This window comes from Spermophilus citellus, assembly GCF_964194105.1.
Source record: "Spermophilus citellus genome assembly, chromosome: 1".
In the NCBI taxonomy this organism is placed as follows: Eukaryota; Metazoa; Chordata; class Mammalia; order Rodentia; family Sciuridae; genus Spermophilus; species Spermophilus citellus.
Genome location: NC_138182.1, coordinates 140,167,199 through 140,311,377, shown reverse-complemented (window position 1 = coordinate 140,311,377; position 144,179 = coordinate 140,167,199).

The following is a 144,179-nucleotide window of genomic DNA, read 5'->3' as shown; positions in this document are numbered from 1 at the left end:
TGTATGTTTTCTACCAAGGTGCCTGTCATTGTGTGGACACCCAATTAACTCAATAGGAAGTGAGCCCTTGTCCATGTGAAGGCAGAAGAAGGGCCACATAGAGCTGGTGGTTTCCTTTGTAGTTTCCAACATTTTATCTTGTTTTGGGCTCGTGTGAACTCTGAGGTGCTGTAGACTTCCCTGCTGTTTAGGAATATTTTTTTATTAATTTATTTTTTATTTAATTGATTTTATTTTTTTAAATACATGACAGTGGAATGCATTACAATTCTGATTACACATATAGAGCACAATTTTTCATATCTTTGTATATAAACTATGCTCATGCCAATTCATGTCTTTATACAGGTACTTTGGTGGGTTGTTTTGCATTACAATTCTTATTACACATATATACCACAATTTTTCACATCTCTGTATATAAAGTATGTTGACACCCAATTCGTGTCTTCATACATGTACTTTGGGTGATGATGTTCATCACATTCCACCATCCTTGCTAATCCCTTGCCCCCCTCTCTTTCCCTCCCACCCCTCTACCCTATCTAGAGTTCATCTATTCCTCCCATGCTCCCTCTCCCTACCCCACTATGAGTCAGTCTCCTTTTATCAGAGAAAACGTTCGGCATTTGTTTTTTTGGGATTGGCTAACTTTTCTTAGCATTATCTTCTCAGCAATAAAAGAAAATAAAATCATGGCATTTGGAGAAGGAACATTTTTGATAATGAAAGCATGGAAACCTCCCTGGGAAGTGTGACATTTGATCCAAATGGCCATAGTGGTAGTGGACGTTAGACCTAATAAAGTCAACTCCCTTGTGATCAGGGGGTTCCATGCAAGAACAGGATTGGGGCCTAGACCATTCCTACAAGCCCATGTTCCCACTTGAGGTCATGCTGATCTAAGGGTGGTGCCTTGCTTACCTGACCTAGTAATCTAAACTCTTTGGAAATGCTCCTCAGTAGTCTCAAGTAAATAATTATATTGTGTTTGACCAGTACTTTGGGGGACTTAACTGGCTTCTTTTGAGAAGTAACACGTGTGCTGTGGTGGTTGTGTCTGTCAACAACTACATCTTTACTGCTTTCCAGACAAACTCTCCCCGTCTCTCTCCATCTAACCATCTAATGTCAGAGAATGGACTGAACTGTGGAGGTGGCTCTCCAGTGAGTGTGCTTGGAATGTAGTCCATGAGAACAGGTTGGAAATGAGAGCTGAACTGTGAAAAGGGAAGAAGGACCACATTAAACTTGCATGAAATTAATGAAGAGAATGTCTTCAGGAAGTGGGCTAGAGGATGAGCGAGCACAGGTCTTCTACCTTCCTGGTTCCCCAAGGGAACTTGTGCTACTCCTGGGCTTCACTGTAGAAGTGGGGCTGTGGGAGGGAGACTGATGGAGCGTAGATGGGCTGCGTGTTTAGTTTGGAGTGAGCAGGGAGTTCTCTTAAAGGGGGAAAAGATAAGGCAAGTGGAATGGAAAAGATAAGCCCCTGCTTGTGGTGGGTTGAGGACAATTTTGCAATTTCAGAGTGTGGTCAGATGCTTTCCTCAGATAAAGGGGCTTTAGATGAAATCAATGTGTATAGAGCAATTAAAAAAAAACAGGTTGAATGTACCTCCTGGTATTTTATTCAAAGATATCCCGATAAAAACGTAAAAGATTCCTTAATTAGATTTTGTGAAGCTGACTATCATTTTTCTAAATGAAGCACTATAACATATCTGCAAGGCACCAGGTTGACCTGCTCTACATGTAAGGGAAAAAAATTTTGTGATTTAACCCAAACTCATTAAGATATGTTTTCTTGCAGAGTACTCTGTTTTACAAGACAGTGTGCCAAAATTGTATTCTGTGGGTCAATTGGATCAATTATGCTAATAAGTGTGTCATAAAGTTTAGGAAGTAGAATAGAGGTTGTTCTATTTTGAGTGCTATGGAGCACATTAACATCATAAAAGCACTGATAAGTTAGTATAACAAAGGAAAGAAATATGCTTGAATGCTATTTTCCAAAGTTTTTTTAGAAATGTGTCATACCTATTAGCTAACACCTTATGAGAAGTCTGTTTCATGGCGCATTGGAGGAGTGGTTGATTTAGTTGACTCTCACATATGAGATGATACACAGACCGGGTATACAGATGGGAAGGGAGCATGTGAAGAGAGCCCTACCAGGCCCCATGCAGGGTGTGGTATTTATGACAATGCTCAACAGGGTAACAAGCACAAGTGTCCAATAAGTCACTGAGCAATACTGACCTGAATTGTCCACACCCTGCATGGTAGAAATGAGTTCATTTAATTGTACAAGAAATATATAGAGCTTTGGGGCTCTGTAATTGGAAATTATGTTTCAACTTTATATTACAAGTTCTCCAGAATTTGTACTTTGTAGTGTTTTTCCAATTATTTTTATATACATTATTTGATTGGACCATCACTACATAGTCTCTCTCCAGGGCACAGATGATGAACCTGAAGCTCAGAAAGCCAAGTGGTCAGTACAAAGACGCAGGATCACAATTGGAAGAAGCAAGATTGGTCTGAAGAATTTTACGTCTCTATGAAGTAGCTTTTCCCAGAATAAAATAATGTTTCTCCCTAAAGGTAAAAGTCATAACTTGCCATCAATCCCATTTACTTATTTTTAGGTGAAAAATGGGGAGAGAAAGTCCGTTGTTGACAGATAACAGTCATTACATTGTTATGTTATAAAATAAGCCAGGTAGTTGCTTAAAAAATGGCCAAACTCCAAAATAATTATTTGAGAGCACTTATGAAGGAGTGTACAAGTTGAAAAATAGAACAACTTTCTTAGATGTGGTTGGTTTAGCACAGAAAGGATAAAGAAGTTGACCTTAAACTACCACTGTTCGTTTCTGTGACCCTGACAGACATCACTAATCAATCATGGCATAATTTCCCATTGGATCTAGAAGGGCTTCATAGCTGTTTGGTGTTCTTCACAGGCCCTACTAAGTCCTTAGGATCACCCTGTTTGCCACCTTGCTTTAGGCACAGACCTGCATGGAGGTTTGCTTTGGCCCCCTCAATCTAATGCCTTATTTGTAACCATGGTTTTCATAGTAGGTGATATTTAAAACTATTTTTTGCTCCCTCCTTTGTGTTGAAAGTTATAGACAAGATAGCTGCAGCATTACAATGCATGCAAAATTATGTAAACATCCAAGGAACATGAAGTTTGTGCAGAGCTGACAGGCCCAGCACTTTGCTTGTTCTCCGTCTGTGAAGATGTTGTCATTTCTGCTGGTAAGAAGACAAAGTGGCCCTCCAGCAGTCATGGGTGCATTTCCCTCTTCAAAAGCATGATTGTTGTGCACTTAGTTCCTGCAATTCTAAAAATTAATTTCATTCCAGGGACCCAGAGAAGTCAATCATTTCCTTGAAGAGGGAAGTGTCTCCACTGCCTTGCTCACTGGTGGCCGCTGAGCAGGCAGCTATTTGCTTTGTAAAGTGGAAGGCAGTGCTTTCAACTGCAGCCTCACTTCTGCATCGTAATTGTGCCCTTGGCACTTAATGTAGCAAAGCAGCACATGACTTAGAGTTGTTTCAGAGCTAGAGGGATCAATCACTTAAGGGAGCTTTATCAAAATAAATTTGCTTCTGTTCTCTTCTTTTACCCTTTTTACTTCCAACATCCAGCTTCCCTTCCATTTTGCTTTCCCTGGGGACAGGGACTTTCACATGTATTAATCTATATGTTTTAAAATGACCTGCAAACTATTCTGTCACCTAAATCTTCTGCATTCCCTCAAATGAGAACTACTGATATGATGGAAATGATACTTCAATTTTACAAAAGAAGACACAGTTGGTTTTGAGTGCTGGCTGTCACTTTTCCTAAGTAAACTTGCCTATTCCTCAGGACCTACTGGTTGCAAATAACAAAAACCAAAGTTAAACTGGATTCAGCAAAAGAAGTGGGAATTATTGGTTCACCTGGACAGGCTTTAGGTGCGACTGATCAGGAGACCAAGCACTATTAGAAGGAACTTATGTTTCTGCATCTCTTTTTATTTTCCTTCTCTGTATTGGCATCCTTCTCAGAATTTACATGGTGACAACTGTAATCATGTTAGCATCCCCTCTCTCACAGTTCAATAAACCTCCAAAGAGGAAGGAATTTTCTTTCCCCCAAGAGTCTCAGCCCTGCGCATTGCCCTGGCTTGTCTCCTGTTACCATTTCTGAACCCATCCCTGCAGCAAGTGGGATGGATTCACTAATTTTTTTCCCTCCTGGGCAGGGTGGTTATCCCTCAGTTCTTACCTCTGTAGTTGTTATGGTTGTCTGTGGCTGAAGTCTCCTCTTCATTGTTCCAGATGTTCTATATTCTGTGTATGGCCCCATTCCTGGGTTATTGGATCATCCTTAGAGTTGAGAATGTGGATGATCACTCAGGAACCTCATGCTGTAATATTGGGAATGGAATGGACTCACCACAGGAAAATTACACCAGGAGAAGGGGAGCAAATATCCATTTTGTAGAAAAATGACACCACTACTTTGGGCCATGGTTTTCTCTGCTAAACAGAAAATATAAATCTGCTGCTCTAATGAATTGTCTGTTCTAATTTTCAATGAAAAGAAAGGGTGCTTTTTAGGCTTTCTGAGTACCTGTTACATGATACTTAAATATATTTATATATAATTAGATGTATATGTACATTGATTTTCATGCATTTAATCACACATTTTCATGTGTGTCCATGTGGACAAATTGCTCAGTGTTAACATAAGGACATAAGACAGAGAAGTTACCAGGGTCTCACTGGCAAATAATGATAGGGCCAGTTTTGCAACAATATTTCTAAGTGGGGAACTTTTCATGTGCCACTAGATCATTTCAGATATTTATATCCTAGTCTTGAATGTCAACAGTTTAAGAAGATTTCATATCTTACGAGTCTCTTTAAGATAATAAAAAAATAACTCCAAATGTGCATGTCAAGTGCTGTAATTTGTGGTAGCACTACCAGAAAGGTGCAGGTGTGCCATTACTTTGAGGTGAAAGAACCTCAGAACAAAGAGTCTGTGCCATTATTTGGTGAGGCATTGCTTGCTCCAAAGAGCTCCTGCCTCTGCCTGCTCTTCTCCCATCTCCCCACGGGCTTGTGCTCCCCAGGGGCTTGTCTGGACAGTAACTCCATTCTAGCCTGTTGTCTAATCAAACAATACATAGATATGACCATTCTGTAACCTGCCTTTCCTCCCTCACTACTGCTCTTCTCAATATGAGTCAATCAAGGCAAAAACCAGCTGTGGTGAAGCTTGTGATAATTTTTAGATCCTGCTCTGCTAAGTCCTCTTGACTCCATGTATGTTTGCTTTGTCTTCATTATTTTCTCTTCTGGGGTAAAATGACTCCCCTTCTCCACTTCTAAAGTTTCTCAGAGACACTCTTAAATAAGAGTGTGAACCACAAACCATGGGCCAGCTTAAAACTCTCCGTCTCATTCATGTTACAGTCAAGTATTGAATCCCATCCTGTGTAGATCTGGGTGGTGCATGAAGGTCAAGTCTGCGATAAGTCCAACGTGTTAGCATGCTTGAAGAAATTACCCAAAGCTTGGTAATCAATATGTGTGTGTAAGGGGAAATCAAAGAGGAAACAGGAGCCCTTTCAAGCCAAATTCAGGCAGTGTGACCTGTCCTGTAGGGAACCTAGTGCCATCTCCTGAGGCACGTCCTGGTCCCTGTTTTTCATCACAGGGTCCATTTCTTCTTCTTTGCCTATTGAGTCTAAAAGAGCACATCACAGCTTCTACCCACCACATTTGATCATCTCTCCACTGACATGATTCCACAGGAGAACATCAGCATCTGCCATGGAACCCAAGGTTAACTTTGCAAGAAGTTAAAACAAAACAAAACTGACAGTTAAGAAATGTTTCTGCAACAGAGATCGTGAGTGATTAAACATGGGATAAAATTATGCTCTGTCCGTCTCCACCTTCCTCACTCCTTCTCCCTCTCCCTTTCTCTCTTTTAATATACACTGCTAGAAGGTAGCTAACTTACAAGGTCCAAAGCACTTATTTCTTGAAATCTTTTGAGGAAAAAACCCTGGAAATTCAGAACTAAATAAGAAATTGACTTAAAATATCATGACTATTTTTAAGCTGTCAATCTCTGATTTGGAGGTGTTTTTTTTCCCCCTCTAAAATACTGGCATTCAGACTGAGGTTAGTGATTTACACGGGGAGATATGTGACTGTGTAGATGAGGTGTCCATGGTTGGGGTGCTGGCAAGTAGCTGTGTTTTTCAAATGTCATTTTGTCAGCTTCATTAACTTTAAGAATTGATTTAATAATTTTAGAAACTTGCCTTTAGAGTGTATATGTTTCCCTTTATGTGCTTTTATTTGTAGAATCATGGTACAGTAATGTTTATAGTCAAGGACAGCTCCTTTAAATGGAGAAAAATCAATGTAAAAGGTCATGCATTTTTTTTTCCGTAGAACTTTTTAGTAAAATAGCAGCATGTATTACAAATGTGCCAATTATTGATCTCTAATGACCACTACTGACTTGAATCAGCATTTGACCTTTCCATCCCGCCTGCTCCAGCACCAAACACACACGGCTTTTTCAATGTTGGTGATTAGTGGCTCACTGCTCAGTGTGATTCTCAATCACTGTCACTGGAGCATGGACTGGGAGCAGTCCTACTGCCAGAGAGTGCCACAGGCTTCCGACTTGGCAACACTCATTCACGAGCATCTCATGCCATTCTCACCACCACCCTGAGAGGGAATGACATGCCTCATTGTCTGCCTCTTGCTCACAGGGAGTCTGCAGCCACCTCTGATCCCCTGGAGACTGGGGAATTGTGGACAGGGCCTCGGTCACTTTGCCCTCCTTCTCCCTGATGGGGGAAAGTGGAGTGCAGATTTTTCTCTGCTTCTTCTTTAATATTCAGTGTTGTGTGCTCACAAAGCCATGGGCAAGGTTTAAGGGAAAACTCTGCATTCAGAAAAGCCCATGTATCAATTAAGAATCTTTGCATGGCAAGTGCTCAGAATGAAAGTCAGAGGGATCTAAAAGCCAACAGAATTTATTGACTCCTCTAGATGTGGAGAAAAGGGTGATGTGGAGAAAAGGGTACACTTGTACATTGCTGGTGGGACTGCAAATTGGTGCGGCCAATTTGGAAAGCAGTTTGGAGATTCCTGGGAAAGCTGGGAATGGAACCACCATTTGACCCTGCTATTGCCCTTCTCGGACTATTCCCTGAAGACCTTAAAAGAGCATGCTACAGGGACACTGCCACATCGATGTTCATAGCAGCACAATTCACAATAGCTAGACTGTGGAAGCAACCCAGATGCCCTTCAATAGATGAATGGATAAAAAAAATGTGGCATCTATACACAATGGAGTACTATGCAGCAATAAAAAATGACAAAATCATAGAATTTTCAGGGAAATGGATGGCACTAGAGCAGATTATGCTTAGTGAAGCCAGCCAATCCCTAAAAAACAAATACCAAATGTCTTCTTTGATATAATGAGAGCAACTATAAACAGAGCAGGGAGGAAGAGTAGGAAGAAAAGATTAACATTAAACAGAGACTTGAGATGGGAGGGAAAGGGAGAGAAAAGGGAAATTGCATGGAAATGAAGGGAGACCCTCATTGCTAAACAAAATTACATATAAGAGGTGTGAGGGGAATGGGAAAATAAACAAAGAGAGAAATGAATTACAGTAGATGGGGTAGAGAGAGAAGTTGGGAGGGGACGGAGGGGAGGGGGGATAGTAGGGGATAGGAAAGGTAGCAGAATACAAAAATTACTATTAGGGCACTATGTAAAATTGTGGATGTGTAACTGACGTGATTCTGCAATCTGCATTTGGGGTAAAATTGGGGGTTCATAACCCACTTCAATCTAATGTATGAAATATAATATGTCAAGAGCTTTGTAATGTTGTGAACAACCAATAAAAAAAAATAAAAAAAAATTTTAAAAAAAATAAATAAATAAAAAATGCTATTTTGAGAATCACCTTTAGAAACTACTCATCAACAACTTCAAAATGGTGCAAGGGATCTCAGTGGGTGAAAACTTTGATGAGGAAAAATATTAATATTATATGTATAAAGAGAATACCTGCAATATTTAATATTGCATCGGCTTTGCTGTGTTAAGAAACTACATATCCTATCTGTAACTCGTGATGTCAATGTGTCTGACTCAGATCTCTACCAAACATCCCAAAAAACATCCTGTCTAGTGCTGGGGTCTTATCAGAGCCATTGCCTTTTTAACAATCTTGGTTCAAAAGAGTATAACAGAGAAGCCAGTGAAATAGAGGAAGAGGATTGAAGGGGGAAAGGGAGGAATGATGAAAAGATCCAACTACCCTATGTACATATATAAATATACCACAGTGAGTGGTGAATTTCACCTTTATGTGTATCTATGAACCACCAATTAAGTAAAGCTATAAATAAAAAGAAGAAAGACCAGTAAAGAGAACCAGGGGGAAGAAGAAGAATGGGAAGGGGAAGTACTGGGGCCTGAATGGAAACAAATTATATTAAATGCTTTATAGTTATGTCAAAATGAACCCCAATATTATGTATAACTATAATGCACTAATAAAAAGAGAATAATTCATTGATGATTTAAAAAAAAAAAGAATTTATTGACTCCTCTAACGAAAAAGTCCAGAGGCAGGACTGACTTAAGGATTCCAATAATGAAATAACAAACCATCACTCATATTCTTTTCTTCTGGATTGGTTCTTTTATCACATTATCCATTTATTTACTCATGTATTCAGTTGATATTTTAAAAAGAGCAATCCATAATTTAAAGATTCAGTAGCACATGGTAGAAAGGGCACCGGGGTGGCAGTCAGGAAACCTGGATTCTCCTCTCAGTTCACCTCTGTGTATGTGAATTTTCTGTGGCAGAGGTGTCAGAAAAGTGGGTTACCTCCTGGAATTACATCTTTGAGATTTAAATCTAGAATATGGGGGTAGGAGGATGGATTCACCTTGGTTCTAACCCGAAATTCCCATAATTTTTGTTTTTTTCTGTTTTGGGTCACATTTTACATGCCTGCTCAAGAACCACCCATGGGTTTGAGTAATGGAGGATCTGAGATTTACACCCTGAACAGCAGACCCCGTGGTGGAAAGTAGAGTGGTGGAAGAAGAGTGAATAGATTTTACATGGTCATTTTTCTAAGATATATGCAGTATACAGCATTACACCTGACAATGTGGTGAAAATCAATTTTCTAATCTAAATCTTTTTAGCACCATGATTTAATTACTTCAGTTAACAGATCACGGAACCTGGATTCATCGCTCTTCTTCCCTCTCATAAAGACTCCCAAGTCACATGGTGCCTACGGGGAATTGGGCAATTCCAAATGGTTTAGATCCTTGATAGTACTTGTCTTTCTGTAAACTTCCCTTCTGACAGCTCACACAGAACGTGTCACATCTTGAAAGAAGAGTTTTCATCAACTACTTGGCTTCTGCCAAATGGAATCAGTATATTCGGGGGCCTCCTGCTAGAATGTCAGGGATCTTCCTTTCATCAGCAGCACCAGCCTGGCTCCCACATTCAAGCTGAATTCTCCTATTTTTCAGAGACAGGTGGATTGTGAATTATGTGTCTCTGGTGGAAGAAGCCACAGGACCACTTGAACAGGGGAAGGCTGCATGGCCCCAGGAGTAGAGGTGAGAACAGAATGCAGGCTTCCTGATCAGCAGTGTTGTGCTCTTTCCACCATAGAGTTCTTAATCTTTAAACTTAAATTTTTAAAAAAAATATGGACTGATTTGATGATGGACGTGTATTTGTTAGGTAAAGAATGGTGGCCACCATCTTGACTTCCCTCACAGATCTCTGCCTTATCTACTCCACCAATACACCCTGTCTATTTTAACTCTTCATTATTACAAATGCCTTTGCTTTTAAAAATGTACACTATCTAGGCCACCATACTCTTTTTCCTTTGCTGTTATTTAATATCTGAAGTGGTTTCCTGCTCATTGTGGATGGAGGAGACTGTCAAATACTAGATGCCAAAATGAGGCTGTCAAAAAAGGTCATTTTAGGGATCAAGGATAAAGGGTAGGAAGAATGAGTGGTAGGATAGAAATTGTCCAAGGATTTTAAGAGGATTTACCAAGTAGCCCAAATCTTAGAGATGGGTTTTTGAAATAACAGGATGTCAATTGTAGACATGAATTGGATAATGCAAGAATAATTATTCTGTCATTAGCTGAGACTAATGGAGTTTGGTTTTAGGAGTTTCATAAAGTCTCAAAACGGTAATAAGTTGGTGAAAGCATACATGAAAATACTTATTTCATTTATTCATTATTTATTGAGCAACATGATCTATGTGATACATATCCGATAGTAAAACCATAGCCAGATTCTCAATGTGTCTTCATTAAGACTACTTGCAACCTGGACTCTGAGATGATCAACCTAATAAGCACATAAATTTTGTTGTAGGTTAAAGAAGAGCTAGAGAAAGTAGGAAGAACAGTAATAGGATATCAAAAATGTTGCAAGGGTATTATTTTAAATAGAATGGTCAAGGGTGACCTCATTGAGAACAGGGCTTTTTGAGAAGAGATTGAGAGAGGTGAGAATTGAACCAGGTGGAAATGGGTAAAGGAGTTGAGATGTGGCTGGCCAAGAAGAGAACCATTGGAAAATCCAAAAGGTGGGAGGAAGTCTGCATAGGTGAGGATGAGGGAAGGCAACGAGGCTGGAAAGCCGTGGATGAGGTGAGCGTAGTAAGTCAGGTCATCATGGTAATCAGGGGCACCATTACTCATAAAGAAATAGGCTATTGGAGACTTGGGCAGAAAAATGGCGTCCAATTAAAAAAAAAATGTTACTGTAGCTTCTCTATGTTGAGAATCAACTACAAAAGAACAGGAGTGAAAAGAGTAAATCCATTTAAAAAGTTATATTACCTACTTAAGAATACCAGCTTTGGGGCTGGGGTCGTGGCTCAGTGGTAGAGCACTTGCCTAGCATGTGGGAGGCACGGGGTTCGATTCTCAGCACCACATATAAACAAGTAAAATAAAAGTCCATTGAGAACAAAAAAAAAATTATAAAAAAGAATGACAGCTCCAATCAGAGAGAGACACACACAGACATGCTTGAGTAGTGGAGATTTAAAAACACTAAGAAAAGTAGTCACAGAATCATGAATATACCATTAGGGCTTCTTTCTGAACCTGAGGCTCCGAGATACTGGACAGACACTTACCAGTTAAGATTTTAGGAGATTCAATAACTCTGCCAACCCCACATCCTGGCCAGCATCAGGATATCTACTGAAATTCTATCACCAGAGTTTAGATATCATTTTGTAAAAGAAGTCAGTTCCTATTTAAAAGTGTCACCCCCTGGGATTTAAGCTTGACCAATAATTATCACCAGCATTTGCACTTGAGTGAGGAAACAAAATGAAGGGTTGGTGTACATGAAGAGATTTCTCTACATACGCCCAAGAGAAATGCTTCCTTTTTTGTGGAAGCCAAGGGAAAACTGATCATTAGCATAAACCCTGTGTGATTGATGACCCAGTGGCCTTTGATGGAACTGAAGGTCTTTATGGAGGAGGAGCTACGTTCCGGCCAACAGTGATGTGAGGAGATGAAAAGCAGGGCCTGGGAGAGGGGAGGCTTCCCATTCTGCAGGGAGCCCCCTCTCCAGGATCACCATGTTGGCCATAAGTGCCACTAAACTCAGACCATGCTTACAGCGAGGGGAGATGGTGTGCCCTGTGTATGCAGAGAGCTTGGTGAGTGTGCAAAGAGGCAGATAAAGGGACAGCACAGTGAATAAGGATGGAGTCTTATAGGATTCTGGGGAGGAAGTAGCAGGTTAGACTGAGGAACAGGGGAAGGTTTGCCAGAAAAAGAAACCCATATGCTGAGAGCGAAAGGAGGAGTAGACATTACTAAATTAAAGGGAGAGACAGGAGGAGGAGGAGTGTCATAGTCCAAGCAGGGACAGTACCTTGTATGCAAAGGTCCTGAAGTGAAATAAGGGAGAGTCTGGCTCATCCAAAAGACCAAGAGAAGGTCCCTGTTCTGTGATGGACAATGGGTTTAGGGTGGGCAATCATAGAGAAGATGGCTGTAAATAAGGTGAGAAATAAGTTTTGAGACCATTTAAAATAGATATCAGATTCTCTCACTACAGGAGACATATTTAATCTACAGGAAGAATGGGTCACTGTATGAATAACACATGTTGAGATCTCATTTATCCTCTTTATATATGATTCTAAATATTTTCTAACCACTTAAACATGAGTGGCTTACAGCAACTGTTTTCATGAATAGCAGGTTTATTGGACTAAGCTGGTCCTTTTTCATATGCTATATGCTGACTTGACTTGGGTTTATATTCACCTAGAGTCCTAAGTGGGGTTGCATGAGTAAGAGAACCTCTCATCTTCCAGGCCTCAGTGCAGCAAGAAGGATCATAAAATGCAAGTGAAACAGCCAGACCTGCTAAGGGCTCACCCCAGAACTGGCAGAGCATCTCCGCTGGAGTGTTCTGTTGCTCAAAGCAAGTCAACAGGCTGGTCAGGTTCAAATAGATCCACCTCTTGCTTGGAGGAACTGTTGGCAACCAAATTTGTGGGTAACCTAGCATACCTTTTCCTCAGAACTTAGAAGATAAGGAAACTTTTCCATTTCAGTTAGACCAAGGTCAGGATGCACTTCAGACCTGGATGGGCTCCAGCTGTGCCTGGGAACCACAGGTTTAGAGCCACATCACCAATGCCAGCCAAGGCCTGGGGGAATCTCTGGACATCAGCCATTGGGGCCCCTTAGGCTGCCTGGTCATGCATCCCATAATCCCTACAAAGAAGAATGTGTGATTAACAAAGAATGAGAGAGTGACTAAATAAATCTCTCTGTTTTGGACTTGGAAAAAAAAAGAATTTAGAAGATAAAGAGTAGCAATTCACAGCATGGGGTAAAGGCCAGGGCTCATCAACTGCAGAAACCATGACTGGATCATGTGCCACGGTAAGTGTGTATGTGTGTGGGTGAGTGTTTTGAGAGTGGTGTAAAATGCATAGATGGGAAGAGGCTCAAGATTTCCACAAGCATCCATGATGCAAAAGGCAGGATGCTCCCTGGGAGAGACAAGTGTCATGGTGCAGCCTGGGAATTGCCACACAGTGAAGCAAGGGCTGAGTTACCGAAGGGAATTTACTTAAGTAAATGATTTCTGGATAGGGAGATGAGAATGTAACTGCTACGTAGAAATTTTCCAGGAAAGAAAGTTCATTTTATTTTTCTTTAAATTTTAGATTAAAAAGATATGCTTTATTGATTATAAAATTGCTTACAAGAATCTATTTCCCATCCACATCACACACAAAAAATGAGACTTTGCTGTAATTCTTCAAAATTCATTATTTTTAAGTACCTACACCCATAGTAGGTGCTTAAAGAATGCCTGCAGATTAAAATCAGGCCCTGAATTGAAAATGAGAAGGGAGGATGTTACTTTTCCATTTAAAGACACATTTACTTTTTCCACAAAGGTTAATCTTAGACCTCCTAAAAATAGGAACAATGGATTTTTTTTCTTCTTGAAGAAGTTATGGTACCTAAGTGGATTAATTACCTTTTTATTCTTATTAACTGGTGGTCTATAACACAGAGCCAGGGAGGTGATGTTAGTCATGGTTTTATTTAAGATCACAGGTAAGAAAATTGAGTTAAGGAGAGGGCACAGGGATTGATCACCACGACCCATGGTGGATTATTGATAAATAACCTGGGGAGGGGGAAATGCATGTTACAGAGAATTGAGTGGTAATTGAGCAATTTATAAAGATATAGAAAGTAAAATTAAACATTGCTGCAAAAGTGATTAACAAAATGATAAAGGCCACCTAAAGAATGGGAAAAATATTCACAAATATTACTTGTGATAAAGACATAATATTCAAAATATATTCTGAACTCAATAGCAAAAAAAGCAATGCAGTTTTTAAATGGGCCAAAGAGTTTAATAGACATTTCTGCAAAGGAGATGTATAAATGGCCATGGTTATTTGGAAAGGTACTCGGCATCACTAATCATGAAGGAAATGAAAACCCCAAAACAAATGAGGTTCTACCTCACAACTGTTAGAATGATAGTTATCAAAAATGAACAAAAATAAAAATGCTGGTGAGTACATGTAATAAAACAGAATCTTGAACAGGTTTTGCTGAATGCAAATCAGTGAATCCATTGTGGAAACAACAGTGTAGATTTATCTCAAAAAGTTAGAACAATTTTCTGCCATATATGACCTAATAATCTCATTTCTGTTGTATATAATCCAGGAGTTGAAATCAGAGTCTTGAAAAGATATCAATACTCCTGTGTTCATTGCAGCATTCACCACAATAACTAAGATGTGGAAGAAGTTTAAATTTCTTTGGAAGATGAGTTGGTAAAGAATACATAGTTCAGATGCACAATGGGTTTTATTCCATCTTTAAGAAGGAAATCTTGCCATTTTTAACAGCATGGATAGAACTGGAGGATGTTATGATAAGTGAAATGGCAGATGCAGGACAACCATTATGTTATTTGTGTGAAAAAAAATCTAATGTCTTCAAACATAGAAGCAAAGTCCAATGTTGTTGCCAGGAGTGTAGGTATTGGGGATATAGGTTCGAATCGAAGAGTAAAAAGTTCCAGTTATGCAATATTAACAAGTCCTTGAGCTTTACTTTAAAGCATAGTGCTTATAGCTAACAAAACTAGATTATGTAGCTTAAAATTTGCTAATAGGACAGATCTTATGTTAAGTGTCTTATCATACCAAAAAAAAATGTGTACAGAAGAAAGCTTTTGAAGTTGATAGGAAGGTTTACGGCACAGATTGTGATGGCTTCATAGGTGTATACTGACCTGTAGTGCACCTTAAATATGTACAGCCTTTTGTATTTCAACCATACTTCAGCGAAGAGGTTTTGCAAAAGAAAAAATGGAAAAATGTCATGAAAGACAATAATCTTACTGGAAATGTGTCGGCCTCCAACTGCTGCTCTGCTCAGCCATTAAGGAATGTTACTAATTCATTTGGCGTTTAAACCACTGTCCAATCCATCTACGTAGAATCTGTACTCTCTCAGAAGGAGCCTTAGAAGTCTCCCTGAGAGGGCTCCTACTTCATACAAAAAACTTGATGTTCTATCTTGGTAATTCTTGGTTCCTTAAGAACCCAGCCAGTGCCTGGTTTATATGTATTTTTCTGAAAAAGGTATTAGTTTTTTCATCCAATCCCACAAATATTCACCATTACATTGCCAGTGAAATAGTGTACCTGAAAAAATTTTGCATCCTCCTTAGATGCTTGCAATAGTTCTGTGTAGGAATCACATTCTAATTCCTCTGCTTGGATGAATTCAGTGACAGGGAGTTGACTTGTATTGTAGGGTTCTTGTTAAGAGAGAATGTAGTTTTATAAATTTTTTTATCAGAGTTTTATGGTTATATATAGTAGCTGCTCTCACCCCAATAAGCTCCTAAATGCATGGTAATCACTTTCTGTTCATGATCTCTCCTATTTCCTCCTACTTTCCCTTCCCATCTTCCCCTTCACAGCTTCTCTTCCTCTAGTCTAGTAGACATCCTTTTGCATGTCTATTTATTTGTATTTGATTGGTCCCTTATGTAATCTTATTCATCCTTCACCATTTTCTTTAGATAATATCATTTCTTTTTTTTCTTTTTAAATTTTAATTTGTTATATATGACAGCGGAATGCATTACAATTTATAGACACAAATAGAGCACAATTTTTCATATCTTTGGTTGTATATAAAGTATATTCACACCATTCCTGTCTTCATACCATGTATTTAGGGAAATGATATCCATCTGATTCCACCATCCTTTTTACCCCCCTGCCCGCTCCCTTCCCCTCCTACCCCTTTGCCCTATCTAGAGTTCATCTACTCCCCCCATGCTCTCCTCCCAACCCCACTATGAATTAGCCTCCTTATATCAAAGTAAACATCCAGCATTTGATTTTTTGGGACTAGCTAACTTCACTTAACATTATATTCTCCAACTCTATACATTTACCTGCAAATGCCATGATTTTATTCTCTCTTATTGCTGAGTAATATTTCATTATGTATATATACCACATTTTCTTTAACCATTCATTTACTGAAGGGCATCTATGTTGGTTCCACAGTTTAGCTATTGTGAATTGTGCTGCTATAAATATGGATGTGGATCAGACTGCGGCGGAGGAGATAACTTCATTGAAACCTGCGGCTACAGCATCTAATAAATTTATAGGAGTAAACAGTAACTCATCAGTCAAACAGAACAAGAAGTAACATGAGCAGCTTCAAAAAGCAAGGAAGAAAAGGAGTACAAACAATGCAGGACAGTCTAAATATTCAGGAGGACCTAGAGTCATCAGAAAAATGGTCATATAAAGAACTCCAGGAACACCTTAGACAGATGGAATGGAACCTTAAAGAGGATACAAGACAGCAAATTCAAGCAGCGAAGGAACACATTGAGAATGAATTACATAAACAGATAAAAGAAGAAGTTAAGCATCTTTATCAGGAGATAGAGATTATAAAAAATAATCAAACAATAATTCTAGAAATGAAGGAAACGATAAACCAAATTAAAAACTCAATTGAGAGTATCACTAACAGAGTGGAGCAAGTAGAAGCCAGAACGTCAGATAATGAAGACAAAATATATCATCTTGAAAAGAGTCTAGCCAACTCAGAAAGGCTGGTAAAAAATGTTAAAATAGTAAAAATTGGAGACACAAAAATTTTGAGAGTATACAACACAACTGTAATATACTCTTTAGTCGTCTCAGTCCTCAATATCCTAATTCATGCAAAGTACTTGGTTTCACATATGTTGGGGATTTGAGGATGGGAGAATGAAGAGGGAGGGAGAAAAAAGAAAAAAAATCTCAAAGGAAGAAACAAGGATTGTTTGGGTTGGTGATCAGTGTCTTTCCTGCTTCTCTTCTCATCCAATAGGTAGTGCTGTCTGTTCTTAGTTGGTATTTCTGCCCTCAGGATGGTAGGGGTTACCTGGGTATTTGATTTGTCTTGGGTGCTGAGCATCTCAAAGTGGGGTATGGCACCTCAAGGATCTCCTTTGGGATCTGCTCCTGTGATGTGGGTACCAGGTCTTATCACCTCATCTCGCCTGTAGACCTCACAATTCCTGCCCTCTAAACTAGTCTCTAAAGTGTATCTCCCTCACTCTCCTCCTTTCTATTTCCTAACCAGGAACCTTTCTCTCAGGGTCTTGTGTGTTGCACTCAGGTGGCTGCACACCTGTTGCGGAAGGCTGTTTTCAATTGGAGAGTCATTCTGCTGAGTTAGTGATTGCTGGGGATTGGGGGGAAATAGAAAACTCTGGGTACCTGGTTATCTGGTGTTCCAAACTGGTAGTTACCCTGACTAAAGATGGTGATGGAGGTGACCCCACATGGAGGCTACTGCTTTCAGCGTTGGGGTGTCGGGTCAGGTGGGGGAGCCAGGCGATGGCATTTTGCAGGCGTTAGAGATGATCTCTGCAGCATGCAGTGTTGTGGTTGTTGGCTTTCTTCAGAGCCTGTGATGTCCCCAGGTGCAGCTGCCGAGTCCCAAGATGGAGGCCACCAGGAGAGCCCCGCATGAGTAGATGGGGTTTCAGATGGGAGTGTCAGCTGGAGTTCCTGTGCATGGGTAACAACTGAGTGTCCTTCATGGGAGAGGCATCTGGAAATTCTGCACAGATGCTGATATCAGTGGTCCTGCTAATGTACCTGCGAGACCTGTGTGGATGAATAATTGGGAGTCCTTTTCTAATGCTGAGGCACAGGGCCTGCACAGCACAGAGGGCATGATCCCTGTGTGGAATCAACTATGGGTGGGGGGGTCCTCTATCACTCTCAGCAAAGCAGTATTCCCACTAGTTGAGAACCAGGTCACAGAGTGACACAGAATGCTGTCTCCCTCTGGCCTGCCATCTTGGATCCCCAGAGAATGTCATTTCTGAGATAATAAAATCTTAAGTGTAAATGGGATTCATAATTTTCCAAGTGCTTTCCCTTGCTTTAATGACATCCTCTCAACTCTTTATTCTGCAAAATGATGATGTAGGGATAAAGAGTGGGCAGAGTATTTACATCACAAGGCTGATAAGGGATTAAATGGGGTGATGCATAAGAGCTTTAAAGCACTTATTAGAGTGCCTGGCTTCTATGCATTCTAATGAAAAAGTTATTTGTTTTTTAATTCAATCTCACAAATATTCAACATTACCTTGCCAGTGAAGTTGTACATCTGAAAGTGTATTGCATCCTTCTTATATGTTTGCAATAGTTCTGTGTAGGAATCATTGTTCTTATTCTTCTGATGAGTAGCCTAGCTAGTGTCTCTGTGTTCTTTCTTGCAGAAAACAAATGAAATAGCATCTGCTCAACCAGTTTTTCTCAGCAAAGATTGTCTGGGGCGTGCACTGCTTTTCCTCATGACCTTTTCCCCTTTTTTATGGCACCTCCACTCCATGATATTAAGACATCATATTTCTCTGGGGAATTTCAACTTTGAGTTCTTTCTCCTGAAGAGTTTATACCTTAAGTTTGACTCTGACAGCAGGAGTTTTCCCACCAAAATGAATCCTAGGCATAGGAAGAACATGTTTGTAGAGGCTACAACCATCAATGTTCTTGAGCGCATGTGACTATTATTTTCCACTACCACAGACTCATATCCCTTCTCTTAGGTTCCTGGAGGCTAAATGAAAATTTAAGTCATTCAGTCAGTACAAATGTTATTAGAGAAGGAGCCTGGATATTTAGACATACATGGATTTTTTTTTTTTAAAGAGAGAGAGAGGGAGAGAGAGAATGAATCTTTTTTTTTTTTTTTTGTAGATGGACACAACACAATGCCTTAATTTTTATCTTAATTTTTATGTGGTGTTGTTGATAATTGAACCCAGGTCCCGCCCATGCTAGGCAAGCGCTCTACCACTGAGCCACAATCCCAGCCCATAGACATTAATGGCAAATGAGTAGATCGGAGAACCCAAGACAGTTAAGGCTGAATAGGCAATCACTGTTGTCTAATTGTATTCTCCCATAAGGGATAGGGAGTTTAATCTGAGGTCCAGAGACAAATTATACCATCTTTAAAGTAAACATGGTAAACATCAGAATCTGTCCTGGAGTCCAGACCCCCAAGCCTGGGTCTTAGGGATTTTAGATCTATAATTCACCATCATCAGTTAAAAACCCTCTTTTCCCCTTACCATGGTTTATGCTTCCTGAGCCTGTGAAGAATATGCTCGTGTGTTCTTTTGAAAATTCTTCCTAAGGTTTTCACGTCATTACCTTCAAAGATGGTCCTGCATGAACACAGAAGTCTAGTGTTTTTGATTTAAGAGGAACAATGAAAGAGAGCCCCTGACCCTGCTCAGCAACGAGAAGCTGCTTCAAGTTGGATACTGGCCAAGGACCCGCATGCCACATACTCCGCATGTGGTTCAGGTCATCCTGCTTTCAGCATGAAAGCAAATGCAGTGGTGATGTGCATGTATTTGGAGATTCATTTCACATAATCGAAGCAAGCCTGGAGTCAACAACATGAATTTAATTACTGTTCTGACAGCTGGGAGGCAATTAATCCTTCTCTCACTCCTCCTTCCTCAGCCCCAGATTTAAAGAGCCATTCCCTTCTTTTCTCTTTTTTCTTGTACCAATTAGAAACATGCAGTAGGGTGAAAGGTGACCAGTGTGAAGTTAGAACAGTGTCACCAAAGTCCCTTTGATAGCAGAGCAAGCTTGCGTTTGGAGGAAGCTGATTCCCAACACAGGAGCATTTGCGGCTGCTGCAGGGCAGAACTTGGAGTGGAGCCAGTTCCCATATTGGACTGTCAGATGCCCACCTGCTCCATGACTCCGGCACGTCCATAGATGTTTCTGTGCTTGTTTCCACATTTGGGAGTCAAGGACTCCCGAGTTCCCTCTTGCCCCGTTGTATGACAGGTTAAACTAAAGCAGTTGTTCTTAGAATAGTAAAAACCTCATGCTAGTGTTTGAGAGAGAAGCCTAAAATCTAGCTTCTGCCCAATATAGCTGTCCACTGGCTTGGAGACCTGGAAATTGAAAAGATACAGACTTCTTAAAAATAATGTGTTTAACGTGCTAAGGTTTTATGTACAATTCTCTCCTGGCACCTCCCCAAACAGAGTCCAACACCCAAGATCAAGGGCAGGAGGCCCACTGATTGTCCTTCATGAATCTCTCCAGTGTTACACTGAGCTTTTGTTGTTTATCCCCGGTGCCAGATTTGCTAAATAATGTTTTAATCATCAGGGAAAGAAGTTGAATAATTTTGAAGTTCAAGGGTAGGAGAGATGGATCAACCCCAGAGGATTATAGAGGCAAAGTGACTTTTCCAAGTCACTGGCTAGTTATTTCTCAGATTGGGGCTATATCACGCACAGTTCCCAAATCCCAGTAGGAATTTTAGATTGGTAATTAAGTTCCTTCATAATTCCTTTCTCCTATTTAAAGATGATTATGGCCACAAATCTCATTACATTAACCGAATAACTCTTTCCATATGTAAACTTCTTGTAGAAGCACAAATAATAATCATCATCATTCAGCTTAAATACATCCTCCTTTCCTCCAAGTGCCTTTGATCCATCTGGGCTGCATTCTTACTCAAACCAGCATGCTGGGTTTTCGTTTTTCCAGTCATTGCTTGTTTTTTTGTTTCTGAAATTATGACTTACTTTCTGGAAATCCATAGAGACAACCACACATGAAATATTCTCTGTGTCCTTTTGCTTGAGATTTTTCATAAAAGCCAGATATAGCAAGATGTGTGAGGGAAGAAAGATAATAGATGAGGAATAAATCACTGGCACCTCTATAATTCTAGATGCATATTATTCTATTGTCTGCTCCAATCCTTCCTGTGGATTGAGCTTGAGAACTTACTAGTCCCTTTCCCTCTCTAAATGTTGGGTCCTGCTTTTTTAAATTGTTGGGACCTAACTGGATTGGAATGGCAAATGGGAGATCTGTAGGCCGAACCTTCTTATTCTATCTGATGTGTTTGTCCAGCATACAAAGAAGGCATGTTTCAAAAAATGGAAAATGCTGCATAAATTCCAGAGTTTCAGTTTCTCTTGGAATATCTGTACATCTGATAAGAGCATGTTCATGATCTTGCATGAAAACAACTAGGCAGTCCTGATGTGTGGCTGCCCTCCAGAGGCAGGCCTTTCTTTATTCCTTGGTACATTATGGTCCTCCTTGACAAATCGTTTGTTCATGGATGCATCTACCTGGCTCATGAATGAGTGACCCCTGAATAGATGACCCTTGCCCTCCTTTCAACTTTACCTCCACGAGCAGCTTGATGACTTGTCACTCCACCTTTGAAGGCTAAGGAAGATTGTGAGGCTAACCGCACATCTGTGATGGGCTTGCCTCAGCCCCTCATTATAAAACCTGGGGGATTTAACTTTTATTCTGTGTCCTGACTCCATACGGGATCAACTTCTTAGAGGCAGTGTCCAAAAGGATCTGGACATGATACACTTTAGTCTAAGCTCATAGATTTTTGAGATACCATGGACTGCTGCTTGAGGGACATTTTAAACAAATGTGCTCAGAGTAGTAGTGATAGCAGCCATAGTGATAATTATGTTATTCGTAATAACTGACAATAACTGTTGTCTGTATTACTTTTGAAAGATGAATAATAATGTGTTCTAATATTAACTACTAACATTTATTGAGCCCAAACGTGGGCCAATCTCCCTAACCATGGCAACAGTATTGGGAGGCCATGTATCCTCATGTTTGCTTCCCAAATGACTGAGTATAACACCTAAGCTTGCTCTCATGATGTGCTAAGGAAGGAAGAAATGTGATGATTATTGGAATGTGACAAACCTTTGGAAAGAACGCAGAAGTACAATGTGAACTGAAAGTCACAGTTCTGTTTGTTCTGAAACATTGTGAAATTCATGAGTTTCTCCCTCTACATAAAAATGAGAAGTTGAGGTACAAGGAGCAGTGGTTTGTGGGGCAATTCTGTTGCCACCTCTGGATCTGCTGGCTCCTCTTGCCTACATGAAGCTGTCCTGCCCGTTGCTCTTCTGCTGGGTATTTTGGTTTTTGATGCCTTTATTCTCACTGCAAATTTAAAAATTAATGTTACCATACCCATTTATGAGGACAGCCCAAAGATTCAGAATGATAGGACTTGCACAGACCATAGGGCTAGAATGTAGCATCCTGACCTTGGAAGCCAGAGCTCATATTCTTGATCACACGTCCATTCTGTGAACACACAAAAGAAGGGTTTGATGTCCTTGTTCTGAATCTCTTCCAACAAAAGTAGTTTATGATTTAGGGTGGTTGATCAGCTTGTGGTAATGATACCATGCTATCTTGCTTTATTTTCCATGTTTATAGAGAGGATTAAATATGAATCAGAGACTGTTTTTTTTTTTTTTTTTGCAATTAGTAAACTTTGGCCATAATCCTTTTTAACATAGATATTGTCAGGGTTCAAAAAGCACCAAAACAAGTGAGAGAAATTAGGTCTATTTTTTACCACTTATATTCCCAATAATCAGAAAAAAATCTTCAAACTTGATAGGCAATCAGAAAATATTTGCCGAATAAATGGATGTTCCTACGATAGATACATGAAAGATTCGATATTATGGGAGATTGTCCATGTCTAAAAGGAGGAGTATATGTTTTGAGATTTTCCACTTTGTCAAAGAAGCTTACTCCTGAAAATTACTGCAATTGCCAGGTGAACAGGGAAAAAAATAGCTGTGTAAGTCAGTACCATCAATCATGCTAAAGGCCCTGTGCTGCTCCATGTGTCCCAGACTCCCTGAAGTTACTCCTATTGTGGACACTTCACTGCGTTCTTTTCATGGCCACCAGGGGGCACTGCATGCCTACTCAAGGTGGGAACGAAGTAGGTATGGTTAAGACAGCCTATGTGTGGTCTTATTCCTTGGAGATGTCTTCACTGCACTTATGAGTGGGGAACGAAATTGCTTTCTAACTACCTGCATGGCAAACAAATTGTGTTCTTATTCTTGTTGAATATTTAAATAGTGAAGTAAGAATCAAGTTCACTACTTTAGTAGGGCTGACAATGACATCACACCATTTGGTAGAAAGGTGGTTAAGGGCATGCCTTAGCTATCTGGTACATTTTCCTTTAAGTCTTGTGGGGGTGAAATCCATCCACGCATGAAAGGCCGGCTTGGCTTTGTTCCATCACTGGCTTATAAGCAAGCCTCCAAATTCAGGAATTACGATTTCTATTACTTTTCAAATAGAAAATAAAAGACTAGAATCCCAGGGGTATGAAAATACCTTAATGTATATCTTACTCCTGGGTCTTGTGACAGTTCTTCTAGCAGTAGGCATCAAAAAGCTTACCTGTGGCTCCTGTGATCCACTAGGGCTTGGTTGGGGAGGAGCTTCCTCCTTGCTAATGAAAGATTGAAAATCAGCTTTGGAATTGTTTAGTCATCTGTGAATTATTTTCACTCCTTCCAAAACAAACCAAAAGAATAATTTCATCTCTGTGACCAAAGTTTTTGGGGATTTTAAGAGATGCTGCTAAATATTAACCTTGGAATAAGATCACATTAGAACTGATTGATCAAGATCTCATCTATGGTTGTTAATGCATGTCAAAAATTGCTGTCTATCCAGGCATGGTGGTGCAGGCCTATAATCCCAGCAGCTCCGGAGGCTGAGACAGGAGGATCATGGGTTCAAAGCCAGCATCAGCAATGGGGAGGTGCTAAGAAACTCAGTGAGACTCTGTCTCTAAATAAAATAGAAAATAGGGCTGGGGATGTGGCTCAGTGGTTGAGTGCCCCTGAGTTCAATCCTTAGCCCTGCCCACCCCCACTGCTAAAAAAACAAAAATTGCTGTCTAAGGTTGTTGCCATATCCACACAGAGGTCTATGTGTGTTTCTCAGTTTCCCTTGTTTTCCTGCAAAAAGTTTTTACTTTTATATTTTAGCTATTAGTGGCCTCCTGAAAACCTTGTTATCTGGGAGTGAATCAGGTCTGCCATATTGCATTTCCAAGACCCCTTTCGTATTACCCTCTGTGTAAATGTCACACATCTTTCTTATTACCCCCTATGTAAATGCCATCTCTTAGAGCACAGCTCCAACTGGAAGTAACTGGGCCCAAACATGGTCTGAGATCCTGGCATGGAGATTAGGTTGCTAGACTTAACCAAATGCATATCAAATTGAGAGTCAGAAAAATCCTTTTAACAAGCTTTCCAGATGCTTCTGCGGTGGACCACTCTTTGGTAAATATTGCTTTTCCTAGAGTATTTTTACCAAGAATACAGGGGAATATAGGTATCAGAAAAAACAGAAGTGTAAGTTGATTATTTAGTCCCAATTCTGCCTCAGACATTATTTGGATGCGTGGATTCTTGTTAATTTAGCTTGATCACATTTCATCCAGTGTCTCCATTTAATTTTTAGGAAAAGAACCAGGACCCCCATGAATATGAAATAATGCTCCTATAATCCAGTGGTCTCAAAGTTTAAAATGCCTATGAAAACTGCCAGTTACCAAAAATGGAGCTGATTGGCTGGGGATATTAGCAGTCCTCAGAGCATCTTTGGGACTCCCTCCCAGCTTCATTTGTTGCCTGACACTTTGGAGTTTTCAAGTGAAGCCAAACACCTAGTTTCGATGTGGAATTTCTTGGTCTGTATAAAATTCTAGTCATCCATATAAATTTATAGAATTTTGTCTGAGCCAGATCCAGAACATGCATTGTCAATTTGCAGTCCTTGTTTAATCCTAGATGGCCATTGTTGGTTTGGAGATGGAAGGGACCTTTGATTATGGTGGAGTGGGAAAAAAAATGCAAAGTGCCTGGTCAGGAGGCTTGATTTAGTTTTAATTCTGCAAAACTCTAGCTATGAGATCATGAATATGTAACCTCACCTGAGTATTTTATCTGTAAAGAAAAATGGAGTTAAGAATGCCTTCTTTATAAGTTACTACAAGGCTAAAATTTTTTTGAAAAGGATGTTAGTATTTTCCATTTGGCAGTGATTTTCAAACAACCCTCACAATATTTTCTATGACGTGGAAACTTTTTGTTTTAGTTAGCTTTTTCATCTCTTTGACCAAAACACCTGAAAAGAACAACTGAGAGGAGGAAGAGTTCATCTGGGGCTCACAGTTTCAGAGGTGTCAGCCCATAGATGATGGACTCCATTGCTCCCAGCCAGAGGTGAGGCATAACCATCCTGGGTGAAGGGAACAGTGGAGGAACCTGGTCAGTTAATAGCAGCAAGAAAGCAGAGAGGGGTTGGGTGGAGGGGCCACAGGAAAGATGTACACCCCCAGTGTACACCCCCAGTGATCCAATTCTTCAGCCACACCCTACCTGCCTACAGTTACCACCCAGTCAATCCATTTAAACTAGGATATAGCTCTTATAATGTGATTCATTTCACCTCTGAATATTCCTGCATTAACCTCATATCCTAACTACAGCACAACTCCACTGTTATTTACCTACCTAATATCTTTCTTTCTATCCAATTTTTCAAAAGTCTGAAATATCACCTTACTCTCAAAGAAATCATATCTGTAGGAAGATAGTTTTAAGCTACTTACATGTTTTTTCCCCTAATTATGTGATAAATTAAAACAAATTCAAATTAGTTTGGCTATATGCCACTTTATACTTCCACAATCTTCAATGTTTTCCTAAGATTAACGTACTTGTAAGCTTAAATAAATTAAGATAGCAGATGAGTGTATTTAACAGCTTCAGCAGTAATTTTACAGTAAATGTTGACCTTCACTTTTAATGAGATAAAAATAGATTTCTGAAGTGACTACTGAAACTAGGAGCTCTTAGTTTCCTTTGTAAAATCTTTAACTGGGAGCTTGAAATTGTTCTTCTATCTTTTATTATTATAAAGCAGGATACTGCAAAACCCAACATTCTTGGACATATTTAATATTGTGTCTTTCATTCAATATCGATTTGTACATTAATAAACATTTCAGTTTCTTAGCCTCCCATTTTAGCGTTAAATCAATGAACAGCAATATCTTAAAATAGATATTTGTATTACATGGTTGGTGGGTCTTTAATATTCTGAGCCTGAAGTTAGATGGTTAGACAGATAGATTGAAGTTACCACATCCAACTCCCAAAACTGACTGTGTGGTTATTTATTCAACCAAAACACATTTGGGTATATGTACTGGATACCGAAAATACAGCAGGGAACATAGATAAGTGTTAGTTCTTCTGAAGCTTCTGCCTCGTCGTAAAAAATATATAATTGAAAATAATGTTTTCACCCCATGGATGATAAGCAGTGAAAGAAAATCAAGGACGGGGGAGAGACAGGTGATGGTGGTGCTTGGTTATTTTTATAAGGATGTTCATTGGGGAAGGACTAAACATCACTATTTTATTAGAACATAATCAAGATGAAAAAGTAGATCAGGATGATACGTAGGAGAAGAGTGATCTAGTAGAAGAAAGATTTAATGTGAAAGTCATGAGAAAGGTGCTGGGGATCTGTGATGTAGAAAAACGTGGATGTGTAACCAATGTGAATCTGCAATCTGTACACGTGGTAAAAATGGGAGTTCATAACCCACTTGAATCAAATGTATGAAATATGGTATGTCAAGAGCATTGTAATGTTTGAACAACCAATTAAAAAAAAAAAAAGAAATGTCAGAAGGACAAGTGGGCAGGGGGAAGTCAGAAGGACAGGTCCTAGTGGGAAGACTTCACGGGATCCTAGCAAAAGAGCCACATGACGCAGTTTGGAATAACCTGTTCAGCTATGGTGTGGAAGAGAGATTGTACAGCCAGGAGAGTAGAAAAGGGACCTTTTCTACCACAGTGAGACATGAGGGTGAGGTGGACAAATGTCAGAATCTGGACACACTTGAAAAGTAGAGCAGGTAGTATTTTCTGATGAAACCAATGTGGGATGAGAGAGAAAAATATTGAAGGGTAATTCTAAGATTTGGGGGAATAGGAAGAGTATTGGGAAGAATACAGTTTTGATTAGATTTCTTGCTTTTACTCTAGGCAGGGCTGTTCCATAGCGGGCACTGGTACAACTTACTTTCCTGGACAGAAAAGGCCAGTTAAAATTCATGACTCCTATGCAAATGTGTTTTCTCTTAGCCCATGAAAACTGGCCACTTTGGTTCCAATGGCAAAAACACCAGTTCAAGAGCTCACAATAAACTGGGGATAAAGCCTTCTTTTGACATTTTCTTTTCCTTCTCTGCTTGGTGCTTAGCTGTGCCCTCAGAAAGGAACTTTTGCCCAATATAATAGTGCAATTGAAATTGTGTTATTTTCTTTGTCTATTTTTTATTCCAATGAACTCCCATGTTCCTATAAAGATTCTCTCCTCTTTTTTTCCTCCAAATACTATCTACCTTTACACTTTAGACACCATTAATATGCTTCTAGTATGGACCCATCAACCCCAAGTTCCTTGTATTAGCTTCTTTTACAATTGAGGAAACTGAAGTTGAGAGATTTGAATTAAGGAAGCTTGCAAATCTCAGAAATGGTGACGTTGAGATTTGAAGCTGGTATCTGACTTTCAGTGCCAGCTGTACACTCTGTGCCTGATGTGGCTGTACCTCATTAGCAGTAATCACTGCATCATATAATAATCATTTTCTTCCCTCTCCACTACTCCCACCGGCCTCCAATAGCCTCCATTGAAATGTTAACTTAAAAATAAAAAGTGGTGTTGCTATGGTATGGGCCCTCCCTCCACCATAAAATCTTTCTTGAATTCTTCAGCATTTCTTCATTTTGTTTCTTCCTAAAATACTTTGATATTCAAATATTCTCACGGTGCTGTCAAATGTCCCTCCTTTGTGAAGTCCTCCCGGACTTTCCCCACACTTCTTCCCTCATCTTCTTCCTCCTCTCAGTACCTAAGCGTTTCTATTATACTTCTTAGCCAAGCACTAGAAGTATAGTACTGCAGTTTGTCATTAGTGTCTGTCTGTCTGCTCTCCTATTAGGTATGAGATTCTCAGGACTGGGGCTATCCCTTTTGCTTTTTCATAGCTCAGCATTAGTACTGTATGTATTTAATTATTTGAGCATAAGACTATATATTTCTTCTGTTTCCTAGTGCCTAGGATATAGCTGGAGATGAAGTGGGCATTGAGTATATTTTTGGATGAACAATGGGAAAGAGAAAGTTTCTATTTCTCACATTTCTTTCTAAAGGAAAAAAAACAACAACAAGAAGAAGGATGGTCAGCTTCTCTAGCTTTTGTGGGCTCATGAATTTCCCTTCATCCAGAAGGTTTATATATTTTTTTGTTAAATGAGTTTCTCAAGGATGCACACAAAGCATGCTGAGGTTCAGATTTCTCTTTCATGCAGCAAAGGCCAAGTCAGCAGGGAGACTCCTGCCACCTACCCCCCAGCCTACTCCAAACTTCATGCAATTTTTATTTGCCTTCTTTTGGCCAGCCAACTCAGTATTGAGCTTACATAAAAAGTCAACCCTCTGGCATCTGATGAATAACATAACTTCTTGGCCAGAATATCCTTGCGTTGGGGGAAGATGCAAAAGACACCCAGCTGTCTGCACACTCAGATTTCCTTGATAGGACACCACTCCATTTCAGTTGCCCATCAGTAATTAGCACTATGACATTTGCTCACCTGGCGAGTCTTTGCAACAGAATGCAAAAGAATAACAAATACCAGACTCGGAGTCAGAAGATTTGCTACGCAATTTAATAACTTCCCATCTCTTGGAATAAAAATGGGAATAAAAAGAATTTTGATAAATATCCACCAGGTAGTTTCTCCAATGAGAGAGGGCACAACAAAGTGTCATTAATTATAAAATAATTTTATTCACAAAATAATCCCGAATCAATCTTTTTGCATGATAGTTGTTAATACAGTGAAGAGGAGGAGAGGTTTTAAGTAAGGGGACAGAGGACAAATACATACAAAGTACTGAGCATAGTCCCCATGCATGACATTCTCAACAGCTGAAATCATTGTTCCTGTTATTGCTTTTGTTGTCACCTGGTTTCCTGACTTTATCTCTACCGGTCTGATTATCTCATCTATAAAGGTAATAATCATTATCATTTTTAAGTGTTTGCTAAGTGCTAGAAACTATAGTAAATGCTTTGGATAGATTTTCTCATTTAGTGCTTAGAATAAACCCCCCCCCCCACCTTATTCAAACGAAGGAATTTATGCTAAGACAGGTTACAAGTGCCTTTCTTAGGACAACAGTTTAAAAGGACAGAAGCTGAGATTTGAATTCAGGTACTCTAACCCCAGAACCCTTAATTCCTTTTACCTATGAAATACTGGCAATTGATATTATACGACACTGCCAAAAGAAAATATAATGGGGACGTCTAGCTGAAATATTCTGAAATTTTATATTAAAAAATTGTATTAACAACCTGAACTTTTATTTGAGAGGTAGAGAAGAAATATATATTTTCATAAATGAGGAAACTGAGGGTTTGAGGCCTAAAATGACTTGATCAAGGAATTGTTACACAGAATTCTAGATCTCTTGGAGATCATTTTGGTTAGGCCTGTCATTTTAAGAGAATTTGCAGGAAGAAGGCATTATTAATTCAGTAATCTATATTGACCTGGTAAAAATATCAGGGCTCAAAAAATAGTCTCTAAATTGCATCCATGATCCAGTCTGCTAGGCTTTGGAAGCATTATCAATAGTTTCCTGTCAGATCATATTAACTGATTTATATAATTTTGGAGGGGCTAATCCATTTTAATTCCTTGATGGCATGCGAATATGGTGGTAGGCCAATTACTGGAGTAAATTTATGCCAGTATTTTCTCTGTGGGCAACTTTAGATGGGACTAATGGAAGATATTTGAGGATTTACCAAGTTTTTATTAATACTTTAAATGACAAGTACCGAGCAGCAGGCCCTTTTGCAAGGATATTAGAAAGAGACAATTTATAGAAGCCAGCAAAGAATCTGATTGTCTCTGCCAGTGTCTCTGACTTTACTGAGGCAGAGTCCCATTGACCATATCAGGTCTGAGGTTCTTGGCATGACTGGGAATGCTAAGTCTGTGTGGTCTATGAAGGGATACCAATACGCCCCTGCAGCATAGAACCTGTGGCTTCTGGTAGTATTTTCATCCCTACTGAAGCATCCTAGTCAACAGAAGAACACTTATTTTCACCATAATCTCCACAGCTGTTCTTTCCTCATCTAAAAATGTATGCCTTGCCAATGATAGTTTTTAGATCTCTGGGTTTTTTTTTTTTCTTCTTCTTTCTTTTCTCTCTATAGCGACATCCTAATAATGATGATGATACTTTAAAAAGTAGTTATAATGACTCATGAAAAGCTCTCTGTCTCCAGACAAAAAGAAAGGATGCTAAGTTGGAGGCTATCTTGAGACCTAGCAGAAATTATTATTATTATTTTTGTTATTGACTTATGTGCTTCATCAAAGACTTTGTATAGCTTGGTGCTGACTGAGAGAAAAGTCTAACGCACAGGAAATGTGGATGCAGCCTCTAAAATTGCCACTGTGGCTCTCCGTGGAAGAGGAAAATATATACTCAGGATGGTGACGATTGCTAGACAAAGGATGCATAATAACACTTGCGGGGAGGACTTGTACACAGGCCATTGTGGATGAATAAGTGGAGCCGTCCACGGAACTGGACAAAACCCAAGAATCTCTGCAAAGCCATCTGGAATATTTAGGCCTTCACAATGGGGGCAATCAGACTTCCTCTAAGAGGACTGATTGCTGGTCTTGTTAGAAGGGAGGAGTTAGTGATCAGTGTGGTTAATCATAGACTGATGACAGCTTCTAGTAAATAAGGACGTAAGGATGGAAAAACATTTTAGACAGGAATCAGTGTTCTATAGTGTTTGAAAAGTTTGGAGGCCTGCTTTTTCCTTCCTAATCTCCCAACACAAGCATATTTCTTTTTTTCCTATCCAATATCTGCCTTTTTGTCCATAGAAAATTTCCTACTTCACTGGATCCCATTTTTAAACCCTATTTTACTGGATCCTGTTTTCAAAAGGACGCTGCTATCTGTAGAGCACAGAGATGTCAACTTTGGAAATGTGAAGGGTCATCTATAAAGGTGGACATGGCTGTGCCCAGTTTCTTATAAGTGGTGGTTGTAATTCCATTAATAAAAGTATACTTCTAGCAGTTCCTTCTTTCATGCTAATTTAGAAATATTCCAGGCATAGGTCTAAATTATAGGCAAGACAAAGAGCAATCCTCAATGTCAGATCTAGCAAAATAAGTCTGGCTGAGTGGTATACACCTGTAGTCCCTGCTACTCAGGAGGCTAAGATAAGTGGATCACTTAAACCTAGGGTCTAGAGATCGCCTGGGCAACCTAACATCCTCTGTTCAACAAGCCCCAGAAGATTACAAAGTAATATAAGGTGTTAATAACAGACCTTTCACCCAGTGCACCTTCACTACAATATAAAGTAAGATAGTCTCTTGACCTAGAGGTACAAATAGTATGATAGGGATGGAAAAGTGGGAGAGAGAAAGGGAGAGTTGGCACAAAGTCAAGCAACATCGGTTGTGATCTTTTTTTCAGTAAAAATCTTCCCAGGGACTATGTGGTCCTCAAAGATTAAATTAAGGAAAGCAATCTGGTGGCTTCAGAGTTTCACAATAAGTACTGATGTTTTTTCTGAACATTGTTAGCAATGCTTAGAAGCTTTTAAAGTCAATGTAGCTAGGTTGTGTTTTGCTTTGTGGCAGGCCAAGCACTTAGCATGCATTTTTTTTTTTATACCCAGCAAACATTGTGTTAACTTCATTAATCTTTAGGCATTTAATTTTATGGCCAGCTTCTGGACTAAATAGCAGTGGATTGATCACATTTATGTATTTGGACATAGGACTAATATGGGCAGAATGTGGGAGATGCTTTGTGAAAAGCAATGAAGAGATTAAAATAAAATGATTGGTTATAGAAAGCCAAGCAAGAGACCCCTTTCTATAGAAGTCACTATTAGATCCTCTTTTATAGTTAAGGAAACCAAATCCCAGGAAAGTAATTAGAAGTACATGGTCAGCCAGTGGCCAGACTTGGAGCTTGGTCGGTAGACTCTTGCTTTTTTACACTCTGATAGAAGCTGGGTTGAAAGAGCAATGCTTCCTCAATTGAAAGTTCACCCCTACAGTTCATCTTTATAGGACTGACCTATAGGAAAATTTCAGTCCAAAGGACAAAATCAATATGGCTACTCATGCTGATTGTGAAAACTTGAACCAAGCAAACCATAGGAAAATATGATGAGATCCAATGAAAGGGGAATCAGATTAAAAGATGTTAACAGGCTATGATGTATTGATTTTTTTTAGTTGAAAGGCACTAAGCAATCTATTTCTATTATCTCTTTTGATGATATCATATGTTGAAATATATTACAAAGGAAAGTATTTTTGTGTATTATTTTGTATCAACTGAGAAAGAAACATATCCTTACCTCCTCTGTCATTTGTGTTCTGTTTTTGGCCTCACAACATCTTTATTGTTTATCCTTTTGGGACCAAGAATTTATAATGCTTAAGAGCATTTGAGTATAGGGGAGAATGTTGACATTGGAGATGATTCACTGAGTAAATTGACACAAATTTATGGTGATGTGCAGGTCAGTATGCTGACATCAATTCTCTCAAGCAAAATTGCTTTATCAAAATGCCAACCAGCAGGAAATGAAATTTCCTATTCTCTTCCCAAGAAATGATTCCTGGATCTTCTCATATAGAGTGCCAAATATATCTGAAAATAATTATTCCTCTAGGAAAATAAGATCTGAAGTTTCATGTATTGTAGAAAGGAAAATGCCAGGGAAGAGTGTCTGATTTTCTGGCTATGAATAAGACCTATTTTCTGTGTGAGACCATGCCCATTTTGTTTCATGGCATGTGAGCATATTTGTGCAATATTTTATGTCAGTGGTTCTCAAATAGTAGCATACATCAGAAGAGCCAAAAGGATTTGTTAAGTGAATATTGCTCTCCACCACCCCAACATTTCTGGTTCAGGAAGTCTGGGGTGGGGCATGAGAATTTTCACTTCTAGTAAGTTTTCAGGTTGTGCCAATACTTTTTACTCTAGGATCACATTTTGAGAAAATGTTTTTTATTCTACTTTAAAAATACCTTTCACAAACAGCATGGAGTTAACATGAAACTAAAGTAAAGCAAACCTAAGTTTTAAAATATGTCTTTCATATCAGTCATGATATTTATGTGTCAGAGAAGCTTCATAAAATAGGGAAGCCTGGTAAAATTTCTTGTATGTCACGCATGGTATAGAAGAAGATGCTGAAGTTAATTTGCCAAACTTCATATGTTAAATCAGTGTAGAAGTGCATGTGGGACTCTATTGTTTAACTTTCAGTTTTGAATTTAAATACAGTCTATGTGATAAGGCTAAGATACAGGATATGGGATAATATTTATTGACAAGTAGATAGGATATAAATTAGGGATAAATTCATTTGCTTGACATTCAAGATTTTCATGAGCTTTCCCTTGCCTAAGTATATGTAGTTATGATTTATGTATGTATTGTGGAATGATCAAATTAGTTTACTTATCATATACATCACCTTAAATGTTTGTTTTTCCTTGTGGAAAGAATATTTAAAATATCTTAGCTGTTTTGAAACACAGTGCATTATTACTGTATACTGATATTTTATTTATTGGTTCTTAAGTTTAATGATGTCCAGCTTGCCACCAGAAGAAGTGCAGAAAAGGAGTTTTAAAAATTAGCTCACTGGGGGCTGGGGGATGTGGCTCAAGCGGTAGCACGCTCGCCTGGTGTGCGTTCCGCCTGGGTTCCATCCTCAGCACCACATACAAACAAAGATGTTGTGTCCGCCAATAACTGAAAAATAAATATTGAAATTCTTTCTCCTCTCTCCCTCTCTCACTCTCTCTTTAAAAAAATTTTAAAAAAATTAGCTCACTGTTTCTTCTTAGAAAGAGTTCAGGGCACACATTGAGCACCCCTATTTGTATGACTAACTCCTGAATGTCTCTATCCTAAACTCACACTGACAGACACATCATAATCAGATTTTCAAAGGTGAAAGACAATGCTTTAAAAGCAGCAAGAAAAAGCAAATTGTTGTATACAGAGAAATATGAATAAAATTATCATAAACTTTTAAGGATAAACCTTGAAGGGCTAAAGGGAGTGGAATGATATATTCAACCAGAAACTGTTGGCTATTAAAACGTGGTGGCTTAAGTCTTTTAAAGTATCTTCTTTTTTTTTTTCTTTCATTCCATGATGAAATCTAGTGAACTGTTTTCAACTTAACTGAGTCTTCTATTTGATCTTGTCAGCTCTTGAATCTACTGAATTTTTCATTTCAGTTACAGTATTATTCAGCTCTTAGATTTTTTCGCTTGGGATATATATATATATATATATATCTTTTTGACATTGTTTCTATTTGAATTGCTTTCTTGAAATTGGTGAGAATCTTTAACATTACTGTTTTGGATTTACCATAAAGTAAATCACATATCTCCAATTCACTTGGGTTAGTTTCCAGAGACTTGTCTTGTTTTCTTATTTGGAATAAATTCTCCTGTTTCTCCCCCACCCCCTTGACTCTGTGTTGCTTTCTGTAAAAAAAAAAAATATATATATATATATATATATATATACACACACACACACACACACACACACACACACACTCTCTCTCTCCTAATCCTGTTAGTCTGGTTTTATGAAAGAGTAAATGATATCATAAATTCATCTGACCAGTGTAGAATTTGAGAGCAGTGAGGAAAATGTGATGAAAGTGTTGGCTATTTGGGATTGGCTAACTTCACTTAGCATTATCTTCTCAAACTCTATCCATTTACCTGCAAATGCCATGACTTTATTCTCTTTTATTGCTGAGTAATATTCCATTGTGTATATATGTACATTTTTTTAATCCATTCATCTACTGAAGGGCATCTAGTTTGGTTCCACAGTTTCACTATTGTGAATTGTGCTGCTATTCCATGGATGTGGCTGTGTCCCTGTAGTATGCTCTTTTTAAGTCCTTTGGGTAAAGACCCAGGAGTGGGATAGCTGGATCAAATGGTGGTTCCATTCCCAATTTTCCAAGAAATCTCCATACATTTTTTCCATATGGGCTGCACCAGTTTGCAATCCCACCAACAGCTTATGAGTGTACTTTTTTCCCCACATCCTTGCCAACACTTATTTTTGTTTGTCTTCATAATAGCTGCCATTCTGACTGGAGTGAGATGAAATCTTAGAGTAGTTTTGATTTGCATTTCTTTAATTTCTGGTGATGATTTGTTGATTGATTGTATATCATCTTCTGAGAAGTGTCTGTTCAGGTCCTTGGCCCATTTATTGATTGGGTCATTTGTTTTTTATTGGTGTTTAACTTTTTGAGTTCTTTATATACCCTACAGAGTAGTGCTCTATCTTATGTGTGAAGAATAAAAATTTTCTCCCAGGATGTAGGCTCTCTATTCACCTCACAGATTTCTTCTTTTGCTCAGAAGAGACTTTTTAGTTTGAGTCCATCCAATTAATTCTTGTGCCAAAGGAGTCTAAGGAGGCTAATTCATAGTGGAGTAGGAAGGGGGAGCATGGGAGGAATAGACAAACTCTAGATAGGGCAGAGGGGTGGGAGGGGAAGGAAAGGGACATGGGGTTAGAAATGATGGGGGAATGTGATGGACATCATTACCCAAAGCACATGTATCAAGACACTAATTGGTGTGAATATACTTTATATACAACCAGAGAATTGTGCTCTATATATGTAATAAGAATTGTAATGCATTCTGCTGTCATATATATATATATATATATATATATATATATATATATATATGAAAGCTATTTGCAAATGAATATTTGTGGTATGATATCCACATACAAAAATCCTATTAGTTTAGGGCTTATTTTTCTCTCTCTTTTTTTTTTCTTCTGTGAGTGTGTGTGTGTGTGTGTGTGTGTGTGTGTGTGTGGTGGGAGAAAGTAATTCAAGTCAATAATAAACCCATAAAATATGGAGAGAATTTCCTCTTGGGGGAGATTTTTCGGGGGCAGGAGCTAGGTGGTCCCTGAGAGGGAGGCATAACTGTGCTGGCAATGAATGATTTCTTAAGCTGAATGCTGAGTATTTGTTGCTGTTATTTATGCTGTTTGGGGTGTCATAACATTACCTAATAAATTCAGCAGTCACAGCTGGAAAAAAGACATGTCAGTCCAGGTTCTCATCGGCCTATCAGTGGTGTGAGGGCCTCATACTCTTCTGGCTGAATGTCTGTATTTGCTCTGTCTTTGGCACCTTTGACCCCCCCTTTCAATCCTTATCAGCTGCCACTGGGTCCCTCAGTGACATCATTTACCCTAGGGTTAAAGCATCTGGTCTGGTGGTCGCCTCCCTGATCTTTTTGCCTTTCTCTATTACTGGGGGCTTCTGAGTTTATCAGGGTGAGGGAAGTGATTTGTTTGTCCCTGAGGGTCATACTGGGGGGCTCTGTTAGGCGTGCCTGGTGAGACTGCAGGTTTCGAACTAGAGTTTTTAAAATGCAGTTGCTTAGGCTCAGGCTGAAGGCCATCCTCACAGGTGCTTATTGTGTAGTGTAGTCTAAACCTCTTCCTGAGAGAAACCATGAGCTGTGATTTTTTTTTTTTAATTTTTGGTGACAGGGATTGAACCCAAGGACACTTAGCAATGGAGCTACATTCCCATCCCCTTTATTATTATTATTATTATTATTATTATTATTATTATTATTATTATTATTTCTTACATACATGACAATAGTGCAGTGCATTACATTCATAATTTTTTTTGCATTACAATTCCATTACTTTTTAATATTTTTTTAGAGATAGGATCTCATTAAGTTGTTTAAGTCCTCACTAAATTGCTCAACTTGCCTCCTTGTTATCCTCCTGCCTCAGCCTCCCTGGCTGCTGGGATTACAGGTGTGTGACACCATGCTGCGCTGAGTGGTGTTTTTAAAGCTTCTCTGCATTGCTTTTGAAAAATGAAACCCTGGGTCTATTTAGACTTGGATAGACTTAGACTCTCTGCTTTTTAGAGTTAGTAGGTTTAGAATTCAATCCCTTGGATAGAAGTTTTTAAAAGTTAGTGTTTGATGTGTGAACAAACTTTTCCCAGAAGGGATTAATAGACTTGTGTTTATTGCTAGGATGATCCAGGGAAAAGTCTCAGGCAGTATCAAACTCTTTCTCAGGCTGCCAGTAGGCTAATAGTTGTCTGTTCTTTTAACTCCCCAATGCAAGTTAGTTCGAAGACAGACCACCACATTGCCCCCAGAAAGTATGTCATATGTTCTTTTTGGAGAAAAACAAGGAGCTATACTTGTATGCCCCTTCTCTGTGCTGCTCTGGGAAATGAGGCTCCTGGAAGTACTTGTGTGCCTGTCCAAAACAATTGCTTTTTTCCTGTGGTGTACAGAAAGACTTGCACATGTCGTATCTCCTCCAGTCACACTCACAGACTGGGCAAAGTAAGAGTCCAACTGTGGAGAACCTTAGAGTTAAGGCCCTGTTTGTGAAGCCCAAACCCTTCTCATCACAGACAGAAGTTAGACATCGGGGAGTCCTTTCTTGTTTTGTGCCCCAGCTTTTCCTACCTATTTGATGTGAATGTTTTTGCAGTACCCAAGTGGGAAGGACTCACCCAACTCTGAGGGAACTGATCCCAGAGTAGATGTTCTCTGATGCACTCGTGAGTAGAGGGAGAGTCAGGCACCCTTCATTCTACCACATGGCTCATGTCACCCCACTTTCTATTTTTGTGTTTAATTTTTAAGTGAACATGCTGTAAAATTTACTTTTTGTATGTGTGTATCCTATTAACCAGTCTATAGATCTATCTAACTATTGGCCAAAGTCCGGGTATAGAATAGTTCTATTACCTTATAAAACTTCCTCATTTTAACTTTTTCCTACTCACATCCTAATATGACACCTAATTCCTGGAAACCACTGATAATTCTCTGTCACTATCATTTCTATCTTTATAAGAATGAGGTGCAAATGGATTCATATAGAATATAAAAGATTGGCTCTTTTAGCATATTGCTGATGAGATTTATATAGCTTAATTGAGACCATTGATAGTTTCTGTTTTGTATTTAAAAATTTTTAGAAGGTAAATATTTGGGTGGATAGAAGTCTATTGGATGGATGAAACACAGTTTATTCATTTTTTAAAGGATATTGGGTTTGTTAACATTCCATAATGATTATGAATAAAGCTCTTATAAACATTTGAAGACAGAACTTGGTATAAATGTAACTTTTCATTTAATAGAAAAAATACCCAAGAATAGGGCTTCAGGGGCATATAGTAAATGTATTTTTAAATTAAGAGGCCACAGAATTGACTTCAGAGTGACTACACCATTTTTATACCCACAAACATAGACTGCATTGATTTGTTTTATATATTACTGCTGAGTTTAGTTTTGGAGTAATTTGTATGGTCAGTACTTTTAATAAATCTGTGAAAATATAAATGAAATCTTACCTTTTTGTGGATTTAATTTGAATTATTCTAATGACTAACAATGATTTTATGGTAATAATTGCCATTTTATATATTCTCCTATCTGTACTAGCCTTTAGTACATATTTTGAACTTTTTTAACACACTGTTGAGTTTAGAAAGCTTTATATATGCTTTGTATTCAAGTTACTTTTTAGATGTATAATTTTCAACAATTTCCCCCAGTCTTTTCATTCTCCTCACAGTCTTCTGTGCACACCAAAAGTTTTAAAATTTTGATGAAATTCAACTTTTCCTTATTTGATTTTATTAATGAGGTATTTAGAGTTGTACAAGAACTCTTTTTAGATTAGTGGATACCTAGGATTAAGGGATAAAGAGGAATAGAAAAAGACAGCAAATAAATACAGAGTTTCCTTTCCAGATGATGAAAATAATTTAAAATTAGATTATGGAGATAGTTTTAAAGCTCTATATTGTAGAAGTCACTGAATTCAGTACTTTGGTTAAATTTTATGTTATGTAAATTATATCTTATAAATTTGTTGATATGTGAACATCTCCATCTTATTATATCTTCATAACTCTATTTGTCGCAAGGGGGCAAAATTGTGATGTATGCAGTTGAGGGGAGAAATAAAGAATGTACATGCGCTTCTGCCCCTTTCAATGCTTTATTCACTCACATCACTCAATACAATTTCACTCTATAGGTTCTTAATCAAGAAATAGAAAACCCTTAATGCTAGGCACTGCAATAGACATAATCAATTTACAGCAAACAATTCTAGATTAATCAATTCACAGCAAACAATTCTAGATTAATCAATTCACAGCAAACAATTCTAGATTAATTCTAAGCACTGCAAACACACTTAATCATGACAGGCTAAAGACAGACATTCCCTCTGCATTCTAAGTTCAAAAGTCTCATGCCTAAGGCTTTATGTCCTGCACACTCATTTAGTCCATGGTGACCTGGTCCAGAACCAAGGCAAGCTTTGTAGAGTGGATGACCCATTGAGGAGAGGGTTGAAGGGAGAAGTTGCGGCTCTCACCAGGGTCCAGACGAGGTGGTAGAGCTTAAGAGCAGTGAGGATCACGCAGAGGATCAGGAGAATGATGACAAGTGATGGGATGTCAATCCAGGTCCTCATCAGGCTCTCCAGCACAAGTGCATTCTTGTTTAGGCTGGCTAAATCCCTGTTGGTCAGCTCTATTATTTATACTAAATTTTGGGGCTTTTGACCCCCCCTTTCAATCCTTATCAGCTACCACCAGATTTCTCAGTGACATCATTTACCCTGGGTCAGAAACATCTGGTCTGGTGGTCTCCACCCTGATCTTCTTGCCTTTCCCTCTTATCAGGCGAGGTCAGCCTACCAGAGGCTTCAGGGTGAGAGGAAGAGACTTGTCTTGAGGCCATACTGGGGGGCTCTGTGGGTGTCCCTGGTGAGACTGAAGGTATCCAACTGGAGTTTTAAAAATGGAGTTGCTTAGGCTCAGGCCTAAGGCCATCCTCACACTTTTTAAATAATAAAATTAATATCTCAATAACATTCCATTTTGAAAATTCAGTTGAATAAGTAACTATTTTAAAAAGAGTTATTTGTCTAACTCAAGGTCGTGGAGATTTTTTTTTCTTCTGTAAGGTATATGGTCTCACACATTTAGATTTATAATAATTTTTGAGAATTTTTTTTTCTATAAGATGTGAAATTTCAGTTCAGATTCTTTCTATTCTTTCCTTTGAACTAGCTGCCAAGTTGATTCTAACACCACATGTTGAAAAACTACCCCTTCATTGATTTGTCTCTACACCTTTGTTGAGAATCAATTAGCCAAATTTAGGCTGGTACACTTCTGAAATCTGTCTCTGTCTCATTGGTCTATACTTTTGCTGAAACCATGCTGTCTTGATTCCTGTAGCTATGTGTTAAGCTTAAAATATGGCAGTATGATTTCTCCAACTGTATTTTTCTTGTTTAAATATGTTTTGATTTTTCTTGTTCCCTTACATTTTCACATAAATTATGAAATAAATTTATCGATATCTGCTGGGATTTGTTTGGAATTATGTTAAGCCTATATTTCGGTTTGAGAAAAATTGACTATAGAACAAGTCATTCAATCCATAGGCATGCTGTATCTCACTATTTATCTGAGTTTTCATTTTCTTAATTTTACTGACATTTTAGTTTTCAGTATTCAAGCACTATGAATGTTTCATTAAATTTATACTTAAATATCTCATTACTTGTCACTTTTAAACTTTTAGAAAACATTCTGGTTGGGTGTGGTGGTGCACATTTGTAATCCCAGCATCTCTGGAAGCTGAGGTAGGAAGATCTTAAGTTTAAGCCAGCCTCAGAAAAAGCCAGGTGCTAAACACCTCAGTGAGACTCTATCTCTAAATAAAAATACAAAATAGGATTGGGGATGTGGCTCAGTGGTCGATGCCCCTGTGTTTGATCCCTGGTACCAAACAAAAACAAAAAGAAAACAATTCTGTTTGTGATTTTTAATTGTTAGTATGTAGAAATACAAAATGCTTTTTGTGCATTATCCTTATATTCCGTGGCCTAACTAAAATCAATTATTTCTAGAAGTTTATGCTGACTTCTATGTATATTCTGAATACTAACCTACTGACAAAAAAAAAATTGATCAATGGGACAATGAACTAAACAGACATTTCTCAAGAGATACAAATGGCCAACAAATATATAAAAAAATGTTCAATAAACCCAAATTAAAACTACACTGAGATTTTATCTCACACTAGTTAGAATGGCAGTCATCAAGAGCACAAATAACAGTAAATACTGGCAAGGATGAGGAGGGAAAGATACACTTATGAATTGTTGGTGGGACTGCAAATGAGTTCAACCACTTTGGAAAGCAGTAGGGAGAGTTTTCAAAAGACTAGAGCTGGACTGACCATATAACCCAGTTATCCCACTCCTTGGTATTTATGCAAAAAACTATTATCAAAATGCTATAATTATTCATCCATGTCAATGTTTATAGCAGCACATTTCACAAAAGACAAGTGATGGAACCATTTTAGGTGTTCCTCAATGAAAATTACATAAAGAAAATGTACCTCATATACAATGGAATTTTACTGGGCCATACAAAGAATAAAATTATGGCATTTGCTAGTAAATGGATGGAACTGGAAAACATCATGTTATGTGAAATAAACCAGACTGAAAAAGCTAAGGGTTGGAAATGTTCTGTCATGTGCAGAAGAAAGAAATAAGGAATTAAAAAGGTGGTAGGTATGTGTATGTCATGAAAATAGAAGGGAAATCAAGGAAGTAGAAGAATGGGATCAAGAGGAATGGGAAAGGGGAGGGACTGTGGAGTAAAATTGAACAAAGTGTAGTATGTTCATTTATGAATATATTATAGTGAATCCCACTTTTATATATAACTATAGTGTACAAATTAAAAACTAATAGAAGGAAAAATACTAGAGGTAGAAGATTTGGGATGGAGGAGGGGAGCAAAAGGGTAGTACTGGGGATTGAAATGGAGCAAATTATGTTATACTCACTTATGAATGTGAAAATGAACACCACTATTATGTATAACTGTAATGAACTAATAAAGTTTTAAAATAAATGGCAGCTTGGAAGCCTGAGGCAGGAGGATTACAAGTTGAAAGTCAGCCTTAGCAACTTTGTAAGGCCCTAAGCCACTTATTGAAACTCTTTCTTAAAAAAAAAAAAAAAAAAAAAAAGAAGAGAAAAAAGAAAAGGGATTGGAATGTAGCTCAGTGGCTAAGCACCCCTGGCTTCAATCCCTGATACCAAAAAAAAATTCTTTTAAAATAAGTTTATGTTCATTCCTGGAATTTTCTCAATTATATTCCTTATCAATCTATATAGCTTAATATTTGTTCTTAGTTTATTTCACTGGTCAAGACTTCTAGTATCGCAAAAATGAACAGAAGTGGTAAGAGTGGGTATACTTGGCCTATTCTTAATCTTAAGGAAAAAGCAATTTAAGTTTCATTGTTAAATATTATGTTAGCTGTAGACATTTTACAAATATAACTTCTATTAGGTTTAGAAAGTTTTTCTCGATTCATACACTTCTTAGAGTGTTATCATGAATGGATGTTGATTTTTTAAAAATTATTTTCTCTATGTTAATTTATGAAATCCTGTAGCTTCTATTTTTTGAGATTTTAATACAGATTATATCAATTAATTTTCAGATATTGAATCAACTATATATTTCTGTGATATGTCATACTTAGTTGTATTTTTCATTTTTTGTTGAACTAGATTTATTAATATTTGGTCTAGGATTTTTATGTTTATGAGGTATTTGGATAATTATTTTCTGGGTTTTTTTTTGTTGTTGTTGTTGTTGACCATATTTGTCTGCCTTAGATATTGAGGCAATGCAATAGAATTTACAGTGAATAGCAAATTACTATTTTATCTTTTTTTGGAATCATTCTTAAAATTAATATCATCTATTTTTTTTTGTAAAATGCAAGAGTGAAACAATTTATTTTTATGAATATTTCTTTTTTTTATTGGTTGTTCACAACATTACAAAGCTCTTGACATATCATATTTCATACATTAGATTGAAGTGGGTTATGAACCCCCAATTTTACCCCAAATGCAGATTGCAGAATCACGTCGGTTACACATCCACAATTTTACATAATGCCCTATTAGTAATTGTTGTATTCTGCTACCTTTCCTATCCCCTACTATCCCCCCTCCCCTCCCCTCCCTTCTTCTCTCTCTACCCCATCTACTGTAATTCATTTCTCTCCTTGTTTATTTTCCCATTCCCCTCACAATCTCTTATATGTAAGTTTGTATAGCAATGAGGGTCTCCCTTCATTTCCATGCAATTTTCCTCATCGCTCTCTTTCCCTCCCATCTCATGTCACTGATTAATGTTACTCTTCTCTTCCCACTCTTCCTCCCTGTTCTGTTCATATTTGCTCTCATTATATCAAAGAAGACATTTGGTATTTGTTTTTTAGGGATTGGCTAGCTTTACTAAGCATAATCTGCTCTAGTGCCGTCCATTTCCCTGCAAATTCTATGATTTTGTCATTTTTTATTGCTGCATAGTACTCCATTGTGTATAGATGCCACATTTTTTTATCCATTCATCTATTGAGGGGCATCTGGGTTGGTTCCACAGTCTAGCTATTGTGAATTGTGCTGCTATGAACATGGATGTGGCAGTATCCCTGTAGCATGCTCTTTTAAGGTCTTCAGGGAATAGTCCGAGAAGGGCAATAGCAGGGTCAAATGGTGGTTCCATTCCCAGCTTTCCCAGGAATCTCCAAACTGCTTTCCAAATTGGCCACAACAATTTGCAGTCCCACCAGCAATGTACAAGTGTACCCTTTTCTCCACATCCTCGCCAGCACTTGTTGTTGTTTGACTTCATAGTGGCTGCCAATCTTACTGGAGTGAAATGGTATCTTAGGGTGGTTTTGATTTGCATTTCTCTGACTGATAGAGATGGTGAGCATTTTTTCATGTACTTGTTGATTGATTGTATATCCTCCTCTGAGAAGTGTCTGTTCAGGTCCTTGGCCCATTTGTTGATTGGGTTATTTGTTATCTTATTGTCTAATTTTTTGAGTTCTTTGTATACTCTGGATATTAGGGCTCTATCTGAAGTGTGAGGAGTAAAAATTTGTTCCCAGGATGTGGGCTCCCTATTTACCTCTCTTATTGTTTCTCTTGCTGAGAAAAAACTTTTAAGTTTAATTAAGTCCCATTTGTTGATTCTTGTTGTTAACTCTTGTGCTATGGGTGTCCTATTAAGGAATTTGGAGCCCGACCCCACAATCTGTAGATCGGAGCCAAATTTTCTTCTATCAGACGCAGAGTCACTGGTTTGATATCAATTTCCTTGATCCATTTTGATTTAACTTTTGTGCATGGCGAGAGAAAGGGATTCAGTTTCATTTTGTTGCATATGGATTTCCAGTTTTCCCAACACCATTTGTTGAAGATGCTATCCTTCCTCCATTGCATGCTTTTAGCCCCTTTATCAAATATAAGGTAGTTGTAACTTTGTGGATTAGTCTCTATGTCCTCAATTCTAAACCATTGGTCCACCCACCTGTTTTGGTACCAGTACCATGCTGTTTTTGTCACTATTGCTCTGTAATATAGTTTGAAATCTGGTATCGCTATACCACCTGATTCACAATTCCTGTTTAGAATTGCTTTTGCTATTCTGGGTCTTTTATTTTTCCATATGAATTTCATGATTGCTTTATCAATTTCTACAAGATATGCAGTTGGGATTTTGATTGGCATTGCATTAAACCTATAGAGAACTTTTGGTAATATCGCCATTTTGATGATGTTAGTTCTGCCTATCCATGAACAGGGTATATTTTTCCATCTTCTAAGATCTTCTTCTACTTCTCTCTTTAGGGTTCTGTAGTTTTCATTGTATAAATCTTTCACCTCTTTTGTTAGGTTGATTCCCAAGTATTTTATTTTTTTTGAGGATATTGTGAATGGAGTGTTATTCCTCATTTCCGTTTCAGAAGTTTTGTCGCTGATATACAGAAATGCCTTTGATTTATGCGTGTTGATTTTATATCCTGCCACTTTGCTGAATTCATATATTAGTTCTAGTAGTTTCTTTGTAGACCCTTTTGGGTCTTCTAGGTATAGAATCATGTCATCTGCAAATAGTGATAATTTAAGTTCTTCTTTTCCAATTTTTATGCCTTTAATTTCTCTTGTCTGTCTAATTGCTCTGGCCAGTGTTTCGAGAACTATATTGAATAGTAGTGGAGATAGAGGGCATCCCTGTCTTGTTCCGGATTTTAGAGGGAATGCCTTCAACTTTTGTCCATTCAGAATGATGCTAGCCTGAGGCTTAGCATAGATAGCGTTTACAATGTCAAGGTAAGTTCCTGTTATCCCTAATTTTTCTAATGTTTTGAACATAAAGGGATGCTGTACTTTGTCAAATGCTTTCTCTGCATCTATTGAGATGATCATATGGTTCTAATCTTTAAGTCTATTGATGTGGTGAATAACATTTATTGATTTCCATATATTGAACCATCCTTGCATCCCAGGGATGAATCCTACTTGATCATGGTGCACAATTTTTTGATGTGTTTTTGTATTCGATTTGCCAGAATTTTATTGAGGATTTTTGCATCTAGGTTCATTAGGGATATTGGTCTGTAGTTTTCTTTCTTTGAGGTGTCTTTGTCTGGTTTCGGAATCAGGGTGATGTTGGCCTCATAGAATGAATTTGGAAGAGCTCCCTCTTTTTCTATTTCCTGAAATAACTTGAAAAGTATTGGTATTAATTCTTCTTTAAAGGTTTTGTAAAACTCCGCTGTATACCCATCCGGTCCTGGGCTTCTCTTGGTTGGTAGTCTTTTGATGGCTTCTTCAATTTCATCCATTGATATTGGTCTGTTCAAATTGTGTGTATCCTCCTGACTCAGTCTGGGCAAATCATATGACTTAAGAAATTTATCAATGTCTTCACTATCTTCTATTTTACTGGAATATAGGTTTTCAAAATAATTTCTAATTGTCTTCTGTATTTCTGTAGCATCTGTTGTGATATTGCCTTTTTCATCCCGTATGTTAGTAATTTGAGTTCTCTCTCTTCTTCTCTTCGTTAGCATGGCTAAAGGTCTGTGGATCTTATTTATTTTTTCGAAGAACCAACTTTTAGTTTTGTTAATTTTTTCAATAGTTTCTTTTGTTTCAATTTCATTGATTTCCACTCTGATTTTAATTATTTCTTGCCTTCTGCTACATTTGCTGTTGTTTTGCTCTTCCTTTTCTAGGGCTTTGAGATGAAGTGTGAGCTCATTTATTTGTTGGTTTTTTCTTTTTTTGAGGAATGACCACCAGGCGATGAATTTTCCTCTTAAAACTGCTTTCATTGTGTCCCATAGATTCCGATATGTTGTGTCTGTATTTTTATTTATCTCTACGAATTTTTTGATTTCCTCCTTTAGTTCTTCTGTAACCCATTGATCATTCAGTAACATATTGTTCATTTTCCATGTGATGTAGGATTTTTCCTTCCTTCTTTTATCATTGATTTCCAGTTTCATTCCATTATGATCAGATAAAATGCATGGTATTATCTCCACCCCTTTATATTTACTGAGGGTTGCCCTATGGCATAATATATGGTCTATTTTTGAGAAGGATCCATGTGCTGCTGAGAAAAAAGTATATCCATTTGATGATGGTTGATATATTCTATATATGTCAGTTAAGTCTAGGTTATTGATTGTGATATTGAGTTCTATAGTTTCTTTATTCAATTTTTGTTTGGAGGATCTGTCCAATGGTGAGAGAGGTGTGTTGAAGTCACCCATAATTATTGTGTTGTGGTCTATTTGATTCTTGAACTTGAGGAGAATTTGTTTAATGAATGTCGCAGCACCATTGTTTGGTGCATAAATATTGATAATTGTTATGTCTTGTTGGTGAACGGTTCCTTTTAACAGTATATAATGACCTTCTTTATCCCTTTTGATTAACTTAGTCTTGAAGTCGATTTTATTCCATATGAGGATGGCCACCCCTGCTTGCTTACGAGAACTGTGTGCGTGATATATTTTTTCCCATCCTTTCACCTTCAGCCTGTGTATGTCTTTTCCAATCAGATGTGTCTCCTGGAGGCAGCATATTGTTGGATTTGTTTTTTTAATCCATGATACCAGCCTATGTCGCTTTATTGGAGAGTTTAAGCCAGTAACATTCAGAGTTACTATTGATATATGGTTTGAACTTCCATCCATGTTTGATTGTTTATCCTTTTTTTTTTTTTTAAATTAGTGTTTCTTCGTGATTATCTTTCCCCTCGCCCTCTGTCTTTACTGAGGCACTTCCCACTGATGGTTTTGGTTATTGTTTTTCATTTCTTCCTCGTGTAGTGTTTTGCTCAAAATGCTTTTCAATGCTGGTTTTCTGGCTGCAAATTCTTTTAACTTTTGTTTATCATGAAAGATCTTTATTTCATTGTCATATCTGAAGCTTAATTTTGCTGGATACAGAATTGTTGGTTGGCATCCATTGTCTTTCAGTGTTTGAAATACATTGTTCCATGACCTTCTTGCTTTCAGTGTCTTTGATGAAAAATCCATTGTTAACCGTATTGGTTTACCCCTAAATGTAATCTGTCTCCTTTCTCTTGTAGCTTTTAATATTTTCTCTTTCTTCTGTATATTGGATATCTTCATAACAATGTGTCTTGGCGTTGGTCTACTGTGATTTTGTGTGCTTGGTGTCCTGTATGCATCTTAAATTTGTATATCTGTTTCCTTTTTTATTTCTGGAAAGTTTTCTGTAATTATTTCATTCAGCAGGTTTCTCATTCCCTTGGTTTGAATCTCTGTACCTTCTTCTATCCCAATGAATCGTAAGTTTGGTTTCTTCATGTTATCCCATAACTCTTGGATGTTTTTCTCGTGATTTTTTACCAGCCTTTCTGAGTTGGCTAGACTCTTTTCAAGATGGTATATTTTGTCTTCGTTATCTGACGTTCTGGCTTCTACTTGCTCCACTCTGTTAGTGATACTCTCAATTGAGTTTTTAACTTGGTTTATCGTTTCCTTCATTTCTAGAATTATTGTTTGATTATTTTTTATAATCTCTATCTCCTGATAAAGATGCTTAACTTCTTCTTTTAACTGTTTATGTAATTCATTCTCAATGTGTTCTTTCGCTGCTTGAATTTGCTGTCTTGTATCCTCTTTAAGGTTCCATTCCATCTGTCTAAGGTGTTCCTGGAGTTCTTTATATGACCATTTTTCTGATGACTCTAGGTCCTCCTGAATATTTAGGCTGTCCTGCATTGTTTGTACTCCTTTTCTTCCTTGCTTCTTGAAGCTGCTCATGTTGCTTCTTGTTCTGTTTGACTGCTGAGTTACTGTTTACTCCTATAAATTTATTTAATGCTTGGGAGGAAAGGTATTAGAAGGGAAGGGAAGAAGTCACTAAAGAGAATGAGAGTAGGCAGATAGAATTCAAGGAAGGGGGGATAAGAAAAATGAAAAGACAAAAGAAGAAAGAAATAGGAACTAAAAAAAGAAAAAAATTAAAAAAAATAATAATAGTTAAAAAAAATAAAATTAAAATTAGAAGAGAAAGAAGAAGAAAAAGAAAAAAAAACAAGATAGAAAAATGAAGATGAAAGAAAAACCCAAATCAAAAAAAAAAAAAAAACCAAAAACTAATAAATGCTGTCTTAGAATTTGATTAACTTCTCTTCCACTAGGTGGCGCTGTGCCCACCAGGTCAAGTCTCTCCTGTCAGTATGCGGGAACCAATCACTGTGCAGCAGCTCCTCCCAGACTGGGCGAGTCTCCAATCCTGAGTGCCTAGGGCCTCCTCTTGTGTCCAATCACTTCCACTTTTCCTCTAGCCAGGCCCCTCTCACCACAATATTGGCTACAGGCCAGGTCTGCTGCTCCCGGGAGCCCTGTTTTCATGAACGACTGGGCACACTCTTCCAGTTTGCCATTCCCTCAGACCCTAAGTTTGTAGAGCTTGGGGCTGAGAATCCTCAGCGAATTTTACTTGCCCTCCGGTAGCCACTCCCCTGTAGCTGGTGCAAGAGATCTCAGCAGTCAGCCCTGGCGGGAGCGGCAGTTCCACGCTGCGGGTCCCGCACCACCTCTGACTCCCTCGGGCTGACTGTAGCACTCACGGGAGAGCTGGGAGGGGCCCTTATGGTTTCCCCGATGTGTGGAGAGGGAAAGCTAGGGGGTTACACACCTGTAGCAGCAGGCTTCAATGAAGTTATCTCCTCCGCCACAGCCCTGCGACGCCAACCCTCCGCCACAGTGGTGTCCCCCGCAAATGGCGACAGTTTGCCTCCCCCTGCCGGGCGACCAACGCAACGGGCGGGTCCCCCCTGTCTCTCCCAAGCCCCGCCTGGAAACTGCGGCCACTACCCACGAAGGCCCGGCAGGCATCCACCTCCGTAGGATGGGAAGGGCTGACCAGCTGCCTCAGCCAGATGGATTAATGCAGAGTCACAGCTGTCTGTCTCAGCTTTTCAGACGCAGCGGCGTGGGGCGCGGAGCACAGAGAGGCTTACTCACTTCCCGCCGCCATCTTCCTCTTCTTGCTATTTCGGGATGATGGCGGGGCTCTCGCTCTGCTCCCGGTGTGTCTCAGCCTCGGGCTCCCACGCCTCTCTCCGCCGCGGCTTCCACAGCCAGCGCTGCCCCGGTCACTCTCTCCGCCCCCCGCGTTCCCGGCTTCTGGCCGCACCGAGGCCCGCTCCGTGTCTCTCCGGCTCGCGGCTCCAGCGGCGCCTGGGGACGGGGAGGCGACAGCCCCTCTCCGGCAAGTACCGCAGTCCCCGGGCCCCGAGTCCCGGCGGCCACAAACTGACACTTTTAATAAACCTACCAGTTCCCGGCAGGACCCCTCTTCACGGAATTTTGCTAGAAGTTCCTCAGTAGGTAGACTGCCGCTGTTCCAAAGGGTCTTTCTGATCCCGTTAATGTGGAGACATTAGAATCGCTGCTTCCTTGTCGGCGGCCATGTTCCTCCTCCTATGAATATTTCTAAATATGAATTCAACTTCCTTAATAAATATAGAGCTCTTCAGATTCTAAAATGTCAGATACTATTCACTGGTAGTGCTCTTAGGTTCTACATTGTAACCATTTGTTGGTGATGCCATCTATTACTGAAAGAAAAGTGTTAGTATCTCTAAGTATAGAACTTGCTTCATGTGTTTTAGAACTCTGCTATAAGCAGGGCATGGTGACTCATGTCTATAATACCAGTGACTCTGGAGAATGAGGCAGGAGAATTGCAAGTTCATGACCATCTTCAGCTACTTAGATGCTGTCTTCAAATTAAAAAAAAGGACTGGGGGTGTAATTCATGGTAGAGTACCCCTGAGTTACCTCCCTAGTACTCAAATACTAATAATAACAGCCACCACAGTTGTGCTATTAGGTGAATGTGTAATTAGAATTGTTATTTCTCCTTCAAGAGCTGACTCTGCTATCATTATGTATTGCCCTTCTTTTCTCTGTAATGCCTAATCTGCTTGACAGTATGGTAGTCACTCTAGACTTTGGATTAATATTTGTAAGTCATGTACCTTGTTTTACTGTGCTTCCCTTTAATGTGCTTTGCAATATTGAGTGTTTACACATTGAAGTTTCATGTCAAACTTGCATTGAGCAACTGCCTTGTACCGATTTTTCCAAGTACCTGGCTGCCTAAGGTCTCTGTGTCACATTTTATTAATTCTGGCAATATTTTGAACTTCTTCATTACTATTACATCTGGCATGGTGATCAGTGATCTGTGGTCTTTGCTGATACTCTCATAATTGTTTTGTGGTGCCACAAATTGTGCATATATAAAATGGAAAAAGTTAACTGATAGATGAAGCATGTGTTGTGATTATACCTCCAACCACCCATTCTTCCACCTCACTCCAAATTCTTGGGCTTCCCTGAGGCACAAAAATATCTAAATTAGGCCAATCAATTACCATACAGTGACCTTTAAGTGTTCATGAGAAAGAAAGAATCACAGGTCCCTCACTTTAAATCCAAAGTTGGAAAAGATTAAGTGTAGTAAAGAAAGCATGTTGAAAGCCCAGGTATGCTGATGACTTGGTCCCTTAGGTTATATGATGAGTCAAGTTGTGCATGCAAAGGAAAAGTTCTTAAAAGAAATTAAAGGAGCTACTTCAGTGATTACATAAATGGTAAGAAAGCAAAACAACCTTTTTTGCTTATGCAGAGAAAGCCTCAGTGGTCTGGATAGAAAATCAAGCCAGATACAACATTCCCTTAATCCAAAACTTAATCCAGACCAAGGCGCTGACTCCCTGAAACTTTATGTAGGCTCAGAGAGGTTGGAAAACTAAAAAAGAAAAGTTTGAAGTGAGCAGAGTTTGGTTTATGTCGGTGAAGGAAGGAAGATATTTCTGTAACATAAAGGAACATGTTGTAAATGCAAGGGGTAGCTATGGCAAATTATCCAGAAAAGGTAGCTAAGATAATGAGCAAAGGTGGTTCTTCATGCCAGACAATGGCTTTTCAATATCTATGAAACAGACATTGAAAGAAACAGGTATTGGAATAAAATGTAATCCAAGACTTTCAGGGCTAGAGAGAAGTCTGTTCTTCCCTTAACATTCTCCCAGGACAGAACAACTCCCTTGTTAGACAGTGGTGACTTTAACTTGAACCCTGTTCATTCAGCATTCTAAAAAGCCTAAGGCCTTTAAGAATCACACTAAATCTACTCTATGTTCTATGAAGGGAACAACTGAGCCAGGATGACAGCACATCAGTTTCCAACATGGTTTACTGAATATTTTAGATCACTATCAATACCTACTGCTCAGAAGAAAAGATTTCTCTCAAAACATTACTGCTCATTGATAACGCACCTGGTCACTGGATCTCTGATGAAGATAAACAATGATAATAATAAGGTGGTTTTTTATCTATCCTTGTAAAATATCCTTTGTACCAGATGGATCAAGGACTAATTTTAAATTTAGTCATAAACACATTCATAAGTATGTAGAACTGCCATAGACAGTGATTTCTCTGATGGATCTGGACAATGTAAACTGAAAGTCTTCTGGAAATGGACTGCCCCATTGTAGATACCACTAAGGACATCTGTGATTCATGTCAAAGATCAAAAGGAAAACATTGATAGAAATTTGATTGCAACCCTTAGGGTTGACATTGAGTCATTCAACATGACACTGGAGGAAATAACTGCAGATGTGGTGGAAATAGCAAGAGAGCTAGAAATAGAAGCACACTCTGCAGACGTATCTGAATTGCTACAATCTCATGATAAAATTGTAATGAACAAGGGGATGCTTCTTATGAATGAGCAAAAAGTAGTTTCTTGAGATGTAATCTACTTCTGCTGAAGATGCTGTGAACATTATTGAAATGATAGCAAAAGCTATTGAATTCTGCATCAGCTGAGCTGATAAAGCCGTGGCAGGGTCTGAGAGGACTGACTCCAATTTCAAAGGAAGTTCTACTTGGGTAGAATGTTATTTAACAACAAAGAGAGCATTCTTTTGTGAATGCAAGAATAAAGTGATCTGGCAAATCTCACTATTGACTTATTTTAAGAAGTTGACAAAGTCACCTTGACCTTCAGCAACCTCCTCTCAGCAGAAAAGATTAGGACTTCCTGAAGCTCAGATGATCATTAGTAATGTTTGCAATAAAGTGTTTTGAGTTTTCGACATTCAGCTGCTATATACTCAATAAGCTACGATATAATAAAAATCTAACTTTCACATGCACTGGAAAAGCAAAATATTTGTGTGACTCAATTTATTGAGATATTTGCTTTATTATAGTTGTTTATAATCAAACCTGTATTATCTGTAAGGCATGCTGAGTATATATTTTTTATGATTTTGATTTTAAACTCCTTGTATCATTACTTGGGAAGTAACTTTATTGTATTGTGAGTTAATTCTTGTATTTTAGTCCACTTAAACTTAATATAATTATTAACGTTTAGGCATGCCATGTTATTATTATAATTTTTGTTTCCTTTATATTTTGTTTGTTTCTGATCCCTTCCCCACTCTTTGGTGTTACTTAAACATTTTTAAAAATGTAATTTTACTTTGCTGTTGAAACTGTCTCCGTCTATAACTTTGGTAGTGATTTCTCTATGGATTTTGATATAAATTCTTCTGTTATTTAGAATCAGTATTTTATAATTTCAAAAATAATGCTCAAAACTTTCTCCCCATATAAGTTTCTTTCATGTTTTAGTTTTCTTGTATGTTGCATGTATATCCATTGAAAGCCTCATTAGTCAGAATAAATTATTTGTATTTTGAATGTCAGATATATTTGTAAAAAGCCAATAGATAGGGAATAGTGTATTACCCACATATGTACCATTTTCACTCTGTACTCATTCCTAATTTTCTAAGTTTACTTATAAAATGATTTCTCCTTTTTTCAGAAGGTCTTCCTTTGATAATTCTTTCAGAATTGTGGATTCTTTTTGTCTTTTTCTGAAGCATTCTTTTCTGGATATAGAATTCTGGTTTCACGTTTTTTTTTTCTTCTTCTCCTTTTTCTTCTTTTAACACTTTAAAAAATACTGTTCTAGTTTCTTCTTGGCTCTTTGGATTCTGATGTGAAATAGAAAGCCATTTGAATTTCTATATACATATATGTAAAGCACCATTTTGCTTTGGTTGCTTTCAGTATCTTTCTTTTAGTTTTCAGGTAATATGTGATGACATGAATTTCATTGTGTTTATCTGGTTTGGTTTGCTTGAGATTATTGAAATTGTGAATGCATGAGTTTTTCCAAATTGAAAATGTTTTCCACAACTATTTCTTCAAATATTTTTCCTACATTTAATTTTTTCCTCTTCTTTTGGAACTCTGATAACTCAAATATTTGACATTATGGAATTGTTCCACAGGTGACTGAGGCTCTGTTAAGTTTTTTTGTTTCCAATTGTTTTTCTTTATTTTCCAAATTATGCAACATCTATGGTTCTTTCTTCATTTGCTGAATGTTTCTTCTGTCACCTTCCTTCTGCTACTTCCCATTTTAAAATGCTTCTATTATTGTATTTTTCAATTGTAACTTTTAATTTAGTTCTTCTTCATGTTTCCTATTTCCATTCTAAGACTTTTCATTAAGTGTTCACAATTGGAGCTTTAGAATGGCTTTTTAAATGTCTGTCCAATAATTTCAATATCTTTGCCACCTCAGCTTTGGTATCTCAAATAACATACCTATATGCAATGAGTTTTTCTATGTCAAGTAAGAGTTTCCTGATTGCTCAAATGTTGTGCAATTTTGAATGATATCTTAAACCTTTTGAGTACTATACTATGAGCCTAGTTCTCATTTAGATTGATAATTTCAGCACTTATATTTTGGTATCTATTCAATATGGTTGTTTACAAATTCTGGGCAGTTATATATGGATTGTGGTCCCACTTTCAGTTCTTCTGTCAAAGGCTTTGCTACCTGTTTGATTCCGTCCTTTATATGTTCTATTCACAGACCCATCCTTTTATGTGTAGCACTGGTTTGAGCTCAGGGCTTCATAAATAACTTTACAAGGTCTCTTCCTGATCTCCAAAATCTTCCCAGGATTTTCTGTTTCTGAGGGGGGGGGGTTCTTTTCTACTATCAGGCTCAAAATCTGGTGCTTTATTACCATTTTTTTTTTGCCACGTATTTTCTAAAAGTGTGCCAGAGTCCAGAGTGAACCAGAAGGAGAATAGAAAGCATCAATCAATCAATCTCGGGAGCACAGCCCTCTAATCACAGAAGAACATTTCCCTCCTTTAGAGTTTTGGATCCTGTGGCTTGTGCTACTACTGCTGCTGCCACTGCCTTGAGATTGCTTGGACAAGGGCATAACAGAACATAGAATGACAGGATAAAGGACTCAAATCTTCCTGCAATCCTCTTCCATTTCCGTTGCACCTAGAGGTCTCCTCACAGGTCTCCTTTACACTCTGTGCACACCTCCATCCAGGTTTTAGGCTGGGGCATGGGGGTATTGCAGAGGGTGAGTGGTAGGGTAATTTTACTGCCAGTTGAGTGGTCTTTGATATCCTTAAGTCTTTGTCCTTGGTCTGCCTGATGTTCACTTTTCAGAGTTTTTGATAGCTATTTCAATCATTTTATGTAGTTTCTATAGCTGCATTTAGTGGAGAGAGAGAGAGAAGGAAAGAGAGAGCACGCACATGTGATTAGTGCCTCTGACTCAACCTAAATTTCCTACTATGATCTTTCCTTTCTTGAGGCACATGTATCATCTTCTAAAATCTTATGTGAATTAATGTATGAATCATTTTCATCACTGATGGGGAGTCATAAGGATCTGGTGTTTTACCCAGGTTCATGGGACCCACAGCACATAGGAGCATGCTGTGTACATCATCCATTGGCACTCAGAAATTATCTGTTGAATCAATGGTTACATAAAATTTTTTTAAAATTCACTTCGGCACCATCCAAATTAAATCAGTCTTTGGGAAATTTAAATGTGTTGAATACAATGAAGAATAAAGTAGAATAATCATTATAGAGTCATCCTTTTGTTATGAAATCAAGGAACAGATCCATACCTTAGCCAGTTACTCTTCTAGCAGAGAGGAACTCCTTGTTCGACTATGCTTACTGTCACTAAGAATAATGTTCAAAATTGATTTCCAGGGAGAAACTGCTAAAATGCCTTTATTGTTGGTCTGAGAGTTTCATTAACTCTTTCAATCTAAAGATTTAATATAGAACAATTCCTATTTTTGATCACTGATCAATAAGTTAGGCTGGGAAACTTCAGAATTAACATTTATCAATTTGGTAACATTGTTTAATTTTTTTCTTTCAAAAAACTTCTACACTTCGCAAGGCTCCTAGTAAGAGGATGGGAATGCAAAAGCAAGTGAACCAGCTACTTCCCTCTAAGACAGAACCCATAGACTTTCTGCAAAGGGTTAGATATGAAGTAGTTTATACTTTTTATATAATTTGGTCCCTGTCACAGCCATTCAATTTTGCTGTCATGGTGTGAAGACATACAGAAAAGATGGCTGTTTTCCTGGGAACTTTATTTACTAAGTGGTGGCAAAATGGATTTTGGCTTGCTGGGTCTAGTTGGCCAGTCCTTTCTCTAAAATTAGATTGCCATGAGGGGAAGAAGACACAGAATAAACAGTTATAATAAAATTTCCAAGAACAGTGATGCAATCCTCTGTGGATACTATGAAAATAGAGAAGATGAGTTATCTCAACGTGGTCTGGCAATAATGATGCTTAAGAAAACCTTCTGGAGGAGATGGTGCCAGATAGGTTTGGAAGTTAGGTGAAGAAATATGAGAGAAAAGTTGAGTTAAGAGTGTGTTTCCTTCAGAGGGAGCATCATGAGTAGAGTTATTGATGTCTGTGTAGAGAATTACACACAGAATTTAATTTCTACAAGTCAAAGGAAAAGGCCCATGAAAAAACTTGTTAAGAAAGAGTGATGCTCAAGTGAGGATGAGGTTGGAAAAAAAAGCTGGTCAATAGAGATCCAGTGAAGGGTCTCAGGCAGAGCATTAGTACATTCAGTTTTCATTTTATATACATAACTTGGGTGACTAAGAAGAAAAAGGATCCACAGAAGGTAACACCAGAGATCACATATCATTAGCAGACTATGCAGAACAGTAATAGCCATATATCGGGCAGCAGTGGAATCCAGAGAATATGGAGAGTTAAGATTCAAGAAGTATTTTCAAGCCAATATAAGTGGGACAGAGTGCTTGATAAGATGGATGAATCTGATTAGGAGCATGAACCTGATTGGGTGGATGGAGAGTGGAAGAAAGATGACAGGCAGGCATCACTCCAAGATTTTCAGTTTGGTGATATCACCAAATGAAAATATTGGTAAGAAAAAAATCAATTTAGAGAATATGTGAGTTTAGAAAAAGTGTCTTTCAGGCAGCTAAGGAATATCCAGACAAAGTTCTTCAGGCTACAGTTGAATATCTCTAACAAAAATGTTGATAAAGAAACACAAATATACACAAGTTTAGGTGTTGTGCTATTTGCAACAACCAGAGGAATGAAGCAAAGAATTGGTGGTATTGCAGGTGAGTTCATGGCGGGGCAGGGGGGGGGGGTAGAAAGGAAGTAGATACAGGTCCTACTGCAAGTCCTGAGCATATGCTAAAAGAGGAAGGCAAAGGCTGAGTACTGGGCTGGAAGAGAAGGCAAACTTTCAAGAAAGATGGAAAGTGAGCTGACTAAAAAAAACAAGTTTTCACAGGGAAATGCATTTTATAAAGATACAGGGCTACTTGGTCAGAAGCACACAGAGAAGATAAAATGAGATCATGGGCTTTCTCCGTGGGCATGGAGTTCAGGGGAGTTCCATGGAAGACCTGGGAAGGAAGCAAGAGAGGTTGATTGCTGGGTTTCCTTTTGTTTCACCCCAATGACAAGGGGCTTTATCCTGTGGTTTATGACAGGCTCCAGATCTTTCTTTTACTTTCTTCCTTTATGGTTCTGAGGCAAACGCAGCCCTACTATCACCTGATAATTTTATTTTCTAATTTGATTTCCTTAAGTCACTGTATTGTCACATCTACCTGAAAATTACTAAAATGTCCCAATAAACACATGGCAATTAGAATGCGAATGATGACTTCTAGAAACTGGAAGCAGAAAACCATCAGAGTGTCAAGCAGCCATCTTGGCAAAACGAATAACATGGCGTTTCCTCTGATAAACAGCAAAATGTAAGAGAAGGTTAAACAAAATCTCCAAAATATCCCAAAAATACCCTCATGGTTTGTTTATTTTTTCCCACTGCACATCTCTAGTTCTTAATGCCTAGAATTGACAGATGGATTTATTTCTGATCTATGTACTACACATTAGGATATTTCTTGGTACCAGATCTTACAGGAGCTATTTCTACATAGCTAATGTGTTTCATGCTAAAGAAACTACAATAACAAACTATCAAACTCACAAATCAAATATATACTTTCAATCCTTTTTTTTTCTCTTTTTATATCATAGAGCAAAAAAAAATCATTGTACCTTTCAGGAAAAATGCTTGGATCAACCTTTATTTGCCTGAAGTCATTCTCACAGATATTAGGCCTTAGATTTATTGGATCTGGGCTCAATTCTAGATCCTATACTTAATTACACGAATCCCACATTAGATGTTTAAGCTCACTGTCCTTTTCTGTGTGTGAGGATTGCACATAAACTAAAATTTGGAGGATTACAATTAAGATTAAAGTTAAATGATGCAGATGGGCTTTTTTTTGTTGTTTCTTTTTGCAAATTAGGAAGCCAAGATTTAGCAAAGTTAAATATATTGTATAATCATTTCAAATAAAGTCAGACAAATGACTTTTTTTGTTCTCAGAAAATGTTCTTGTCATATATTCCTATGATATAGTCTCTGCATGGGAAAACTAAAACTTAAGAGTTGATTTATAGGTTCTATTAAAAAAAAAGATTAAAATACTTAAACTCTGAGTCAGGTCAACAGAATTGTAATGGAGTGAGATTGGCACATTGCCTGCACTACAGGGATTTTTCTTTTGGTGTATACATTTTCCCCTTCTGATTTGGGAAGTTTATACTCATGCTAGTATGTGCCTGTATATGCAGGCACACACAGAAGAAATGACTGATCATGAAGAGGCAGGGGCCATCCAAAAACTCTAGTCAGTGTCACTTGTAAATCCAGTTGCTTGGAGCTGACTCAAGTCCATCTTTCTCCTCCTCCTCCTAAGCAGGGTCTCTATAGAGACACAGTAGCTGTGAGTCTGTGGCCTCATCTGGTATAAAACTGCTCTGTAATGAAAGGCCTGAAGCCAAAGACCTCATTTCCTTTCCCCAGAGTCTTCACAGATGGAAGTTAGGATTTCTATTTCTCAAAGCAAAAGGGCATGCTATTGGAACTATAGTCTCTGCTTCCACACTCAATAAAGCAAATTCAAAATCTAATGTCCCCTGCTGCTGACCTTGTTACTGTGTTTTTTTTTTTTTTTTCCCAACATGGTCATTTCCCCTTTGTGGCTGTGTTTAACTCACTGCAGGACTAGGCACTTGTCTGCATGGGAAAGATGCTGCAGCCTGGTCCTGTTGAGTGACACAAGGGTAAAGGGATCTTCAGGAGTGCTGGGAGAGACTTGCTGCCAACATGAGGTTTTCGAGACTGCTCCTGTTCACTATTCTGTATGTTTTAAATGTCGCCTGTAGGAATGGCATTAGAGATGTGTAGATCATTGTTTAAATGAGGACTTTGAGGCCCTGCAGAGTAGTGAATAGTAACTAAAGGAGATAGAATCAAAACCTAGATCTACCCCAGAGCTTTTTGACAACCTGAGGTTGTATTTTTTTTTATTTACTTATCTCTGATCACTTTTCTTTTTATGAATCAGGGTTTTTCTAAGTATGATCCCTAAAAATTCTGCAGCAGAATCTCCTGCTCTACTTAATAGTATCATGTTTCACCCAGCTGTGACTGAATGCTGTTTGTGAGGGGCATCAAAGAGTTCAGTCAGGCCAGGCACAAGCTGTGCATGCCTGTAATCCCAATGACTTGGGAGGCTGAGGCAGGATAATCTTAAATTCTAGAGCAGCCTCAGGCACTTAGCTAGACCCTGACTCAAAAAATTAAAAGCTGGTTGGGAATCAAGAATTAATAAATGGGATGAATTCAAACTAAAAAGCTTCTCAGCAAAAGAAACCATCAATGAGATGAAAAGAAAGCTTACATTTTGGGAACAAATTTTTGCCATACTGATGCCAGGACACTAATCTCCAGGAAATATAAAGAATTCAAAAATATTAGCATCAAAGAAACAAACAACCCAATCAATAAGTGGCTAAGCAGCTGAACAGACACTTCTCAACAAATATATGAAAAATATTCATCATTTCTAGGTATTAGAGAAATTCAAATCAAAACTACTCTAAGATTTCATCTTATACCAATTAGAATAGCAATTATCAAGAATATACAAATAACAAGTGTTGGGGAGAATGTGGTGGAAAAGGTACACTCATACATTATTGGTGGGACTACAAATTGGTGCAACCACTATGAAAAGAAATATGGAGATTTCTTAGAAAACTTGGAATGGAACTGCCATTTAACCCAGCTATCCCACTCCTAGGTCTATACCCAAAGGACTTAAAATCAGCATTCTATAGTAATGCAGCCACATCAATGTTTGTAGCAGCTCAATTCACAATAGCTAAACTGTGGAAGCAATCTAGATGCCCTTAAATATATGAATGGATAAAGGAACTGTGGTATATATACTCAATGGAATAGTACTCAGCATTAAAAGAGAATAAAATTATGGCACTTGCAGGTAAATGGATGGAGTTGAAGAATATCATGCTAAGTGAAGTAAGACAATCCCCCCAAAACAAAGGCTGAATGTTCTCTCTGATAAGTAGCTGCTAATCCATAATGGGGGGGCCATGGGAAAAATGGAGGAACTTTGATTAGGCAAAGGGGAGAGGGGGAGAAATGGGGGCACAAAAGGTGTTGGAATGAGATGGACATTATTACCCTAGGTACATGTGTGACTCACATATGGTGTGACACTATATTGTGTACAACCAGAGAAATGAAAAGTTGTGCTGAAATTGTGTACAGTGAACCAAAATACATTCTGCTGCCATAACCACCTAATTAGAATAAATAAATAAATTTAAAAAATGGTTGGGGATGTGGTTCAGTGGTAAAATGCCTCTGGGTTCAATCCCCAGTACCAAATAATTAATTCAGAAAATAATAGAATTCTACTTAAACTCAGGTCACAATGATAGGACTCTTAATGCTACAAAGACTGAATCAGCCAGAAACATAAGTGGAGAGGATATAAAAAATGATTTAGTCTCAAACTCTAATTTTATTGATTCAGATACTACAGCCCAGAGAAGAAACATTGCCACAGTCTTGGCTGGGCACAGAATCATGAGCCACCACACAGCTTTGTAGATTCAAACAGCAATTCTTTATTCCCGAACTCACACTGGCCTCCACACACGTTCTGGGGCAATCCCAGTTCTGCTGCCACCCAATTCACCTACTCCACGAGGCTTTCCTCCCAAAATTACTCTCTGAATCTCAGGAGAACTCAAAGGGAGCTCAGGTAGCAGGAACGCCCTATTTCCAGCAGCAATAATCCTCAACCTCCAACTTCCCTAAAATCCCTATTGTCTTAAACTGGGAACGCCCTAAACCCAAGGACCGGGATACTATACTTCCTCAAACTGCAGGATACACGCTAATCCTGGATCCACCCTTGTCCTTGAGTAGGGTCACCTTTCTGAAACACACATGCAATGTCAACAGCGAAATTCCAAGGCAAGTCCATTTAACATGGCCCTCAGTAAAACATGAATAAGTTGGTGGAAAAATTGGAATTCAGACCATATCATTTGGCTCCAAATTTCCCAGTAAGTTCTTTTAATGCCTTCCTCTGGTTATAATTCTTTCCTTTTTCTCTAAACAAGGACCACAAAGGATTAAAAAAATATATCTCATAGGATCCCTTTTCACTTATCCAGTGAAAGGAACAAGACAAGTCTCAGTTACCCCAATGGAGGGATTGAGATTTAGGTTTAGGAAAGGAAAATGACTTATTTAAAATCTCTTGGCCAGTGGACGGCTGAGCCACATCCACACCTCCACAACCTGATTCTTGAGTCACTGTTATTTTGCTATTTCGCTGTATTCCACACGCCTCCAGCCCTGAATTTATGTGCTCTGGGCTGAAGCAGATATTTTGTGTATTCAAATAGAACATTTGGAGGAGTGAGTATTTATACACAAATTCAAATAGGGCACCCAAATGGGGAAACGTTGTGAACCTGACATATTTAGCAATTATAAATGGGAGATGTGATGTGGGAAGGGAACCGACACGAATCAGTGTGAAATTCTGCACTCAGCAGAGAGGACGAGAGAATCCCAAGTTTTGTTTTATTTATTTTATTTTTTGACCTTTAAACACCTCAGTCCTCATTTGTTGTGAGAATGAAGTGGGGTACTCCCATGAACTTTGCCATTGCTAGTAGTTTGGTAAGTTTCTAGTAAAGTATACTTGGGAGAATAAGTATGATTTAATATGGTCATATACACCACTACCAGGAAAGTCATATGAAGGAAAAGTAGAATTTGAGTTCATATTTTACCAGTAAAACTCAAGTACCTATAATCAAATTACTTTTACTTGATGCTGTGCCTTAGTCACAACAATTAGGAAATAAGAAGATTATAATTAGTGATTTTTGAGCAAAACTATGTGGGGTGGGGGGAGTCTAGTAGAGAGGATGACCAAGGGGAGGAATGGTGCATTGAGCAACATCTGTGCTCCCAATTGATGGAGGGATTGTCATGAGATGGTGCCACCCTCTCCTTGCATTATCTGTGATTCCCAGGGTCTTGTATTGACACCATTAACTTGGGCTGACTTTCCCTCATAGTGTTAGTGAAAGCCGGGCCTTTCATTCCTGCCTTTATAACTTTTAAGGCATAAGTAATGTAGAAAGTTCCTCTTGTCTCCCTTCCAGCTTTGTGTCTGACCTGGTATCTTGCTCTGAATGCCTATATTTCTTCAGTTTCCAGGACTGAAATGTCCCTCAGGAAGGGAAGTGAACTCCATGTGAACCAGTCAGTTATCACTCCTGGAGGCCTCAGTGTGGGACTCACCCTTAGGGATCAGCTCTAGTGTTGGGTACTTTACCTTAGTATTTCTATAACCCCAGTCACAGCATTTAATGTCCCTACTCCTCAGTCCATACTGATGAATAGATGTAAGATGTTGCCCGGCCTCCAGGATTTGCTTTCTAAAAGGAAAAGTAGAAAGGCTCACAAGTTCAGAAGAGTCTTTACAAAGTTGTCAAACTTTGTAAACAAACCATTGTCAGTTGACTTAGATGTACCCCAAATCTTCTGATAAGTTTAGTACTGGAAGTTATCTTGGTAATTTTAGTTTCGTCTGAAATACATGTCCAATGAAATTAGCTATTCCACTCCCATTTTATCTTTCATCTTTTTAAACAAGGACCACAGTTTCAGTAGTGGTAGCTCCAGAATTTCTTAGTTGGAGCTTCTTAGATGAGCTAAAAACATTATCTTGAAATTGACATATTGCTTTAACTTATGCTTATTTGAGGGTGTCAGGAATGGAAAGATGTCTTGCCTAGACTGGAGAGAACCATAGATATCACTTTCTCTGACCTTTCTTTAAATTTAGGGGAGACAAAATATGATGGTGGAAAGGTGTGGCAGAGGAAGGTGGCTCAGAATATCAGAAGAGAAAGCTCTGCTCAACAAGAGCAAAACATATACCCAAATGGCAAACCTGCAGGAGACCACCTCTTGAGGAGGCACAGTCTTCCTCACCTTTATCACATAATTAATCTACACCAAGGGTTTAAAACACTAGTTAATTTAAAGCTCTCCTACTGTAATCATTTCACCTCTAAAATTCCCTGCATTGTCTCACACGTGAAAGTTTGGGGGGACACCTCATATCTAAACCATGATATGCTGAATCTGGTCCCCCAAAGCTCATGCCCATCTCACAGTGCAAAATATATTTAGTTCTTTTCCATGAGTCCTCAGTCTTAGTTACAAGTGTTGCCCCAAAGTCCAAGTCCAAAACCTCCTCTGAGACTCAAGGCTAACTCTCAGTGTGAGCTCCTATAAAAATCAAAGTTATACTTCTCCAATATATAAAAGCACTTAGTAAAAATATCCATTCCAAGATGGAGAAATAGGGGCCTAGGGAAAAAAAAGATGGGACCAAAGCAAGACCAAATCCATCTGGGCAAACAAGTCCCGTAGCTTTGCATCCAGTATTTGGGGCACGTGGCATCTTGATGTTCTCTCCGAATGGTTTGTGTAGCTCCAACCCTATGACCTTGCTGGTTGGACTTAAAATGTCTTCTCTCTTGGCTTGTTTCTGCTTGATTCCTGTACCTTTCCTCAACAGATATTCCATGGTACTGGCATCTTTTAATCTCCAGGGTGTCTACTACAGCTTTGGCTTCTTCCTCTCATTTTCATGCATTGCCCTCTTAGGGATATTCTTCAGGAGCTCTGACTCTATTGCACATTGCCTGGCCTCCCAGACCTTCTTTGAAATCTTGGTGGAAGCCTTGATGACCTCCTAACTCCAGCATCCTGCACAACCAGCACCAGTAATTGCTGCCAAGATCTTCCACCATGTTGAGCAGTAGCCAAGCCTCCAGGAACTATGGCTGCAGCAGCCTCTGAGTTCCTGGGTTGCTGAGCATGGTGAAACAACTAGCGAGGCATCCTGTATTGGGTCCCTTAGGGTCTTTTCTTAAAGGAATTTTTAGTTTTATACTTTTGAACTTGAGATGGGCCAATTCAGGAGATGCCCTTAAGCCATTTTTTACATTGTGCCTGGGTAAAGCATTTTGCATTTTTTTAGTGGCTTTAATGACTTTAACAACAAAATCACTTAGTCTCAGTTTTACTCATAGTTTTCTGGCTGAGCTACAAGTTCTTTAGATCTTTCTGTTTGGCTTCTGCTCTTGATTATCACAATAAACTTTACTAAAACCCACCAGCCACATCCAGGCCACCACCTGAATGCTATGCTGCCTAGAAATGTCTTCCACCAGATTAAAACATCCATCACCTTTAAATTCAGCCTCAGAAGGTCTCAAGACATGGGAAAAATGTAGACAACTTCTTCACTAGAACATAACATAAATGTTCTCCAGTCCAGTTTCCAACAGAGTTCTCTTCCTCTGAAACCTCATGAACCCAATCTATAATGTTAATAGCCCTATCAAGATTCTGGTCTGTGGAGTTCCCACCAAAGTTGTCCATTAAAGTTCATTTACAGCATCCTAAAGCTTTCCCAGCTTGCATCACTAAACTTTCCGAGATTCCTCTCACAAATTCCAAAAAGGTCTGAAAGCTTCAAAATAACATGGTCAGGGTACGTACAACAACAACTTCACTTCTCAGTACCAATGCTGTTTTAGTCTGTTTTTTTTTTTTTTTTTTTTTTTTTTTGCTTCTGTGATCAAAAGATTGGAAAAGAACCATATTAGAGGAGCAACATTATTTGGTGTTCATGGTCTCAGTTCATAGATGGCTGACTCCATTCTTAAGGACCCAAGGTAGAACAGGACATCATGGAAGAAACGTGTGGTAGAGAAAAGTGGTTCAGGACAGGAAGCAGAGAGAGACTCACCTACCAGAACCAAAATCTATATCTGAAAGTCATGTCCCCCGTGACCCATGTCTTCCAGCCACACCCTACTGCCTACAGATACCATCCAGTTAATCCCCATCAGGGGATTAATGCACTGATTAGATTAAGACTCTTATAACCCAATCAGATTTCACCTCTAAACTTTCTAACATTGTCTCACACATGAGTTTTGGGGGACACCTCCTATCTAAACCATAACACCAGGCCAGATCAGTACCCAGAGCATGGCAGTCACATTGATTTTACACAACACCCTTTGCAGTTCTCCAAGGTGTAGGAGAGGTTTTCACTTGCTTGTTCTGAAGTGCCTAACCAACAGTATTTTCCAGGTATTCTGAAGGAAAACGTCATTTGTGCTTAGATTCGTAAATATTTTGTGAGTTGGAAGAAAAAGGCAGATGAAGAAAAAAATTCTATTCTAAAATTACAGAATTTTATACGAAGGGAAAGTTTAGTGAACCTGTGTATCTGTGAAGACTGATAAGGCAGTCAGGCCTCATCTTAGGAAAGAGAGGCTTTCAAGTGAACATGTGAGGCCAATTTCAAGTTCAGTAAAAACTAAACTTGAATATATCCTAGGCAGGATACATAATGCCTCAGATGCTCAACAGGATGTGCTTTCCTCCAGCTACAGAATACAGAGAAGTTGATAAATATAGAGAAGGCATTTTCTAGACTGTGTTATATAGACAAATGTGTAGTATACCTTTAAACACAGATTACGCCTGGTCTTGTAGGTTGTGCAGTCTCCTATCTCACACTTGTGCTAGGACACCATGCTCCCTGAGGGACATGGTGTTGGAACTGTTAAACCTACTTAAACCATGTTCTCCTCATCTCCTCCTGTCTCCTCACTTAATACTCTCCCCCAAAACCCACCCCAGGAGTGGGTGTAATGGAACTTGCCTAGATGCACATAAGTGTTGGAATGGAAGAACTTAACATCACGGACTCTGGGACCTGCCTGATACTTCTTGCCCTCCCACCCTGCTCTCTTCTCTTTCTTATGTACCTGTTTAGTTCGTGCCTACATGTGCCAAAGACTATGGAAAATACTGGAGTGAACCAGAGCAGAGTCCTACCCACATGGAGTTTATAGACTTAGCACAGGGAAGAGGGAAGAAAGAATAAAACTGCTGACTTCTTTATTACAGTGAAACAGAACCAGAAGTCCAGAATGCTGTGAGATCATCTAACCACATACACCAACCACATCAAGCCAGATTCAGAGAAGCAGAACTCATGTACTCATCAGCTATGAGACCATAAGCACCTCACTTAAATGATACAACTCCAATTTTTTTTTAACAATTGTGTTTGTGGGTTGTTTTGAAAATCCCACTGATCAGGTTATGTGGGAGTAGCCTATTAATCAGAACATAAATTATTTGTGCTCTTGTTGACCATCCATCCTGTGCCCATATTGGTTCTGGCTTTTACTGGAAATACAAGAGAAATAGGAGGAACACACCTGTGTTTTTCTGCTTGGGAAATCAGATTAGTTCAGGAGAACAATGAAGAGATGGCTTTGAGGGACTTGAGCAGTACATGGAAAATGAGTTGAAAGAAGGGAGAGATCTGTCAGGAAGAGTGGGTAACATAAAGCCATCTTCAAATAGTTGAGTGAATTTTCTTGATTTATCTGGAAGGGAGAATGAATTGCTTGGATTGTTCTAGAAAGGGTCATGGAATATGATGTGTATAGGTATGAGGATACTTCACACTAGACACTCCTTTTATGGGCGTGGTAAGGCGGGCCTCAAAGTTATCTGGGGCTCAAAGCTGCTATGGGGCTAGAGTGTCTGAGTTCCTACCATATTGATATTTTTTCCTCACAAACTCAACTCCTAATTACAGATCACTAAAAACTGTTGTATCACTATGATATCCACTAGGAAATATACACAGGAATGGTCTCTCTTCTGATATCCTACTATCACTTCTGTAGACGCGTGCATGCGCACACACACACACTCTCTCACACACAATATGCAGCTTCTTTGTGGGACTGTCATGCCTACATTTGAAGATAGGTTCCCTGTGCCCTTTTCTTCTCATGTTTAAAAGTTGTTTGCTGTCTTATGAATTACCTTAGTTTTTCATAATCCTGAAATTTTAAAAGCAGATGGAAACAGTTTCCAAGATTTTTTATGAGTCCTACAGACCTCATATTTAATTGTTTTTGAAGTAAAAATGTTCCTCTTTCCTGACCACAAAGCTTCTTTCCTTCTAGTCAAGGCAGAATTTTGATGGTTACTGAAATGGAGCTTTCTAGACGTATATATCTGTGACAGTGTCACAATTCATTCGTAACCATTATATTTTTACTTCCCACAGTACATTTTTTTTTCTGAACCAGACAGTAGAGCACGTAATTGTATGCAACCTTGAAAATACGGCTTCTCTCCCCCACCCCAGTTAAAAGATATTTCAGAACTAACTCATGCAGCCTTTGTCATAACACTCTTAAAATATCTAACAGATGGCTAGACATAAAACTTAATTTTTTTATTGCTTGACATTCTGATGGACATTGTGTTTATGCTTTTGAACTGATGAGATACCTGACAAATATTAAGCTGTAAATAAAAATTAGCTGAAGGATTTGTTGAGGTTGGTCATGGTTTGGACTAAGAATGACATAATCTTGGATATTTGTTCACTGAGACAAGGAAAAAGTGTTTATCTTGTGGCAATGTTCCTTGTACCTGCTCTGGAATGAGACAATCTGGCTTTGGATCATACTGCAAGTCTCTCAACATGTGGACAGCAATGATACCCACCTCGTGAAGTTGTGAGGATTAGATGAAACAATGCATACAATCTGCACACTTTTAGAATAGTATTAGTACTCATTGAGTATTAATTCTTATTATCTTCTAAAATATCATATATGGAATGGCTTTTTCTAATACCTAATTGGTGAAGGTTTGTTTCAACCTACTATAAGAAATCTGTAATGGTTCCAGTAGAACATTTTCCCCCTGAGGAACATTACAATGGAGGATAAGACCTCTGTGGTTCTGAAGACAACCAGCCCAGCCCATTTCAGTTAAATGAGGGCATTGCATGGAAATCACAACAGACTTTCAATACCATGCCTCACATTCACAAGTGACAGGAAATGGCCAGGAGTCCCATGCCTTTGAGCAAGTGTCTCCTTTCTAGTTGAAGTCTCGGTGTTTGCTTGTTTATTGCAGGATGATGAAGAGCTTGCTGAATCTTCTCTTGAATTCCTAAGTCTAATCAATCTTTGCTTAACCAGGAAGCCAGTCATAAACAGTTTCCTCTCTTTCAAGTTGTACTTCATCAGTGTGGGAGTCCCTAAGACCTGTCATGTGAAGTTCTGTAGAGTTATCAGCTTGGAAAATGTTTTCTTTTATCTTCGTTTCAAGAACCAGAGGTATTTGATTGAAATGGCTCTTGAGTCTGCAACTGGACAGGAAAGGTAGAGAAAATAGTCTCTGTACTCAAGGGGTTGCTCTGAGAGCAGCTGTGTTTGTGGGGGCAGTCTGTGGCTATTTGTTCACTAGGCATTCTTGCAGCATCCAGCTACACAGGGATTCTTTCCAAGGACAGCACCGTGATTTTGAAAGAATGGAGCTCCACTGTGACATTCAGCCTGGATCCCACCCCTTTTCTCCATCTTCAGCCACCTCTTCCAGTTCACCATCTTTTTTGCTTTTAGGTACTGAAGTGGTTTTCTTACATACTTACCTCCAAACAATCTATATTCACAGAGCAGCCAGGATAATCCATAATAAAAATGATAAAAACAGTGATAATGATGGCCTTCCCATATATACCATTAACTCTATGCTAGGATCTTTTATTAAAACATATTTATTGAGGTTCACTTTACCTATAAAATTCACTCTTTTAAAGTGTATACTTCCTTCCTTCCTTTCTTTTCTTTTAAAATGTCACACAATTTCTACCCTCGATGGTTCTTGATGAGAAGTATGTCCTTAACCTTATTAGGAATGCCTTGTATAGTGAGAATATTTTTTCTTTTGTAGCTTTCTAAATTTTCTTTATATCTTGATTTTGAATCATTTAAGTACGATGTGTTTAGTTGTAGAACTTTTGGAAGTTATCCTACTTGGAGTTTATTGATGTTTTTGGATGTGTAGATTAATGTCTTTCATAATATTTGGCCATTATCTCATCAAAGGTTCTTCCTGCCCCTTTATCCCTATTTATGTAACAAAGAAAAATGGAAAACCATTCACATAAATGTTTATAATACCATTATTTATAATAGCCAAAAAGGGAAATGATACAAGTATCCATCAACTGATAAATGAAATAAAGTATATCTGTACAATAAAATACATTTCCCCTAAAGAAAGGCTACAACATGGATGAAACTTGTGAATGTGATGCTCAGCAAAAGAAAGCAGTCACAAAGGCCCTATATATATATATTACACCATTGACAAGAAATGAAGCTCATTGTATTCTTTATCACCCATTGTCAAGTATTCATGTTCTATAGGAGCTCCTGAGAGCAGAAAAGACACTATTACATACATAGTTCTTGCCATGTGATTGACTGGGAGTCACATGAAACAAAAACATGTGAAATGCCCAAGTAGTGAGGCCATTAATAAATTTCATAGTGAGAGATTTACTGATGATATGGAGAACATTGCTGTTTTGCCATGCTGAATATCAAATATAGGCATTCCAGGCAAGGGCTCTACTTTGGAGTAACATCCCCTGCACAGGTTTTTTTAAAAGATAGATATAATTACACAGTGTTAAAAAATGACCAACTGAGTCAGATAACTCATATATAATTCCTGGTGTATACCAGGTCCTCAGTGCAAGTTCATATATGGAAGTTAATGCTGAGGGACAACTTTATAGTAAGCACTCTCAGAAATGATTTGCTAAGACAGCCTGAGGTCTAGGTAATTATTACAATTGTAAAAATCAATATATATTTAAAATGTTACAGGAGTGACATAAAAGACTATTGTTATGGTGGTGGCATTGATAAAATTTAAAGTGAGACCAGGGTTTGAATGATCTATGTCTACAACTTACTGTGGGACCTTGACCAATCCTTTTTTTCTTGTTTAACATGTCTGGGGTAAAGAAAGTTAAGTTGCTTCTCTTACAGACCTATTGGAGTGACAAAATGTGAATGTTTGAAAGCACCTAGCAAAATGCCTGGTCAGTTCTTTTTTTCTTTTCTTTCTTTCTTTTTTCTTTTTTCTGGTACCAGAGATTGAATTTGGGGGCATTCAACCACTGAGCCACATCCCCAGCCCTATTTTGTATTTTATTTAGAGACAAGGTCTCACTGAATTGCTTAGCACCTTGCTTTTGCTGAGACTGCCTTTGAACTCAGGTTCCTCCTGCCTCAGCCTCCTGAGCTTCTAGGATTATAGGAGTGCACCACCACATCTGGCTGCCTGGTTAGTTCTTGACAGGGATTTGGGAAAAGAGAGGATATCAGATCCAGATAGCCAGGAAAGTGTCATGGAAATGAGAGAACTTGTGTAACCCTTGAACAACAATGAACAGTTGGGTTTTTCACAAGAAGTTGGCTATTTCAAACGAGTTACACCCCAGCATCACCCAAACGAGATGGTTGTGTGGTCATGGGTTGTTGTCTGTTTCAGGTTGATTCCAAGTTGAGGAAGAGTGAGATAAAGTATGGGGGCCAGGGTCACTGATCTGATTGGGTCAGGAATCTTCAAAGGGAAAGGCTGGTAAAATAGGAAGCAACACTAGGGCTTTAGAAGAAAACATTAGTCTTACATTTACATGCATTTTAATATATTTGCATTTTTAATTTTGTATATATTGAAAACACAAATTTGGATTTATGAGTAAATATATTGAGGGTGCACAACAATCAAAATACCTTACTGAAGGAAGTACATAATCAAACTGTGGGTTTGCTGATCTAGTTATCAGTCTGGTAAATTTCCTGGTAATTCTTCTTCCTGCTCCTAACCCAGCAGTAGTGATACAGAAAGTACATAGTGTTTGAGAAGGAAGGGAAAGCAAACCAGCCTGATCCTTTCCCCCATGTTATAGATAGGAAATAAAGATTCTAAAAAGCAGAAGTACCTGCTCATGTTGATCAAAAACAGGAATGAGTATAACTGGGAGTTCTGCTTTTCTTGGTGGCTGGGGTGAGTGTATGTGCCTTGGTGTGGTCATGGGAGTTGGGGGGGTTAAGACATATCTTTTGTTTTAACTGCAAACCTCAATTACACTAAGGCCCTTTGAACACCTGTTGGAGAAGCTGGTGCCAAGAAAATCCACTTCCTCTTCCCTACCAGAGTTTTCTCATAACTCTTTTGGTATCCTTGATTGATTCTGCTTTGAAAATGTAATTTCATTGAGTGACAAATGCTCTTTGTCATGGAACACATTCAGCTCATGTGTTCCTGGCTGCCTGAAAGGAGGAGGTTTTTCTCTGTGGAATCACCTTGGGAATCACTGAAGCATCTGTGAGGCCTTTCTTGCCAAGTAATGTGTCTCCCTGTGCAAGGGGAGGGGAGGCTGGAGTTCCAGCTGGGGAATCTGTACCCAGCAAGAGAGAGTTCCTTGCATTTTAAATAAATGTAATCCCATGGGTAACTTAGTCTGTTAACTCCTGATTATATGGCCTACATCAACCTCCTACTGATACATAGACTTGAATTTCTGCTTAAAAGATATACAGATGCTAATGGCTTTGGGCAGTAGAAATATAATGTATTGACTTTAAGGAAAGATTTTTTGTTAAAGAAAAAAGAAGGGATGGTGTGTTTTACAGAGTAGATTACAGGGATAAAGCATGAATCCTAGACAAACATTAAAAACATTATGTTCATTTACGATGCAAATAAACTTCCACTCTTATTTGCTCTGAGTCCTTTCTGTTTGCATTATGTGAAATCAACTGGGTTTTTATATGGAGAGGCTTTTCCACTCACAATGGGCTATTCCTTACCCATGCAGTCAAAAAGGAGGCCTGTTCTGCCTGGGGCAATGGTGGCTAGCTCAGGCCATAAACACATTCTCACCTGTGACAGTCACATCTGCATCTCTGTGATATCTGACAAGGGCCTCCCAGGACCTCCATCTGAGGACATCCAAAGGGCTGAGAATGAAGGTCAGCAATGGAATGCTTCAGTAAAGGGCAGATAGGTTAAAAGCCACAAATTCTAGGATCATGGCTTCAGAGAAACAGGGAGACAGTGATAGGCAATGATATGCATGAGGAGCAATCCAGGGTCCTAAACATTATAGAAACGTGAAGAAGACCACATAGTGGAGAAGAATGAGTAGCAGATTGCATATCTACATTAGCCACCTGTGGAATCCTGTGCCCATCACTCTTACTCTTGTTCCTTGATCCCCCTGTCTGTAAAATGGGTACCTTGGATTAGCTGGCTTCTGAATCTTCTAGCTCTAAATCTCTGCTGAGCAGAAAAGCCCAACATTTCAGTTTCAACTTGGCTGTGTCTAGTGTTGTCCAATTTCTTATACTCCAGGTTTCTATATAACATCTTGTATTTACACAAAGTTTTCGGTGAAAGAACTTTAAGTCTCAGCAACATAATTGTAATCTGTGACCAATAAAAGAGATACACATAAGGTTGGCATGCTTACCTGGGAGCAGGATGCCCATGAATTAAACAGTGCTTCAAGGCAGGAGATTGAAGCTAAGGTGCTGCCTTAGGAGAAAGAGATGATTAATTAGGTAATGGCTAATGGTGAGGAGTGTCTTTCTACCCCTCTGAATTGGAAAGTTGAGGTCATGCTTCCCCTGTCTGAAAATACAAAGCATAACCAGGTTATCATTTTAGGGTCTCTGAACCATATCCCATATGATGGAATCATGTATTGTTTATTGTGGTGCAAAATTGAAGTTTGGGTGCTTTTTGCTTTCACTGAAGTCATCCCCACAATCTTCTTCTCAGACACAGAGGTAGCAGGATATGGGGACCTCATCTATCTCCCCAAGTTTGAATCTGTACTATGTCACCTGCCAGCTCTTTAAATCTTGGAGCTGTTTTTGCATTTCTCTGAGTCTCAGTTTCCTTTATTCTAGAATAGAAAACACAATAATAGTGAATTTATAAGGTTTCATAAGACTAATTTGAAATAATACATATCAATTACCTATCTCCTGCTACATGGCAAGAATATAATAAAAATATAATGCTGTTCTTCTCATTTCAGAGCCAACCTCAGGTGCTACCTTCTCAATTAAAGCACTTTTTATTACTTTGACCTGAAGAAATCTATTCAGTCTCAAAAGATAGCACTTAATATTTTATAGCCTAATTTAGCTCTTGCCTACACACTGTCTTGTAACTGTCCCTAACGGCAAAAAACTTCCCAATCATATAATAAACTCCCTAGTGAAAGAGGAGGGGCCTGAGATAAATTAAATGTCTTGGTCCAAAAGAAACAGCTAAAAATGGGTTAGTTCTTATTTTTTTTGTTTCCCAGTTCACTGTCATTTTTTCAGAACACTCTTGGCCTCCCTAAAACAAAGTCTGCTTGAGTTGTCTCCTAGGTGGGTCTGGGAAGAGAGCTCTCAAGGAGCTGGTTTTGATTCAACCTTGAGGCCTCTCATCAACCAGGCTGTGGATCTCACTTGCTCTGGAAGAATGGGCTTGGAGATTTCCATTTCAGTCTGTTTCATAAGATGAAACATAAGATGGTAGTAGTAGTAATTGGTAAGCGTATGGATGCTGGGGCTATACAGAGCTGAGTTATGCTGGTACTGTTACCAATTTTACAGCACTAATCAAGTGACTTAAGTTCCATAAAGCTTGGTTTCTTTAGGCAAGAGGAAAATATTAATGTATCCACGAAGAGCTCTAAGGGTTAAATGAAATGGTGTAATGTAAGGGTAAAATTTCTAAGCTGTTTCTAAACCGCAAAGCCTGAGTTAAAATGTAAAAGACCGGGCATTGTAAAGTTTTGTAAGCTACAAGGCCTGGGTTAAAAAGTAAAAGACCAGGTATTGATAAAATTCCTCTGGTACCCCCAAAACCTGTAATCCCTGTAGCTGTTAGGACAATACTGGAACTGCCCAGTAAATACTTCCCACTGACTCCCTGGTTGTCTAATAACCTGGGACTCTGTGTAGTTTGTCACATAGTTATTTAGGCCCTAAAACCAATCAGTTTGAATGTGTACCCCGCTTAGGAGTGACCAATCACCCCTGTCCAATCTGTTCCCGCCAATGAATGTACTAATCATGTCTCAGAGTTGTTGTTCAATTTTCCCGCGCCTCATGATGATTTGTTCTGATGTACGCAAAGCCCCCCGCCCTCCCCAAAAAGTGTACTTAAGCTCTGCTTGACCTCTGCTCTGGGCTCTGGGCTGCTCTCGCTTTTTGAGCGAGCCTGCCTGGGGCCTCAGCGTGCTGAATTGGATCCTCAATAAACTCCCTCCTGCTTATTGCATGAAGCCAGTCTTTTGTGGTCTCTTCCTCCGATGGTTTGCAGGACCCTTACAGTATGTTCTATTTTATGTGAGTTCCCTGATTATGCTATTTTGTTGTTATACTTAATACAATAATTTTACCCATCATTGTTATCTCCGTTACCACCACTGTCACCATCATCAAGGTTATCGTCTCTATTAGCTTTTATGGCACAACAGGAAAAATATATAGGCTATGGAATGAGACTTCCTTGATATTAAAACCAACCCCTATTTTCACTGGTTTTGAGACCTTGGACCACTTATATTTGCCTTCCTGAGCCTTAGCTTACTTATTTTGTAGAAGGGCTTGCAGCAATACCTACTTTATCAGGTTGGTGTCAGGATTGAGTTGTTGCTGCTGGAGGTTTTGTACATGTGCGCACCAGGTGAATAGTCACATATTAGCCAATGTGTTTAGTCATAATTACTGCCACTTCTCAGCTCTAACTTCCATGGCCCTCTAGTTAGAACTTAAAGTTCTGCAAAGTAATTTAACGTATGCTGTGGAACTTGGTAACTCCATCTGTGGGTAGGCGTGGAGTAAATACCCTCAGATGTTGCCTGCCAGACATCTGTCTGGAGCCATTGCAGTGACCTTCGAAAGGGAATACATGGAAAGGGACAAGCTTTTGGCTTTCTTCCCTAGGACCTGCATCTTGGCTCTGATGTTCAGACTTCCACAGACCAGCTGGCCAAATAAAGTGCAGCTCACTTCCTCTGGACCCTGTTCCTTACAACAGCAAACAGGGCAACACAAAAGAGAGTATTCTGGGGAGGTGTGAGGGCACCTGAGACTCTAGTCAATATGGAAGTGTACCATTGAGAAGATATTCTAGAGGGAATAAGGGAGGCCATGAAGTAATGGCCAATAGTAATGGTGTTCTTGGCCAAACTACTTACTGTTAATTAAAAGGGACCTCAGATTAGATGCAGGTCTCATCACAGAACCCTATGTCAGAAGGAGAGTCTGGGGGTGTCTCAAGGGATCCCAGTGCTTAAGGCATAGCACTGAGCTAGGAGCCCCCTCTTTACAAGATATGCAACAGATTTTAAAGTCAGACATACTGGGGTTCAAATCCTAGTTCCACTACCAATAGGCTATGTGATTGGGGACAAATGTTTTCTGTTGCCCATGAGTTACTTTCATTGTCTGTAAATTAGCATGCAATTAGTTGCCTCTAGCTTATTCTTTTTTTTTTTAAAGAGAGAGTGAGAGAGGAGAGAGAGAGAGAGAGAGAGAGAGAGAGAGAGAGAGAGAGAGAGAGAGAATTTTTAATATTTATTTTTTAGTTCTCGGCGGACACAACATCTTTGTTGGTATGTGGTGCTGAGGATCGAACCGGGCCGCACGCATGCCAGACGAGCCCGCTACCGCCTGAGCCACATCCCCAGCCCCGCCTCTAGCTTATTCTTGATGAGGAATTTAAATAAGAATGGTACAGCATTTAGCCTAATATATAATACTTGGTAATCACTCACTAAATGTTAGCTATTAATAAAGATAAGATTAGTAAGATTAGGAGGGGGAAGGCCTGTCTCTTTGCATCTGTAAAGCTAAAAATGTCCCCTTTATCATTCCTGTATCTTAGGATATAACATGAAACCCAGACATGAGTCAGCAATGTTCTTAAAGGCTTTAAGGAATAACCCAGAGGATAGGGATAAAGGACCTGTTCTCTGTGACTTGGTTTTCAAAGGTTAGGGACACGCTCAAGACACAATGTCCTCCTTTATAATATGTTAGGGTTCCTAAATCCGTCTTTTAATTCTGTATAGCTCTTTGAGAATCATGAACTTGCCAGATTCAGAAAGGAACCCTAAAATCAGAGGTGCCTCTATGGTTCGGTAATGTCAAGCAGCTATGTGACCAGAGACAGTGGATGCAAATTTTAGGAATTAATTTTCTCCCACTAATAAAACAAGGCACCTTAATTAGATGAATGGAAAAGTCCCTGGATGCTTGGGTAAAAGATTCTAAATTCAATTTCTTACTATTTATTTTGAACATACCTGATTAACAATTTATAATGAATATGGGCAAGATCTCTTTCAAGGTATTCTGGAGTTTCCTCCTGTAACAGTTATGGAGCATTTACCAGATCCCCTATGCCTGGTCAGTCACTGGGAAAACAATATTAAAACTGAAAAATAAAAAAAAAAAGATTCATGCCCCAGTGGAAGTGACATCCCATTTAGCTTGAATATAAGTCAAACCATTGAGACTTTCCAGGAAACATGGGGGTAAACCAATCATTTCTTCACACTTCTATAAATAGCAGGAGTTTTCAATTCCTAGGGGTGCTCAGTGGTTTTCCCCCTGAAGCAGCCACTCTACCTAATTTACACCTGGGTTTCATGAGTGTTCATGAATACAGAATTAGTATTTCAGGTAAGCTTAGATTTTTACAGTCAGAAAATTGGGGTTGAGTCAGGACTTTGTTGTTTGCTGTGAACCTTGATCAAGTCACTTGTATTTCCTTGAGCTGTGTTTTTAGATCATAATTTTACTATTTACGTGATAAAGTAAATGCACATATGAAAATACCCACTGTGTCTTTTTATGAAAATCAAATACAGCTGGATCTTTGTAATCTACATGTTCTATATCCATGAATATAACCAACTGTGGATCAAAAATATTTAAACAAAATTGATGTTGTTGCTAATGTGTACTATGTATTTAGGACTACTGTGATTCTATCTATACTGTACTTGCATAGTTCATGACTTTTTCCTTGTCAGTATTTGTTTTATATATATACACATATATTTTAGTTGTCAATGGACCTTTATTTTATTTATATATATGTGGTGTTGAGAATCAAACCCCGTGCCTCACCTGTGCTAGGCAAATATTCTACCACTGAGCTACAAACCCCAGCCCCCTTGTCAATATTTCTTAAAAACACAGTAATCAACTACTTACGTATTATTTTCTTAGTGTCAGGAATTATAAGTGATGTTGTGATGACTTAATAGGAGGATGTGCATAGGTTATATACAAACACTTTGTCATTCTCTATAACGTATCTAATGCTGTGTAACAAATTACTACAAAGCACAGTGTTATGAAATAACCACTTGTTCTGCTCGTAAATTCTGTGGGTGATGAATGCAGACGTGGGACTTTAGGGATCATTTGTCTCTGCTCCCTTGATATCTGGGGATTTAAAGACTTAAAGCCTGAGGCTGAAAGCATCTGCAGGTTTGTTCACTCATGTGTCTGGTAGTTGATGCTGGGCTCTCAGTCTCAGTTCTTCTCCATGTGGGCCTCTTTGCATAGGTTAATTTGGACTTCCCAAATGAATGGCTGTGGATCCTCTGAGGCAAATCTTTCATGCAAGCTGGATCAGTTTGAAGGTCTAGCCTCAGAAGTTATAAAACACATCTCTCTCTCACATCTCTCTTTAAAAAAAAATAAGTTATAAAACATCATTGTCAATATGTGATATTGGTCAGGGCACTCATCAGGGAGTCAAGGTTCCAGGAGATGAGACATAGACACTATAATTTGATGGAGAAAGGCAACGTTGTAGAAGAATACGTAGGATTTGAAATATTGCCATGACTATTTTTGAAAAGTGCAATCTGCCACCATCAACCCTGTGACCAAAATAATTCACATCATTTCAACATGCAAGCAAAATCTGCTAACCTTTCCATAAATATTTTCCTAATAAGGTACCATAGGTATCATATCATTACAGCATAAGGCTCAGGTTTGAGGTACAGGATCTCATCACCTGAAGTAGACACAGGAATAAAGGAGATTCCTTGGGTAAAATTTTTCAATACATTTTCTCAGGTCTTCTTTGTCTAGTTTCTACAGTCGTTTTTAGAATCAAGTATCTTTCTCACTTATACCCAACATACCATGGTGGAACAAGCATATGATACTGTGAAAAATGTTATCATTTGAAAAATTAGAAGACATGAGATTTGCAGTCACGGGTCCACAGGAATTCTGAAACTCACTCAGGCTTGGTTTCCAGTTCTTTGATTGCTTCTCAGAATAATTCTCAGTGGCCCTTGCCTGTCTTTTTCAGTCATCTCTCCATTTCCAGAAGAATTTTTTCCCTCTTCATAAGAAAATATATAAAATAATATAGATATTCCCTTACAAATACTGCACATTTTTTTTAATCAATTCATTGGAATTGACTCTGTTAGACAAAGACAGAAACCACAAATATCATTGACATAATCCTTTATCTACCTCAGACTTTTTGTTAGACTACAGGGAGATAATGCTTTTAAGACACTTAGAAATCATGTGTATATACAGAGGATTGGTGAGCCATATCCTCAAGACACTTAAGTGGATTTTTGTATGAGATACCAATTTTTTTTGAGATCTTAACAATGGGTTTAAAAATCATGCCCTTCATTTTATCAGTAGATCATGTTTTTCTGACAACACCCCAGATTTGATCTTTGCACCAAAGCCATTTATTAATTTTAGCATCATTCACCATCTGGAGAGGCCGGGAATGAAGAACAGTGTTATTTTCCAACCCAGAAAGACTGGGCTCATTTAAATTCAGTATCCTTTCTTTAGCATTTCTGTTCCCTTGTATTTGTTTTAGACTACTTTAGAAGCTTGTAGAACCAGTGGCACTTTCAACACTGTGCCTGGAAATCTCTGTGGCACCATCATCCAGGCTATTCAATGTATTTTCTAGTGTCCACGTTATCACAGGGAATACTGTGTCTAACCTGGCAATAGGTAACAAGAGTCTTTTATTTTTTTTAAAGCTCACAGTGACACCTTTCTTTCCTTTAATCCCTTGTAACCTTCTTGAGGGCCATCAAGTTTCCACTGACAAACTATTTAAGACTTTTTGGGGTTTCCATCAACATTCTGCTTTATGTCATTCCATTTGCCATCCACCTTTAAATCCCCGAAGCCCTCCCACTGGTTTTTCATAGTTTTGCGGTGGCGGTACCCTTCTTACAGGTGTGAAATCTGTTCTACTTGTTTAATGCTGCATGACATATCACTCTGAGATTTAGGATATAAAACAACCATTTATTTTGTTCCTGGGACGTTTGAGTCAGGAATTTAGAGGGAGCATGAGCAGCTTTTCTCCCCTCCATGGTATCTGGACACCAGCTGGAACATACCTTCTGGAGGAAGTGTACCATTGAGAAGGCTCATTGTCTTGCATGTGGGGTTGTAGATGGAGACTGGCCTGGGACCTCAATTGCTCTCCACATGTGCCTCTCCATGTGATCCTTTTAAGTGGGTGAGTGTGTGCCTCCTTACAGCATGATGGGTGGTGTCCCAGAGCAAGCAAGCCAAAAAGAGGAAGCAAGAAAAGGCCAGACCTTTTTTTTTCTTGCCGTTTATATTTTATTTGTTCTTTTTAGATAAACATGGCAGTAGACTGTATTTTGATATATTATACACACACAGAGTATATCTTATACTAATCAAGATCCCATTCTTGTGGTTGTACCTGATGTGGCATTTCACTGGTTGTATATTCATGCATGAACATAGGAAAGTCATGTCCCACTCATTATACTGTTTTTTTTTCTATTCCCTTCATTCCCTTTTGTCTAATTCCATGAACTGTTCAAAGGCCCAATCTCAGAAATCATACAGCATCATCCTAGTTTTTTAGTTGGAAAAGCTGCTACAACCTTTCCAGGTTGAAGGACAAGAGACCACAGTTTTTGAGGGGGTGTTGCAGGGCTTAGGAGACAAATTAGAACTAAAAAACATTGCTCTGGCCATTTTTAGAAGTTACAATCTGCCACTTTATATTTTTATTAATATTCTTTACACACTCCTGATTTTTAAGCATTAAAGTGAATAGCATGCATATGGCAGGAATAAAAATAAAATGAAAAGATATATTATGTAAATTAAAGACCCCACAGCTTCTTCCTAATCACAAGTATGCATTCCTGCTTATTAAAGTGACTTGATTTCATGTTTATTAACTTTATTTTATACTCTTTCAAAATGTTCTATGCATTTATCAACACAAGCATATAGTACTATTATCTTCTATTGAGTGTGTGTGTATATACATATATATGCATCTATATCTATATATAAATTTAGAATTATATATATATATATATATATATATATATATATATATTTGTATTTGTTTTAGACTACTATATGTGTGTGTGTGTGTGTATATATATATATATATATATATATATATATATATTAAGTTTATAAAACCTTTTTTTACTTATCAATACTGTTAAGGTTAGAAATCACAGTGTACTAAAACTTTGTGGTGTTTTTCTCCTGAAAGGTTTATTAGAATATTTTCTTCAACACACTAATATGCTATAAGTATAGTTTGCTTAAACTAAAATATATCTATCTGAGTTTACAGTGGCACACATATATAATCCCAGCAGCTCTGGAAACTGAGGCAGGAGGATCATGAGTTCAAAGCCAGCCTCAGCAAAAGCAAGGCACTAAGCAACTCAGTGACACTCTGTCTCTAAACAGAATATAAAATAGGGATGGAAATGTGGCTCAGTGGTTGAGTGCCCTTGAATTCAAACCCTGGTACCAGAAAAAAAAATATACATATACACACACATACAATAACATATACATACACACATGTATGTATATATCTGTATTTCCAAGCACATGATGAGGGTGATAGGAGCAGCATAGAGGCTGACCTTCTTGTAAGATAGCAGAGTAGTTTAGCAGAACATTTGGCCTTGATGGTCAAGGTGGGCTTTGTTTTGTTCTATTATGTTTCATATCCCTGAGAAATTGATAGGGCAGAGAAAAATAGTATAGAGATTTTTGCTTGATAAACAAATGTTCTTAGGATACCTGAAAACATAATGATCACAGGATGAAGTGGGGAGGTGGCTCTAGTTTCTCATAGATGCTTCATAATGGAAAAGAGCCGAGTGGGGATTTTAGAGACTTTTTATTTGGTCTAAGCCTTCCTACTGGGGAGCTTTGTGACATTGAGCAAGTCTCTTTTCTTTCATCCCTCAGTTTCTTTATTTTTTTTTTATTTGCTAGTTGTAGTTGGACACAATACCTTTATTTCACTTATTTATTTTTATGTGGTGCTGAGGATCAAACCCAGGGTCTCGCACGTGTGAGGTGAGTACGCTACTGCTGAGCCACAACCCCAGGCCTCATTCCTCAGTTTCTTAGTGTATACAGTAAGAATAGTGAATGTAAATGCTAATACTCAAAGTATGGTCCATGAAACAGTAGTGCCCACATCACGTGGTAATTTGCTAGAAACTTGGACCTTTCTCCATTCCTACTACATTGGAGTCTGTGGCTTAACCAAATCCTTAGTTTGGCCACAATGAAGTTTGAGAAACACAGGACTAAAAAAAAAAAATCTCAAAGGTCCCTATATATTTTAAGATTTAGAAGTAAAATGACTTAAAGGAAACAAATAGGAAAGAAAAGCCAGGAACAGCAGAATTCTATTGTTAAGTATAACTAAAAAGGATCAATAAAAATGTAGAGTAGTTAAAAGATTGAATCCCGTGCAAAAGAATAAGTCACATATGTGTGTGTGTGTGTATATATATACACACACACACACATCAAATGGAAGCTCAGAAACATTCCATCTATTAACACAAAATGTAAAATGATTTACACAGCATGAAATCATATATGTGAAAACAGCATACAAAACTATGTATTCAGCATTCAAATATATATAGCTTCGAGCAAATGAAGTACAACCCATCCTTGGGGTCTAGATTGCAATGTGCCTTACCAGTAGGTAAAAAGATTTCCTCTTTTGCTTGCTGACAATTAGGGAAGCAACCATGCCGAGGAACACAGGGTTGCCTGTTGTACTTAGTGATCCTGCAGCCTTATTGCTGTTTCCAGCTACCTTCTATTCTGCTTCCCTGGCTCTTCTAATTAGTCACCTTCTCCTAAGAGTTTTTAGAAAATTTGTTAGAAACAAGCAAATAAAGGAAGTGACCTACCAAAGGTCATGCTTCAAGTCAGTGCTGAACATGTCAGTTATAATGGGTGACAACAGTATTATGCAAAGAGCCTGAAACAGGTGGGGGTGCAGTTACCTAGAGCCTCCTTCAGTAGTTGGTGCTCCAGGTGAGTGAGCTAGCACATGGTAAGACGTAAGGAAAAGTGAGCCATTTATTTCTCTTCTAAAAACTTTTCTGTCTCACCTCATTGTAGCCCAGTACCTGGACATAATAGGGGACTAGTACTATTGAATTTTTTTCATGGTTTAATATTTTAAAAGTTTTATTGGGCATCAATTAGCTGGTAGGCATTGTATGGTAGAAAGGTATAATAAATTTATTCTTTTATTTTCAATAACTTCATTAAAATATGATCCACATATTATGCAATTCATACATTTAAAGTGTGTAAAGTCGGTGGTTTTGAGCATTTTCACCATTATAGGAAACTTTTATGAGAATCAATTTTAGAAGACGTTCATCACCTCAGAAAAATTCCATACTATTAGCCATTACTTCACCCCTTACCCCTCTCTTCCAATCCTGAGTGAGCACTGAACTGTTTTCTGTCTACAAGGGTTTCTCTGGATATTTCAATAAGTAGAATCATATAGGGCTGGGGATGTGGCTCAAGCGGTAGCGCGCTCGCCTGGCATGCGTGCGGCCCGGGTTCGATCCTCAGCACCACATACCAACAAAGATGTTGTGTCCGCCGAGAACTAAAAAATAAATATTAAAAAATTCTCTCTCTCTCTCTCTCTCTCTCTCTCTAAAAAAAAAGAATCATATAATATGTGGCCTTTTATTATTGAATTCTTTGGTGGCATAATACTTTCAGAGTTCATGTTATATTATGTTCCATCCCTTTTAAGGTTGAAAATATTCATTTGTACAGATATACCACATTTACATATCCATTCATCAGTTGCTGGACCTTTTTCACCTTTGACCATTATAAATGGTGGTACTTTAGATCTCCCTATATAAGTTTTTGTGTGGACATATATTTTCATTTCCCTTGGATATATTATTAGCAGTGGAATTGCTAGATCTTACTTGTAACTTGATTTTTAACCTTTGAAGAACTACAAGACTATTTTTCAAAATGATTAACTTAACACCACTCTTGGTTCACTTAGACAAGAAGTCAAATTGGAGGTGGAAGTGTCCAGGACACTGAGCAGTGCACAGTCACCCCTCCACTGCATTCTCTCCATCTCCCTGTACAGGTTTCTTTTTTTTTTCAGTTGCTCAAGACAATGCAATGATCTTGACATATCATACATCTGATTCAAATAGGGAATGAATTCTCATTTTTCCACATGTACAGATTGCAGGATCACATTGGTTATACATCCATGTGTATACATACAGCAATCCTAGCAGTTGTACAAGTTTCTTTCTTTTTTATTGGTTGTTCAAAACATTACAAAGCTCATGACATATCATCTTCCATACATTTGATTCAAGTGGGTTATGAACTCCCATTTTTTACCCCAAATACAAGTTGCAGAATCACATCGGTTACACATCCACATTTTTGCATAATACCATATTAATGACTGTTGTATTTTGCTACCTTTCTTAAAAGATTTCCTTACTGTTTCTTTTCCCATGGGAACCCAATAACTAGGAGATTCATACTCCTGAGGATAGAGTCCTATGTTCCCCATATTGTAAACGCAAAACAGAGTGATTTAGACATGGAATTTATTATAAAAATATTTAAGTATTAATTTGACTTTGATATTTTATTCGTTTTATGTTCTTGGCTATATAATTAATTTATCTCTGCCTCAATTTCCTTCTCTGTTAAAAAGATTGCTATAAATAAGGATAAAGAATATTGCTATAAGTTAATAAATAAGAATAAATAAAGTATAAATAAGTAAAGAATATTTATATGCTATAAATAAGTAAAGTTTTAGCCACATTATTCAGTGATGGTGAATGCTATAACATCAATATAAAATAATAAGTTTTTGTTTCCTGTATACTAACTGCAAATATTTTGAAAATGAAATTTAAATATTCCATTTACAAAATTATCTAAAATATAACATTCCAAAATATCCCTAAGAAATTTAAAGAATATCTAACTTGACAGATATCTATATAATAAACTAGAAGGTTTAATATTGTTTGATATAAACACAATCACCCATTTCACTCTAGTCAGAATGGCAACTGTTAAGAATTCAAGTAACTACAAAGGTTGGCAAGGATGTGGGGAAAAGGGAATGCTCATACATTGTTTGTGGGTTAATTTGAATGCCATGGTTAATTTGAATTGTCAACTTGATTGAATTAAGAGATGCCAAGAATTAAGAGGACTATGGGTATGTTAATGAATGTGTGTCTAGGAATGATTGGCATATTGGACAGCCAACTGAAATGGAGACCTTCCTTAAACATGGGCAGCACTGTCCAATAGGCTGATGGCTTGGATGGAAAAAAAGTTGGAAGAACTATGGGCTGGGGTTGTGGGTTAGTGGTAGAGCACTTGCCTAGCATGTGTGAGGCACTGGGTTCAATCCTCAGCACCACAATTAAAAAAATGTATTGTGTCTACATACAACTAAAAATATTAAAGTTAGAAGAACAAAGAAGCAGCAGTAGATGCAAGCTCGATTCTTCTTGAATGGGTTCTTGATTGCTGCTGTGATCATGTGAAGATATCGGACTCTTGCTTCTTCAAAACTCTTCCAAAGTGTATTCTCCAGAATCCTTTGGCCTCAGACTAGGGTAGCACTGTTGATCTCTCTGGTTCTGGGGCTTCAACTTCTTGGACTGAGCAGGTACTGGCTCTTACATCTTTCCAGCCTGCAGATGGCCATTGTGGACTATCCATCTTCTGGTCAGTAAGCCAACATAATAAGTCCCCCTTTTATAATTCTACTTCCTGTTGAGTCTGTTCCTCTAGAAAACCCTGACTAATACAGACTGCAAATTGGTGCAAGCCCTTTGGTAAGCAGTATGGGGATTCTTCAGACAATTTGGAATAGAACCACCATTTGACCCAGTTATTCTACTTCTTGGTATATACCCAAAGGACTTAAAATCAGCACACTATAGTAATGTAGCCACATCAATATTTATAGCAGCTTAATTCACAATAGCTATGGGAGCAACTTAGGTACCCTTCAACAGGTTAATGAATAAAGAAAATGTGGTATATATACACAATGGAATATCACTGAGCTATAAAGAAGAATAAAATTATGGCCTTTGCCAGTAAATGGATGGAACCAGAGACTATCATGCTGAGAGAAATAAACCAATCCCCCAAATCCAAAGGCTGATATGTGGATGCTATCACACAATGAGGGACAGGGAATAGAATTTCATTAGATTCAATAAAGGGGAATAAAGGGAAGAGAGGGAGGATAGGCATAGGAAAGACAGTAGAATGCATTGGACATAACTTTCTAACGTTCATGTATGACATGACCAATGTAATTCCCCAGCATGTTGCTGCATTCGCACAAGATATATGAGTGGATCAATGAGAAAGAGTGGAGTTCAGTTCAACACACGTGTAGTCACTTTTGCTATAACATGATAGACCCACGTAATCATTTTCCCTACTAGAATCTCACAGGTAATTCAATGGGAAAGGAGTCTTTTAATCTAATGTTGCTGAAATAACTAATCATATGGAAAAAAATGAATCTCAACTACAATGTCATATCAAATAATGTGAAAAATTAAAAAAGAAAACCTTTTAAATAAAATTAATTTTGATAAGCCATCATCCTAACCATACAATCTGTAACTCTAAAACTTTGAAAAAAAAATAGAACATATTATCATCATGGGGCAGGCAACTGTTTTTGGACATGAAAGAGAAAGCACCTGGGCTGGGGTTTAGCTCAGTGGTAGAGTGCTCACCTTGCATGTGGAAGGCACTGGGTTTGATTCTAAGCCCCACATAAAAATAAAAAATAACAGGTATTGTGTCCATCTACAACTACAAAATATTTAAAAAAAAGAAAAAGAAAAAGCACTAACCACAAAAAGTGATTCATTAGATTTCATTTAAAAAACCCTCAAAAACAAAAAACAAAAACAAAATACCATCTGCTCATCAAAAAATTAATGTCAGCTACTATCCAGAAGGATACTTTGTAATATATAAGTGCTTAATGATCTTGATCCAGAATTTATATAGAACAAATAATAAAATCATTTTTTTTACAACTGAGCAAAAATTTTGGATAATTTAGAGAAAAATGCATGTAAAGGGAGTGACAGAAGGAGAATGTGAAAAAGTCAAGATTCTTATTTAATCATATTATTGCTAAATTGGAAACTTTGCTTCATTAATGATAAGCTATTATCAGAGGTCCTTGGTGCCCATTATGTGCCAGAAATAACTAGACATTTAACATATGCTTCTTTTTCAATGTTGCAAAAATACATGGAGAGAAAAAAGTGCCAATGCACAGGGAGATACATGGTAAATATGCATGTGAAAAATGTTGACAACATTAGTCATCATAGTAATAGAAATTAAAACTGAAATGCAGCCCCTGTTCACTGCCACAGCATGTTGGTGAACATGGGAAGTAACTGGGACTCTCACACTCAGGGAGTGTAAAATGTCCACTTTGGAAAACACTTTGCTAGTCTCTCACAGTTAGGCCTATACCTATGTTGGGACCCAGAATTGTCACCCTTCACTATTTACCCAAGAGCGATGAAAATAGATGTTCACAGGAAGATTTGACAAGAGTATTAATACTGTAGCAGCTTTACTAGTAGCCAAAAGACATTACCACCAATGCCAAATATTTATTAACAGAATAATAGGGAAGTCGACTGTGGGATACTCATACAATGAAATATTCTTTTACTGCATGAAGGCGACAGATAACTGAGAATATAAAACAATATGGCTGGATCTTTAAAAAAATTACGTCCAGTAAACCACCAAAAAAAACTCGTTAACTAAAAGAACAAATACAAAAACCATGATGTGATTTATACTGATAGAAATCAGAACCATAGTTGCCCTTTGATAAGTGGGTTCACTGGAAGGGGACACAGAGGAGTTTACTAGGGTGAAGTGCCAAATTCATGAAATTCTACACTGAAGACCTGTATGTTTAATTTCATGCAGATTTTTACCTCAAAGTGACAAATTTAAATTCATTCTTAAATTTATTAGCTTATGTACTTGGCAATATAATGTATCTCCTTGTGCCTTAGTATCTTTTTCATATTAATGTATTTTTGAAGCATTGAAAGAGTAGAGAAGTGTATGTTAAATGTCTAGTTATTTCTGGCACATGATGGGCACTAAGAACCTTCTTACAATATCTTCTCATTAATGAAACAAACTTTCCAATTCTGCAATAATATAATTAAATAAGAAACTTGACTTTACACATTCTCCTTCTGTCACTCCCTTTACATTTGCTTCAGGACATCTAACTTGAACCTGTGAGGTTATTCACCAAGAGCCTCAGGAGTTGGATAGGCTGCTTGGCTTCCAAGTTTTGACAGATTTTGAACAAGCTCTTTCTTTCAGTATTTCTTCATATTGATTCTCAGTCCTGTCTGTGCATTAGAATAACAAGGCATAGATTTTTTTTTTGGTAAGATTTTAAAACCACACAAATGTTTGGTTCCCAATGTAGGGATACTCATAAGTAAGATATGAATTGATCTAGTGGGAGACCCAGACATTGGTATTTTTTCAAAGCTGCCCAGGCATTTAAATAAGGAATTAGAGTTGAAAATCATGGCAACAGGTGATGTTTAAAGAACTCGGCCCAAAGAGCAGTCTAAACACTGAAGATTCTCAATTGAAGTGTTTGGTTAAGCCTCATTTTTAAAAAAAAAAAAACTGTTTTTTCTTTCTTTCTTTCTTTCTTTTTTTTTTTTTTTTTTTTTTTTTTTTTTTTTTTTACTTAAACCAGAAAGTTAATACCCAGTGGGACTGGGTATTCCAAGATGTTCAACACCAGAGGTCTTTTCAGTTTGATAAACTCATCATTCCTAGAGATGTCCTTTCTTTTTTTTAAATTAATTTTTTAAATTTATATATGACAGCAGAATGCATTACAATTCTTATTACACCTATAGAGCACAATTTTTCATATCTCTGGTTGTATACAAAGAATAGTCACACTAATTTGTGTCTTCATAAATGGACTTTGGATAATAATGTCCATCACATTTCACCATCATAGAAATGATGGTGGGAAACTGTCTTATTGATGGCATTGTTAAGTTATATGGTGCTTTGGCAACACAGAGTTTTCAATTGTGTACCAGATTCTGCACTTGCTGTTGCTTTGTACCCTTTGACATTTTTACCTCATCTGCCTGGGCCTGTAAGACATTCTACTTTCTTATTTGTGGTCTTGGTTCTAAATATGCTCAGTTCAGCACCTCTAAAGTTAAGCTTTCTTTCTTTTAACTATTGTGATTTAATTGTCTTCTCCTATGAATGGAAGCTAAGATCTTGCTCATCTGGAACAACAAACAGAACTGTTAAACTATGTTTTGAAAACAATCTCTCATCCTGTCCTGCACAGTTGCAGCAACTTAGAAAATTGTTCCACACAACTATTGTATCTTCTGCTGCATCAGCAAAGCAAAGGGAATCTGATGTAAAACCTTCTGAAAATGCAGAGATTTGCTTTTTTTTTTTAAATCTGGAAATTGCAGGACAGATGAAAAATGGTTTCATTCTTTTCTTTCCATATATAATAATGTATTCAGCTGGGATGGGGGATAGCAAGGTCACTAACTGTATTACAAATAGCTTGATCAGGTAGACTGATTGTTATAACGATAAAGACTTAGTAGAATTCATAAAGAGGAAAAAAAGGGGAGGATAGTAGTGTTGCTCCTGAAGTCCCTTTCAGTTCAAAGGAACAGGGTACCTAGTCCCCACCAGTGATAAATGATTTGCTATTGTCCAATATTCTGAATAGCTGGCAGCATAATCTATAGCTCAGAAGCTCAGAAGGCTGTAAAGATGAGACATTTCTTGTTCCTACACGAGGAAAATAGAATTATTAAATTCTACGATGATTGAAGGAGATGATATCTCATCCCAGCAACCTCCCTCCATTCAGTCATGTGACATTTCCTCCTCCTTAATTTTGATTAAAAAATTTCTCCAGCTTGTTAGAAAATGTAACGACTCTTTCTAGGAAATAAGCATATGGAATCATTCACATCAGTGCCTGATGAAGTTGAAAATATACCTTAGAAGGGCTGGGGATATAGCTCAAGCGGTAGTGCGCTCACCTGGCATGTGTGCGGCCCGGGTTTGATCCTCAGCACCACATACCAACAAAGATGTTGTGTCCGCCGAGAACTAAAAAATAAATATTAAAAATTCTCTCTCTCTCTCTCTCTCTCTCTCTCTCTCTCTCTCTCTCTCTTAAAAAAAAAGAAAATATACCTTAGAAAAGGTGACACTGAGTTGGTTAAGTGCATAATGTCTAACGTCCCTTCTAGCCACCTGACATCAGGTGTGTTGCAGGAAGATTTATAATGTCACACTCCTTCTTGAACCGCTCTGATCCTGGTGTTCCTCAGTATTTCACAGGCATTGTTTTAAGTTTGTAGTCAGCTTTTAGAAGTCTCAAATCAGTTGTATTCAGGTCTTCCAAACCACCTAAAACAAAAATTTCTAATCCTCTTTCAATATCACAAAATTAAGTCTTGGTAAAGAATGATAATTATCTCTAAGGTCTTTTTGTTGGAGTAAAATATTCCCAGGGCATTCAGCCATCTACGACATGCTACAATTTTGTACCCCCAAAGCATCCTAGTTGCCCTAACTAAATGAGCTCTACATTCTCCAAAGATCTACTGGACTATTTCTATGAATTTAGGACTCTTCTGTGTGTAGTCTGATAGCCAAACATTGAGAGATATTTTCATTCCCTTGTTTCTGGACATCAATTTTATCATCCCCCTAAATTCTTATTGAAACAGGACAAAAAAAATAAGTAAATGCCCCGTTGTTGTATGTAACACAGCCTTCAATTTCCTTAGCCTTTTTTTTTCCTTTATTTTTTTTTGGCAGCTTCATTCTTCCTGTTCAGTGAACTCAGTCTCTGTGGCTGGTTAATTGTGTCACTTGAGTGTGTGATTCAAATGAAGCCAGGCTGAATGCCTAGACAGTTCATAGTCATAGGCCATGGCCATCTTCCCTGCCAGTTACCTGCCCATAGACCTTTTAATCATGAGAGGGAGTGAGAAATATTTTGTTCATCCCATTCCGCAAAGGACAAATTTGAGACCAGAGGAAAAAGTGAGCTGGGCATTAGCAGCTTGGGGTAATAGTCCTGGACCTTCTCAGGATGTTAGGGTAACCTTGGGTAAGTTCTCTGCTGGAAGTTGTAAAGATGAAATTCACAGGAAGCCCTGTCCTTACCCATATGTATGTCCAGTATTCATCACAATATTGTTTTAGGAAGGTGAGCACATTATTTATTTGATCTGGTAGAGCTGACAGATCTACTGAGCTTTGTTCAAGTGTTGGAATTTCAATTGCCCTTTTTTTCTCTATTGACTTTTTTTTTTTGAGCATGGAAAAAAATATCACTTTCTTGCTGTTACACAACTTTTGGTAATTCACTTAATTCACATTTTAACATGGAAACAGTAATGAGAAATCAGAATCTCAAGCTGCCTTGGCCATACATCATTGTGCTGAGGGGTCCCCATGTGTGTCCCAAACTCATTACTAAGTGAATTAAATTGTTTTTGATTCCTTCAGTTCTCAACTGTCATATTCGGGCCAAGTTGTACCAATATGGTTTGTGGTGGCTTATGCTCTAGTAACTGGTCAGTACTCCAAGCATACCCTGTGTAAGTCTCTTCAACCCTATGACAACCATGAACTATAGTTCTCCTCATCAAGCCCAGATACAGCCAAACATCTTTCTCAAAGCAATATCAGAGTTACTGCTAGTTTATGTTTGCCTGAGGAGTGAAATCGCCAATTTTAGCAAAAGACTCCAGACCTACATCATCTGGATTCAAATTGCAGCAATCCTACTTCCTCAGCACAAGATTAATTTCACGGTGTCTCAGCTGGCTCATTTATAAAATGAGAATGGTAGCAATGGTAGCAACTCCAGTGTTGTCAGGATTAAATGAGATGAAGATGTTAGAACAGTTCCCACATCTGACTAGTACTTACTGAAAGTTCTTCAGCCACCTCAACCTCCCTTTCCTTTATGCCATATCCCTTTCAGATGCAATGATAGGCTTATGTGATTATGACTCAAAGCTGGCTCTGAGTCTTAGGAGTGATGTAGTTGAGAGATACAGATGTTCAAGTGTGTCTTTGTATGTTTGTGTCCTGGTTGACTCATAGGTGCCTTTTGGGGAAATGGAATTGGGAAGATTGTCATTTATATTTTTTTCTCTTTCCACTTCAGTTAGCATTTGAATAGGACCATTTGGTAAACACGTCACTAAAATATCCTTTCCAAAAATGGGCCCCAATCTGGATAATGAGAGGACTCGGCCATTAACCTGAATTTCTTCCATCTCCAGTTCTATTTACAGACGTACAGAAAAATTGCCCATTGCTTTAGGAAGGCAGAGTTGGTCACGCTGACCTTTCTACTAGCATTTGGTTAGCTCTTTCTGTCTCTCTGATTCATTCTCTTGGTCATAGAGCCTCTGTCCCTTTGCCATCAGAGTATTTGTGTGCTCTTATTTCTGAAAGCTCTTCTCAGGGTGCTGCTGATATTCCTATGCATGACAGGAAATATGCAGAAGGGAAAGAGTGGGAGTGTGATTTGGGGAAGTACATTTATATATGTGTGGTCACCTGAGTTGTCACAGTGCCTTGAGGAAGCTGAGGAGATTATGTGAACCTGGGGTGTGTCAGTGGAAGAAATGTATGACTGTGTGTGTCTTCATCTATGTGCTTGCTCATGTTTACCTCAAGAGTTTAAAGCACCACCCCTCGAGTTGATAATTTCCTTAATCTTAGCTTGTTAGAAGCAAAACTTAATTTTCTTTTCATTCCTAGTCTTTCTCATTTTCCTTCATTATTTCCATCTGATGCCCCTTCCTATGTAGCAAGATTCAACATGCCAACCTTATTTTAGCACTAGATCCTCCTGAACTTACATACTGACGGTCACCTGATGACTCTCCCTCATTTCTCATGGTTCTATGTAAGGAAGCTCCCATTCATCCAGAACATGTATCACTTCAAGCTTTCTTGGCTACAGTATGCCTGGAACCTTGACTTTGACCTCTTCTGTGTCTTTGCAGAGCCTTCACTCTTCACGAGCTCCGCCAAGGCAGCAGAGATATTAGAATTAGACACTCTGAGAGTGAGGCCCTTGAGGAATGTAGGTTATAGAGTCAGAGTGAACCATAGTGTTCTTTTCACTAAGTCATTTCTATAGAGGGTTGGAGAGGAGGGCGTATTTATTAGATATATGTGGAAAGGTCTATTATTGAAATAGTTCTGGAATATTCTTTAACTTTCTAGTCTTCCCCTAACCTCCACCACTGTTGAATCCTCACCCTCTGTAGGCCTCGGTGTAGCTCTGCTGGTTGACTATGCTACAGTGCTTGAGTGAGATGCTCACCCTTTCCTTTTGAACTGGGATTCCTTAGTGAATTAAGTTCTGAATAAAGGGGTCTTCCTTGTTTTATATTTAGTACCCATGTTGACAACTTCAATGACAAAATTGATAGTAATATTAATCATGTTAGGTCATGAACTAAATTGTCAGTACCACTAAATATTCATGCTTTCTGCACCCCTTATGTTCTGTTTACAGTTCTAGTAATTAAGTATCTCAGAGCTCAGTTAGAAAAATAACAACTGAGCTTATTAATAATAACAATTATGGATATGAAATTTTATAAGGTACCATTTCCATTATGCAAATAGGGGAATTAATTACAAACCTGGAGAGAGAAGGTTCAGGCCTGTTAACTCAGAACTCACAGCATGAGCAGTGAGAGAGCTTTTCTTCTAACAATGACATTGACTTACCAGGTGCCCATGGAAGGAAGACTACCTCTTGGGGATCTAGAAGATCTGGGTTAAATATGATTGCTTAATATCTGACTCACAGGAGAATTTAAGCATATAGCTGGTGTTGATATATGGAAAGCCTTTGCATTTCACAAATGCTTTCTGCTACATGGTTTCCTTGAAGACTCATAACCACATGATGGTAAGGAGGTCAGGTTTTATTGTTGAGGGAACAAAGCTATACAAGCAAATGGACATCTTTGGAAATGTTGCCCTGGTTCACAGTTACTTTCAATGGGAACAGTTACAGCTGCTGGGTCATAGGACATATTAAAATTCAAATATACGCATTTCTATTTTTTTTTTTTTTTTGCTAGAAGATAGATACCTGACAATAGCTGGGAATTATACTTAGAAATGAGAATTGAGAGTCAATCTTTCCTTGTGGTTAGACAATTGAAATAAGCTCCTTCTAAAATCTGTTTTTGCTTAGGGTAGAAACAATGTAATTTAAGTCACATAACTAGTGAGTAGCACAGAGTTAAAGAGAACTCAGGTTTCCTATTTCTCTGTAGTTTCTTCTGTAGCTCTGCAGCTGTCTCTACTCATTCCCAGGGCTCATCCACAATTCAGGACCTATCCATCCTGTCATGGGGGTGGAACCCACTTCAGGGTTCTCCAATCTCAATCTGGGATAAAAGCATTCTACTTGGCTTCTGGCATGTACAGATGTACTCCATCAGGATGCTCCTTAATTCATTAAAATTCTGCAAGGAGGAAACCCACCCAGCTGCCACTCTCCTTGTTCATCATCTTTCCTGGTGTTAGTGGCACCTCATTGCATTTGGCACTGCTCTTGACGTGAGTGACATTAACCAGAGCACAAATCAGGTATAGTATGCTGTGGAGTGGGGGAAAAAATCAAACCACAAACACATTTATAAAAGGAAAACAACATCAGGGTGACATCCAGGTAGTCTTTTTGATAATGTCTGTTTCTGGGTTTGTGTTTAGTAATGATGGATCTATTTTTTAGTGTACCACTGTACCCATTTCAAAGATGTTCCTAACCTGTATTGTGGAGAAAACTCATAACACTGAGATAGCAGAACAGGAGCTATAACGAGGGCAGTCAAGGGTTCCACATGGCCCAAGATGATTCCAGTTTATAACTTTCATCCTCACGTGGTTTTAGTAAAATATCTTTTTCTTTCTAATGTGTCCTGATTTGGTAGATTAATAATTTGATCATGCTGGTGAGAGTCCTCATTTGATGAATGCTTCATCAGGGATATTTACTGAGTGGGGCCTGACCCAGGATGAGGGTGTGTGTGTGTGTGTGTGTGTGTCTGTCTGTCTGTCTGTCTGTGTATTTCATGGTTTCTGCTATTAATGAACTTCTACTCTTAAAATAACAGCAAAACAGCAGTCATCTTAACCCTGGGAACAGGAGTGTATGTCACTTTGTGACAGTTTACCATCCCTGTGAGAAGCAGTATATGAACTGGTCAAGGGTAGAACATATGGAGACAGATGCTAAGGTTCACATTCCAACATTGCCATGTGCTCGCTGTGAGAAGAATAACTCCTCTTCCCAAGCCACTAGTTTCTTGGCTGTAAACTTGGATAATGGTATCTTTTTTCTTGTTGGGGTGGTGGTATGAGGATTGTAATGTGTAATACTGTATGAAAAGTAATGATTCAAATAGTGCCTAGTGGAAACTGAGAACTCAGTAAATGAAAGCTAAGGACAGACTAGTAGCAATAGGTCCTTAGTGGATTGAAAGTCTTTGGACTCGTCCCTTATGTCTGTTATTCAAACTCTGTGAAATAATAAGCAAGGCTAATGATAGAATTCCAGTATTGGAAGGGTCTGAACTATACCAGGTCCCAATTCCCTGCCAGTCAGTGGTATATGGTTAGGAGGTAAACACCATTGCTCAGAATCATTCATCACATTTCTCGACATTTTCGAATAGAGTTGTGACAGCAAGGCAAACTGTGTGCTGTGGGCTTAGAAGAACAGATGGTGTCAGAAAAAAATCTAGCATGTGATGCAAAAACATGGTGTGTTCCCATCCAGATAGGGAGAGTCAGGAACAGTGTGTGCTGAAGAGTTCCTTTTTCCAATGGTGGGGATGGGAAGAGAAAGAAGGTGAAGTGGTACTAACAGCAAACTCCTTTATGGACAGGTCTAGACTGATGCTTCTCTAGATTTTCCCCCTGGACCTAGAAAGGTGGTAAGTTTTGTGAAATGCTACTTGAATACATTCTCATTGGAAATTTATTAGGAATTCATTTCATGAGTTGATCGAAAAATTTGAGTCATCTTTGGGACTCATCCCCCCACACACCCCCTCAGTAAGATGATATAAAGTCAAATACTTACTTATTCAAGTTACTATTATCTATTAATGTTATTGAAAATTAAGACTAACATTTTATTGAGGTCTATATGCCCGATCAGAGGTATAAAACTTAAAAGTATTAATGTGTTATCGGTAACCACAGTCTGGCAAAAATGCTATGACGATTCACACTTTTCTTATCAGGAAACTGATTCAAAAAGGCCTAAGAGTCACACCATCACTAGAAAGGTCAAATTGTCACTTAGGAAGGTCTGAGTCTACATTTTATGGTCTTTTCCATTATGCTGTGTGCTCTGGTTGATTTACCGCAAAAGTAATCAATCATAGAAGTAGGTAAACAAAACATCTTTGTTGATCATTGTTCAATGAGGAAAAAAAAATGAGTAGAAGAATAATTAAAATACCAGGGGTTAGAAAGGCATTTCTGGATTGGCTAGAACCTCTTTCTTTTCCCAGTCCAAACAACAGGGACCTTCTAGTTAGTGTCTAGTCTTTTTTTCTTTTGGAAAAAATATTTTTTTCTTGTGAAAAAATATTACACAAGATTTTAGCAATGTTAAAGTGCTAGAAAGCCTTCCTGATTTTGAACCCAAGATGGTATTATATTACTCTAACTGAAAGAAAGAAAATAGAAATTTGAACATAAGTAATGTTCATCATATTAGAAAATGCTTTCTTCTTTATTTTTTCATTCCCTGTAATTAGGGTATGACTTTTATATGATAAGCTCTGTGCAGACCTATGAATAACAAAAAATGGGGAAAACAGACACAATGTCTACTCTCATTAAGATTAACAATTTGTTCTTGGATTAAAAAGCATTTCCATGTTCAATATTAGGGGGTACCAATTGAATTTTAACACTTGTCTTTATTAAAAACATTTTTGCTTGCATATATTTAAAAAAACATTCATATGCTATCTTATCATAAAGCCCCAGAGACATCAGTAATGTGGTGTTTAATGGCTGATTGCCTTGATTTTGAAAGATAAGAGGGTCACAGCTTTACTAGTGACCCAGAGCAAGTTGATACATTTCTCCAGGCTTATTTACTAATTTAGAAAATGACCCTCTGTGCTCCTGTCTCTGCAGGCAAGACACAAATATTGAAGTCCTTTCCCCATGAAGATGCATCTGTCCCAGAGTTTAAAAAGCACCTGGATTCAGAGCCTTTGAATAGCTGAATTTGAAGAATACAGTCTTCTTTTCTCTGGCTACCTTTGGGTGAGTCACCTAATTTTCTGTTAAGTGGGAATGCCATTCTATGTTCTGACCACCTTGATGCTGGCCCAATGTCAGTATCCAGTAAGATGGATGGAAAAGTTCTGCATGGATTGAAGCATTTCTTGTTAAATACAGTATATCTGAGCTTTTTACCTGATGGATTTGAAATTATTTCAGACTGCGTGGTTGTACACCTTGCAATAGAAAAGGATGCTTTATGGGTTATCTGAGGCAAGACGGTGATGTGAATTACTCTCTGATTTCAGATTCCCCTGTAACAGAATGCCTTCTCTAATATAATTTCTAATGAGTGACCAAGTAGAAATGCCTGCATAGACATTGGTCAGTGTGGGTGGGTGTAATCTATGTAATAAAATGAGTCAGTGCTCAAACTCATCCCTCCTTGCTGTTTCAGGAGAGAGAGATGCAGCTCTTGGCACCAAGTCCCAAACCAGCTTTCAGATTACAGCATATGCTCAGCAGGGAATTGTTCCCTTGTCAACAATGAGCATTAGTACAGCAGTTGGACTGGAAGGAAAACCTTTGTCTATTAGGAAGCCTGCAGAGCTTGGTTGCTAGGCAACAGAGTCTGGAGGCAGCAACCAGTGTGTACCAGGAGGGTATCCAGGAGGTGGGTCTGGAAAACAGGGAGAAGCAATTCTCTCAGAATCAGCTGAGGCAGGAGAGAAAAAAGGCCAGTTGCACTGTCTATCACTCAGGTAAAAAAGTGGCACATATATCAGGTTCAGCTGTGCATTTGTGCACCAAAATATTAGGTGCCAGGACTCTCAGATAACTGCATTGTCATATGGAGAACAATGTAACCTTGACCGGTGGTTTCTCCTGCCTCAATTTCTCTGAGAGTAGCAAAAATCCAAGGATGCAGTGTCAGCAATCTCTCCCACACCTTCCACTGCAGCCACCACACAGATGATACATCTCCTTGAATCCGAGTGGCACCGAGCCTGATCTTTTATGCACTGTATTTTTACGAAGGGGCAGAAGAAAAGGATGTACAACTAAGACCGCCAGGGTTCCTTACGTCTAATTTTCTAAATAGAAGAATTATTTACCAACCCTAAAAAGATGTAGGTATTTATACAGGTATGGAATATAAAGAAAGTTATCTTTTGTACAGCCAAGCTGCTTACAGTTCCTCTGTCCCAAAATATGTTCCTTACTAGCCTTCCAGCAGATCTGAAAAACAACGGTCAGATACATTTTGGGGTTAAGGCATGAACTATTCCAAAAGCATCTGGGAAGGCTGATATATCATGTAAATATTCATTGATTCTCAGATCAAGCTTGACTGTGAATTTGAACTCAAAAGAATAAGATACCTCTTCATGAAATTTGCTGTGTACAGATACACAGGGTTGAATATGGGGCTGAGGCTGGCACATGCAGGCTCATGAGGAATGAAGCATTACAAAGGGAGAAGGCAATAGACTGTGCGCTTTCCAGATGGATTTGAAGCATTTTTTTTCACCTGTTTTAGCTGTTAACCTTGAACATGTTACCCAAATTCTTTGATACACAGTTTTCTCATTAGTGCATGAGAATAATAATTATATTTGTATGTAAGAGATGCTGTGAGTTCAAACTGAAATAATGCATAAGAACCCCTTAGCATGGAGGCTGCCATATTTGTAAACACTGAAAGATACTAGTGAGTGAGTCAGTGTATGTATGTAGGTCAGTATCACAGAGTAAAACTGGATAATGTGGAAAAGCATACCCAGAGCCAACCACACACAAAACAACAGAAAAACAGTTGAGTGTGTTTTCATGAACAAATGTTGTACCAGGATTTGGGAGGCCAAGATTATGCGAAGGGCTGGGACATCACCACAGTCCTGTTGGGTTCTGAGACACTAGTTATAGGTCAGAAGTTGCACACAAAGAACAGACATGGGTCAAACCTTTCAAGCACACAGAGATCCATTCCAATCTAAAAGCTTGAACCTGTACCTCTCTGAATACTCTCAGTCTTTGGTATTCTTAGATCTGGTTATCTTACTCTGGGAGGGTTTTGCTTTGTACTTTCTCATTGGATAAACCTTCCTCTAAATAATACATTTCTTTTTCTTCTCTGTTCCCATTTCCTCACTAGCAATGAGAAAGTTGTGACTAGATGGTCTCTGTATCTGCTCCAGCTCTGGTCTTTTATACGTTTTTTCTTAGACATTTCTTAAGTCTTAGAACTTTCCATCCCCCACCAAACCTATTTTATTCAGTGCCTACTGGGTGTCAGGTGATGAAGATACATGTATTGATAAATATGGTGGCAAAACCTGAGGCTTGCATTAGCAAGAAATGAACAGTAACTGGTACACAGGTATGTCTAATAATTTCACAGGGTAATTGTCTTATTCTGTCTTATTGCTACTGTGACAGAATTCCACAGATCTGCAATTTATAAAGAACAGAAATTTATATCCTCACAGCTTCAGGGACTGGGAAATCCAAGGTCCAGGGGCTGACATTCGGTGAGGGCTTTTTGCTGTGTTATTCCATGGTGGAAAATCAGAGGGCAAAAGAGATTATGTGCATATTCAACAGGAGGAAGGGGGCCCAAACTCTTGTTCTGAAAAGAATCCAATCCTGTGATAAAAAAAAAATTCAATGATAACAGCATTGGTGCATTTATGAGGGAAGATCCCTCATGGCCTCACGACCTCTCTTTAGGTCCCACCCCCTGACTCTGTTGATTTTTCCCCCCAAACATCTGAAATTCTGGAGGAGATTTTCAAACCATAACAGTAATAAATGCTATGAAGTGCAATAAGTACCTAAAACATACCACCATAACACAACGATCTATTAATTCTCATTTTATGGGTGGACTGGACTCAACCTAGTGGTTCTTCTCCTTCTCCTGCTGCAGTTAGTTTATTCATGTAACTGCATTCAGTGGGTACTGAGGGCATGAACTCCAATGTGTCCATGGTCCTCAAGCATGTGTGGACATCACAGCTCTTTTGATTTTCCAATGGCCAAACTCAGTCACAGGCCAGCATGGAGTCAGCATGGGAGAGGTATGTGAAGATTTGAAGGGGGCTGGGGATGTGGCTCAAGTGGTAACGAGCTCGCCTGGCATGTACAGGCACTGGGTTCGATCCTCAACACCACATAAAAATAAAATAAAGATGTTGTGTCCACTGAAAACTGAAAAATACATATTAAAACTTCTCTCTCTCTCTCTCTCTCTCTCTCTCTCTCTCTCTCTCTCTCTCTCTTTAAAAAAATAGATATGAAGGCAGGACTTGGGGAGACACCAAAGTTTGGAGAAGGTGACTGTTTAATGCTAGAAGATGAATAAAGCCTTTAAGAAGTAATATTAGCTGAACTGAGACCTGAAGGCTACAAGAGGATGGTTTCAGGCAGAGAAAAGAACAAATCTGAATGTCCTGAGGCAAGAAAAGGTTTGGAGTTTTTGAGGATCTGAGATTAGTCCTCCATGGCTGGAACTTTGTGAGCAAGGGGAAGCAGTGGCTAGAGGAGGAGTTCAGGGAGGTTGAGCAGAGGGTCCAATCATGCATAAGGTCCTACAGGCTAGAGTAGGATTGGGGGCTTTACTCTACAGGCACTGAGACACAATGTTTAAAAAACAGACTACACTGATGTGATTTATGTGACAGAAACCAAAGTTGGACTTCTTTGTGAAGAAAGATGTTAATTATCTCAGTCGTTTCAGTAAGTCAGACACGTAGAAAAGGGACTGTGTTAGACTGAGAGGTTTAAATGACAACAATCAGACGCTAAGTGTTATACTGGAATGGAGGAAAGCTGCAAAGACATTGGAGAATAATTACAGAATTAACACACTAAAGTTAAGAGGTATGATTATCTACAGAGACAAGTTACAACCTAGGAGGGACGCTGTGTATATATTTATGTGGTTTGTCAAAAAAAATCACATAATGCATATAATACATGCTCATAGAAATATCTACAAAGATGTATATTGAAGTGTTAACCTTACTTGTGATGCCTGAGTGTGATATCATGTTTTTATCTGCTTAGAAGTAATGGGTGGGAGGGAGACGAGAGTAGAAACTAGAAGATAAGGCAGGAAGCTGAGGCAGGTGAGAGAGAATGATCACTTTGAACACTTACACTGGATTTGGTGAGAAGGAGATACATTGGGGGGTATTTTGGATGTGGAGCTCTTAGGACATAGACTGATAAACTAACTGTTCTAGAAGACGTCAAACATAATTGGAATAACTTCCATGTTTTTGAGAGGTAGAAGTGGTGACATATTTCAACAAGATGGGAAAGACCAGGCAAGTGTGGTTTGGGTATTCTTCTCAGAGGGAGGTTCTGAGGTGACAAGAGACCCTGTGGATGGGTGACTTCTAAGGAGATGTATGATGTGAACTTTCTAATCTTCTTGGGTGAGTTGTCATTGATCCCTAGGGTTCTATTCAGGCCAAATCTTCTCAAGCAGATTAAAAAAAATATATTGATGATGAATGAAGACATATCTTAGAAAGTTCTCCTGGGATGATAGTAGAACATAAAAAAAAATATAGCACGGGGTGATCTCTGGAATAATAGTTGCCTTTGCAAGTCTCTACATTCTCAGAAGTCAGTGCCAATTGTTGAGAAGGTCCAGAGAAAAATAATCCAACTACTTGTCATAGATACAAATAAGACCATTGAAGAAGAGTAAAAGATATGGATAGAAAGTGAAATCATCTGTTTTAAAGAAAGATTATTGACATAAATAATTATTGACAGGAAGGTGGATTTTTAATCAGCGCTCAGTCTTGTGAAATCCCCAGTTCACATAAATTTGTATTATCTACCGGAGGATAGTTTGATCATGATGAAGCATAATTTTGTAGATTACCTGGAAAACTTCCCTGTTGAAAGAAAACAACTTGTCTGTTTTGTTAAGGTCCATAATAAAATTTTTTGGTTAGACAAAAGAAGTTGTTCATGGTTAATAAGTCAAGAGTTAAATAGAAGACTTTCGGGAAGGACTTTCACCCTTTGAGACAATTTCCTAATTTATGATTTCATGTCTAAATCTGTACAGCAAAAAATAACCAGACTCTTGAAAGGCAAATCCATGCAGTGTATTTTTTTAAGCCTGGCCCATAACCAATCTACCCAGATGCTTCACAGCTGACTCAATCCAGATGGTTTTGTAAAACAGCCAAACTGAGCGTTTCAGATGTACTACAAAATTGGATACTGGAGATCTCAGATTCCTCACTAAATAGGAAATTGGAGATGCCAATTACAGAAGCCCAGTGACTGTAAGAATTAAGATGATGGGGGTGGGGGTCAAAATCAAGTGGTGAGCAGGTGTGGATTTTAATGGGAACACAATTCCCTACCCTTCTACTACACTCAATTCAATGCAGTTTCTTCATTAATATTTATCCAATATGTATAACATTTTTTTGGAGGGAGGGATTTTACAAAGAACAAAAAAAAAATTTATCTTTTTTTTTTTAGAACCATGAACAGACAGAATTTTAATACAATAACTTCCAAATTGTAACTTGTAGTGCACATGACAGGGAGGTTTGGATAAACACAGAGGAGAATATGCCTATTTCAGACAATCTACTTCAAGTAAAAAAAGAAAAAAAGAATTTACAGATACCCATCAGCTACTACTTCAGGTTCTAACAGTGTCATGAATCTGAGAAACAAATGCTTCACAAACTATAAGTTTACTGGGATGAGTAATTAAAAGACCAGGTGATTGATAACAGTATATTCAAAACCAATCCACAGTCTGAATAGGAAAACCAGTATTAAAATCATGAAGGCATTCCCTGAACAACAAAGGCCAAGTGTTGGATGACAATGTCACTAAAACCTCATTGATGCACTAAAAAGAAGTTACATGCAAAATTAAACAATGTGTGCCATGCATAATTTATAGCTAGTTCTACTTCCCCCCCCCCCCACAACTTTCCTTAAAAGCTTAAGAAGATCTGATTGTCTCAGTAACTTTATGTGGCACAGTGTAACCAACATGTAAATCTGCCTCCCACTTAAAATACATGTGTTCAGTGCTCTTACTTACAAATCAATTTCCCACTAGAAAGAAAAAAAAAAACATATAAAACATGGTTTGTCTTAACAGCCTGTAAGAACGATTTGAGTGTAGAGTCTGAAGGTTTGCTTTATTTAGTATAACTAGATTATTAAAGCTAAATTAAAACTGTTTTAAACCTCTCCTCTCAAAAAGGTACCCATGTATGATAATAGTTTTTCAAAATATCTCCTTATGAAATGCCTATCCAAGTCTGATAGACTACATAACAATTTCGTAGTTTGGGAAAAAAGAGGCTTGAGGAGAGTGTGTATTGGAATTCATGGCCATGCATGTCTTTCTCATGTTTCAAGTTAACATAGATAGTCTATTGCTGACGAGATCTTACTCAGTGGCTTTAGAGGTCTAAGAAATGGGACCAAAAAAAAAAAAAAAAAAAAGATCTGGCCAGCAGGTACAGGAAGTGAGCAGAAGTCATATTGACTGTTGTGCTCAAGAGGTTTCTATTTGGTTTCCATGGTGAAAGAAGGATCAATAAATATATCAGAATAGACTGGTATTTATAAGTAATCCAGATGCTAAATGAAGGAGTCCAGAGGTATACCCCAGCCATTCTGGTTGATTTGTCCTCTTTGGTAGAGAAGCTGTTCCTGTAGAAGTGGAAAATAATGCTAGAGACAAAATAGCTCAGGTCATGCAAACCCCCAAGAAAATCGTAGAGACCTGAGATCATATCCTAACTCTCTCAATCCTGAACCCTATGACTTTGAACATGGTATTTCTCTTTTCTGTTGCCATTTTCTCATTTGTGAAAGAGTTGGTTATGAGGATTAAATAAGATACTGCTTTATAAAGTATTTGTACAATGTTTGCTGTCTAATAAGTCTCATCGATGTTAGTTAGCATCATGGGTGAAAATGAAGAGAATGTATGGAATAAAAACAAAGGAAAGAGAATCAAAGGCAACAAATATTATCCGTTTTTCAAATTTAATTAGAACAGTGATTCTGAGAATACTGTATTTCCTTCAGGTAGGGTACAGAGTCACATTGTATTGAAAGCTGAATTGAAGTATTAGTAAGCGTGTAGCCCTCTGGGTACATACTACCTGCAATGACTGTGAGTAGCTCTCGATTTATACTTAATCATTGGACCCAATTTGAATACAGACAGTTGACTTAGATTTTCATCTGGCCTTCAGGGATAAGACCACTAAGTCCCATTGTGGATTCATCCTTAGCTCTGTGGCTTTGTGAATGTAACAACTTTTGGTTGAGAAGCACCAACTTCAGGCTGATAGTACAAAGATGGAACAGCTAGAAAGAGCCCCTTCCCTTCGGGCAGAGTTCAATCCAGTCAACTAGAACTGGTTTTCTGTAACCAGAAACTGCCCCCATGCTAATTTTGCATATTCTTTCAGATATCTGCAGTCTGTCCTTATCACAAGTGGATTTGAACACATGTAACATTATTGCTAATTTATTCTTTTTTTAATAACTCCATTGCTTGTATAAAAACTGTTTATCCTAACTCCATTCCCTCCTCGGCCAGATTTCAATAAATCGCCACACTGAAAACAATCAGAAGACTTTTACAAAGCAACTTTATAAGCTCTGGCATCACATACATCTATAATTTATATAATGCCCCATTGACTGATAGAGGATCCCATGTCCAAAAAACACCGGGGGGGGGGGGGCGGGGGCGGGGGATAGATAATGAATTATTTTCCAGGCTCTAGTGTTTTGACTGTAAGTTCAGTGTTATTTCCATCCCAGCATTCCATCCCAGTAAGTGTTTTGACTTGAGGGATTGGGGTACAATAGAAAGAGAGTGGGAGGATCAGGAAAACCTGGGTAGCAGTGAATCTCAAAGATCACCAGTGATACGCACAGGATATGTAGGCCAGGAGTCTGAAAGAGAGCATTTTCAACTAGGCCAAGCCACACGTGCCGTACCCTAGATTGAGGATGAATACTTACCTTGCATTTGGGGGAGGAAAATCCTCAGCCTGTCACTTGAAATTCTTCTCAACCTTATCACAGTAATGTTATTTTCTAGCACAAAATGCTTTCCTGCACTGCGGGTGGTCTGGCCACAGTACCTAATTTAATCTTTCATTGAATATGTTCCCTCAAATACAGTATCTTTGTTGACAGTTATTAAACGCCTGGTTGACACCAGACATCAAAGAATTGAAGAACACACATGATGTGTCACAGCTTCGTTTAGCAATCAAAGATAACCTCTGGATAAATAATGACCAGAGTAGATTTGTTTTCAGGATGAATGGGCAGTTGCTATGTGAATTGCAGTTCCTGCATTTGTCCTCGTCACTGGCCATCAGAATACTCCAGTGGTCCTCCGTTGACTCCTTACAGTGGTTGCTTTTTAAATTTTTACTGCTGCCAAACGATCAGTCCTTTTGGATGCCAAGATTCATTTCCCTCTCTCACATCTTTCCTCCTTGACTTCATTTGTTTTTTGATGTCATTGCTGCTATACATCTGTTTCTTGAGGAATTCCTGGGTGCTGAAAATACCAGGAAAGGAGAGATTTGTTGACAGCGGGTGTTCTAATTTGGATATGAGGTGCCCACCCGACCTGCTGTGTTAACACAGGAATGTTTAGAAGTGAAATGATTGAATTGGGAGAGCTGTTCATCCTAGTGTGAATGGACTGACTGGGTGGTAACTGTAGGCAGGTGCGGCATGGCTGGAGGAGGTTGGTCACTGGGGATGTGCCCTGGAAATGTCCATCTTCCCTGTGGCCCCTTCCCCTCTGCTTCCTGGCCACCGGAGAAGAGCAACACTTTCCACCATGTACTTCCACCAAGATATTCTGCCTCACCTTGGGCCCAGAGTGATGGAGTTGGCCCACAATGGAATGAACCATGAGCCATGATAAACTTTTTCTCTTCTAAGTCAGTCTTGTTGGATATTTTGGTCACAGTGATGTAAAGCTGACTAATGGATCTTGTCCCCTCTTCCATCTGAGTCTTAACAACATCATTTGAAGAGCTGGGAGAGTGACTTCACCTCTGGAGTCCTAGGCAAGCTCTCACAAGACCAGGTTGTTTGCTGCTGAGTCAAAAATGTGTCTAGGGTTGGGGGGGTGCTTGCATTCTCCACTCCCACCTCTTCTCCTCTGGGGGCAGACCTTCTGTGTGCCACGATCGTTTAGAAGGTTGAGGCTTCCTGATGACATTCATCTTACACAGTCTTGATCATAAAGGAGGACTAAAATTTAGTAAAGAAGAAATTATAGGTGACTGTTAGGAAGTGACAAGCAGCAAAAATGTAGCATCTAGGATAGTAGAGCCAGAGCTAAGCAAGAGGATGCGTGCTACGCTCTGCCTACTTCTTTATCAACATTGGTTATTTGTTGTTGTTTTGAAGGACAGTTTTCAGCCCAAACAGAAAACATCTATAGTCCAGATTAGCTCCAGGCCTCCCATTTGTAACTTTTTATTTAGTGGTTTACAATTTGTGAACTATTCTCCTGTTTATATGCATTTGATCCCCAGCACAGCTCACAGAGAGATAGTGATGATGAGTTTCCTTATTCAACGAACAGAACCCAGCTCAGAGACTTAAAGGAAGCCTAGGAAGAGTGCTCAGGACCGGGCCTTTCATCCTGCAACTCCACAGCTCTCTTTAGTATCCTGTGTCTGTCTCTATACCTAAAATTTCTACTTTTTCCTAATTAAATTTGTTTGAGTGACCAGGCCCCTTTCTTCCCCAGCCATAAAGGATTTCCACAGTGATAGAAAGTCTCAGCAGTGCTTCTCTGGGGTCCCAACAGTCTTTCTCTTTCCCTGGAACATTTTATTCCTTCTGTGACTGACTGTGTCTCCTCTTAATGTGTTTGCCCACCAGTGAGTAGCTCTGCACTAGCCATCAGATATGATAGGAGTCTCAGATATCATATTTCTGGAGATCCTTTATCAATTGACCTTGTGTCTGGGATTTTTTTAAAGGAATACTGGGAATTAGTGTTTTGTGAGTAAACCGCGAATAATGCGTATCTGTTATCTGATAATATTTTTAAAAAATCCTAATACTATTTCTAGTTTCTCAGTTTCCACTGAGAAACTAGAAATGATAAGTCCAGAAGACAAACTATATGGACCAGCAGATTTAGGGGATCAAATTGTAGGCCACAAAATTTAAATTGAGACTTTGAAACAAGTCCTTTCAACTACTCAAACTCTGCTTCTTCATCCATAAAATAGATAGTAATAGTATCTAACTTATGGTTTTAAGGAGAAAATGGAATAATGCAGATATGGCTGTTGATGCAAGGAAGTCTTCAGATGTTAGTTACATCCCCAGGGGAGAATATGGCAGAGAGAGACCTTCAAGGCCAGGTCTGATTGAAGAACCTGCCATTTTTCTTTTCTTTCATTTCTTCCTTTAAGCCAAATTCTGGGAAAAATTAGGAATAGAAGCCCTCTTCTATCCATATGCATCCACTGATAATATAAAATTGACCCCAAATTACATGAATGCCCAATGGGAAATGCACAATGAGAAAGAGGCAGATTACTTTTGCCACATGATATTTTGCTCTCACTCTAGGGTCTCAAAGGTTGAAAAATTAACTATACACTCAATTTTAATTGGTGTGATTCTCTTTCTCTTTTTCAGGTACATAATACTCTTTCTACTTAACCCTTCGACTTGTTCAAACTTGTTCTGGACAGCACATTGTGTCCTGTGGTTTGCAGTGAGAAAGCAGCCTGTGAACACAGATCTCCCCAAATTTCAAAGAAAACAAAGGGTGTGATTGAACTGTAAAGTTAAAAGGAACCTTAGAGAAAATGTAAGCCAGCATTGTCAAGAAAACAGCAGAGAAGGGAAAGGAAAGTCAGGGAACAGTATTGATCCAAGGGAACTCAATTTTGGACAGAATAATAATAAGGAAAGAAAAAAGATGGCATAATGAGAATAAGATATTACTGAGGTAACAGTATGTTGGTCTGAGACTTCCTCTGGCAGGAAAGGAATATATTAAACAGGTAACAAATAAGTGCAAGAGCACAACTCCAGGGGCGTGGGTAAATGTGTACTGGGTAGTCATGGTCAAGGTCCTGATTCCCACTGTGAATGAATTCAGTACACTCACTGCGTAATGCAGCAGGCTGATGCACTCCTTACAGATGCTGGAGGATGCTTCAGCTTTCCAGCACCTCCATCCTGCCAAACCCGTCTTAGTTTCAAAGAACGGGACACAGGTGTGCTCCACATCCCTTCCACAGTGGATCTCCACCACACCACTGCTTTCCTTCAAAGCAGATGCAGAGGTAACAAGACCATCTGGCCTTTCTTTCTCAGATGATTGTTTTCCAAGGGCTTTTATTGATTTGGTTCCTGGTTCCTGAGTTTTGCCAAGTTAATAACAAATTGAGATGCATGGCTCTTACCAATGGTTTGGTAGTTATCACCTCGCAGGACAAGTGGGTTACCAGGTTGGTTGACCCCTTCCTCCTACCACTAGTTAGGAAGTTTGAGTCACCCAGATCTGAGATTAACATGTAATGGTGCCACTTTACTCGCTGTGAGATATTTTTTTGCAAAATAAAATTTAACTTTTTTAGGCCTGGGTCACAATCTTGGTCATTAATGGGAGTAAGAGTAAATCTCAAAGGTTAGAAAAGTTTATACTTGTGAAATACTTAGCCCTGGTCAGCATACCTTGAATATTGATCTTGTAGTCAATTTATTTCAAACCTAGTCATGACAAATCTTACAGAAGCTGTCTGTAATACTTAAAGTCACATTATTTCATTTTAGAAGGGGAAACTTATTCAATTAGGTTTGTAGAACAACTTAGAACCTGATGGAATGTGAACAAGAACAGTAATGAAATTCTTGACCTTAAAATGAGGGCAGTAAATGCAGCCCAAGGGCTGGTTGGCATTTTTTGTTTTCAACTTTTGCATTTAGAAAACTAAAAGTCTATATGATTCTTAAAAGCTGTGTCATCACAAATTTATTTGAAAATCCCCAAATCAGAAGAAATTTAATCACAGATCCTGAATTTGCTCTTGGAAGAGTTTTAGGAGTAATTTAGTCTCCAAACACAGGGCTTGAATTTTCCCTAACCTAACCCTCTTTGTCTCTCTGCTCATACTCCTCAGTTGATAGGGGACTTGCTATCTTTCAAGGCTGTTTATTTTCATCTGGATTTGAATGACTTGAACTGTTCTATTTAAATTCAATACAAGAAAGACATATCTGACTCCCTGCAACTCCCAGAAATTCAATTTTGTTGGCAGAAGGTATATTACAAATCTTTCCTTAGAAAGGCTGTCCCTTCATTTGATGCAAAGAGGGTATCACAGGTCTTGAAATTCTTTTTTCTTTTTTTTTCAGTTAAATAACCTGAGGTCATTCAACTCTACTCCTTGGGATATATTTTTTAAATCATTTTTCTTCTTGAAATTATGACTATGTGATGTTGTATCCTTAAAGAATTGGATACACAGAAAAATCACACAAATTTATAATCTGCATTGTATAGTTTATATTCTCCATAATATCAATTGCATGACAAACTGTTTCAATCTTCATTCTGCACAGCTTCCCCTGCCCAGTCGCATTTCCTAGGTCACTCATGTCCTAGGTGTACATTTATTTAAATATTGAGATAGTTATTTTTTTATTACTTTATCTGCAGATGCTGTGTATCTGTAGATGCTGTGTGTATGTGTGTGAGTGTGTATGTGTATGTGTATGTGTGTGAGAGAGACAGACAGAGACAGAGAGAGATCCCAGCACCCCCCCCAAGAAAATTGCTCTCTCATCTTGATACAGAATGGATTTTTACTGTGAAGAATTTAGATTCTATTCTATTGGGAAAACTACTTAAACTCCCTTAGCTATTATGTAAAATAGGCACAATGCTAAGACCTACCAAACAACTAAATAGGATTGCTGAGAAAAATTTAAAGAGTTATACAATAATGATAGTATGTGGTGACTCCCAAGGAATCAATATCTACAATACACTTCAAATAAATCAGTTTTCTTTTATCATGAACCACATACCCCAGAAGTGCTTTGTGTCTAGTCATTTGGCCTCAATTCTTTTTGTTTCATTCCTAGGAGAAAATTGGTTACCAATCTCTGCAAAATCTTCCTAGTCTAATAGCTCTTCAAGTCCTCATTGTCCTACCGAGGTTAAAATAGCTGTAGTGCTTGTCTCCACATTCATTCTTTGACCTAACAGTTTGAAGGTACATAAACTTCCAGGAAAAATAGAAAGTGAATGTGTTGTAGGAATCGTGGTAACCTTTATAAGCATGGAAACTTTCATTTTCTATTAGAAATTTTTAAAAATTTATCAGGAAAAAACACAAATTTTTAATGGCAGAAGATTCTAGTTCATCTATATAAACCCTATTTCAAGCAAAGAGATTGCCATCTGAAAAAGGACGTGAGATGTAGATTAAGATTTAATAGCTTGTACTTTAACTTTGCTATGGAATCAGGCAGCCCAAATGGTCTACTTGTGATTAAAAATCTTACAAATGTTGTTTTGCTTCTGTGTACAGGCTATACTGTTTTCATGATTCCTTGTGAAAAATGAGATTGAATATACCTTATAATTACAAATCATTGTTTTCATGTCATATACACTTTAATAATTAATAACATCTTTTTGCAAATTACTTATTTTAAATTGGCAAATAAAAGTTGAATGTATTTACATAATGTATGATATGATGTTTTATACAGGTATACATTGTAGAATGACTAAAATCAAGGAAATGAACAAAGTCATTACCTCATAATATTCTTGTGATAAGAATAATTATAATCTATTGTTTTTGCAATTTCAAGTATATCATCATTAATTGTAGTCATCAGGATGTACAATAGAACTCTTGAACTTATTTTTCTAATCTAAGTAAAATTTTGTATCCTTCAACCAACCTCAGTGTAATCTCTGACACTATCTATTTTAATTCAGTGTTTTCCTTATCCTTTGAAAGTGGGGATTTATTTTCACACTTTGTACCTGAGCAAACTGAGGCTACTCAAACTTTATATACCAACATTTTTATATAAGTTATTATTTCTTCATCTAAAGGAAAAAATAAAAATAATGAGTAGTAAGTAAGGAAAATAGTCATCAATTCAATATGACCTTATTATAATGCAGGGATGATGCAAATTTCCCAATGCTAATAGGACATTTGGTGTGGGCAGGATGGATTGGATGCTCTAAACCATTCTTTCTATTCTTCACCATCCAAAATAGATCTAACAGACCTATTATATAACAGAGGTGGAAATAAAAGGTTGTTTGTGATGTGGAACTGTGCTGAAAGACATGTGGATTTGCTCAATATCATGACCAAACCCTTCTGTGCCAGCTGAAACCATGGGTTCTTACATTCTCTTCACCAGGCTAGGACCTCTTCATTAATTGGCAATTAATAAAAAGGTCCAAGTCTAGAAAAGAGGATATGTAGGCAATGTGTAATAATCAAGTCAGGGTAATTAGCATTTCTCTCTCCTTAAAATTTATCATTGCATGTGTGGGAAATGTTCAAACCTCTTTAGTTGTCTATGAAATAGATAACAAATTGTGAAGTATAGTTCTCCATTGTGCTGTAGAACAACAGGGCGTATTACTCCCGTCTTTTGTAATCTACCCTCTCTCTGTTCTCCCACCCCTTCTCATCCTCCAGTTACCACAATTCTGCTCTCTTCTTCTATGAAATCAACCTTTTATGCTTCCACACAATGAGAATCTGCAGTAGTTATCATTCTGTAGCTCACTCATTTCACTTAATGTAGTGTCACCTAATTTCATCCTTGTTTTTAACCAATAATAGGATTTAAAATTTTATGGCCAAATATCATTCCATTGTGTGTGTGTATGTGTCACAGTTTATAAATCCATTCATCCCTCAATGGAGATCACAGTGGACTCCAAACCCTGGCTGTTGTGATAGTGCTGCAATAGGCATCAAGTGCAGGTATCTCTTGGATAAACTGATTTCTTTCCCTTTGGATATACACTCGCTAATGGCATAGTGGTCATGGTGGAAGAGTTCTGTTTTTACTTTCTTGAGAAACCTCCATAGTGTATTTCCATAGTGGCTGCACAAATTTACATTCTCAAGAGTTTATAAGAGTTCCCTTTCTAGCCTAGAATCTCTTGTGCCGACATTTTAAGAGCTGAGTGGGTTCTGGACAGTCCTCAGCCTACAAGTGGTATGAAAATACCTGAGATCTGGAGGGAAAAGAGTATAGAGAAGGAAGGAAAGAAGACTAAGGACTGATGAGTGGCTTACACACATATTTAGAGGGTGGGGAGAAGCAGCAGCAGGAGCAGCATGGGGATTAACCTGGAAAAGGTAGATGCAAAACCAAGACAGTGTGGTATGCTGGCAGTCATGTGAAGAATGGTTGTCAAGGAGGATCTGATAATTGTATCAAAGTCTATGGATAGGTCAAGTCAGATGAGAAAGGAGAAGGAAGTTCATATGGAAGAAGAAAAGAGTAAGAATAACCAGCACAACTCTGAGCAAAAAGAACAAAGCTGCAAGCACTGTGATACTCCACTTGGATTATACTGCAGAGCCATAGTAACAAAACAGCATGGCACAGACACAGTAACAGACATGCAGACACGGAACACACAGACAGCACAGAGATGAACCCACACAGCTATCTGAACTTTGACTAAGGCACTAACAACATACACTGGAAAAAGACAGCCTGTTTAACAAGGGGTACTGGGAAAAACTGGTTGTCCATAAATAGAAGAATGAAACTAGATCATTATCTTTTACCCAGTGCAAAAGTCAACTTGAAATAAATCAAAGACCTAAGTATAAGACCACTTAGAAATGTTACAACTGTTTAAAAAAATAGGGTAAATATTTCAACATGTAGACCCAAGCAAAGACTTCCTAAATAGATCCCATTAGCTCAAGAAATAAGAGGAAGAATCAATAAATGGGAGGCCATCAAACTAAAACTCTTCTGCACAGCAATGCAAATGACAGTGGGAAGAGACAACCCACAGAATCAGGGAAAAATCTTTGCCAGCTACTCTTTGACAGAGAATTAAGGTCCAGAATATATTTCAAAAATTCAAAAAATTCAACATTAAAAAAATTCAAATAACCCAATCAGTAAATGGGAAAATGAACTAAACAGACAGTTCTCAAAAGAAGCATCACAAATTTTCAACATCTCTAATCATCAGGGAAATGCAAATCAAAACTACATTGATATTCTGTCTCATGCCAGTTAAAGTGGCAATGACCAAAAATACTAATAACAATAAATGCTGGTTAGGATGAGGGGGTGGGGAAAGGAACTTTCATACACTGTTGGTGGGAATGTAAATTTTTACAACCACTGTGGAAATCAGTATGGAAGTATCTCAAAAAGCTGAAAGTAGAAGTACCATATGATCCAGCTATACCACTTCTCAGTATTTATCGAAAAGTTCTAAAGTCAGCATACTTTACAGACATGTGCATTCCCGTGTTTATTGTATTACAATCCCCAATAGCTGAATTATGGAGTCAGCCTTGATGTCCTTCAACACATGAAACGATCAAGAAAGTATGGTATAGATACAGAATGGAATCTTATTCAGCCATAGAGAAGAATGAAATTATGTCATTCACAAGAGAATGGATAAAACAAGAGACCATCATTTTCAGATTCTGAGAGCACAGTATCATACGTTTTCTCTAATATGTGGAAGCGTGAGGGAACAGCAAGGGACACCATGGAGAAAGGAGACAAATAGGGGTGAGAGTGAGGGGAGAAGAACTGGGGTGTGAAATTGATCAAATTATGTTTCTATGCATGTGTGAATATACCACATGGAAGTGCACAATTTTGTATAATCGATGTGCAGCAATTAAAAAGAAAAGCTTTGTGCAAGGGCTGAGAGAAAACCATTGGAATGGGCTAAAGAAAAAACTGGAAGAGAGTCTCTGGTGACATGGAGTATTATAGAAAAGCCTTCCAGGGCTTCCACTGTTCAGGGGAATGGAGAAATGGAGTGGGAGGTGGAGAAGAAAGTAGGGTGAAGTGAGTTGTTTTGTTATTTTTTTTTTTTTGCTTTTTTAATATGGGAAAGATAATGTTATGCTTATGAACTGATGGTAAACATCTCTTGATAACTATTTTTATTTTTTAGAGAATGCATGTATTAATGACCTTGAGCGTGTGAGAGAAGATAGCATTTGGTGCTCAAGAACAGGGACTGACTGAATGGGGGTTGAGAGAATGCAAGGGAAGACTCACATTGCCTCCCTCTGGAGTCAGATGGCAATGACCTCAGTTTTCTGAGTCTCTGCCACCCTTATCCCTTCATGGGGCTCAAGGGGAATGAATGTTTGTGTGTATATAAATTATACACAAGCATATCAGGCACGTAGTAAAAGCTCAGTAATTAGTAGTTGCTACTCTTCTTTCATTATTTGACATGTCACATTTCGCAAGAGTAAGTTGAGATAGAAGATTTCCCTTATTCCAGCAGGATCTCTCTCTGCTTTTCTGAACTTTTTTCTAGGAGAAGATTGAAGATATTCCTAAGCACTCCCCTGGGAGAAGCTAAATGTGGCAAGAAGATAAAGTCATCTTTATTGGGCTTATTCCAGAAACATCTGAGATTCAGTAACTTTGTGATCTCATTTAATTTTCAATAACTCTTTAAAAATAGATGCTATTATTGTTCTCCTTTCATAGATAAGGGATTTGAAAGTTAAAGAGGTTAAGTGCATTGCCCAAGGTGACATAGCTATGTCAGAGCTGGACTGCGAATCTTTGCAGTCTAACTTTGCTGCTTCCAAAATTACAGATAATCTGTATTATATTTTACCGGCTCCAAAGTATTGCTGTCTGAGTATTCCCACTAAGGATCCGATTAATTTATTACCCAAATAAAATATTAAATTAACAACATTGTGTCTTCAGCAAAGAGAGGATACCAGTGATTAGTCAATACCTAGGGAAACAGAAACTGAAAGGCGCTGCTATAAGTAAAATTGTAACACATGAAACTTTCTCCAGAAATGTTCTCTGCTAAAATGAACTGCAGAATTACTGGGCTGCTGCTCAGTGTGCTGAACTGGGATCACTTCTAGAAAGTGTCTGAGGAATGATCAGTTAATCATTTGGTGACATTTAATCAAGAGCCAAAAATTGAATTCATGGCCGACCCATGGTAACATTGGGGTACTGGTCTGGCTTCTTGCCTGGACTGTCCATTCTTAATTAGCAATTATCTCAGCTGGGTGACCTGCTGCCCCTGGGAAATTTCAACAAGGAATGGATGTTTCTAAGTGGAAATTTCACCTTTCGCCTCCATCACTTATAATTAGGCAGTGTGTTGATTCAGTTTCCAGGGTCTCCACAGGCTGGTTTGATGGAGAGATCTGGCATTAGAACCAACAATTACTTTAATGAAAAGAAGTAATGAAACTGTCCTAAATGTAGGTGTGAGATCTAAAATTTCCTTCACTTTCATCTCTTTTTTATAACTGTCTCCCTTTACGTCACTTTAAAATATGGCATTATTTAATTATAGGGATTTTAGTTCTCTCTAGATTCAACTCACTCAGTTGAGAAGGAGTTTTGCTGTAATTCAAAACTGAGTTTTCATTTGAAGTTGTTTTCTTAGGATAAATCTCTACTCTGATACTGTTGATATTTTCTTTCGTCCCCCATTTTGGGGACAAATTGTTGCTTTGCCTGTACATATCTTGGGCAAATGATTTGACTGGAGTTTATTTTAGGAAAGATGGTCAGGAGAGTCATCTGTCTATAGGGATATGTTGTGAGTTAGGAGCAAAGAGTCTACTCCATGATAAGAAGGAGAGAGGATATTCCTAGAAAAAGAAAAAAAAAAAGCTAGAGCTTTGAGTCCATGTGGTTCCAATGACATGAGCCACAGGAATTGTGGTACTTGCCAAGGCCAGAGACAGAATAATCAGCTAATTGTTTGGTGACATTTAATCAAGAACCAGAAATGTAATCAATGGTAACATTTAGGGTATTGGTCTTGCTTCAGGCCTGGACGATCTAGTCTTAATTAGCAATTATCTCTGTGGGGTGACCCTTTGCCACTGGGAATTTTCAATAAGAAATAGCTATTCCTGGGCTGGGGATGTGGCTCAACTGGTAGCGTGCTCGCCTGGAGTGCGTGCGGCCCGGGTTCAATCCTCAGCACCACATATCAACAAAGGTGTTGTGTCCACCAAGAACTAAAAAATAAATATTAAAAATAAAGTTCTCTCTCTCTGTCTCTCTCTCTCTCTCTTAAAAAAAAAAGAAAAGAAATAGCTATTCCTAAGTATCTACAAAACAGGGTTTGTAATACAGTGAGCTGTAGGAGAAACTTCCTCCTAATAATATAAGAGGGGAATGGGTAAACATTAGGATGACATTATCTTATTTACCTTATGCACACAAAAAAAATGTTTTTACTTTGTGTATTGAATACATATTAGAAGAAAATTCAAGTAGAGTGCTTACCATGTCTGAGGCCAGCATTTGAGAAACAATGGCTATTATCATCATTATTCTCAGGGATGGCCATACTCCCCAGGGATGGCAAGTACCCCAAAGACTTAAAATCAGCCTACTATAGTGATGCAGTCACATGAATGTTTATAGCAGCTCAGTTCACAATAGCTTAGCTATGGAACCAAACTAGGTGCCTTTCAACAGATGAATGGATAAAGAAAACGTGGTGTATACACAATAGAATATTACTTAGCCATAATGAAAAATGAAACTATGACATTTGCTGGTAAATGGATGGAACTGGAGAGTATCATAAAACAAAGTGAAATAAATAAAATTTTAAAAAGGCCCAATGTTCTCTCTGATATGCAGATGGTAACACAAAATAAGGGTGGGAAGGGCGGAGGGGGGGAGAATTGAAGTTCATTAGATTGGACAAAGTGGAATGAAGCGAAGGGAGTGGGGATGGGAATGGAAGACAGTAGAATGAATCAGACATTAATTTCCTATGTTCATATATGAATACATGACCAGTGTAACTCCATATAATGTACAAACACAAGAATGGGAATTTGTGTTCCACGTATGTATAATATGTCAAAATACATTCTATTGTCATGTATAACTAAAAAGAGCAACTAAAAAATTTTTAAAACTCGCTCATGCAAGCGGTTAAGAGAGTGGTTCATGCCTCTTTCCCTCTGAATATCCTAACTTCCTTTGTTCAATCAATATTAACTGAGGGAACATCAGGCACTGTCCTAGATCCTGAAGATAATGCAGTATAAACAATAATACCTTAATCTTTCCTTATACTTCTGTTTTTGCAAACTTTTCTTTAAATAAAAAGGCATATGCTTTTTGTGGCATAAAAATAAATGTATAATATAATCAGGGAAATATGAATGGTGACTGGATAGCTGATGCTATTGATTAGTTAGTGTTAACTAGTTGCATATGACACGTTTTCCAAGATGGGGAAATATTAATTTTTAGAGATACTCAAGTAATTATAGATCCCATGACCAGATATTGATAATTGTTAAAACTATATATTAAGCATGGGGGTGGGGGCATGTAATACTAGTTTCTGATTTTGCTGAAGTTTGAAATATTTTATAATAAAAGCTAACCCAATAAAAAAAAGAATCCTTCATGGGAATTTGTTGGACCTCAAACCACCAACCACGTAACCTTCAAAGCCTCTAGTGCAGTGCTACGGTACGGAAATGTGCTTTTACCATCACCCATCAACTACCCCTGAGATTGTGTAGTCTCACCAGTGGCATGATGATGTGCATTATCCATCTCAGGTGTGCTAAGGGTGGGAGTCATGTTGAGAATGTCCACATGTGTACCTAATCCCCCTCTGCAGAATTCTACTGCCCCTGGAATTATACCAAATTCAAGCTTGATATGCAGACTATTGAAGAACATTTTGTGTACCAAATGAAGAAACCTCACATTTGCAGATAAGGCACTTTTCAAGGAACTCATTATAACCTCAATTTTAAAAGCTGCACCACTGAAAGCAAATTAATTTTTCCAACTTGAATATTTGCTGCTGTTAAAACTAAGAAGTGGCCTTGGATGACACTGGATGCCTGGGAAAGGAACTTTATCTCATTTGACCTTTACAACAGCCCTGTGACTTAGGTAGAGTTGGTATTAACACTCCTAGTTTTAGGAAAAACATAGGTACATGGGGATTCTGGGACATTACCAAGCACACAGACAACTCACAACTGTGACCCGAGTTGTGAACCAAAGGAGTACTCTTGTTATTCCAAAAAGTTGCTGCCATCACTTACCCTATGTTCACCCCATAGTGTCATGGAAAATATGGATCATTGTGAATGCATGCCAGGATTAATTTAATAGTATTCCAAAAAAGGGACATTTCTGAGTGGGCTCTCTTAGGAAAAACAAAATGTAGGCTTCATAATGCAGAAACTTAGGTTTTACTCAGAAACCAGTTCTGTTTGGAGTCAATTGTATTTCTCTTGTAAATGTGCTACAGTTCAGAGAATGAGCTGGTCAGTTTTGTTTGCTTATTTTTTCTCTGTTTTTATCTCTCATTGTCATCAACCTTCTTAAATAAAACCAAAGCTAATAGTTTGAGGAAATTCCAGGAATAAATTACAATAGGATTCCTGCTTCTAAAGGGAGTCACAGTTTCTATTTTTGTGTTTGTAAAGTGTTTATTAAAGTATAGCATACTTAGGGGGCAGTGTACACTTTTATGCTTTTTTTTCCCCCTGGGGATTGAACTCAGGGGCACTTGGATACTGAGTTACATCCCCAGCCCTATACTGTATTTTATTTAGAGACAGGGTCTCAGTGAATTGTTTAGCACCTTGCTTTCGCCGAGGCTGGCTTTGAACTCATGATCCTCCTGCTTCAGCCTCCAGAGCTGCTGGGATTACAGGTGTGCGCCACCACACCTGGCTAAGTGCACACATTTTAATTCAGCCATTTGACTAATGTTTACCAAGTGAATATACAGATCAAGTTGCCACCCAGATCAAGAAATGAAGAATTACCAACATCCTGAAAAGTCTCCTCTATCCCAGTCAAAACCACCTCCATGGATAAGCCTCTATTCTGATTCTCTAATATTGAATTTTCATTATTTTGAATTGATGGACGTAATTTCTATCTCATTAGCTGAAGTTTTTTTTTCTTTAAAACAGCTTCCTCAAGGTCTAATTTACATAGCATAAAAATTATCCATTACTAGTACACACAGAATGAATTATAGTAAAGTTGTGCAACGATTACCCATAATCAAGTTTCAGAACATATCTACCTCCTAAAAAGTTATCAGTATCATAAAAGAACTACAAATTAAACCATAGCAATATAGTACTTATTAGTATGATTATAATCAAAGACACTGATACCCAATGACAAATATTGACAATAATGTGGAGAAGCTAGAACCCTCATACATTACTGTTAGGAATGTAAAATGACATAATGACTGGAAGTTCCAAAAGTTTAAATATAAGCTTATCATAGGACCCAGCCAAAATCTGTGTACATTTGATTTGCCTTTCCTTAATTGCTAATGATGTTGAGTCTCAAATGGTTTTTCCTAGTCCAGCATTACCCTAATTCCAAAACCAGATGTACAACAAGAAAGAACACTGTAGATTGTTATCTTTGATAAACGTAGATGCAACAATTTTCAGTAAAATATTAGCAAACTGATTTGAATGGGACATCAAAAAGATCTTTCAACATGATCAAGTGGAATTCCTCCCAGGGATCACGGATAGTTCGGCATACATAATAAACATACAAGAAAGAAACTGAATAAAGACCAAAAGGGCATGATAATTTAACTAGATGCAGAGAAAGTTTTTGATAATAGTTGATGTCTCTTCATTATAAGAACTTTCAATACATTAGGTATGTAAGAAACATAAATACTAAAATCTATGTATGAAAAACCCATATCCAATATTATACTGATCAGAGAAGAGCAGAAAGTGTTTCCTCTCAGATGTGGAACAAGCCAAGGATATCCACTGTCAACAATTTTATTTAATATAGTACCTCAAGTCATAGCAAGAGCAATAAGCAAGAGAAAGGCATTAAAATTAGAAAGGAAAAAGATAAATTACCCACATTTTTCAATGATTTGATTATTTTAAAAATTTCTAAATTTGCTTTAATTAGTTATACATGACAGTAGAATGCATTTATGCATTTTGATATATCATACATAGATTGGGATATAATTTCTCATTTTTCTGAATGTACATGTTGCAGAATCATATTGGTTATGTAGTCATATGTATACATAAAGTAATAATGTCTGTTTCGTTCTATCTTTCCTATCCCCACATCCCCTCCCCGCCCCTCCCATCACTTCCCTCTACATAAATCACTAGTCTTCCCTAGTTTCCCCTGCCTTATTGTGAATTAGCATCTGCATATTAGAGAAAACATTCGGCCTTTGGTTTTGTGGGATTGACTTATTTTACTTAGCTTGACATTCTCCAACTCCAACCATTTACTGGTAAATGCCATAATTTCACTCTTCTTTAAAGCTAAGTAATATTCTATTGTGCATATATATCACATTTTGTTTATCCTTTCATCTATTGAGAGATACCTAGATTGGTTCCATAGTCTAGCTATTGTAAATTGAGCTGTTATAAGTATTGATGTGGCTGTGTCACTATAGTATGCTGACTTTAAGTCTTTTGAGTATAAACCAAGGAGTGGGATAGCTGGGTCAAATGGTGGTTTCATCCCCAGTTTTCTGAGGAATCTCTATATTGTTTTCCATAGTGGTTGCACCAATTTGCAGTTCCACCAGCAATGTATGAGCATACCTTCTTCCCCGCATCCTTGCCGATATTTATTGTTTCCTATATTCTTTTGTTTTAATTATTTTTAGTTGTAGTTGGACACAATATGTTTATTTTATTTATTTATTTTTGTGTGGTGCTGAGGACAAACCCAGAGTCTCGAAAGTGCTAGGAGAGCACTCTACTGCTGAGCCACAACCCCAGCCCCTGTTGCCTGTATTCTTGATGATTGCCATTCTGACAGGAGTGAGATAAAATCTTAGGTCATTTTGATTTGCATTTCTCTAATTGCTAGAGTTGTTGAACACTTTTTTATATACTTGTTGATCAGTTGTATTTCGTCTCCTGTGAAGTGTCCAGTTCCTTACCTCATTTATTGATTGCATTATTGTTTTTTTTGGTGTTAAGTTTTTTGAGTTCTTTATCTATCTTAGATATTAATGCTTTATCACAGGTGTATATGGTAAAGATTTTCTTCCAATCTGTAGGCTCTCTCCTCACTTTATTGTTTCCATTGCTGAGAAGAAATTTTTTAATTTGAATCCATCCCATTTATTGATTCTTTATTTTACTTCTTATGCTTTAGGGGTCTTGCTAAGGAATGATTTTAAACACAGAAAAATCTCCATCAGAAAGCTGTTTATAACCTAGAAAAAAAATTCATTAAAGTTGTAGAATTCAAAGCCAATATTCAAAAATATAGCAGTTTTATATGCCAACAATGCACTTGCTGAAAAATTAAGAAAACAACACCATTCACAAAACTGACCAAAAAATTTTAGAAATAAATTTAAATAAGGAAGTGAAACAGCTTTGTGGTGAAAATTATAAAACACTGATGAAGGAAATTATAGTGCCACAGAAAAATGGAAAGACATCCTGTGTTCCTGGTTTTAAATGATTAATATGTTAGCATGACTTTATAACCCAAGCTACATATAGATTCAATGTAATTTCCATCAAAATGGCAATCTTCCCCAAAATAGGTTGGGGGGAAACTCTTAAAATTCATGTTGAATCACAAAGACCCAGAGTGGTTGAAGCAATCTTGGGCAGGGGGAAGCCTTCAGAAGACCTAACTTCAAAACATACTATAAGAAGATGGAAACTGGTAGATAAGAAGCTTTCATCCTATACTTGCTGCTTCCAGAGACTGAATCAAAACAGCCATTCTACAGCTGCATGATGAGGGGGGAGAGTCCTGGAGAAGAACTCAGAGTCAGCAATGAGGTGAAATCTCAAAATAGAGTTTTTGAGACTATTAAGAGATTTTAATATAAGAAATGGGCTGGACCAATGATGGGCATGCAGAACATCAGCGGGTGCCTGGGGACTACCCTCTAATGACCTGAAAAAGTTTCCCAGTGCTTTTAAGAAATGCAGCTCCTGTTGTTCAGCAAAACCATAATGTAAGCAGAAAACATTCCAATACTGCAAAGCTAGCCAGCACAGTAGGAGAAAGTCAGAGGGGTAAGGGCGCTTCCCAGTGGATTCAATGAAATTGGGGAAGGAAAGTCAGCTTTAAGAGTATCTCATTTTAATTTTTTTTAATCTTTCTGCATAGAATGTTAGAAATGTGTGACGTTACCCCTCCTTTTTTGCTTATGTTTGCTTTTTCTTGTATGTGTGTACACAAGATCAAATAGCTATGTATGTTTTATTTCTCACTGGATTGGAGGGTTCCAGAGCTGTGAGGTCAAGAGTGAGACTGGCACACACCCGTGGGAAGCTCCAGGTGGCAATGAGCATATGGCAACTGGTCTGAGGGTCTACAAGGAAGAGAAAGTTGGAGGGTGCTTTCTTATGAAATTGATGGTCTGAACACTGACAAAGAGCAAGACTGGCGGTATTAGTTTGGGGTGAGTCTGCATCACGTGAATAGTCGTTTCCCAGTTCAATCTGCATGGGCCTTACCACCTCACCACGGACCAGAAGCTTTTGGAGGATCAGAGGTTGGAACTGGGGTACTTTCTCCCCACACATCCAGCCCATGAACTGAGGCTCTCAGAACAAGAGGCATGGTGCAATTCTGACCAGTTCACAGGCTACCTAAGTGAGATTTGCTGGTCAGCATCTCCTTAAAAAGACCCATAACTTTCCTGAGTTCAAGAAAACAGTGTGTCAAGGGTGCATCCTGCTGTGCAGGGGATATTCCCTCAGAGTCACAGAAGGGTGAGACTCAGCATCATCCTTACTCCCCAAAAGGGATGGCCCAATTTGGGCAAAACGTGTCCTTTGTTTTTTCATAATTCTAATTTTATGTACTTTTGCAATTAGTTGGATATTTTCAATACGTCTTTTCTTTCTAATTTTAACTCCCCTTTCTACTTTTTTTTTCTACTTCTTCTCCTGTCTTGTGTTCCCACCTTTTTTCCCCCCTCTGTTACCTTGTCAAGGAGAAGTCTATACCATGATCACATTTTTTTGATAAATCATTGAGCTTTGTCTTCCCTTATCATTTGCTATTTCAAAATTCTCATTTTCATATTTTCAGATAAAGTCTTTGATACCTCTTTTCTTCTTTCTCATTTCTAGTCCTTATTTCTTTCTTTCTCTTTTTTTATTTTTTTAGTTGTAGTTGGTACAATATTTTTATTTATTTGTTTGTTTTTATGTGGTGCTGAGGATCGAACCCAGTACCTCACACATGCAAGGCAAGTGCTCTACCACTGAGCTACAGTCCCAGCCCCCCACTTGCTTTTTATATCTTTTTCAAATATAATTTAATTCTATATTATGTTTTACTTGCCCTTCTTCCTTGTTAGTAGAGTTATAAAGATCATTATTGGTGAATTTTCTATTTGCTGATATACAGCACTCCCTGAAGTCACCTTTGTCACTGGTAGTTACTCTGTCCTCCCATAGCATTGATGGTGGATGAACTTAGCACTTTGATGACATGGAGTGGCTGTTATGATTCAGTAAAATACCCACAGCACATTATAAATGAAAAACTGCTGACAAAAAAACAAAAATATATAAAAGAAGAAGATTCTTCTTCAGTTACAACCGGTGTACAAGTAGCATAGAACCACAGGAATCATGAGTAAACAAGTCAACAAGGCACCTCAGCAAGTTCAAGACTCCCAACAACTGAACAAGTAATGGAGGGGATTAAATGCTAGGAAAATAATTTAAAAAGTTTATTATTCAAATGATTGTGAGTTAAAAAAAAACTAAGGAAGGTACAAAGGAACACAAGACAGGATATGAAAAAGGGGGGAAAAGCCTTTCAATATCTGAAAAACAAAAAAACCCCAATATCTTAGAAATGTTAGTCAAAATGAATAAAATAAAAAAGCTTCATATGTCTCTCAAATAGATTACATAAAGTGGAAGACAGAATTTCAGAGCTTAAAGACAAGATGTAAAGTTGTAAATATTCAGACCATATTAAAAAATTAAAAATCTGTAATCATACTATCCAAGACTATGGGAAACATTAAGAGTCCTGACTTAAGGCTCACTGGTTTTGGACAAGGAGCAGAGATATATGTTAATGGCACTGATAAGCTATTCAGATAAATAATAGTATAAAATTTTTCAAACCTTGGAAATTAAATGGATATTCAGACACTGGAGGCATTTAGAACTCCAAATAGACAAGACCAGAGAGAAATTTCAAAATAACATAGTTAAAATGCCAAAAAATCCAGAAAAAAATAAAGAATTTTGCAAACTATAAAATACCAGGTCAGCCTGATAAAGGACAGATAATAAAAATAAGTGCAGAATTTTCAGCAGAATCCCAAAGTCCAGTTAATCTTGGAAAGATGTATTTCACACCTAGAAGAAAACAACTGCCAAGTTAGATTGCTATATCCAGCAGAGTTATCATTCAGAATCTAAAAGGAAATAAAAACCATCCAAGATAAACATAACTAAAGGACTCTCTGGCCATTAAGCCAGTCACAGCAGAAGATGCATAAAGAAACCACACACACAAAAGAGGATAAAAGCAACACAATGCACAGAAAAGTACACATCTCATTAAGAGAATAAGCAAATGAGGATTAGGAGAGAATCTAACATTAGAAATAAAATGACGGACATAATACTTCTCTATTACAATGAATTGAAAAGTCTCAGTAGTCCAACTAAATAAATACACTGGCAGGTTGAATTAAAAACACAACCCAATAATATGTTGTCTGCCTGAAATTTACCTCATTGTCAAAACATCCACATATTATTTTCCATCCTTTCGTGAAATTGAAAGGATAGAAAATAATATTCCATATAAATTGAACATAAAAGCAAGTCAAATAATTTTCTTCTATTTTTTTTTCTAAGTCTACTTTGCTGAATAGAAGAGATGAAGGAGGTCCCTACATACTGGTAAAGGGAACGATACAACAAGAAAAAATGATTAAATATTTATGCCCTAAATGTTGGTGCAACTAATTTCATAAACAGTACTCAAAATAAGGACCTAGATTAGCTCCAATACAATAATGGGTGATTTCAGTTTACCTCTCTCACTTAATGATTTTTCATTCAATCATAAAATCAGCATAGTTACTACAGAGTTAAAACATACTAGAAATCAAATGAACTTAATGTACATCTATAGACTATTTTATCTAAAGAGAGCTGAATACACTTTCTTTTCAGCTGCTTAAAGAATTTCTCCAAATAGGTCATATTTTAGGCCACTTTGAGCAAGTCTTTGCAAACTAAAAATATTAAAATAATTCCTTGTACCAGCATAGGGCTGCATGCCTGTAATCAAGCTACCCAGGAGGCTGAGACAGGATGATCACAAGTTCAAAGCCAGGATAGCAATTTAGCATGATCCTGTCTCAAAATAAAAATGGGTTTGGGATGTGGCTTAGTGATTCAGTGCCCCTGAGTTCAATCCCCTGTACACCCATCAGAAAATTAGAAAATAATAAAAAAAATTTGCATCTTTCCAGATCATAATTGAGTGAAGTTAGAATTCACAAACAAGGAAAACTATGGAAATTGTACTAAACATAGAGATTAAAAAATATTCACTTAAATGATAAGTGGTTCATTGGAAAAATCAGGGGATACATTAAAAATCTTTATAATAAATTGAGACTAGAAACAAAAATACCAGAATCTTTAGGACACAGCAAAGGAAATTCTTCCAATGATGCATCTCAAAGTCTTAAGAAGAACCAGAAGACATGTTAAGGAAAGAAAATTGAAGACCAATTTCCTTGATAAACATAGGTCAAAATTCTTAATGAAATATTAGCAAATCAAATTGAATAACACATTTTAAAGATCATATACCATGAACAAGTTGGTTTCATTCCAGGAATGCAAGTATGGTTCAATGTGTACAAATCAATAAACATACACATTGAATAGAAACAAAGATAAAATTCATATGATCAACTCAATGGATGCACAAAAAGCCTTCAACAAAATTTGGTATCCCTTCACGATAAAAACCCTGAAGTCTCTGGGCATTGAAGTAACTTACCTCAACATTCTGAAGGCTATATAGAACAAACTCAAAACTCACATGCTATGAATGGGGAAAAATTGAAAGCATTTCTTCCAAAATCAAGAACAATTCAAGGGTGTTCATTATACCACTCTCTTCAATATAGTATTTGAAAATTTAGACAGCAAATTAGCAAGAAAAGGAAATAGAAAGAATAAAAATATTAAAGTCAAATTATCACTGTTTTCACATTATATCATCTGAAAAATTTTACCATAAAATGTCTAGATCTGATAAAAGATAATTTAGCAAAGTAGCATGATACATCATAAACATACAAAATTCAATAGCTTGCCTGGAGTGGTGATGCATGCTTGTAATCCCAGTGAATCAGGAGGCTAAGGCAGGAAGTGGCAACTTTGAAGCTGGATTCCTTAACAAGGTCCTAAGCAAATTGGCAAGATCCTGTCTCAATTAAAAAAAAAAAAAAAAGTTTGGGATGTGGTTTAGGTACCAAAAGTAATCTATAAGAGCAGTTCGATTCCCACTAAAATATTAATGATATTCTCAAAACTACAAAACAAAAACTCTAAAATTCATATTGAAGAAAAAAAATACCAAGAATAACCAAAGCAATCCTGAGCAATAAAGAGCAAGACTTCAAATTATATTATAGATTCCTAATAACAAAACCAACTTGGTTCTGAAATTTAAAAGGAAACATAGATCAATGAAACAATATGAAGACACAGAGACAAACCCTGGCAGCTAAAACCATCTGATTCTGGACAAAGGTGCCAAAGGCATATGTGGTAGAAACAATGGCCTCTTTAACAAATGGTGCTGAGAAAACCAAGTATCATGTGTAGAAGATTGAAACTAAAAGAATAATAGTAAGAATCAATAAGTGGAACGGCATTGAATTTAAAAGCTTTTGCACAGCAAAGGAAATGAATAGCAACATAAAGAGAGCCTATATATATATATATTTTTTTTTGAGGGTTAGTTGTATACTTGATAATTGTCATTCTGACTGAATGTGAGATGAAAACTAAGTGTAGTTATTTTTTTCCTTTTGTTTGTTTTTGTTTTGTTTTTGTATTGCTAGGGATTGAACATGTGGCCTTATGCATGTTAGGCAAACACTCTACCAACTGAGCTAAATCTCCAGCCCCTCAGTGTAGGTTTTAGTTTGCATTTCTATTGTTAGGAGGCAAATGCAGCTGGTGACCTTAAATTTAATCCCCTCCTCATTCAGCATTCTAAAAAGCCTAAGGACCTTAAGAATCACATTAAATCTACTGTGTTCCATGAAGGGAACAACAGAGCCAGGATGACAACACATCTGTTTACAACATGGTTTACTGAATATTTTAGGCCCACTGTCAATATGTACTGCTCAGAAGAAAAGATTTCTCTCAAAATTACTGCTCATTGATAACGCACCTAGTCACTGGATCTCTGATGAAGATAAACAATGATAATAGTAAGGTGGTTTTCATCTATCCTTACAAAATATCCTTTGTACAGCTGATGGATCAAGGAATAATTTTAAATTTAGTCATAAACACATTCATAAGTATGTAGAACTGCCATAGACGGTGATTTTTCTGATGGGTCTGGACAATGTAAACTGAAAGTCTTCTGGAAATGGACTGCCCCATTGTAGGTAGATACCACTAAGGACATCTGTGATTCATGTCAGGGATCAAAAGGAAAACATTGATAGAAATTTGATTGCAACCCTTAGGGTTGACATTGAGTCATTCAAGATGACACTGGAGGAAATAACTGCAGATGTGGTGGGAATAGCAAGAGAACTAGAAATAGAAGCACACTCTGCAGACGTATCTGAATTGCTACAATCTCATGATAAAATTGTAATGAACAAGGGGATGCTTCTTATGAATGAGCAAAAAGTGGTTTCTTGAGATGTAGTCTACTTCTGCTGAAGATGCTGTGAACATTATTGAAATGATAGCAAAAGCTATTGAATTCTGCATCAGCTGAGCTGATAAAGCCGTGGCAGGGTCTGAGAGGACTGACTCCAATTTCGAAGGAAGTTCTACTTGGGTAGAATGCTATTTAACAGCACATATTAGAGAGCATTCTTCTGTGAAAGCAAGAGTAAAGTTTGAATCCATACCATTTGTTGGTTCTTGATTTTACTTCTTGTGCATTAGGCATCTTGTTAAGGAAGTTAGTTCCTAAGCCAACATGGTGAAGATTTGAGCCCACATTTTTTTTTTCTTTTCCACATAGGGTCTCTGTTCTAATGCCTAAGTCTTTGATCCTTTTTGAGTTGAGTTTTGTGTAGGGTGAGAAATAGGAATTTAATTTCAATTTTTTATACATGGATTTCCTTTTTTTCCCAGCACTATTTGTTGAAAAGGCTAGTTTTCTCTCCAGTGTGTGTGTTTGGCACCTTTGTCTAGTATGAGGTAACTGATTTTTTGTAGGTTTGTTTCTGTGTCTTCTATTCTGTACCATTGGTCTATGTGTGTGTTTTGGTGCCAGTACAATGTTGTTGTGTTACTGTGGCTCTGTAGTCATTTGTCACTAAGGATTACTTTAGCTATTCTGGGCCTCTTATTTTTCCAAATGAATTCTGTCTTTTATTTCTATGAAGAAGGTCATTGGAGTTTTGGAACCATTATTTGAATCAGTTATTCTACTCCTCAGCATATAACAAAAGATTTAAGATCAGCACACTATAGTGACACAGCCAGATCAATGTTCACAGAAACACAATTCATAAGAGCTAAGCTATGGAACCAACCTAGAAGCTCATTAATAGATGAATGGATAAAGAAATTGTGGTATGTATACAATAATGGACTATTACAAAGCCATTAAGAAGAGTAACTTGAAAACATTTGCCAGTAAATAGATGGATCTGGAGACTATCATGCTAAGTGAAATAATCCAATCCCAAAATACCAATGGTTGAATGTTCTCACTGATATGTGACAATCATAATAAAGTGGGGGAGAGGAAGAAGAGAAATGTAGCAGATTAGCCATACCCTAGCTGCCTTCAATGACCACTCAGTTAATCTCCAGGAGGGGATTAATTCACTGATTGGGTTAAGGTTCTCATAAACCAATCATTTCACCTCTAAGCCTTCTTGCTCATCTCACATCCAAATCATAACAGCAGGAATATAAATTTGAATAGCCACTATAGAAAAGAGCATGAAGATCTTCAAACTCTAAAAATAGAACTACCATAGATCCAATAGTCCTACGACTGGGTATATAATCCAGAGGAGATAAAATCATTTTATCAAAAAGATATTTGAACTCCTATAGTTATTGCAACACTGTTTACAAAATAGCCAAAATATATAAATACCTAGATGCCCATCAGTAAATGAATAAATATTGTGGTGTATATTACATATAATGAAATATTATTCAGCAATAAAAAAGAATGAAATCCTATCATTTGCATCCCCATGTAAGGAACTTGAGGTCATGATGTTAAGCAAAATAAGCTGGGTGAAGAAAGACAAATACTACCTGTTTACACTCATCTGCACAAACTAAAATGTCAATGTGGAATCTAAAAATGTTGAACTAGTAGATGCATATGATCTTAAGAGTTCTGTAGTACATGATGACAGTAGTTAGCAACATAGCATTGTATTCTTACACATTCTTAAGAGAGATTTCAATTGTTATAATCCCAAATGACAAATACTTGAACTCATGCATACAGTTATAGCTCTGTTTAGGCATTCCACAATGTATACATATTTCAAAATATCATATTGTACATGATAAATATATACAAACTAAATTTGTCAATTAAAAAGTTTTAAATTGATCTTTATTTATTTATTTATTTATTTATTTTGGTACTAGGGATTAAACCCAGGTATGAAACTCAATGATGCTTAACTAATGAGCCACATCCCCAACCATTTTTTATTTTGAGACAGGGTCTCTCTAAGTTCCTGAGGATGGCTTTGAACTTGTCATCCTCCTGCCTCAGCCTCCCCAGCTACTGGGATTACAGGCATGAACCACCATGCTGGCTTAAAATGAAAATTTTTCTTAAAATGAAGAATCTCAGGCTAATTTTTCAAATTATTAAGTGGATGTAAGAGTTACAGAACATTCAATTATGCTTTCGCAAATGAGCAAGAGTTAGAAAATGAATTTTCTGAAATCATTTAAATTACAATTTTAACAACATTGAATATCCATGAATAAATCTAGTGAGTGATAAACAAAGCTCCTACTCAGAACACTATAAACCATTACTGAAGAAATTAAAGAACATTTAAATATATGGAGAGTTATTCAATATTTTACAAATATCATTCATCTCTATGACATACAACTTCAGTATAATCTCAAAAATCATAGCAGGGTTATTTTTGGCAAAATAGCCAAATTGATTGTAAAGGACACAGAAAGCTTGTACTATCATATATCAAGACAAATTACTTAGTTAAAAAAAAAAAAAACAGTAGTATTGCCAGTGTATAAACTTATAAATGGATCTACCTATCAAATGTATGTGTATTTAGACTTGATTTATAAAAAGTGTACACCTATGTTGTAGAAAAGAATAATACTGTCAAAATGGTGACAAAAATGTCTTAAAGCTCATCCTTTCCCTTAAATCACGAATAAAATTCAATTTCTGATTGATTGTAGGCCTCAATAGAAAAACAAAACAACCAAGTTTCTAAAAAATATTATACAAGAGAACCTTGAAATAGGTAGACAAAGAATTCTTAAGACACAAAAATAATTAAACCATAAGAAAAACAATGATAAATTGGACTTAGTTAATATGCAGGTATAGAATTTTAAAACCTGTCCATTTTCATAGGAAGAAAATTGGCATTTGAAACCAGGCAATGGAAATAAGATGGAAAAATTGTCTTTTCTATTACAACACACACTCCACTTCCTGCTCTCCTGTGGGTTTCCCAGGAAAATAAACACAACAACAACAACAAACTGTTCATTCATCATGCATGCTAGTCCTTGAATAGATGTGGCCTGGTTATATTTTGTAAAAAAAATAAAATAAAATAAAATCCAGTGATCCCAGTTCTGGGTATATATTTTCAAAAGAAATGAAATCAGCATACTAAAGAGATATCTGTATACTCATGTTTTTTTATGGCACTATTCATAGTAGCTAAGATACAGAAGCCTGTCGCTAGATGACTGGATAAGGAAAATGTGGCATATATTCAAGAATAGTATTTGCCCTAAAACAAAATTCTCTTCTTTGCAGAAAAATGGATGAACTGGAGGACATTATGTAGTATAGAAAGACAAGGACCATATGTTCTTTCTCATATGTGGAAGCTAATAACAGTCAACCCTAATGTAGACTAGTGATTGCTAGAGATTGGGATGTGTGGGGGAAGTTGGGCCAAGGGAAGCTGGAAGTGTTCTATACCCACTGTGTGCATGTGTAGAAATATCACACTGAACCCCATTAATATACATCAATGTTAATTTAAGTTGATTAAAAAAATAAAGGAACTTAATTGCAATTTGCTCAAATTCATGGACCATCTCAATATATCCAGGTAATCAGTCTAACTTGACCACCAGTAAGATTTATAAGACCCTTAATCCACAGGACTCCAAATAGGAACTCAAGCCACAGTGGGAAGGTTCTTAAGAGAACTCAAGTAAGGACTTAAAAGTTTACTTAGGTCTGAGTTCTAAAGGGAGCACCCAAACACCGAGTGTGATTGAAGACTATGAATTAGAATGGGAAGGCAATCAGACCCAGCAGAAGAAAGCCTAAAAGACCAGCAGAAAACCCCATGTTCTCATTGTGGGGGTGAGAAGTGTAGGGCGATCTGTAATCACTTACATGGGGATTTGGGGCAGGGAAAATGACACCTTGTGTCAGGAAGGGTCATAGAATGCTCATGGGGTGTGTCCTGCCCTTAAGGAACAATGGAGTATGGGTAGAGTTGAAGCACTCCGTGGTGGCAGAGGTTAGAGGAGCAGATTGAGATGATGGATTAAGGAAGGGCTTTGCATAAACCTACTAACACGTTTGCACTTCATTCTGTAGGGAGAGGTTTTGAGGAAGGTATTAGTATTTCCAAATCACACAATTTGACAACTCTAAAAACACAAAACAAAATAGATGGATGCCAAGAGATTGCTGTAGAGACCTTTCTTTAGGAAAAAAGAAAAAAGCTTATTGTAAAAAGCAGGATGTTAATGCTTAAAGGATAATGGATATCTATCATTGCTTTCCAGCTTAGATAACCAACATCAATAGGCTGGTATCTTTCCTTTCATGCTTTTATCTACAATCAAGACATATCAAAATGTATACATAAAGAATTTTTTAAAAAACACTGAATCATACTATAGGTATTGTCCCAAAACTTGGTTTGCAAATTCAAAAATAGTGATTATAAACACCCCTAACAGCATCTGACATTCCTGGGCTTTTACTATATTTTTGATAATTTTCTGAAGACTTTGTTTGCATTATCTCATTAATCCTCATTGTGGTCTTTTACAATAAATATGAATGTTTTACAGAAAAAAAAAAAAACCCTGGATATCAGAGAAGTTCAGTGATATTCCTAAAGTCACATCATCCCAGATGAAGTCCAACTTGGATCCTACGCCATTCAATTCGTGACTCATGCTTTAAACACCAGAGGAACTGATTCCGCTTGCCATATAGGAGGGCTGAGAACTGGAAGCAACTTTGCAACAGTCAGAGTTGCAAAGAGGAAAAGGACATCAAGAAGAATTCAGAGGTTAAAGAAAATTTCTGAGGCTCAGGAATTCATTGGACATGTGGGCTGAGGGAGAGGAAAGGGTTGAAGTTGAACTTGAACTTTCCAGTCCTGTTGGCTGGATAAAGGTGATGACAACAGCCAAGAGGAAAAAAAAAATGTGTCACTAGGGACCAATTTGAGGCAGGTTCAGGAGTTCAATTTTGGATTGTCAGAGGACCATTTTCTCCATAGCCCTGCTTTGCTGCTGGCTTTTAAAATAGAATTTTAGCAATGTGTGTGGCAGGAAGTGCCTATTCTTTCTCCCCTCTGTATTTTCTCTACATAAAGAAAATTAACTTAACTCTTGTTGAGACAGGAAAAACAAGAAATCATGGCAGTTGAATGTGATATGGGATATACTCGGAGGTTAGAAATCCCAATTTGGAATTAGCACCAGGCCTTCTCCCACTCAAATTTTACCAGAAATATGCTAATCCATTGGGTCTCATCTTTGTCCTCTTTTTCCCAACCCTTTATTTGATGAGGAAAAGTGGGAGGGTTAATTATTAAACCCAACAGTTGCATACAGAATTTGATGCTCTTATAAAAGACATTCAAACAGAGAGGTTGCTCTGTTAACACTGTTTCAATGTAAGTCTCAGGTGTCGGTCCCTGAGGATTTAGAAATACAGGTCTGTTGGCCAAGATATATGTATATGGCCAGAGTGTAGGGAGAGATGACAGAATTCCTGATGTAGTTGTTTTGAATGAATTCTCTGGGTTATGATAGCAATAAGCAGTAATACCAATATAAGTCAATGCATACTTGAAATGCTTATGCATTTACTGATTTATTTATTAAGTGATATATTAAAATGTGTAGGTAATAGAGTAATGTTTGATCGTTTTATTCTTCTTTCTCCTGTACCAGGGGATTTTCTCAGGCTCCCACAAATGTATCTCATTGTGGCATTTAGAGAAGTAGAAAGAGAAGGCATTGGTACAGGTGTACAAAAATAAATTGCTCTAATACTGCAGCTGTATTAAACTGTCATAAGCAATATTCCCACTGGGCCCAGGGATGAAACACCGGCTTTGGGGACAGCCTCATGACCAGGTCCAGGACTCTAAATTATGTCTGGGCCTAGCCACTTCTTACAGAGGTAAGATGGATGCCTGGGCATCAACCATGCCAACTGGAGACCTCCGCAAGGTTGACAGAGATGGAACTTGTTGATGGAGTGCTAGGCTTAGGCTGACATATTAAAAGTGGATTAGCTGGAGATGCAGCAATTCTTGGTAGGATTTGGCCTCTGTTGATTTCCTTGTTGCTCTTGAGAACAAAAAAGAATCCTCAAGCTTTCCCAGCGGCACCTGAACTAGATGATGTTAGAGGTCAAGCGCATCATTTCTGGGCTCTATTCTGTAAATCAATAGTTTGTGACATATATTTGCCTTTCTACCAAGAATAGAGTTATAAAGTTGCGTAATTTCTGTAGAAATGTGGTTCTAATGAGCTTGGTTAAATCAAAGTGTTTCTCATCAAATATACAGGATTTTATTTTATTTTTTTTAAAGAGAGAGAGAGAATTTTAATATTTATTTTTTTAGTTCTCGGTGGACACAACATCTTTGTTTGTATGTGGTGCTGAGGATCGAGCCCGGGCCGCATGCATTCCAGGCGGGCGCGCTACCACTTGAGCCACATCCCCAGATCAATATACAGGATTTTAAAATAATATTTTTTTCCTTTGGGGCTGTCTTTTTGTGAGGCTCTGTTGTAGGAAAACAAAATTATTTCCATGTAACTTTCTTATAACATTTGTCAAACATGATCTCATCATTTTTAAAATTTGTTAGGTCTTGTAATGAAGTTATGGTTACTTAGGAAAATATCTTTTAAGACAGGAGCACTAGAGAAGTTAAAAGTGAAGACTTAGATGACTGTAACTTTCAGTGCTTCAGGCTATAAGACTTTCTTTTATTTTTAATGTAAAATATATTATACCTATGATGGCTTTATAGCTTCCCAAGAAAAATTATCACTTTCACAAAGATAATCCTTGGCTTTCATCATGCACTCAGGATTACATCTAAAATTTTTAAAATTCTTACAAGGCCCTAACTGCTCTGGACCCAGCCTATTTCCCAGACTAATTCTTTAGTTTCCTCTTCTGCTACTCTTTACTTTGATCAGGAAATATCAGCCTGTTGAGATCTTCAACATATTTACTCTCCCTTCACCTCCTTAGTGTCTGCAAATGTCATTCAGTTTTGGCCTCTGCAAATGTCATTCAGTTTTGGCCTCCACCACTCTTCTCCACGCACATTCACAGTCCTTTTGTAATGAACACTTGCATAGAGTACTAGTCAGTTTCTTCCTGGTTATGCCACAGTAACAAACAAGCCCCAATCTCCATAGCTGACAATGGTTAGCTATGGACAATGGTTAGTTTCTCAGTTGGCTCTTACAATATCCTTTAAGGACCCTCCCAAATTTATTCTTTTCTCTTGACTTTTTTTCATATATTAAATACGCTAATGATACCCATCCTCCTTATCTCATAGACCTTCCCACTGTGCTTAGATGGTAATACAAACTCCTTAAGCTTTACCTGTGTGGACTGACTTCACTCCAGAACTCTGGACTTGATATCAATCACGTTCTTTCTCACTCAGTTTTCTTCCACTATTCTTTCTGATCCTTTCTAGTTTCCTGTGATGCTCAGTGCTCCTGGAAGACTTTCACCTCCACTCTGCAACTATCTCATCCCTTTTCTCCAGGTCCTAACCATAACATCCTCTCCCGAGAGCAGCCTGTTGAATTTTCCAATTTAAAAGTAAGAGCTTTGCTCCTCTTAGGAACTAATTATTTTCTTTCGTAGGAGGAGGCAGTAAGTTTAGTGGTTAACAGTGCAAGCCCTGGAGTCAGGTGGCCAGGTTTGCATTCCAGCTGAGACCTCCTAAGTAGATGCCTTGGGGGAGCTACCTGAATTTATTGTCCTTACTCTAAAATAAGTGTAAGAACAGCATCTCCCTTATAAATCAGTTGTAAAGATAATATTAATTAATGCAGGGCTTCACATAGAGCCTTGTATATTGTGTTAGTCAGCTCTTTCATCGCTGTGACTGAAAGATATAACAAGAACAATTAGTGGAGGAAAAGTTTATCTGCATCTCCAGGTTTCAGAGGGCTCAGTCCATAGATAGCTGACAATGTAGCTCTGGGCCTGAGGTGAAGGCAGAAAGGTATGGAAGAGGAAACCTGCTCGGGACATGGTCATCAGGAAGTGTAGAGACAGCTCTGCTCACCAGGAACAAAAAAATAAAACTCAAAGGCATGCCCTTAGTGGTCCACCTCCTCCAGCCACATTCCACCTGTCTACTGTTACCAGCCAGTTAAATCCATTAATGGATGAGATACTGATGAGATAAAGACTCTCATGACCTAATCATTTCACCTCTGAACTTTCCTGCATTATCTCACATATGGGCTTTGGGGGGATACTTCTTATCTAAACCATAACACATATACAGTCCCTCATGAGTTTGATGCAGCTTGTTTTATGGAGCTCAGTGGACATGTTGAATGTGTGCTTCAGAGTTAATGATTAATTAAGTGGGAAGATGAGGGGCACATGTGAAGGTGAAGTTAGTGCAGTTAGTATGGTCTGAGGATATGCTATCATCTCACAAGACTCTTCTGAGGTCCTCGTCCTTGTTTATACACCCTTGTTATAATTTAGATGTGAGTTGCCCCCCCAAAAAGCTCATGTGTGAGAAAAATGCAAGAATTTTCACAGGTGGAATAATTTGAGTCTGAAATATGTAACCTAGGCAGTGGATTAATCCACTGATATAAATCAACTAGGTGGTAACTATAGGGAGGTTAGGATGTCGCTGAAGAGGGGGTCACTGGGGGCATGCCTTCAGGGCTTATGTTTTGTCCCTCATGAGCAGAGTTCTCTGTGCTTTCAGATTATCATGTTCTGAGTTGCTTCCCTCTGGCATGCCCTTCCACCATGATGTTCTGCCTCACTTTGGGCCCAGAGCAATGGAGTTGTCTATGTATGGACCGAGCCCTCTGAAATCATGAGCCACCATAAACATTCCCTCCTCTATGTTGTTCTTGATGGATCTTTTGGTCAGAGAGGCACAAAAGCTGACTGTATCGCCCTCATCCTTCCCTAACTTATAGAAGTTAGTGGGCCACTTGGTACTTACTCAGTGCCAGGCTCTGACTACTGGGGGCATTCACATTCTGCACATGTGGAGACGAGAGTTATGGATCTTCCATCCTTGATGGCAGAGAATTGATATGTGGGCCCAAAATTGAGTTTTGAGCTTTTATGAGTTGTGGTTTTTATAACAAAACTGCGAAGCTGTGTCAAGACTTTAGCTATTCTGTCAGCATTTATTGAGTACTGATCTGCCAGTTGCTGTAGCCACTGCAATGAAATAGGAAAGAAGACAAGGCAGTATAACAAACTCCAGTTACTAGAAAGGGGGGAAGAAAAGAGTATAATGTGCAGTTTGGTGGACTAGCCTTCAGGAGTTCCTAGTGCTTACCCAGGGGTGGGCCACGGGAACTGCTGCTCCTTCAGGAGATGAGGAGTACACAGACTCTTAATAGAGATCTCTGGGGCACACTGTATGCCTTTTGTGCCTGACTTAGCAAGTCAGTCCATTATTCCTTCTAATTCAGTCTCTGTCGCCTTACTTCAGTCTATTTCCTCCTCTTTTGTCTAACAGGTAGACAATATGGTCAAACATGCTGATCCCCAAATGATTTTCCCATATTGCAAAAACATCCAGGGCCAGCCCAGAAGTCACAACCCTACAGTCCTAGCTAAGTTAGAAAGGCTGCTGTGGAACAAATGGCTATGTCTTCATTTCCTACATTACACGGCTCTTTTATTAACAGTGGTACGTGAGGAGTTGCCCAGGAGAAAGCCCCTGTAATAACAGCCAACTGTTCCTAAGCATCTGAGCCCTTAATGAAACCCCATCCTCTTCCCCAGAGGGAGGGAAGAACTGTTGGTTTTCTCTTTCAATTATCTTTCCAGTCTATTAAATTGTCACCACCCCTGTGTCTCTCTGAGAGGCGGGTGTCATCATAGCTCATCTCCTGGAGACAGGGAACAGAGGTGCCAGAGGAGATGTTTCCTGAGTCTGTCTTGCTACCACCAGAGAAAAGAAGGTGAAGATGGAAAAGCTGAAAAACAGTGGCAGTAGATGTCCTGGAGAGATTTATGAGACACAACAAGCGGAACGAGGATGTTTTGCCACTGGGTTCTATAAAATATGCAATTTTAATCCACTAAGCAGTTTATGCAGCTTAGTTTGCTGGGATAATTACCTTCCTGAGCAGTCCATGTCATGTACTAAGCAAAGTGTGTGCAAAATACACAAATCCATGTGCTCTGTTGGAAAACATGGCAGAGGATAGAGGATTAGCTTGAATTTTAGAGAAACATGCTGCTCACAATTAATGCAAGAAGTGGGTTGAAAGTTTCTCTTTTGTTACTAGCAAAATTATTAAGCTCTGACTTAGAACAACAGCAGCAGATGATTGAGCCCTTACTGTGTGTTAGGTCCTGTGTTAAGTATTTTTTAAGCACCCCAGAGGTTCAGAGAGGTTAAGTAACTTACCCAAAGATATTCAGTGAGAGTATAGGTGGGCTGAGATTTAACTCCTGGGCTGTGATTGGATCCCCAGCCTGGATCTCCTTTCCTGACATGAGCCAACACCTTCTTCAGTGCATAAGTCTGGTTTCTTGCCTAATACGTGCACTATTCCCACTCTCTCTTGAAACATGTATTTTTTTCCATCAGCAAGGACTAATAATGCAGCTACTTCTGTCTTTAAGTACCTGTTATCATCTCTAGTCCTTCTCCTTTAATCCTGTAACACACCCCAGTTATATGTTTGCCTCACTACTCTGGATACTTTTCTTCTACACCAGCATATGGTGCTGGTCACTCTCTTTTTCTTGAAACATCTTCTACCTTTGGCTGCTGAGCATATATATTCTTGTGGTTTTCTTCCTTCCTCACTGTTCCTTTTGTCACATGATCCTTTGTTGTTTTTGTCTTCTTAACATTTTTGTGGTGAAACCAATTAAACTTTATTCCTAGGATAATTCTCTTTTATGTTTAGACTCATTCCTTAGCTGATGACTAGAATTTGTACCATCAGCATGAAACTCACTCCATTATCTAACTTCTTATTTAATCTGTTCACTTGGATGGCTAAAAGCTATCTCAAAATCACATATCAAACTAATCTGGTGGGCTCTCAGCTTCATTGGATCTATCTGTAAGGATCTGTATCTTAGTTGATGACAACTCCATCCTTTCATTTGGTTAAGGTTAAATCACAAGGTCATCTTTGATTTCTGTGCTTCTCACAGTCAACATCTACTCTTTCAGGGAATCTTGTTGGTTTCCTCTTTGGTATACATCTAGACCCTACCTCTACTCATATCTGCTGATACCAGCCTAATCTATGGCAGTTTCATATCTTTCCTGGATTATGCAAGTTGCCCCTAGAAGCCTGTATAGTACTCTCAATGATGTCATCCCCTCTGATAAAAAGACTTTGATGGCTCTCCGATAACTCAGCAAAAATAATGTCCTCATGTAAATCTATTAAATCCTACATAATATGCCTCATCCCCTTCCAAATTATCGGACTTAGACATAATGGTCTCCTTTCTGGCCCTCTTAGCTATTTTCTCTGCTTGGAATGAGCATTGTTCAAATACCTATACAATGTGGTTCTATTTCCTGCTTCATCATTCCTTTTCCCAGCTACTCTATTTAAAATTAAAGCACTCCTCACATACATATGTGCATCATCTATTCTTTTACATGCATTATTTACTCCATGCAATTTATTGCCCTTCCAATATATTATATAATTTATGTATTTTGTTTACAACATGCTTTCCACACTAGGATACAAATTCCTTGAAAGCAGCAGTTTGTTTTTCTGTTTTCTCTATGACTGCATTCTGGAGTTTAGAATTGCACTAGAAATATTGGTAAGAGACTAGCTGAATAAATGAATAAAACAATAAATGAATTTGACATTGTGTGGAGTGTTACAGAAGTCAAATTATATTCAAAGATTCATCATTCAAATGGGCTGGTGCCCTGCTCTGAATGCATATTAGGAACTGTAGGTATAATCTGGTCAGTTATAATGTTGACATTTACTTGTGAGATGCAGTGGCATATTCCAGCTCTGTACACATTCCTGAAGCCAGATGACTTGAGTGTGGATTCTGCCTGTGGAATTTCCAAGCACTGTGAATAAGTTTCTAAAACCGTGTGCCTCAATCTTATATGTAAAATAACAATAATGCTATTACTGAACTGAGAGGTTGCTATAAGGATTCAGTAAGTTGATATACAGAGTGTTTAGATCAGTGCCTGTCATGGGGTTTAGACCTCGCCACACACATGGTATCGATTACAACAAGGATAATGATGAAGTTAACAACAACATTTCTGCTTAACAAGACAGTTTGAGAGACATATGAAAGACTCAGTGAAAACTCTACCATTTTTTAAATAAAGCAACTTCTATGTTTATCATACCCTATGAAATGCATCTTAGTGACACTACACAAAAGAGAGAACATCTATATCAGAAAATGACCTGTATGTTTTAGGTTTATACCCAGCTACTATCATTTACCAAGCACTTTACTAAGTATTAACCACTGTTCTAGGTATTTTATATGTATTTGAAGATCTGGAAGCTGAGAAGTGAGAAATTGATCAATTTGACAATACCATAAAACAATTAAGTAGTGAAGCCATAATACAAGTTGGATGAATTTGGATAGCTACTGTAAGAGAAGAAAAAATGCTTACATCAGAGATTCCTACAGTATGAAGAAAAGTCTTCATTTACTGCCTAAAGAATTTACTTTGCTAGAAACAAGCAGGACAGGTTACAAATGCAACACATTAACTGCAGGCAATCAGCTGTGCTCAAAACTTTCAAGTGCAGTCATTGTCAAAGTGCAGTTATAAGGCTGATGTTCTTCATTGTAAGACGAGTCTCAGTATAATTTCCCTCTTACTGAAGTACTGAAATTTGAAAATGATTTAAATATAGAGTGGATGGATGGAAGGTTCTCACTGAAATTATAGCACTCTCCCCATCGTGTGCTTTATAAACAGGGACAAAAAGGATTGCTATTACAACTAAGAGGTCGAGAGTCACACTTCATAGGTAGCATTTATGATGCAAAATCCCTGAACAAGAATAATTGCAGGTATGTAATTAACAGTTGTTTTAATTCCTGTAGTACTCACAAGGCATAATCATATAAGTTGCATCCATTTTTGATATTTCATCAGGAGCTGGGCATGCCCAGGGGAAATGTCCTCATTTGAGCACCATGTGTTATGTATGTTATAGCAAAAGAAGGGGTTGGACCTGAGGGACCGTACAGTGAAGGGTGAATATGTGTGAGAAATACCTTAAATACAGAAATTGATATTTAATTAAAGAGATCTGGTCTTATATACAGAGGATGAACCCCAAAAAAGTACTGACTGGAAGAAAACAGAGCCAAGAATTGGGTGGTGATTAGGGAATTTTGTCATTAGGACTCATGCAAGAACCAGGTCAGAGGGACAGGAAGTGATGGGCATAGTGAGGCCAGGTGGGGCCATCAGCAGAAGGCCAGACTATTCCTTCTTGAAAGAGGAACCTCAGCTGGACCCCTACCCTCAGCCAGAGTGAAGCCTGAGCTGAAAAGCTCTTCATTCTTCAGAGAAACAAACATTGCTCCCATCACTCCCACCATCACTCCAACACTTTCATTATCTGCAGGAACCCCAGGAGAAGTCCTAGGGAACCCATCATCCTCCAAACACTAAGACCTGACATGCCTCTGTATCATGGTTGCTGACCCCAGCTCCATCTCCTCCCACAGCCTGCAGCCATTTCACCATGTGTCCCATAAGGTCCTCCTAATGATTTCCCTTACCTTGAATGTCTTCGAGAAATGCTCATCACCTTCTTCTTCTACTAGAAATCTGGACATCTTCTAAAGGACATTGCCACAGTTGGAGTTCCCTCTCTACAGATCTTCTTCTTTTTACATTTCTTCTGCAAAGTAGTAAGTGTCCTCTCTGCTTTTCATTGCCCCTTTGACTTTTCTTTGCCTTAACTCCCTGAAATTCCACTTGAATCATTTGTTATTGAGCTCAAGTGCATGTCATCCCCTCAGTGCAATTGTCAGGGGACATCTGCATCACCATTCTTCATTCCTTCAAGATTTTGGTTCCCTGTCATTCTTTATTTAACCCTCTCTCTGGAATAATTTCTAATGATGTCAAAATTCACCACAGGGGATTTTTCAACATATTGGTCTTATATTCTCGAACTTTTTGCCTTGTCCAATGTATTTTTGTACTCATTCCCTAGATCTCATTATTAGCAATAAACACAACCATTCTGCCATCTGATTTTCAAAAAGTCCATATAGGATCCATGTTCTTCTCTCTCTCCAGCTTATTCTATTTACTAATCTGACTCCCAAATTCTGGTGGAGACACAACAATCTAAAGTTCTTGCTGCTAGTAATGGAAATTTTAGTTCGTATTATCATTGTGGGCCTTACCGGATTCACTGCTACCATGGAAGAACACTGCAAATGAAAATCAAATGCTACTAACAACAAAGGGCACAGTAAGACTGTCTAAGAAGCCTCTCCTCCATCAAAGTAACAAGATGCTGGCATCAACTGTCAGAATCTATTTTTTTCAGAATTCTGGAAATGAACTGAAGGCTTATAGAAGTCCTGGGAATTATTATTAAGTAACTGAATCTGGATGTAAATAGCAGTATTGTGGCATTTTAATACACTCCATTTGCCAGGACTACGGTAGCCATAAAACCCAATAACCTGCCATTGTTGTAAAATCCAGTAGATCAGCAACCACTGGAGACAGAAGAATGGGACTTGAACACCTTCAAAGTCAGATTAGCAGAAAATTAGCACCATTTGACCAGCCTGGGGTTTTCCTGGATGACCCTGCAAGCAAGGCTGTCTAAATTTGACTCAACAGAACTTAACAACTGACCCAGTAGATAACAGTTGGGACAAATAAAAGTAATCCCCACAAAAAATGGTAATGTAGACTTGGAAATGTAATGTAAAATGGTCCTTGAGAAGCTCTGACCTATTCTAGAGAATCTAGAAGGTAACATGCATGCACATAGGTCTGGGCACATGCTCAGTGAGTGAAAATGCTCTAGATACACCCCCAGAAATTCCCACACACTCACCTCCGGATAACTTTGAGGCTCTGGGGAATCAGGAAGCGAGGCCAAGTCAGGACTGTGTTGCAGAGTGTATCCAGCGTGCACACAGAGCCCTCCATATTGACTGGAGGCTCAGTGGTACCAGGTATTTAAGGAATTCTCTGTCTATTCAGTTGGTGGCTAATCTTAGGAGGAACTTCAATGGCCATAGAATAAAGACTAGGCTCAGAAAAGTCACTGAACAAACAATAACAAACCCTGGTTAGGGAGAGAGAATCTTATTTTCATTTGCCATGTTATTTTAAATAGCCATTAAAAAAAATAACAACAACAAAAAGCTATAAGGCTTATAAAGATACAAGAAATTATTGATCAATTTGATAATATCAT